Source organism: Physcomitrium patens, chromosome 7 (assembly GCF_059467195.1).
Source record: "Physcomitrium patens ecotype Gransden chromosome 7, ASM5946719v1, whole genome shotgun sequence".
Classification (NCBI taxonomy): Eukaryota; Viridiplantae; Streptophyta; class Bryopsida; order Funariales; family Funariaceae; genus Physcomitrium; species Physcomitrium patens.
In genome coordinates, this window is record NC_143416.1 from 15401069 (window position 1) to 15545247 (window position 144179).

Here is a 144179-nt window from a genome sequence, read left to right on the forward strand (position 1 = left end):
TTAAGAATTTTTAGATACATATGTGCTTAATATATACTATAAGTTTTAACTTGATTAGAGAGTTGAATTGAAGGTTATTGAGGTTTAAATGCATTAGAGTCCCAAAAAGTAGAATTTTAGATTCAGTGAGGATTTCTAAGATTTCTTGCAATCTATTAGTTGGATTGGAGTTAAAATTATGTGTATAAATAAAGCAATATCTATGAAGCTTCTAAGAAGCTTTTAAAGAAGATATTATGGAATTATCTTATTTTTATCTATTTTTATCTAATCATATAGGTTTACATGTTTATGTTTAAGACATTACTTCTCCTTCAAGGGACAAGTTCCTTGACGAGTGGTGATCATATATTGAGGAAATCCAAGATGTGGCAAATTACATTTGCCACATACTTTGATCTTTGTTCTCTTCAAAATGGTTGATAAGACCCTCTCAACCATCGATAGTGTCCCATACCAAGGGAGGAAGACCACCTAGTTATTTGATCATTTTTGAGGCCTTCATAACTTCCTTCAAATAAAATGGTGTTCCAAATATTTTATTTGACAATCACAATATCTTGTCCAATAAATCAATAAATGAAGTTTATTTAGTCAAATCTGTTAAATGTTGGTTCTCTATTTTTTTTAATGTTACAAATATACAGAAACCACAAACAAAGATAGAAGATAGAATGTAATTTTCTTAAGATCTTGTTTCTTTTATAGCAAAGTCTTATTATTCTTCATCTTAATTTAGATAGATGTCGTAGATGAAAAGCTTCCATTGCCTTTGCTATATTTGCAAGATTCTTTACTGGCTCCCATGTGCATTCATTAATATCATATCCATGCTAATAGACAAGATATTCTAATTTATTTTGACGCTGCATTGAATCTAGAACTTCTTCTACTTTGAACTCTTCATTGTTGTCCATTTCTTTAGGAGGAGGTGGAGCTTTTCTTCATCTTAATATGTTCACAGTCTTGTATGGTTCTAAAAGAGATATGTAGAAGAAAAAATGGATCTTTATTGACTCCGATAGATATAATCGATAAGCAACTAGATTGATTTTTCTAAAAATAGGAAAAGGTCCAAACTTACGATGTCGTATTACATGGCTTTTTTTATAGGTGTCTATAATTGATTTTTTAGATTAAAAAAGTAGTCAACAAGTTGACCATGTGTCACACATGTTAATAGCTTGAAGAACAAGCTAACTATATAGCCCATACGTAGAAAACTTATATTACAAGCTAAAGCATGTGTCCTACAAAGTCAACACATATTAGAGGTCCAATAGAACATCACCATATAACTCCTAATTAGATAGTATATAAAGAGGCAAGAGTGAAGCCCTCTTCATCTTGTCAATTCATTTCTTGCTTCCAATCTAGATTCAAGAGTCTCTAGTTTTTCTTGTCTTTTGGAAATGGCAATTCTATTTTTTTTTAATATACATACTACATTATTTCTATTTTTCACTTTTTTTACACATATTTCCCAGATTTATGCATCTTTTTTCAATTCATGTCCTTAACAGATATTGACAAAATTTCTATTTTTATTGATAAAAAATAAATAATATATTGATTAAAATAATATTAAGCTATGATCAATAAATGAAATTCATTGTATTGAGAATGGATTTGCATGAACTATCAATAAGTGGCAATTGTTGATTGGTTGGAAAGAAATAATAATATAATTAGGTACCACACTTTTCTTGATAGCATTAATAAATGTGACACATTATAATTTTATAAAATTTGAATTTTTAATTTTATAATCCACCATCATGCAAAAATAGATAGGTCTTCATATACAAAATGGGACAAAAAAAATATTCAACTAAATTATTTATATAAATTCCATTTTTGAACCAAATTATGTGAAAATACTTAGAATCTTTCTGATTTTTATTTTCTTATATAGACTTTTTTTCATTTTTATATCTATTAGATATATGGTAAAATATTTAAGTTATTAAAAATAGATAATTTATATTATATTAAAAAACATTCAATCTATACGTACCATTATACCTTGGACTAAACTAGCAATACCTTGGTTACTTATTACATACTATCATTATCAAATCTATGACTAAAAAAGCAAATTCAAGCACATTAATGATTCTTAATCAAGTGTACAGATTATTCTTCTGTAATTATAGTTTTTTAGTCTTATGCAATTTTACATAAATTCCAATTAATAGGGCACTTATAGTATTTTCATTGGTATACAAAGAAATCAATACAAACAACTCTATTCAAGTTGTTTTGTTTAGAGAAAATATCTAGAAAGATCAATAAAAGTTGTTGATTAAAAATAAGACACAAAGCTTAAGGCTAAAAGCTAATTGTTACTAATTTAATTATAATTAAACATTGAATTATGCTTAGAAGAATATATCGTAATATTAATGGCTGCATGCTTCATGTATTGTTTTCACATAAAGCATTATAAAAATAACATTCAACTCTTTGATTTCGATACTCTGTAGGACTTTATTTTAATAAGTACTAAAAATTTCTTTTAAAGCTGAAAAATGTACTTTTTATTTGTTATTGGTAGTTTTTTTTAAAAAAATCAAATTAAAAAATTTATTTTTAATTTAATATTTCATACATATAAATATAAACTATAAATAATTTATTTTAGTTTTAAATAACATTTTATATGAAATCATGTAGAATGTTGATAATAACTTCAATAACAAAGTTTGAAAATAAATTAGTCACATGTTTTAATTTTTAAAATTAATTTATTATAAAAAAATTTAATAATTTTACTTTACTTGTAATCACTTCTAATATTTATTTACCAAAAGAATTCTTTGACTAATAGGACTTTAGATATATTTCTTAATAAATATTATTAAATTATATAAGGATCAATTATAATAAAAAATTAAGTTATTTTTATTTGAATTTAGTGATACTTTTCATAAATAATACATAATTATTTATAAATATATGCATTAATAGGAAAATTTCAAAAAAATATTTAAAAAGCTAAAAAAATATTAATAATTATTATAAATCTAAGAGCATAAAAAATCATATACTATTATATAAATTGTGCTAATAAGATTAAATTTTACTTCTTTTTTATTCATATTTTTAATATAAGACTTAACTATAGAACAACCTTGTATTAAAGATTATCCAAAAAAAAAAAAAAAAAAAAAAAAAAAAAAATTAAGAGCTTTTAGTATTTTCTTTAAAAGCTTTGAAATAACTATATAAATTTATATAATATTATAAAATCTTCTAAAGTTTTTTTAAGAAAAACTATCAAAGCATTTAAAATACTATTAAATATTTTAAAGATTAAAATATGTTTCAAAGAAACTATTATAAAGGAAATTTTGTCAATGCAATAGTAAAATCAATACTTGCCTTTTTATTAAGATTAGAACCATTTCACCTCCAGCAACCACACCAAAATATGAACTAAAAATAAACTCCTTTTAGTTAGATATTTTATTAAATTTTATATAATAATTTATTATTATTAAATTTTTTTAATTAATTATATTTTTAAATTAAACTATATTTAAATATTAATTTTTAATTTATTAAATTTACTTTAATAAATAATTAATAATTATAATTATAATTGATCTATCCTAAAACTAATTATTTTAGAATTTTTCATCTATACTTAAGTTTCATCCATCTATGGTCCATCTTTATTAGAATTCTATCTATTATTAGATTTTAGCTATTAAAATTAAAATCTATTTAAAAAATATTATTTTTTATAAATTCGTTTCTATAAAAGATTCATCCAGTACTAAAATTTATCTATATTCAAACTTCATCTATTTTTATTTTTTTACCAAAAATAAAAAATATCATAAAAAATTTATAATACAAGAAATTTTAAAAAAATTTCAATGCTCTAAATTATTCTAAATGATATCTATCTTATTACTTTTTCTAATTTAAAACATCAAATCTAAATATACAAATTCAAAATGCTTATCCTCCTACATTAATATCAACAACTTCATAGATCTTCACAATTTGTTTAGATTTTTACATTTGCTCTCCTTCTAATGCTCATTGCATCTATCTTTTTTATGTCTACTAACTACTTAACTTCTACTCTTTGTCTTGTCTTTGTTGTTCTTTCTAAAATTGAATCTAACTTATATTTCTAAAACCTCAATTCTAATTTAACTTGTTATTTTTTTGAATTGACATTTATATTTGTGGTTGTAATTTGTATTGTCTTGTTTAAAAATGCACTAGACTTCTTATTGTAGAAAGTAACCTATATTTTGTAACAAAAAAAGAACCTAAAAATTCTATTGTAATCCTAAAAATATATTAAATAAATCTCAATAGTTTAATCAAACTTAAATCAAAGTCTAAAAAATATTCAAGAAATTCTAAAAGATTCATTATATAATTCATAGAAAAAATTAAATAATTTATAAATAAATCTAAAATTAATATTTAAAAAAATTAATAGAAATCATAAAGAAATTTTAAAGAATTTCTAAGTAAATTTTTAAAATATCTTAATTAAATTCTAAATAAATTCTAACCAAATTCTAATATATATATATATATATATATATATATATATATATTTAATGAAATTCTAACCAAATCCTAAATAAATTCTAATATAATTCTATTTTTTTAATGAAATCCTAACCAAATCCTAAATAAATCCTAAAAAATTTTAATAAAATTATGAAGATGTCTTAACTAAGCCTTAAATAAATTCTGACCAAATTTTATCAAAATTTAATCAAATTCTATAACAATTTTAAAACTTCAATAATAATTAATTAAATTATTTATTTTATTTTAATTTTTTTATTCATTAAAATTTATTGGTTAAAAATAAGCACATGAAATTTTTAAAAAATTGAACTTATTGATTGACAAAAAAAGCTTTTAATTTATTTGGGTGTCAATTTTCTTCATTTTTCAACCTTAATGTTAATCCACCAATAACTAAACCTTCTTTGTGACAAAGCATAGATAAGATATTTGTATTGTTGATGCATAGAAATAGGTAGTTGGAGCCATTTTTTGGAAGTTTCTAGAATCGGAGCTAAATTAGTGGTCTATATGGAATCGACCATAAAACATTCTAAAAGAACTTAAGATAGTTATCTTGATGGAGCCTACCATTAGGACTATTCTAGAAAGTTCTAAGATGGTTGAACAAAGTATAAGCAAGATTAGCTAAGGCCATTTGGATATTAAGTCAAATATAACTTTGATTCTTTTCTCTTAATAAAGTTTAGTTTATATTTTTTTGTTTTATTCTATTTTATTTTCTTTTGCTTTGTTCTGCTTTTAATATTCTATTTTGTTAAATTTTATTTAATTTTGTTTTAGTTTACACTGTCCTACATTGTGACAAGATTTGTATTGCTATCAATTTAAAGGATCTTAAATCTTAGAAATAATCTAGTTCCATTTTATTGATATCAAAGCAAACATTAGTTTATTATTTAGTAGTGTATTGATAGCGACCATCTAGTTGGAGATCAAGTATTGTGATCACATCAAGTATTGTTTTAAAGCTACCACAAGCTACTTTTAAAAAGTCAACTAGAAAGAAAGAATGCATTACAATAGTAGAATCCAATGAAGAAATTGTAGCATGGAAGATATGGCAGAGCGATCCCTGATAAAGACTCAGATACAACACCTCCTAAGCCAAAAAGCTACTCTACTGTGTCATTAAACTTAGGAATCAATTTTGGTCCATCAATGTAAAGAAATTACTGTGTAATTAATTGGCTAACCTTATACAATCCAAATCAATATAAGACTATGTCTCTTAATTCAAGTCCCTATATTTCTAAATTGACAATATTTTATAGGCAAAGATAATAGGTCGATTTATACAAGGATTAAAACTTGTGATTTAGCAAGAAGTAGAATTAAAAGATCTACAAATATTTCAGGAGGCAGTTAGGATTGCAGAGAGCATTAATGCTATAGATTTTAAAAATATGAGGCATGACCTATAGCACAGAGTTCTATGCCACTATCTGATACTATGGCACAACAACCAATGCTAATGGAAATTAATGCCCTATAAAGACCACTAATATTACAAAGATGACAAATATCAATACAAAAGAGATTGTATTTTATTATTAAAAGCCATACCATCAAATTAGAGATTATTTGAAATATCAAAATTCAAGCACTAATAAATTAAGATATGTTCACAATCTCAAGGCTCATTAAGTTAATAAAGAAGTGGAGTAGAAAAATGAGGCTCTTTAATAAAGGCATCAAGGGCCAATGCTATGGATAGTTGTTATTTTTCAGAGACAAACGACATGACTTTAGACAAGTATGAGAAAGATCAACTTGTGTATCCAACCTGTCGACTAAAAAGACAACCATGTCAAGTATTTATAGATTGTGGCTCTCGAAAAAATTACATCTTGACTAGGATTGTTAATCAACTTGGAATTAAAATGAATGTGATCAAAAGAAAGAATATATATCTAACAGATAATTGAGAGAACATATTGAATGAGATATGTGAAGAAAAAATCTTGAGGTTAAATGACACCTATGCCTTGAAGGAGAAGTTCAAGGTAACAAAGCTTAGATATGATGTTATCTTTGATATGCCATGGTTAGAGGTAGAAAACAAGCAAGTTGATTGGCTAATAAAGACAACCTCTTTCAAAGACAATAGATGCAAGGTAATTCTTTATTCGTCTACATTGAATGAAGTAGCAAAATAATTTGTGGCTAAAAGCTTATTTGTAGAGATGATCTTTACAAAGAAGCAAATACAACATAAGTAACTAATATATATAGTGGTTCCAAATCTTGCTTCAATAATAGGAAAGATAGTCAAAAGAGCAGAACAAGCAGAGTAACTTATATGTGAATATTAGAATGTCTTTCCAATTGACTTACCTAATAGCCAGCCACTTGATTGAAGTGTGTTCTTCTAAATAAAACTATTATCTAGGCCAAACCAACAATTCAGCCAATTTACTGCTTAGCACCAAATGAACTTAAAGAACAGCAAAAGATATTGAATGAACTCCTAGAGAAGAGCCTTATATACACTACTGCCTCATTGCCAAGCTTATTGAAGAAAGGTGCATCATTTGAATAGAAAATAGAGAAAAAAAGGGCCTTTGATAAATTGAAGGAGGTACTCATTATTGCTTCAATACTATAATCATATGATTCCAAACTTCCTTATATACTTAACATTTATACTTCTAACTTTGTTATTGGTATGATCTTTCAACAAGAGTTTGATAGAAGCTTTCAACCTATGGTATATAAATTATACAAGCTTAAAAAGATAGTGCACAATTATTCTATATGTGATCGAGAATAATTAGCAATTGTATATGTGACAAAGATATGGCAATGTTGTGTTGTAACACAACTATATGATAAAAATATAATCAAAAATGAATTTTTAATTAATATTTAATCATCTTAATTCAATAATAATCTAAAAAAATTAAACATGGTTTTTATAAAAGCCTCTTAGTTTAATTTTCTATCTTAATAGTTAATAGATTAAATGTTGGTTAATAATTTTATCTTCTAAACTATAGAATTACTTTTATTGCCTTAAAAGTCCATAAATTGATAAAAATCGGATAAAAAAAAAAAATAATTAATGTGCTTGATACTAAGATTAAGTTGAAGATAGGATCAAGCTAAAAAATTCTTAAGATAGATTGTATTGATACTTGGGGATCAATCATTTGTGGAACAGGATCAAAATCAAACCTCCAACTACTAAAATGGCTGCCTAAGGTAAAGTAAGAGACATTCAAAGATTGGCAATTGTAATTTTTGAATTAGCTTCAAGCTTATTCCAAGGATGTAATGTTTGTTTATGTAGGATTTGGATTGACTTTGTAATTATTGTTTAAAGTTAAGGTTTATATCAATGACTTGAAATTTATGTAATATAATTAAGATTAGAACTTCCGACTAGTTTGTATAATTGGTATTACATCTACAATTTAAAATTTGAAAGTGTCTGGCTAATCAAGTATACTAAGTGTGTATAAAATTTTGTATTAATTTAACAAAGAAATTGAGAGATATTTGGATTTTAATACAAAAAGATATTAAAAGTTCATAGTTTGAGATTGGATAGAATTTCTATGATATTTGGACATCTATTAGTTGGATCAAGGTGAAATTTAGCATGGTCTTAGAAGGCTTTAAGATCAAGCTATACACTAATTATGAATTGAAGTTAATAGTTGAAGAAGGAAAAATTGCTACTGGAACATGTGCATCAACTTTCAAGTTGGCTATTAAGTAACATCAGTGTGGTTTTTGGGCTTTTTTTCATAATTTATAATTTAAATTGGCTTGAATTTTTCTAAATATATAAAAGACTTATAGTAGCATTTGTATGCAAAATTTTGTACTAAGTGGATAGTCAAATTAGGAGTTATAGCTTGCCAAAGCTCACTAACTATGATTAAGGCTTGTAAAGAGAAATCAAAATTACCTAATTATGTAAGTAATAAGGCAATTGGAATTTATGTATGATTGAAGTTACTAAGAAAAATATTTTTTGAGCACTTTGTATTGATTTTAAGTACTTTTGAATTAAAATTCAAATTACATTCTTCTTATATGGATAAAATCTATTGAGATTTTTTGAATATTTATAAAATATAATTTCACCTTCTACAACCAAGTATTTAGTGTATTTTCAAATAAGATAATACGTATTATAATAGTGATATTATCTATTGAAGAAAGTAGTGACTTTTTAAACTAATCATTGGTCCTTATTATATGATTTACATCTAAAAAATATTAAATCATAACACCATTGTTAGAAAGAACAATTGCAGCTCTTTGACATTCACCTTCAATATAAGCAAGGGCAATAATACACCATGTTCAAACACCTTATTGCAGAGACTAGACTTAAAGTCCATATCAAAAGATAAGTTAGAAGTTATTACTATTAATAGTATCATTTTAAATCTAATCAAAAGAAAAAAATAGAAGAAAACTAGGTGTTGAGATATTTATTTTAAGATGGTTATCAATCGGCTAAAGGTAGGCAATGTATAGTATCAAGATTATCATCTAAGTGATGACTTATTATATTTCAAGAAGCAAATTTATGTACCTAACAATGCTATACTCAAGACGTGCATACTACAAGAGGGATACAACATTCCAATCTGTAAACATTTAGGGCATGAAAAGACTCTAGAACAGATCTCAAGGACATGATTTTGGAGAGGTTTGGATTCTAATATTTGAACTTTTATATTCTCCTGAAAATCATGCCAAAGTAACAAATCATACAGCGTAATATTTCTTAGGCTATTGCAATCAATTCTATTCCTTACGGCATATTGGAAGTAGGTGACCATAGATCTCACTACGTGTTTGGTATAGACACCTTATAATCATATCACAATTGCTATTTTTATTGATTGACTCTCAAAATAACTTCAATTATTTGTAGTGCACTCCAATATTGATACTCCAATACTTGCATAGATCTTCTTTGACATTGTCTTTTATTACCATGATTTATTTCATATCATCAAGATTCACGCTTCACGGTGTCGTGATGTAACATGGCTAAAAAGTGAAAGGGTGAAGAAAATATCAGATTTTGAGGATCTCACTTCAAAAATATTGTAGCAAATTATCTTGGAAAAATAGATATTAGTCAAAGGGTAGAAAAATTAAAGATGCTGATGCTGCCTTTTTATAAATTATGTTTCTATTTACTTTGTAAGACCATAAATAAGACAAAATAAGGTAAATTAGAAAAATAAAAGATATAGGCATATATAGGGAGGAGTTAGGAGTGCAAACTAGTAAAAATTATCTCAAGAAGACGAAATTTGATACCCGTCAAAGCGATTTTGTGCCTCGGGGTCTAATTTCGACCCAGGTTTATAACCAATCTTCTTTGGGTATCAACATCTAGTTCTTTTTTAAGTAATTTTTACTAGAATTTACTCTTAATTTTCTTCTAAAGATGTCTATATCATTTATTTTTTCAATCTACCTTATTTTGCCTTATTTTTGGCACTACAAAGTAAGTAGAAGCTATTTTTTCTAAAAAGGCAGCATTACTACTAAAAGTTTTACTACCTTCCTATCTTTTATCCATATTTTTCTACCTTTTCTTTTAACTTGGCTCTTCTATAATAAGATCCATATTATCATCTTTTACCATATAGACATCTTACAACACAACAATGGTGATGTCCTTGAAGTTTGCTTATAATGATAATATTTAAAGAAGTACTAATCATTCACCATTCTTTTTTAACACCAATCAACATTCAATTATGCCAGCAACTCTTTATTGTTCCATCAACACCAACAATTTTACAATATAAGAATTTATACAATAGCTTACAATGACCTTGCAAGAGACATGGCACCACCTCATTATTGCACAAAATTGACAAAAGTAATATGTAGATAACCACTAGCAATAGAAGACCTTCTAAGAGGGCCATTAGGTGTTACTCTCCAATGGCAACTTTCTACTTGTTATATCAACCAAAGTCCATAAGTTGATACTTCAATAGCTTTTATCTTTGTACATTTCTATAGTGATTTCTGATGTTGCATACTACCTTGAGCTTCCACTACATATTTGGGTCAATTTGATCTTCCATGTTTTGCAGCTCAAAGAATTTCATACTAAATCAAGATACTTTTCAGATCGACAACAACCACCACTACTACTATTGGTTGTGATTAATGACCAACATGAATATGAAGTAGAGAGCATTTTGGAACATTGCTACTTTTGCTATGGCAATGGATGTGCGCAACTTTAGTACAAAGTCCTTTGAAAAGGTTATCTCATTTACAATACAATGTACAAACTTGCACAAAATTTCACCTATTATCAAGAAATAATTTGAAAATATTATCGAGAGCAAAACAAAGATATTTTTCAATAATTGAGGAAAATTAATTATAACATGGCATGAATAAGATATTTGTATTATTGATGCATAAAAATAGGTAATTGAAACCATTTTTTGGAAGTTTCTAGAATTGAGACTAAATTGATGGTCTAAATGAGATCTACCATCAAACATTCTAAAAGTGTTTAGGGCGGTTATCTTGGTAGGGCCTACTATTAAAAATATTCTAAAAAGTTCCAAGAAAGTTGGATAAAGTATAAATAAGACTAGTCGAGATCATCTAGGTATTTAATTACATATGGCTTTAGTTCCTTTTTATTAATAAAGTTTGATTTGCATTTTTTTTGTTTGGTTTTGTTATATTCTCTTTGTTCTATTTTTCCTTTGATATTCCATTCTATTTAGTTTTATTCAATTTTGTTTTGATCTGCGCTATCCTATGTTGTGATAGAATTTATGTTGCTATAGAATAAAATGATTTTAGATCTTAAAGATAATTTAGTTCTATTTCATTCTTATTTCACTATTCAATTGTATTCAAACTTTAAAAGTTTTTTTAAATTAAGTAAATTATTAACTTACAAGAATTTGTCTAAATTGGAGTAGAAAATTATAAAAATTTTAAAATAATCTTTATTAATCCATGAATTCCAAATTTTGAGACTATAATCCAATTAAATTTTAGTAGCCTTTAATCTAATTAATTGATTCATTTTTAATTTATTAAATATATTAAAGTTAAGAAAATTAATAATATCACATATTTCTACTTATTAATTTGCTATAATGCTTATAATATTCTCAAATATATAAATTCTTTTTTAATTTTCAAAAACTTAAATCACTTTAAACACTTTTAATCTTAAAAAGCCTTCAAAATTTTAATATTAATTCAAATCATCCAAAATTAACTTTTAAACAAATCTTAACAAGTTTTTTCTTTAAATTTATTCTTTGATTAACAAAAAACTCTATAATTGCCATTGGTGCGTGATTTTTTGCCTTAAAGTCTGGTTTTGATCTTGATTCATAAGAAATCCTTTTTAGATATCAATTTCTAGCTTTTTTAGGTAATTTTTACTATAAATTATTTTCAATTCTTTTTTAAAGTTGATTATATTATTTATTTTTGTGATCTACTTTTATTTTTTTTATTTATGGTCTTATAAAATAAGTAGAAGTTTTTTTTATAAAAACATAGTATTGATATTAAATGAATTTATTACCTTTCTATTTTTTATTCTTATCTTTCTAAAGTATAATTCGTATTTTTTTCTTTCACCTTATGGCAGAGTTATAATACAACAATGTCATTTCTTTTTTACATCTTGATTTTCTTCCTTGACTTCTTGATGATTTGTACTTATAGCTTATATTTTGATTTTGAATTTCAATCTTCCAACAACTCATTCAAATCTTTAAACTCATTCTTTATGAATAAATTTTAACATCTTTCTCAAATTTTAAATATTATTATTATTAAAATCAAACTAAGGTTCTACCAATGTAGTCCAATCCATGTACTTTCTTCTTTTCTATAATCACAATTATTCTAAACTGTTGCCTCTAGAATTCCAAATACACTTTTTATTCTAAAATAGATCCTAGCATTGAATAAGGACTAGCATAAAGAATACAAAGATAATGACAATTGAAATTTTAGATATGGAAGTTCAGCAACAAAAATCAATAGCTAACAAAATTGCACAGTCAATGCCAAATAGAATCAAAGTTTAAAAGAAATCAACAATGAATAGCAAGATTTTGTCAATAACCACCAGTTATTGGCATGCATAGCAATAAAGCAATAACAATTAGCAATAAAGAAGGCATTGTCAATAACCACCAATAGTTGAGAGACATAGCCATAAAGTAACAATAATATAGTATCATTGAACCACTATTAAAACAAAATGACAAGAATATTGAGATGAAGAAAATAAATAAATCCATATTAATGAGAAGCAATGCACATCCATAGAAACAATAATACAAGTTGAAGGAGACTTAAAAAGTAATATAAATTAATGACGAAGCAAAAAAAAAACTAAAAACAAAGTCATGTCCACCACCACTGATACATTGATGGTGCTCTAACAAAGTAATAATAATATCTACAAGAAAAATAGTACTATGGCTTATATAATTGTAGAGCTTACAATTATAGCCCATGTTATACTTCTTGTAATTCTAGAGATATAATAAGGAATTTTTTCCTATAGAAGATTATTCATCTAAAATTAAAACAAAGAAATCATAATAATAAAAAAGATAAAAAATTATAATAAAATAAATAAGATTAAATCAAGAATCAATAATTTTAAAATATATATATATATATATATGTATATATCAAATAAATAAAATAAAATAATAAGAACAATAGAAGTCTAAAATTTAAATATTCAATTTTTTTTCTACTTTGTTGTAATATAAGTCTAAAATTTTAATAAAAAAAAAAGTGAGAGAGAATATTAAATAAAAACCTTATATTAATTAGAATAAAGAAAATTTAATTGTTCTAAATATTTATATAAGAACTCCTATAAAGAATTATATTCCTATAATTAATAATAAACTTTCTACTTAATTAAGATTTTTTACACTAATGTACCTAAAAATTTATTTTTTAATACTTTGTGATTTTAGAATAAAAAAATAAACTCAAAGTATTCTAAAATTTGTTTTTAGATACTTTGAGTTTATTTTTTTATTCTAAAATCACTAGTAAGTCATGTTATTGACTCTCACTTTTTTTTATTTTTCTAATTCTAATTCTTTAAGTTCTTGTTTGATATGCTCTATGGTGTAAGTAATAATTAGGTCGTTGTTGTCTTTACTTTCTTAGCCACCATTTGATACTTGATTTACACCATAGTTTCATGATTCAATCCATCTTCAATACTTTCTATTACTTCTTTTAATTCTTTATAAAGCTCCTTCAATTGAAAATATATCATTGATCTTTCATTCTTATTTGTTATTATGTTTTTTAAGACATGCATCAAATTCTCTTTTAGACCTACTACTTCTATTATTTTTATTTTTAATCTTTTTATTTAAAATCAAATCCATTTTTTTTTGAATCTTACTTTTATACCTTTTTTATATCTATTAAATTTAAATTTTTAATTTTTTTAAAGCTTACAAATCTATTATCAATCAAATTTAAAAACATATTATTCAAAATATTTATATTGAAGTTGGCATATATTTTAGTTATACTTTTGTATCTCCTTTTTATATGGATGCTCTCTAAAAATCCAAAAATCTCTGTTTTTTTCAAAAGATGTTTCTTTTAATTAATCCCATTGTCTCTCATGAGTAGGTTGAATAGTAAAAAATTCTACAATATTCTTTCTATTACAACTACAAATCTTAGCACAATGACAACCATCATTCAAAATTCTAGTTTGTATTTTAAAAATTGTGATATAAAATTGGCCAAGAACCATTATATAAATACCCAAATTTTGCACAAAGAAGTTTTTCTTTACCTCCATAACTTCAATCTTTATTTTTATTATTGAACAAGTTCTATAAAGATTTCTTTTTTGATTATTTGCTACTCTTATCACCCAACCATGATTGATGTTAATTAGCTACTTGCTATTTTCATACACCTTAAAAGATATAATATTAATTTCTAATCCATAATTGACTAAAGCTAAGATTGGATCATTTAAATCACTTAGCTTTAATTGTGTCTCAATGGTTTTTTTAATTCAATAAGAAACTAAATAGCAACCTTTTTCATTCTCATAATCATTATATTTGATACAATCTATAATTAATAGTTCTTGTACTTGATTTACTTTCATAACTATATTATTATTAATTAAAATCTTATCTTTTGAATTTGACTCTCTCTTCGCTCCCATGATTGTAGATTAAGAAAATATTTTTGTTATTTTTTCATCTTAAATCATCCAAATATCCAATGCCTCAATCATAATAGCTTTGTTTGTTTGTTTGTTTGTTTGTTTGTTTGTTTTTTTTTTTTTTTTTTTTTTGTAAAATCAACTATCAATTCACAAAAATCTCTATTTTCTATACTAGAAGTTTCTTTCAAAGTGAATCTAATCTTGGCATTCAAAATTTTTTCCTCCATAATATTCTTTATATCAATAGACGTCTAAATATCAAATTGATGTTTGTAGATAAGATTTTTATCTTTGGCTTTTTTTAATAAAATATTTTTATTTTTATTTTTTTTCTTTGATGCCATCCTCTTATTAGCAGGTTTAATAAAGTCTTCTTCTTAAGAAGCTCTATTTATCTTTTATTTAATTACAATACTATATAGATAAATAAATTATTGATATTTATCTAATAATATTTTAATATTGATAGCATCCATCAAATTTTTTCACACAATCATCCTTTTCATAGCCTCTTCTTCTTTCTTCATGGTATTGGCTATCAATGAAATAACATCTTTTACTATTATTTGATCAATTGCAATGGCATAAGATTCTCTCTTTCTTCTACATATGGCACTATCTTTGTTGATTTGCTTTTGCACTAATTTATTTATATCTTCTTTTCTAAAATTTGTCATTAAAGACTTATCAAAACTTTAAAAATCTTATCATTTTTTTAAATATATAATATCTTTTATAATTAATAATTTATAGTTATCATATTTATCATATTTATGGCTCTAAACTATCACACTATATGTATTTCTTCATAAATCCTCTAGATTCTTCTATTACACATGAGGATACTATTTTTTTATCAACATGCAAGCAATAATATCTTCATGCAATATTCTTTTTTTGATCTCAAGAACAACAATCAAATAAAATATAGAAATTTATTTCATTTTTGAAACTTAATGTACATCCATCTTACAAACAAAGAGCTTTAAAATTTTAGTAATGTTTTTTCTTTCAAACCTTTCAATATTTTCAACCACAACATCCAAGGTTTTAATGTTACTTTTCCTACTTTCTTAAGTTTGATGTCACAACTTCATAAATAAGCCATTTGAATTAACTCTTTTTGTATTTCAAATCCTAAATCAACATCCTTCATTATGATTGAACAACTAATGCCTCAAGTCTCTCTCAATAGAAGCATTGATTTGTCATAGCCAAAAGATCTTGCTTTAAAAAAGCAATGGATTTTTTTTGCTACTAATTTTTCTAACTTCTTTGGATTATTTTTAAAACAAAAACCAATAAATCTTAAGTCTTCTTCAAATCCTTTGTTTTTAAAGAAGAATTAATATTTTGTAACAAAAGACCACAAAAAAAGTACAAGAGAGCAAAACATCTTTCTAAAGCCCTTATATTATTATCCTAAAGAAGTTATTATTTCAAAATTCTAGTCCTAAATCCTAAATCCTACCTTAGCTTTAAATCTTAAATTATAAATCTAATAATTAATTTCATTCTTATATTTTTTTATTAAAAAAAAATTAAAATAGAAGATAAATGTTATTGCACTATGGTCACTACTAACTTCTTACTCCTTCTTTTAGAAAAAATCTATATATCTCTATTAAGAAGATGAAAATATAAAAGGTATTGGTATTATACACCATAAAATATTAAACAAAATTTCTTGCTTTTGCTCTTGAGTGACAAGTCATCCCATATAATCTCCTAGTATAAGCATTGTAAGACCAATTCTTTTGTCATCTTAAAAAATAAATTGAAGATTTTGAAAAATATGCCTTTATGCCTTTACTCTCTACTAGCAATGGAATTCGAACTCAATACCTTCTAAATGCTACTATGTAAGCTGCTAAACATCCAATAGACAAATAATAGCGATACATTTCTTACATAAGATGTCAAAGATTGAAGCTAGTAAATTACTATGATAATGAGATAAAATAGATAATAATAGATATTTTAGATAGTATAATTAGGATTAAAAAGAGGGACAAACTCTCTTTAATGTTAGAATATTCCAATCAATAATCAACTACAGGACCATAAGCATGTCTTGATGAGATATTGTTAAATGGCATACCTGTATAGAAGTTGTATATTATATGTTTGTAATTAAAATAATTATCTTATAATTAAGAATAATGATAATATTCTTTAGAAATCTATCACAATGAAGTATCCTTCAAGAGTGAGATTTGGAAATTAAGTTCCCTCAAATCTAGTAATAAAAAGCATCCATCAGGATTAAGAATTTGTTCTACAATTAAATTAGAACAAAATTGTCCTAACCACGATCTCGAATTGCCAAGTACAAATAAGTTTATATAACAACAATGTTGACAAAGTGAGTCTATTTAGACCAAATTGATCCAACAAAGAAATATACTCTACCATAGAAGCCTTTAATCCATCTCTACAAGCTCTTAGTTGCCACTTGATGTCCTAAAGTTAGAAACTAAATCCTATAATATTATAATTTGATTCCTTTTCTTTTAGAAATTTATTACCAATAAATTATAATATTTATTACTTCTAAAATCCACACAATTATTCCTATACTTATAAAAAATATGCTTACAAAATTTCATTCTAAATTATTATTTTAATTATTAATTATTTTTTAAAATTCAATATTCTTTAAAATATTTTATTTCATAATTTAAATATATATTAAGAAATTATAATATTTTATAATTTAAGCTGATTTTTATATATTAAATTAATTTAAAACACAACATTATTTTGCCATATTTCAATGCTTATACCTATGCTCTTCATGTTCTAATTAATTCTTACAATGTTCCTTGTATTCTTAATAATACTTATAATAGTCAATATTAAATCCATCAAACTAACAACAAAAAATATAAAAGCCAATCAATTAAGTTGAAAAGGCTTAGAAGTGAAAAATTATAAAAGCTATTTAATTGAATTGAAAGAGCTTAGAGCTTAAGAATTGGTAAGGCTATGCCTCTATTTAGAGTTTGCAAGCAATCGTGACCACCTATGAGACACTCAAATTGGCTCTCTCAATCACCACTTAGGTAGCCTTTGTATAAGAATCCACCTTGTGCACTACTTCTTCCAAGCTTTGACTTTGGTTGTTTTGGCCTAATTCAAACAGTCCACTTAGTTCTTGAGCTTGGTCTTATAGTGGATGGATAGATTATATAATGTTAGGGCAATCACATTATTAAAGTCTATGCCATTTAGGTTGTCCGCTTGCAATGCCATTATTATTGATGTTGTAATTATTGATGTTTTGTATGTGGACATACATTGTTGTCCTAAGCAATGGTTGACAATCATTTTTCTAACAAGATTGTAATTTTTTAAAAATGGTTAAAAGAAGCAGACTAGATTTGCAATGTTGCAATAAATCAAAAATATTGACCATTACTTAGCCAACTATATCAATGTCCACAATTAGTGTGTAAATTCAAATAGTATGTATTCTTTATTAATATGATACATGTTATTTGTAGGATACATGTTTTCTAACTAAAATACAAATCATGTACTTTTACTACTTTAATTATCTAGATTTAATTAGTTTTAATTCTACAAATACTTTATGAATATTAATTAAGTTCTTTTAAGTATTTTGATATTGATATAAGTTACAATTTATCTACAAGCCTCATAAGAATCAAATTCAAATTATATAACACTAATTAATTTTATAGCATGGAATTGTTTCTATTAGCAAATCATGCAAAATAGTTTAGTTGTAGTTGTTTACTATATAGTCTGGTCAAGTTAGAAGCAAGAAGAGGTGTTGCAAAACAACATTGAGGAACTTCACAACAACCTCTATACAAAAAGATCCAAGGCAATACTAAAGCACTCATCTGCATGAAGAGCAATCATGACAATAGTTGTCATTAGCTACCTCCAAGCCAAAAGAGATCTATGAAAAAAACACCATAAATGTCAAAAGGGGATCAATTCATTTGAATTGGGAGAAGTACAATTTTGCAAGAACTACAAAGATTACATACTATAAATTTAAATAATGTATCATACTATAAATTTAATAATACATTACATTATTTAAAATATTCTATTATTAATATATATTTTTAATTAGTATGATACACACTATAAACTATGGCACTCATGTAATGTACTAGAAGCACTTTATAAATAGTATGATATGCACTAATTACTAATATTGGTATAACTTTATAATGATATATTTGGACTATCTATTCTAGAAATTGGATCTTGGATGTATATAGTGGATGGAGGTTTGTTGCACTATTTAGATGCTAGAATGGGCTACAAGTAATAGTGAGAATTGGTGCTCTAAGTAGTTGGGTGTTTAAACTACTCTATGTAGGGTATCTAAGAATGTCCTAGAAATGCTTCAATCTGGAGGGATGGACATTACCGCAAATTTGAGGTGCAACAAGTTATGATGGAGTGGAAATTATGCCAAAATATTCAGAGGTGATTCCATAGAGGCATTGATATGTTGAAAGTTGGGCATTGTGGGTGGGATTATTGACCGAATTAGGGATTTTTTGGTGGGAGTATTGGCGTTGCAGTGGACTGGTGGTAGTTTTGATGTAGATGGAATACATAGCATTTGCGAGAAGTTTTTACCAATGTCTAAAGTCTTCATGGTGAATTAATGTGTGAGCATCTTGACTTGAAATGACAAGCTATTAAGGGCCGACGTTGCAATTGTGGTCCCTTAGATTGTGGGGTGCAAGTTTTTGGTCAACAAGTAACTTTTTAATGCTCACTATAATTTCAAGGTGGAGTTTGTCTAAGAATTGGTGCATCTTTTTATTGTACCAAGACTTCTCAACATTTTTAGGGTTCCCATGGCTTTCAAAGCACAGCTCTAGCACTCTCGCAAGGATTCTCAATTGGGCAAGATATATAATTTTTGATTATGTCAGCTTATGGAACGCTAATGCATTGATAACAGTGCATATTTTTTGGGATATATACCCTGTTTTCTGAATACATCTGCACCATGTACTTAGTTAAAGTAGCTATCTTTTCAATTGGGTGGACTGCATCTTTTTGGTGTATAGTCATGTGTTTGATGAAGATTATCGTGTTGAAATGGCAAGCTCCACTGTATATTTGTGAATTTTACATGATAGCAGAATAAGCAGTTGGCGGAGGGTTTTTTATGCTGTTCACCTAACTTGATCTTTACCTCAAGTCTGACGCCACTTGAGCTCTGGACAGGTATTTTAGAAAAGAATGATCGTCAGATTACCGCATCAATGTGTAAAGTGTCATTGTTGATATAGTCATCTATAGAAGTGAAAATTAAAAGACATTTTATTGACAATGTTCAAGTTTTTGTTTCTTTACAAATAGAGGAATACATAGCTTCACGAGACTATTACACGTGCTTAGAAATTTCAGTGATAATCAGACAAATCAAACGAATTGTGACTGGAGGTATTGAAATTAGAACCGGGCTCAGTTTTTCAGCGATAATTACAAGCTCAGACTCTGAATTGCCTAGGATTGAAGATTAGAATGACAAGAGAGACACCACCACTCAAATATAACTCGAAGATTAGATAGCAGTAGTGAAATCTTAGGTGACCTTCGATTGATCAAAAGAAAAATGGTGCGAGGTTCCAAAGACGACATACAGAAGTTCGAAAAGTGCTCACTGAAACTAGTGAATGAACTAATCGCATAACACTTAAGCCTGAGCTTTAGCAGCCAATTCTCCTTTGATTTTTGGATCTTTAGAACCTTCTTCACAATCTTCTGTTCCTCGATGAGGAAAGCCTGGATAATGCTGCAAAACATATTCGGTTTAAGAATAAGAGATACAACCAAATTTCACCTTTGATTGAAAATGATAAGATCCATAAACTAACATTCATGTTATCTTTTATTCAAGTGAAAACTATAATATCTTCATACGTTAAAAATAGATAAAATTTAATGACAAGCACTTCATATTCATCTGAAGTAGATTAACCGTTTTAAAAAGCATATATATATAGGGAGAGAAAGAGAGAGAATCACTAATAGATTTAGCATTTTTGATAAGTTAAAATTTTATTACATGTATGAATTAATCAGCTTAAATTGTGCAGCCAAGACACATCCAGGGGCCTAAAACAACAAAAGGTGTAACAACTAAGCGCCACCAATACAACAATTTGACTTCAAGACACAAATCCACGATCAAGATTATGCTCCAATCGTATCATATCCCAAAACACAATTCATCGTGCCAAATTAGTTGGTGTTTAGAAATTGGGGTCTACATATGCTTCTAGAGTATTCTATTAAAGAATTATGTACTAACCAGCATACCGTTCGCGCACAGCAGAACCAGCCATGGTGCCACCATTGGCCCTGTTAATAGTCTTTCTGTGCCTGTGAAGATGGGATGCCTTGTACTCCGTGGGTCTCAAATGAGAAATCTGCAAAAGTGTTTCTCTTTGAACATATTCCAAGTCTTAAATTCATACAAAAGAATAGATAGTCATACTTAAACCTACCCACACATTCCATGTTAATAAAATTAACTATACCTATTTGAAAAATGAGGTCGCCTTCCATGTGTATAGCTAGACTCATTAAAAATTTGAAAAAATAAGAAATTTATTTAGTTAAAATTCTTTCAAAATCTAAATCAAGTAATCATTGAAACCTTCAATAAACAGACCCAATTCTATCAAATATCCTGACTGGTATAATCAAAGCTAGAACAACAATAAATTTATTACAAACTACGAGTGAAAGATAAGGGTGGAATTGATCCTACTGAAAAAGCTCGTTTCGTACAATGAGAGTTACACTGTTCATAGTCTACAAGTTACGCAGAGAAACAGAGTTGAACAAATAGTTTCTAAAACACATACCAAACGTGACAGTCACAATTTGTTTTTCACGACCCCAGGTGAAGCAACTACGCCAAACATCGATGTAAATAAATTCCCAGTCATCCAAAGATCGGTCAACACGGTAGAGAGCTAAGTTTACCCAAAACCTACCCCAGCAATGCGCTTCCTAGTAACTGGGCACTTAGGGCCTCTCGCCCTCTTCGTAGCAGTCTGGAATACATTCTTGCCACCTGTAATCCAATCAAAAGCCAACCCTTCAACACACTCAGTTCCGTCTACAAGATGCGAATCTCATAAACCTTCAGGGACAGCAAGCGTAATGGTAACCACCACCACCATATCTCGCAATATGAAGAATGTAGAGGAATCCGCAACGGAGGTTGGATGGGAATTGACAAATCCTAGGGATTTGCGGGATCCAAATTGATGGGAAAGAGACACACACTTGGGATCTCAACCACACGAGTCTGCTTAGACTTGGTGGTGTAGCATTAGCGACGACGGTAGGTCAGTCGCTGAACTATGGTGAAGGGGCTTGGACAAAGCTCTCTTGCGAGGCGTGGCGATGGTGGAGTACGCAAGCAGCAGAGCGCAAATAAATAAATAAATAAATAAATAAATGAATAAAAAGACTTAGTTCGATGCCCTCCTCCCTTCTCTATAGTTATCTGTCATTTGCCCTAATTTTATTCATCTAATTTATTCATCCGTTTCTGGGACCCATTCACACTGTGAATTCTTCAAACACCCTCACATGGACTAGAAGCCTCGCAACAGCTAATTTGTTTGTACAAGTTGGTTGGATTTCAATGCTTTCGTAAATCTTACTTGGTTATAAAATCATTGGAAATCTTGTTCTAAAAATTAGGAAGAGTGTGAGTAAACGCATTTGAATGATTCATAAACAAATTAACTGTGAAGCTTTAAATAAAAAGTATAGGACATAAAATAACTTATGTTTTTGATAATGAATTATAGATGGAAGCCAGTTGAGGCTCCTTGATGGTAATAAGATATGTGTTTTATGAAGACAAAACTCTCAAAATTACATTATTTTAAACCTGGTGCATGTATATATATTTGTCTAAAACAGTTGAATAATGTTGATAATTTTGTGTTTTTATGAATGTGTGTTATTTGAACATGAAAAATCAATAAATTACTTTGAGATTTTGTTCAACTTTTCAACACTTTCCAAATTGCTTTAACAACTTGTGCTACATGAATCTTACAACAAACACTGTATACTTGCAGATCTGAGAGTATTTTTACTACTGTGTTGTACCTAAACCAATCAACATTTCATTGGGCCAAATAAGTTTCAAGTTTGTGGACTCTTTTTACATCTAAGTCAAATTCACTATCCACAAAGAAAAAGACTTAAACATGTAGTATATAGATATTGTTGCTATTTCATAAAAAATAAAACAAAGCAAACCAGCAAACAAACAAACAAAAACCTAAAAATTCATTGGCACATTGCCTGCTCTTCAACGTTGTCTTCGTTGGCATGATTAACATGCAATGCTGTGCAAAGAAGTCTCTTTGATATTTGCAAAAAGAAATTTTAACAAAGAAGTCTCTATTGCATAGAAACATGGAACTACTATTAAAGGTTAAAAATATGCTTAGATTTTGGTGTTTCAAAATGAAGCTTTAAAGACTACTAAAAAGAATTCCACATGCATACTATTACAGCTTGGCAGGTGGGTACATACCTAACCATATTAATGTAACATAATGGATTGTTCCAAACATTTCCATATTTGTAGAATCAACAAAAATTCCAATACACCGAGACACAATCTAAGTCCTCTTTGATCGCACATTGTTGAACAAAATACTGTTACTTAAATATTATTTTAAAATTAAATCAAATTAATAAAATATTCTGTTTAAAAAAGAAAGACATATATTAATGAATTTGCTACTGTTGCTGTAAAAATGCTCTACTGCTGCTGTTGTGCAATGCCGTCCCCTTAAAACTTCATTTCAGTTGCAGCTTGCAAAAGCAACAAAGCTCGGATTAAAATCAAATCAAGCTTAATGTAAGATGTACACATAGGTATAGGGATTATAACATTTCTTTAAGTGAATGTTTTTTTTATTTGTGAAGATAAATTTGAAAAGGGAAATGTAACCTTTATTAAGTTGTGATTTTCTGGTTTCAAAGTGCTCGATTCCAACAGAGGTTTTTAGAGTTTTTAATTTTTCTTTAGGTTTTTATTTTTATTTGCTTCAAATTAGGATAATTCAAAGACAAATGCTTGATGTTTTCTTTTTTCTTTTTTGTGTTTTCTTTTGTGTGTATGTCTGTGTGTGGTTTTGTTTTTCCAAACCTTGAACACTAAAAGAATGGCATTAAAAAAAATCTCAAAGGCTGGTGTGACATCTATTGTAATGTAGGCACTGCTCACACTAACAATAAATTTGTATGCATCTTACCATTATAAAATGTCTTCTTCTTGTTAGTGAATCTTGATTGTTTTTGAATTAATAAGATAATTCAGTATTAAGAAAAGGTGGCATCATATGACCTTAGAATTTGTAATATGTAATTTGTTCAAACTAAAACTTCATTAACCTTAAATCCTGGTTCAGATTCCACTGAAATTTTAAAAAGTTACCAATTTTACAATATATAACATTTGGTATTTTTTTTTGCAATGGGTATGTATATATATAAAATATTCTTCGAGATTTGATACTTTAAATGTTTATATATATATATATATATATATCTTTGAATCATATTTCTAATTCTAAGATTTATAAAATATGTATTTTTATCATTTTTGTCAACACTGTCAACTTTGTTATAAATGTGTTATGTCTTTTCATATCACCATCATCATCATTATTATTATTATTATTTGATAATTTATGTTCTAAAATAACCAATGGAATGATTAATATCCATAACTTATTCTGCAATATTTTAAAACTTTATACAAGACAAAGCAACGTGGTAATTTTAAAAAATTAAAAGATAATTATTATTTTACAATTTTGAGCTAGTAGTTAGTTGTTTGCACGTATAGAAATTTAAATTGAAAATAAAAAAATTACGAAATCTAATATACTTTTAACTTTTTATTCAGTGACTAACATTATAAACACTATAAATTAATGCAATAAAAATTATACACTAAAATTACAGACTAAAATCATACAATAAAAATTCATGTATTATTATTATTTTTATTTTAATAATTTATAATAATTAAACATTTGATCATAGAAATCATGATTTATTTACTTATTTTCAAAAAATATATATATATATATATATACATATCTTCCTTTTTTAGTCATAAACCATTTCACATAATTTGTATTACCAAATTAAGCTTTTAAATACATTTTTAGCTACCTTTATTCCTAAAATTAAAGTAATTTTTATTACAAGAATGCAGTTTCTATATTTCATTTGTATATGTTTATTCAATATTTAACTTAAATTATAAATTTTATTTTTAAATATTTTATTTATTCTAGAAGTTAGACACGACTAGTATGGGCCTATTCCTTGCATAGAGCTCAAATAAAACTAGTTTGAGTTCTTTCTAGTATCAAATTTAATTTAATTCGAGTACAAAAAAAAAATTAAAATTAAAATTAAAAATACAACCACAATTACATATGTGGTATTTCCATATATTATCTTTAAATGTTATAGTTGGAGTACCCTCAGTTGTACTCAAATATTGAGCCAAGGTAATAGTGTCCAAGTCCACTTTAATTTGGTACTCCTAAAAATCTTCATTTCACATTATTTGGTAAAAAAAACTATTATAAAATAAAATGTTGTTCTAATAATTTATACAAAATAATTGAAATTATGCTCTAATTATTATATATTTCTTGTTATAAAATATTTCTTCTAGGTACTTAAAAAAAATCGTGATTAATAACATATAGATGTTGGATTGTGCATACTTACTATGGTGGCATTTGTTTCAAGCACATCAAAGTTTGTTGCAATAATTTGTACTTAAAATAAAATTGTTCACTAATTATTGGATACATATTAGAGATACTACACAAATCATTCTTGTACATACTTTTGACAACATGTGCCAAATTTTAAAAGAAGGAAGAATTCTAAATGTTAAATACTTTATTTTATAAGTTCTAATTCATAACTTGTGTGAGAACTTTGGAATTCAAAATGTTTGATATTTTAGAATAGAATGCTCCTTTACTTTTCTCTTCTTTAATTAGGTTTCTAAAAAAACATTATTAAATGCATTACATAGGTTGTAGTCAAGGAAGACAATACTTGAATTATACAAAATATCATCTTATAATTTTTACTATCTATAATGTATCAAATGATATTTATTTCTTTGTCTTATCAATCATTAATTAATTTTTTTTAAATCAAGTATTTTTTCTAGTAGAAGATGAATTAAGCTTTTCAATAATGTCTAATTTTATGTCTTGATTTTTACACTTCAAAATGCACAAAAATGATGATTTATAATATTAGAAAATATTAGAATGTCTAAATAGGATGTATTATCCTTTGTTGGCATTCTTTGTCTGTCTTGTGAATAAAAAACACTTATTATGAAAAAACCATTATTTTTAGTAATCAAAGTAATATACACATTATAAAAGTTTTATTATATATTTTCTTTGCTAATTATTTTGAGATTTTTTCTATTAAAAAATATTATTTTTGCTTAATTTTTTAGAATTTTAATTTGTATTGTGAATATTGATTTATCTTCCAAAAATATTCAACAAAAAAAAGTTATTTATTAACTATTATACTTAAATTTTAGAAATAAAGAAACTTTTCAATTATTAAAATTAAAACTGATATATATATATATATATATATATATATATATAATCCTTTATTAATATCAAAAAAATTACTTCAAAACAAAAAACTATTCTATGTACTACTAGATTATATGCAATAAAAAAAAATACATTTTTGTTGATATTTTAGAAAGTATTAAAAATGCAAGGATGTTGTAGTTTTATAGTTTGCATGTACATGTTATAACTTAAAATAAAGTATTCAATGAAATATTTTTATAACATATATCTATTCCTATTTAATAGATAATATGAGATATTCTTTGTATCCATAATTAAGAACTTTTTATCATTACTTTTTAAATAGTTTTTGTTTTGTGAGTGAATAATTATTCTACTACAAATCTTGAAACAAAAGAATGTGTAATTAGGAGGATATTTAGAATTCCAAATAATAGTATTCTATGAATTGAAATACATTTATAAATATTTATGACACCTTTTTATTAAACATAGTTGTTTATTGTATTAGTTGTATTATCTATTGAAGAAATAATTCATTAACTAGGTAGAATTTTTTTTGTAGGTATTGCAATAAGAAGACATAGTTATTTACTATATTAATAATCTAGATAAAAAGCCATTTTATATAGGTTATTTAGCAATTAATCTAATACAAGAAATAAAAAGTATCAAAAGCTAGAAAAACATTTGTCCCAACAATAAAGGGTTATTTAAGTCAAACAAGGTGAATATGGTTCTTTTAAGGTTAGTATGAAGCTTATTATTATTTTTTAAATCATACAAAATACATATTAATAATGTCCAACCTTAGTTATAAGACAAGTTGTCCATTATAAGGTAAAAATTAGGTAGTTTGTAATATTAATTGTATAATTTTTTTTTTATGTTATTACTTTTGTTTTTTTTTTTTTTATACTTTTAATGGAAAAAAATTTAAATGTATGTTATGGATATACATATTTATTCTAATAATTACCTATATAGTTAAGTAGAAGTAGGTAAAAGTAGATTAATTTCATAATATCTTCTAGAGAAGCTTCTTCAAAGCTTTATATATATGGCTTTGACTTTATATGTATTTGAAGTTGATTAGTAGGTTAAAAACTCGATCAATAAATTAATCATGTGTCACACATATTGGTAGCTTGTAGAACAAGTTAACTATGTGGTGTATCTATAAAAAACTTGCCTTGCAAGTGAAAGCATGTATCTTATAAAGTCAATATGTGTTGGAGGTCCTATAATACATCGCCATATAGCTCCTACTTAGATAGTATATTTGGAGGTAAGAGTGAGGCCTTCTTCATTCTTGTCAATGCTTTTCTAATCCTTAGTCTTGTTTCAAGATTTTCTAGTCATTTTGTCTTTAACAACAATCATTTTAATTTAATATTACATTATTTTTGAATGATTATCTAGTCTTTTTGAGTGACATAAGAGTGTCTTGATCTTTTAGTTCTTAAAGATTCATGTCCTTGACAATGTATTACTCTTCTAAATTATCATTAATAGATTATTTGTTTTCAAATTTTTCAAATATGATAGCATTTAAGTCTAAAGAATCATGTTTTTATTGTTATTTGTCTCATTTTATTAATATGATTCTTTTATTATTACATAAGTTAATTTTTTGTAGAAATAAAATAGAAGTTGGCTTGCATGAGCTTAGATTGGAAAATAGCAAGTGTCACCTTGAAAGATGTGATAGCCAAAGCTAAGTTGCTGATTGTTTGTACTTAGAATTAATATTTGAATAAATTTATTCTTATAATTTCAAAGTTTAAACATCTCTCTCTTATTCATTTGCATGGTTTCAGAAAGATAAATGTTTTTGCACTTGTACTTGATTTCTATGTGATTATTTGATTAAGTAGTTTACTTCTCTCAAAATTTACATTAGCTACTTATTACTTTCTATTATCACATTCATAACAACTTTGTATGCAAAATTGATGTTTTATATGTTTCTTATCCATACTAAAAATACCAATATTTTAAAAAGTTGTGATACAAAATGTTTTTGTCAAGAAGTGGAAGAAAACAATCTCAATGGTTGAACATACTTCACTTAAAATATGTTGGTAGAAAGAAAAGAAAAGAAAAAAAACTGTAAAATAATAATAATAAAATAATAAAATAAACATTATACATGTCTTGTAAATGCACACAAAAATTGATTTGGACATCAAAAGAATGTTTTGACTTGTACAAGTCTACATAGCACCTAATCAAAGACAGATTTATTTCCATGGACTCTATTTATCTCCATCCCCAAGCCCTCAAATTAAATCCTATATAAATATTAGTTATGAAATTATCCCAATTATCTATCAAAATTTAATTACCACACACCCTAATATATTGCTCCAAAGAGCAAAAATCCATGCAAATCAAAAATTTGTACCACTATAGACTACATCAAACATTGTTACTTAACTCTCTGCAATTATGTGTATGACCAAGCCTAAAACCAAGCCAGCTGACTGTGATACAATCTTATTACTACCCAAGTTAGTGAATTCACATTTCTATATCACTTCTAGACCTATTTTTGCTGCTACCAACCTCCACGTGTGGATAGACCATAAGCAGATGAAAATCTATAATACTATTGTGAAGGTGAAAAAGCATCAATACACCATGTGATTGGTGGTAGTAAGTAGATTAATAGTGAGTGACAATAGATCCTAGAATGTTCCATCCAAATTCTGAGATGAAATATTTGTACAATAAGTTGCAATTACGAACTTAACCTCCAGTTATTTGGACATACTTCAGCTATACGACAAAACTTGCACACCAGATTCTCATTCCTCTTTTGGCATCTTCACCCGCTCCTCAGCTTGCAACACATCTTGCTGCATTTTCGCAATGCGGAACAAGAGCCTACAAAAACAAATCAACAACATCAGTTAATTGCTAAGGAGTAAGCCAACCAAACGGGTTTTGATTTTGGCAAAATCTACATCACAGAACCAGGAAACAAACCATGACTAATATTAGAAAATCGATTAAGACTTGGTGCATACGTTCATCTACATTCTATGTCAAGACAATGCAAGGCATAAAACTTAAAAGCAATATTGATGGAATAAAACAACGAAGCAGCGTACATACCAATAAAATAAAGCGGCACTTAGCGCAAGAAGCGCATTGCGATGAGACTTGTACAGCTGCACACTCACACGTGAAGAAAGTTAAAACACAGGTGAACTGGTCCATCAATAAGATAAGATAAAAAATAAAAATAAAAATAAAGCCAACACAACAATATGTATACAAATCGTGTGTAGAATGCCATACATAGACATATCTATCTATCTACCTATCTATCCATCTATATACTTATCATTAATAAATAAGATATAATCCGATAAATAACAGGTTTCGATGCAATTGATTATTACCGATCTTGTGAAACGATCTCTTTCAAAGGGGGAGCACTCCTGCTTGCTGCAGTTGATGCGATTCTCGTACTTCCAATAAACCTCTGCAATAACACCATCAAAGTCTAGGTCAAATACGAGTTCATGATCTGCAATGAAGTAAACTCAACAGATTTTATTCTCGAGAATTCAAAGACTCAATTGACTTAACTAATATTCAATATACCCTTTGCAAAATTGATAAAACTCTTTACAGGAATTTTGGTAGTTTCTCAACATGGAATCAACAAATGAAAACATTAATCTTACGGTGCCACCCAAACAGCAATACTGTGGAATCGAAGTAACTTCGAACCTCGAGAAAATTTAAGAAACTAAACATGATCAACGCAAAAATTTCAAAAGAGGACACAAGGTCTGTTATAACCGTGTGTAGTCAATCTCCCGCACACAGCAACACAACTGAGAAGCATAAAAAGAATTCACGGGTGCTAGTTAATAAGGCAAGGTCAAGACCAAATACCCAACAGCTGGAAGAGTGCAAACGGCACAACAGCCAAACCAGGCTGAAGTATTCTCTTCACAAACTCCAACACTTGTTTAGAAAGCCCACGCGGCAGCGGTGCCGTCAGCAGCAAGAGAACAGCTGCTTCAACAGCAGCAACAACTCCAAGCAAGTACCATTGAAGCGCCATATTGAGAAACTCTTGAGCTGAAACGTAATCTAGCAACTGCAAACACTTGAACAAAAACTCCTCGCAACCAACCCACACAGCACTCCGACAAAACAATCACCGGAATTCAACACCCTGAACACACTACAAGGATGGAAACTTAAATTGAACCCACAAAACAACATCCCTGCAAGCCCTAAATTTCCCTCGAGGAAACGTCGAGAATGACGAAGCGAGTCCCTCTCCCCCAGCGAGCGTGGACCGAGTCAAATCCAGGTGGCACATTCAAGGTCCACGTGGACATCAGCCAGAATGTCGCCCGCCACGTGGGAATCGCTCAACTGGAAAGGAGGTCTCAATTTTGCTGAGTTGGCGATGGAAACGAGAATATTCTTTCGACACATGATGTACATGTTGCACTGACAGTTTGCAAACTTCACCATGGCTCGTTTTGTGTTTTGGCATTCCGTTCCTTGAAAAACATACTTATGATAAATGCTTTTAAGATGCAACATATAGCTCTCTATTGGATGATTGCTGAAATATGTGTTAATGGTTGATAGTAATACTGCGACTAGGCAAGTTTTTAAAATATCTTTGTGAGGTAAAAGCCTCTGCATGTTAGAGTGTAAATTTCATTCCTCATTTTTCTTTTTCTTTTTCTTTTCTAGATGATTATTTCTTTAGTATGTAGAATTTTTGTGGTCAAAAGATTCATGCTACCTAAAAACTTTGAGTACCATACTACAATTCTTACTTTAGAAAGGTCATGTGTATTTTTGCTTTTGGAATTGGTTAACATGATGCTACAGACTCATGTTCAAAGTTTTATTTATTTATTTATTTATTTATTTATTTATTTATCTACTGAATGAATTTGTGCAAACATTTACCCGTAAAGGAAAAGGGAAACATACACAAGAATGCAAAATAAATAAGAATACATAAGAATACAAAATTTGATTTTCAAGTGCTTTAGCAAAAAGTTTTAGAATAAGAACATGTTGTCTTTTGCTGGATGTCAAATATGATCAGTTTATTGTTTTAAATAGATGCACAGACCATTGAAAGTTTTCAAACAAATACAAACAGCATATATATTATTAGAATGTAACCCATCCCAAAACTAAATATTCCCACTTCCATGCCTTCTTTACATTGGTTGTGGATCCAATAGTGGAGAAATGAATCTAGAGGTATTTTTTTTGTTTTTTCGTGATGGTTAGGATGGTTAAGTAAATTCAGTAAAGCTTGGATCTATTTAAAACTACCTTTATTTATTTATACATTTCATAAAATACAATATGAGATATTCCAAGAACCTGAGCCTTAAGCTTGTGAGAAAAATTACAATTTGTGATCCTAGTTTTATTGCATGTGCCACAAATTTACAGACATTAAAAAATTAATTATTTGGTTTTAATGAAAGTGTTGTTTAGTTGAACAATTAACTACTCTTTAGGGGCATGCCTTAATTATTTATTACTGACTTTTGTAATTGTGAGGGTCCTTTTGGCACGTAAGGGTCATTCATCCATGTCCACTGCGGACCAGTTCATGACGGAGCTTGGAACGGAGTTCACTGCGCTGTTCCCTTCTTAGTTCACCGCGCAGTTCAACACGTTGTGTCTTGAGCTTTGTTGCGGCGGAATTTGCAGCTTTCGCGTCGTGGCTCCGAAGCCGCTGGGTTCTTCGGAGATCACCCGCATCAAATTTGCCTCACAGCGCACATGAGTTTTGAAATTTTGTCGTAGATTTCCAGGCGCTGCTGGCGAAGGGGGGTCCTATCTGCGTCGTCGTCTGTCATGACGGTTTCATCGAGCGCTTCGCTCGTCTCGAGCCCGTCATCCGTGAAGATTCGGGACGGGGGTAGGAGGATATTGCCTGTTGGATTTGGTTTGACCAGGGCGTGCATTACCTCAGAAAAATTCGGTAGCTCTGGTAAGGAAGCGGAGACGGATGCCGGCGTTTCGACGATGAGAGCTAGTGAGAGGGGTAGCGGCTACTTGCCCCCACGATTCAGGTCAGCATTATGAGATTTTCTTGGAAAATTTGTGTGTGCGCGCGTGTGCGTGTGTTTGACATGAAACCTCGTTTGAAATTATAGGTGTTATTTTTTATTTTATTTTATTTTATTTCTCTTTTGGAGGAGAGACTTTGGAGGTTTTCACAAAGAAAAGATGCCGTAGTTTGTTATTTAGAGTCTGTAGCGTGATCTGTGAGGTAGTTTAGCGACGATTGAAGCGGAGTTTTATGTTTTGTTTCAAAGTGATAAGTCGCGAGTCTTTATTTGATAATTGTTTGACATATCTGAGGGATTTGTAGAGTTTTTTTGTTTTTAAAATAGTGAGAACAACCTAAAAACTTCATTGTCATTTTAGTTTGATTATTTTTTAAATTATATTTATACATACTTAGTATTATGTTCTCGTATTCGATTGAACCTAGGTTTGGCAAGTTTTGAATGAGTTTGGATTTAGGGTTTAGTCTGGTCGGTTTATTTGTTTTAGGGACATTCTTCTACATTTACTGTATCGTGAAAGCATCAATCAAAATGACTCTGAGGAAATTGGATAAGGAAGCGAGTGATATGAATTTGACTTCTTAACAAATTAAAGTGGACATGCAGTACAGTGTAGCGCCGATGATGGACTGGACGAACAACCATTTCCGGACTATTGCTCGTCTTATGTCCAAGCATGCGTGGCTGTACACTGAGATGGTAGTGGATGACACCATCAACTACCAGCAAGACAATCTTGTAAGCATTCTTTTTTATTAATTATTTTAACAAAATTCTGTCTAGAAATTTCTTGGTTTTGTTTTTTGAACTAGGAATGTGTTAAAAGTATATTTCACCACTTTTTTCTTCACCCTCACATAAATTGTTTTTTATTGTTGTTGTTGTTGGGCAGTTATTGGGATTAAGTGTGTTATTAAATTCATTGTTATTGTGTACCATGCGGAGTTTTCCCGTTAATCTTCTTTTGTGGTTTGTGGGGATTTCAGGATATGATACTTAAGTTCCCTGAATCTCATCATCCCATAGTGCTTCAGTTGGGTGGTTGCAATCCAGAAAAGCTCTTTAGAGCATCTCAACTTGCTAGTTTATATGGATACGACGAAATCAACTTGAAGTAAGCATCTCCCTAGTCTCCTCATGGTACTTTCTTTCCCAAGAGGTCGTCTTTCGAGGGTGGTTTGCGTTGCGATTTAGGATTTCTACCGGCTCTTTATGCCTTTTTGTTGAGTTCTTTGCAGGGTTGGTGATTTGCTCTGGTGGGACATAATTTTTCAATATTATTCTTGACATTAGGTCACATTATTATTCTGGCTTGCAGTTGTGGTTGCCCTAGTGATAATGTCACTGGCCGTAGTTTTGGTGCCGCGCTCATGCTTGAGCCTGAGGTATTATGTTCGCAGTTCGTGTAATTTCATTGATTGTATTTTTAGAAGTAATCTAAGTACTCAACAGAAGTTATTGTTAATTTTTCATTAATTTCTGGAAACTCGTTAGGTTTTTGTAAATAGAGTCTTGTTATCCTCATACAGTGTATCACACCCAGTTTCAAGAAGCGCCCTTTTAGATGGTGTTTGGAATTCTATCATTTCAGGGACTTGCGGATTATTGAGCGCCGCTGATCTCATTGATAGTATCCAAGTTTTGAATTTAGAGATGGAAAATGAACCCAAATAATCTGCGCGTTCAACCTTACGCATGATTGATTTTAGGTGTTTGTCTCTGACGGCTCAGATATTTGTTGTATTTGCAGCTTGTTGGTCAATGCGTGACCGCTATTGCAAAGGGCAGCCCAGGGACTCCTGTTTCTGTGAAATGTCGAATAGGAGTTGACGACTTCGACTCTTACGATTTTCTCCGTATGTGTTTGTTGAATCTTTTGTATGTTTGTCTATTTTGGGTAGAAGCATTGGATTTGGGAAGTGGGAGGAGTGTTCCTCAGCTCAGCATTCGTACATGTTTACCTCTCAGGTTTGAATGGAGCTTGTCTTGGTGTGAGGGCCAACTGCGAGAGTGCTGCTTTAGGGCACTGGCGTAGCTTGATGTCATTGTGACAGCTGATTATTTGTTAAATGTGGGGTGCATACATGATTTTGGTTGGTTCAGATAACTTTATCAGAATTGTATCATCAACGTCACCTACGAAACACTTCATTATACATGCACGAAAAGCCGTACTCAAGGGCTTGAGTCCGGATGAAAATCGAAGAATACCACCTCTCAAGTGGGTCTTGATTTGTTGGCCTATTTCCAGTTCTGTGTAGCTTCCGACTTGAATCCTATACAACATGAGAGTTTTGACATTTGGATTTTTTTGATTTTTTTTGTTTTTGTTTTTTGTTTTTTGTGTTTTTTTGTTGTGAAACAGATATGATTATGTTTTTGCTTTGATGCGCGACTTTCCGAATCTTAAATTTACATTGAACGGTGGGGTAGTCGGCATTCACCAGGTTGGTCCTTTCAAATCGTAGAGTGTGATGATGGCAGTAAAATATTTCTATCCTCATATCTCGATCGAGCAAATGGTTTGTGTATGTCGTGTATACTAAATGCAAACGAGTTCCTGATGTGCTTGTACCGGAGTTAACTGGTCTTGTAAAATATGTGGCAGGTGAATGAAGCCTTAAATAGAGGAGTCTTCGGAGTTATGCTGGGGCGTACAGCTTACAACAGGTACTTAGTAAGCTTCATGTTCTGCATCATAAAGTTGTGTGAGTTAATATCATATCATAACGAATGTCCATTTACCCGTGAAGGAAACACGCTCTAAGACATGCATTGACTCTGCTGTGCAGTCCCTGGAGTGTCCTTGCCAACGTTGACAGAGTCGTGTATGGGGATATGACACCTGTGTTGACTCGACGTCAGGTATGCCGTTGGAAAGAGTGGAAGAGACGTAGAGAGGATGTCGAATTTGATTTGAGAACAAGCTTGAACTACGTTGAGTAAAGATATGCAAATGAATAGGGACTTGTGGAGTATCAGCACCACAATCCAGATTCACTTCCGGCTTATCCCATCGTCTTCCAGTCTTGGGAACGCTTTACTTTTTACTTTTTTCTTTTACTTTTATTTTACAATTTTATTTTCTACATTAAGAAACAGTATTATGGTACCTATTTTCTTCACAAAGCCCTCTCAATCCTCGAAATGAAACCCTGTCACTTTCATCTCCTGTTGAAGCACGTAATGTTCATTTAGTGTTGATTTGTGCTGAAAAGTGAACATCAGCCCTGATGCTTTTCGCACAAGTTTAAATGAATGTTAGACTAATCGGAAGCCTTTTGGAGGTTGATTGTCGGTGCAGATTCTGGAGAAATATGTAGTATATGGTGATGCTGAGCTTCATCGGTACGGTTATAAAAAACCTGGTATTAGACAAATTGCACAGGTATATCTATTTCTTCTTGTTCATCAGCTTCGTGCCTGAAACTGAGAATGGTCTTGAATTGTAACTTTTTCAATGAAACATCTGAGTTGTGTGGCACTGATAAAAAGATCGGGAGGGTGGGGCGCCGGTATGGGAAAAACCAGCCTTTGTCAGGCCTATTCTACCGAGAGAAAGGAGTAGGATTGTGGAGGCGGGCTCTGGACGAGTATATTCGAAGCTCCCAGGTAAGTTGATGATACTTCAGATGCATCCATCGTTCGATTAATGACGTATTGATACATGACAAGTTTACAGTTTGCTGGATCAGTAGTTTTCTGCAATTTACTAATACCTATGATTGTGTGGTATTTATTCTACAGACTCTGCATGCACTTTTAAGAGATACGCTTCGTGTGATACCTGATTCTGTACTTGATGATTCACCAAAACTTGAAGAATCTGCAGTGTCATTATTTGCTGACTTATCTGCACTCCCATCTGCACACCCATTTGGTTCTTCCCGAACTCTCCAGCCTCCACAACAGTCACTTGAAGACCATAGTACCGTTCAGTTCTTAGGTGTAGATCTAAAGCAGAAAAAACACACGCAGTAGGGCTTTGAAAAACTACTTTTAACTTGAAACGTCTGCCCTTGCTGATTTCTTTTGTGTAATCAGGTCACCATTTCCTAAGTTAAAAAAAGAAAAGTAGAGAAAGTACCCAAAAAGGTCTTTCATTCTGTACCAATTACTAGACACAAACTAAAGATCAATGTCTGTAGCAGCTGACACTGTAACCGATTATGAACTGTAGATGAATTTGGTGCTCAGTAGAATTGTGAGAATTGAATTTGGTGGTGGATGTTGAAGATAGATGGGTATTGAATGCAATTGGATTTTTGAGCTTGTGCAGCATTCCATTGATGTTCGAATAGAAGAATAACATGACCGATAGTGGGGTAAGAGAATGTGATACTCCAATGTGGCTGGCCAGTAATCAGTGATTGACTCGATCCAGCAAAAGTACACTCAAACCCTCCCTTGCATTGTTCAACACAGTCTCTGCAATTTTCATTCTCACTACGCCCGTCCTCTCATCCTGGCTCACCCTCCATATCTGGATACGTTATCCCTGCCAGTTGTGCTGAGTATCCATCGGAATCTACACACACCAGTTATCGAAAACGGATGTGCTCCCGAGAACGAGTAAGGCAAACGAATGTGAACGATGCCTACCTCGCCAAATGACGGCATTGGCGACTGCCTTCAATCTCATGTGGGTGTGGGTGATGGTGATCTACGGAGCCAACCTGAGAGTGCTTCAGGTGGCCGCCGTTGCTCGCAGACCCGAAGTGCAGGTGGTACTCGACGCCGCAAACACGAAGCCCAGGGTGGACGAAAGCTCCAACCAACTGGGTGCTCAACAAGATCATGAACAGGGGTGACATCTACGGCGTCACCACCGGATTCAAAGCCACCTCGCAGTGCGGCACGCAGCAGGGAGTGGAGTTCCAGCTCGAGCTCATCCGCTTCCTCAACGCGGGCGTGATCGGGAAGGCCAACTCCTTGCACGCGCAAACCACCCGCGCGGCCATGGTGGTCCGCACCAACATGCTGATGCAGGTCCTCCAGGTCATGATGCTCTTGGGCGAGGTTCTGTCGGCGGTGTTCTGCGAGGTTATGCAGAAACAACTCGGGGACCCTCTCGCTCACAATCTGAAGCACCACCCGAGGCCGCGGCCATCAGGGAGTCGGTGCTGGACGAAGATTTTCGACGGACAACGTGGACAGGATTTCGTGCGCTAACGAACGAACGACGGACGGGAAACACCGACTAAATGGAAGAAAGCGGGACGATAGACTGTGTGCCAAGAGTGGACTGCTGGGACAGGGGAGAAACCCTAGGCCTGCTCAATGGCTTCGAAATCGGATCGGAGGACGACAAGATCGGTTGCTGCCCGCGCGCAATTTCATGGCCATTGCTGCCGAAGGATTGTTTCTCCAACGTAGAAAATTTGGAGGAGAAATCGCGTTTGATTGAGTTGATTTTGTGAGTGCATGGGGTTTGGGCGCCATGCATACGCCTCCGTCTTTACTGCACCTGTGCCAGCGCGTTTTGGCCAATTTTCTGAATTCTGGTACGTGTTATGGATTGTGGTGTTTTGCATTCCTGCAGAGGGAGACGGTACGAGAGCTCTATGCCGTGATTGAAATATTCTGAATCGGTTTGATAGGATTTTGCTGGCTTTGATTGCTAATGTGCTTGTGTGCTAGCATTGCAGATTTGGATTACTGGAAGGTCTTTAAGGATTTACCACCGGATGTTATCAATGGCATTCTACTTCATCTTCCACCTATTACACTATATGCTCTCAACAGAGAATTTCTACTGTATTCAAGGCGAGACGAGTAGACTCACGTTGTGTACTGCCATATTGTTTGTGCGGATGTTCCAAGGATGCGCAATTCGTGTGGGATAGTAGTTCGTCATGAGTCATGGTGGTAGGCTTTGACTGAGTACGTTGATCTGGAAATTGAATGGACTTCATTGTTTGCTTTTAGATTTTGAATTGCGACTTCAAGAAGTTTTCGGTTTTTGTATGCCGTGGGTTGATATTAGTATGTTTGTGTTGTGACAGAGAATGGAGGGATAGCGAACTTGCATGCACTGCTGAGTTATCATCTGAGATTGGCAGGGAACATACGGAGATTGTTGGAGAGGAGGGAAGTAGCGATTCTAGTTCAAACAGGAGTGCACGGTTGTGCAGAAGGAAAAGGGGTCATAATGGGTCTTCTAGACCGCTGGATTTTTCAGCTCTGAAACTGGGCATGTCTGCAGCTTGGAAATCCCTGTACATTAAGCGTTGGCCTACATGTGCTGATCGTTATCATGGAGCAGTAGATTGGCAACAGCTCTATTGGGAAACACACTTGCAGTGGTCAGTCTCACAAATCAATGTGCTTATTGTTGGTAAATTCGCTTTACTGATATAGGCAACCTGGATGATGTTACTTGTTGTTCAATCAGAACCTCTATGAAGAAATTAATTTCATCGTACCTCTTACTGGTAATCGTAGCTTGTTAATTGACATATCGTTTCTGGTTGAACGTCCGCAGTTGTTTGAATGCAGCGTCTGAAGAACCGTCAATTTCTACTCTGGACTGTCAAATTGGCGACATCGTGATGCCAAGTAATCTGTTTGTAACTTATATGTTCTTCTTTGAATCATTTCTTGCTTTTAAAATGATGCAAGACACACTACGAAGGATGCTAACCTCGCTTTTAACGCATTCTCTGTTACATGACATAAACTCATGCCACTCCATCTTCACCTTTGCAATCAAGGATTCCTTCGAATATCTTTCTTGTGAAATGTTTATTATTCTTATTTTCATTGTTTTGTTGTTGTAGATGACGTGCTGAAGAATTTGAATAGTGAGATTATTGGAAATGAAGAGTCCACTTTCTCCACATTGCGTGCAAACTGTGTCTATTTTGGTTGCTTTGTCAGGTAGCTCTCTTAACATAACATCCAGTCAAATTAATCATTGTTCGGATCTCTCTCTCTCGTTATATATATATATATATATATATATATATATATATATATATATATAACATTAAACTGAAAGAATTAATAGAATTTTTACGGACATGTATCGATCCTTTTGACGGCTATCTGTCAGGCTTTGACACTTCTTTTGTATCATGCAGAAAACTGCGGCTTTACAGCATACTGTGTTCTCCCAAGCTTGTGGTAAGTGGCAACGTGTAGCAGAATTTTCGGGATGCTGCTGATTTCATTTGCGCGTAATATGAAGTAGTATCTTTAGTCTGACAAATTTTGCTGCTTCAACAGCATATAGTTTGCTTATGAAATCCTGAAACTAATGGGCGTTTTAGTTTATTCTTAGTTTTTGTACTAATTTCAAGGCGTTTGAAGCTTTATGCAAGTTCTTGTAGCTGGAAATTTAGATATATTATATCGTGAAGCGTTGGGATTTTGGTTTACCTATGAAGCTTGAGTTGTAGCAATGCAATAAAATTTTCATACTACAGTTGATTATGGCTCACTGATTGTCTGTGCGTTCTTAGATACTTCTCAAACATGCTCGTCTACATTCGGTCACATTTTGCAACGTTCGAATTAAATCAGAGGTTAGTTATTACCTCGTATGATAGATTTTCTGGGGTGTTCAATTTCAAATCTTACTGCATTCGTTCCAATTTCGTGATCTATGCGGTCTTTACAACACCTGTGCATCAACACATGGACTATTACGGCAGCTTTGGTTGGTTGCAGGTCATGAAATTGTATTTGATACACATTGTACATGATTAATGTATAAATTTCGAAGGTGAGCTGTTGATAGCTGAATTATTTTTGTTGCCAGCTCACAGGCATCTGTCAGCTGTTGACTGCCAACGCATCAACATTGCGTTCCGTCGAATTTTATCGTTCAAAGTTTTCTGGTGAAACTTTAAATAAGATTGGCAAAGCCATGTGTCCTACAGGCACTCGACATTATATTCAGCACTTCGCATTGATTTCTTCAAGAGTATTTGATCAAGCTAACCTTTTTGCAGTTAATTCATCGACTGATTTTCTTCAGTTTCTAACTGCTGCGAGGCAAGATCTCATTGCTCCTCGTAACTCATTCGAATTAGATTGAAAAGTTGACTTTTAGTTGATGAAATTCTTGTGTGGAACTAATTCGCGTGTATTTTCACAGATCTCTTCGGTCGTTAATCCTCTGTGATAACTCCTTAGAGCAAGAGAATGTTGTTCTTATATTGAAAGTCATATTGCAACATGCAAAAAATATTTGCAGTGTACAGCTGGTAGACAATGAGGTATGAGTTTCAACAACCCGGTCCTGCAATGCGCCTGTATACCCTTGGAATTTGATTTCTTGTACATGTGATATAGCGGTTTCCTGGCCATGAAGAATTGCACGTTGTAATATGGATTCGATGGTTACGTTTCTTCGCCATGTGCATGGAAACAGATGTTTCTCACATATTTTCTACTGACTCTGGGAGCTGGTATGTTAAACTAATATTCAGAATCTTCCTATCTATGTAGCATGTGCGAATTATAATAAAAGATCAGCAATGCTTCATAGTTCAACTTCAATAATTTTTTATATTCATAATTTTTTAAAAACATATGTATTATTCTATATTCCCCCCTTCATACATTTATCATTTTTTCTGTTTTCGTTTGTAGCTTGGAGAAGCGTTCACAAGATCATTTTCAAGCTGTATGACTGCCAACAAGTTAGCTCAATCAGAAACAACGCGTGTGTTCAAGCGGCTCAGTGCGCTTGATTTAAGGTTAGCTTGGTTCTTTTTGAACACCATGCGTTGTCTGGTAAATATGTAATAAATCTATGTTTATTACCTTGGGTAGTATACGTGTAGGGCTTGTGTTACAACCTGAAATGCTGAGAAAGTAAGTGCGGCGTTGTTGATATATGGCGCTTGGATTCACCTTCAGGTCTAATATTTTGGATAGTGAAGCAATTGGAAGCTTGACAAAGTGTTTGACTAAAATGCCATCATTACAGCAACTTGATGTGAGTGACAATCCTTTGGAGGATGCTGGTATCAGGTACAAACAGTAGATCTCTGTTTAACATCACCGAAGTGATTCGTTTGATGAGCTAAGCCTGCAGATAATCGATTGATTTGTTTGACTGAGATGTATTGAAGGTAGGCTTTAATGCTCGAAGTGTGATAAACCTCAATTTCAATGTTTATGCAGACTTTTAGTACCATACATCAGCAATTCTCTTACCGCGCTCAAAGAGTTATCTTTAGCATCTTGTCAAATGACTGCCACCAGTGCAATAGTCATGCTTAATGCGTTGTCCAACTCTCAGACAACACTTCGACGATTATCACTTGCTGGGAACTCTCTTGGAAGGTAGGTCAGTATGGTTTGAAGGCTGCTTCAAAGCAAAATTTAATTTTTCCGAAGTTTTTCTAGGTGTCAAAATTGAATCGCGGGTGCTCACTAAAACTATGCTGCCTAGCTCAACTTAAAAATACAAGTTTTGCGATGCCTTCTTGCAGTACGGTAGTACAAAGTCTCGCACAATTTCTTCGCAAATGCCCATTGGAGAATTTGGATGTCAGTGACATAGATTTGGGTCCAACGGGATGCTCTGATGTACTTAAGGAGACGTTGATAACCAATGGAACGCTTCTTCACATTGATATCAGGTGAGTCTTTTTAGACTTTGTTCTGTTTTTGTCTTTTATGGAGCACCCACGAGTCAAAGTCGAGTGCTTTCTGCCTGCGTTTTAGTTTGAACATTCTGAGACCGTCAAGCTCAATTTTTGTAATGTCAAGCAAGTGTTATACCAATCTAGTTTTTGTAGTTTCGTAATTGCTATGAATTGGAACATATTTCAACATGCTCGTTTGTAATTTTTAGACAATGCGTTACATTGTTTAATGCGAGTGCAGCTTTTAAACCTTCAAGCTTTATTCATGTTACTAGTTTTTTTCGTGCCTTGTACAGCAAAAATCGTATCTGTGGGCTTGGAGCTGTCATGTTGGCTTCCATTATATCTGCTGGAACGAGCAGGTTGACAAGCATTAATGCAAGTGCAAACTTACTTTCGTCAGAATCTATTCAGCATATTGCAAAAAATATACAAAACTCAAAAACATATGTAGAATCTACAGGTAAATCAATTTGTTTTCTCTTTTTGTCAGCGTTTTATCTGCTACTTTCAAGATTTATCAACTTTTAAATTATATAAGTACTGATCGTGTAGGCACATTTAAAAAAATGAACCTATCATGTACATCATTTGCACATAGTGTTCGGGTTCTCACAGGACATATGTGTTGCGCTGAACAGGCCGAAGTATATCCCTCGACCTACGAAACAATCCTGGAAGCTTTCTATGCAAACTAGCAGGTCTACATGGCAGGGTTGGAGCATGCACAGTTCTACTCTCCGATTCTTCTTGCGAAACACACTCTGTGCTTCACGATGATGATCCCTGACCTGATCTGATGCAATAAAACAGTAAGTGCGAAAAGAAAGGATTACATGTGACAAAAGACCGTGTATCCTAGCATAGCCACTGTCCATGTATAAATTAATGATTTGTTCCCCTCATGTCGGTATGTTTGCAGGTGACGACAACACCACCAGTTTCCTCAATAGGACCTACAGACGAACGGCATTAGGACTATTCGCAACAACGAAGGTCGTATTCCCACATCAAGTGTCCGATCCTAACTCCAATGCGGAGATACGGTCTCCTCCCCAATCATCGATGTATTGTTCAACCAAAAACTCAACAACCTCTAGCTTGAACATACATTCTAAAATTCTCTAGAAGATAGAGTATCACATTCTTTTAGCCCAGCATCGTTCATGTAAACCTTCGATTTGAATATCAATGGAATACTGCATAGGCTCAAAAATACGATTCTATCCAAAACCCACCTATATTTATTATCCAATACAAATCCAGTTCTCACAACACTGCCAAGCACCCAATTAGATACCACTAACAGTTCAACTCTCTAAATCAACTACTTTTCAACCTGAATTGTACGAAAAGCAAACTACACTGGATGTTCCAAACATGCATATCAAAATCCGCCGACCAGAACCTTCGACCCAGTACCAAACAGAAAACACGTGCACGCTCCCATCCAATTCACACCTGTAAAAATCGAACATGGATAATCTCCGAAACCATGTCCTGCACAACCAGCATACCCAATATTGTACCTTAGAATTCGTTCAAAACTTATCTTAAAGACTTTTCTGGATTTTACAAACTTTAAGAAGATATATTAGAAAACACTGTAGATGATTATTATTATTATTATTATTTTAATGTTTATTATATTTATTACAATTAAGATATAAAATGACATATTTTAGACTTCATATTTAAAAAAATGATCTGGTCTATTTTTGTCATTTACTTACTTTATAGTATCTTCAAAGGCCAAGCCTTCTTAAAACAAGAATTACAACAAGCAGAAGACCATTACAAGGTATTTGTACTCTTGTCTTTTAAAGTAAGGTTTTAGGTTTAAAAATTCTCTTAGGCTAGCAAGTTGTGGTTGGATTTGGTGAAGGAATTGAAAGGGAAAAGAATCAAACAGAATTCTAAATTATTAGATAGATGGACAATTATCTACATAATATATCTCTATATAATATATATAAGCAATGTGCATATATTTTATATATTTTATATGTTATATATATTAATAGAACCTTGAATTACTATATCTTCAAAAATAATTTAAATTTAATATATTTAACATATTTAACATATTTTTTGAATCTATTTTTATGTATATATACATATATACATACACACACAATTTTTGTGTCAATTCATAGAAATTGGTTTGTTGATTGGTTATACAAAACAATATATATAAAACAATACCCTCATTTAATAAGATGTTAAAATTCTACAAAAGTGTAGATTTTTAAATCTAGAAATCATGACTTACAAAAATATATATCACTAAGACACTAAGAAAATTCAGTAATTTTTTTATAAATAGAAATCACATTATTGTTTTACAACGTTATTTTTCTGTGGCTCAAAAATATATGATATATACATTTTACAAAAAAATATTATACATTGTAGTAGATTTTAAAAAATACATAAATAAATAAACAATAACATAAAAAATGGATTATGAAATGATAGTATGAAGATTATTGTCATTAAAAGAAATCATTTCATCTATACATCACAATTTTTATTCCACAAGGGAAAGATAATATATGTATATAATTGTTTTCAACCATAACTATCAATAAAATAAAATTGTACAATTTGAGTTTTTAGAATGTGTTTGTTTTTAATCTGATCTCATGCACAAACTTATATAGCTTCACAAACTATACAAATCACCACATCAAATGCCAAATTATAAACTCTTCTTCACATCAACTTATACTCGGTCAACACAACCACATCAAAATTGACAAGCACACCTCAGACGCCCTCTATCGCATACAATAAACCTTTGGCCTTGCCCTAAACCTTCAACCACAGATGCAATATATTAAGGAAAGACAAGTTTTCATGCGCATCGGCCAAGTAGAGCTGTTATCACCGTATCGCCTTAAATCATGTCGAGGTCTTACGGTGGAATCCTCCAACACTTGCACTTAGGCTGCGGTCTGCTCAACTCACAACATTAGAACACCACCTCTCTCCCCGGATCAGAGCTGCTCTACACGACACCCTCTGCTAAATAACAAAACCTCCACAAGCGACTGATGTACAGGTACTAGTCGCACAAGCCTTGGTATGAAATCATAGCACGAAAAGTACAGCTTGCGTAGAAGTAATAGAGCACCGAGCATGTGGTGAGGGCGAGGAAAGCCCACCTGGGCATTTGGTGAGGGCGACCAGAGCAAACAGCCCTAGCCCGCGAGTGCTTGGGATTCGGTCACGTTGAAGATGAAATCGGTGTTGATTGGTGGCCTTACCACATCCATAGACAGATGAAAACTTTGCTCAAGAGCATTCTCCAGTAGTGTCGGCTGCTTGCAAGACAATGCACTTGTGAGATGTGAGCTGATGTTTGAACAGTTTTGTATCAATATCATCACGCCACAGATCAAAACGTAATAATAGAATTGAGATAGGTTTCTAACTCAAAAAGCCGGATGCAGCAAGTGTGATGCTTGTGCCAAAATCGAAGGATGAGTTGGTGGCATCAGAGCTTGGTGCTGATGGCAAGAAACTGCGTGTCTTGCTTGCTTGCAAGGTTGGTGAATCCCCTTGCAAACCAGTTTGCATGCCTCCTAAAGGACAAAGCCATTTTGCTTCTTTAATTGTGATTTAGTGCTTTTGCAGGCAAGGAGCCTCATGAAACCTCACTTGTGCATCATATGACTGCCAAAGGTGAGAGCTGTTTCAGTGAGACCTAATGCAATTTTGGTTTGTTGAATGATGTTTCAAATGACCTTTCATCTTTTGATTTGCTGAGTCTAGGCATGGAAACAAGCTTCAAAGTAAAAATCTGCACAGCTCCATGTGTGGAGCCATAACATCCCTTTCTGTCCATAAGGCACTAAGAAAAATCAATCGGTCATGTTGGAAGGCAAGAGCTTCAACATACATTTTCCATATCTGGAAAAGACAAAATGACACATTCTGTAAGTCCAATGCTGTCAATGTGAAAGTCAATATGCAAATCAAACAAAATAATGCAAAAGTACAAAATCACAATTCTATCTAAAACCAACATTTATTTCATCATCCAACATAATATCCAATTCTTACAACTCTACCAAGTACCCATTTGCTACCAAATACACATCACTACTACAATTCATACATTTCAATACTTGCATTAGAACAACCAACATCTCTGGACATTCCAAACACATATGGTGATGTTGGCCAATTAGGAGACCTTCAATCCAGTGGACAACATTAATACCAAGAAATTCACAATTGTCTATGAATTCCAACTTCCAATGTTGGATGATCTTCAAAACTATATTCAACACAACCATTGCTCAATTTCCAAGTATTTTTTTATACACTTCTATTATCCTTTGTGTATTGCTTATAATGCATTTGATTGCATATAGATTAAAGAATGTGGCATTGGTGTAAGTTGAGTCCACTTTTTGGCTTTAAAAAAGAATGTAGTCTATACAATTGTACACTATCACTAAAAACCTCCATGTCTATAGCTATGGCAAATGATTTTAGGATTGCTTCAAGTAACACCATATTCTATGTATTGTTGTCATTGCAACTGGCTTAGCTTTGAACATTCTCCATGGCACCTTTCAACAATTTTGTCTAAATCTGATCTATTTTTTTCATTCAAATGAATCCATGTAGTAGTAGAAGAAATAACCATTGCTCTACAAAGCTCTCCAATCACTTGAATCCAATGGCCAACTATAACCATATAATATGAATAACAATTATATCAAGAACTTTTAGATAATAGCTAATCCAATCCCTTACACTACTTTTCCATCCACCACTTGTCTCCAAATCCTTAGCCATGAGTTCGATCAACACAATTGTAAAAACACCTCAAATACACTAATCCACCCTTGGATGCATTTCAATAGAGGAACTACTAATCTCTCTTATGACATGGCATGAAATATCTTCTTGATTTCTTCACTTAAAGATATATTTTTCAACTTTGATAGCAACTATATTCTTAGCTCTTTGAATACCAACTTGAAGAGTAGATATGACCTTTAATTATGAATCTTTTTATATAGGACTAACTGGCCCTTCTTATTATATGCCCTTTGCACAAGTGCCACCATCTAATTCAACTACTGCTTTACTTCCACTTAGAGTAATAGAATTTGATTGATGACAAACTAAATGTATTATTATAAATATTTGATAGTACATATGGTCTAAACCAACATTTAGAAAATTTTCTTAAAATACTACATTGATTATCTAAGTTACTATTATAGATCAAAATCTAATCACCTTTTTAAATTGACTTAGATTTTAATTGATATTATTTATCAAAACAAGTCTTATTTTATAACCTTTCTCTTTTCAATATTTCTAATGTTATTTGCACATCTTTTAGTCTTTGTTCAAGTTGTTAAAAACTATTGACTAAAAGTTCTTCTCTTCTTAATCCATCAAACTATGGTAGCATATTCCACGTTGATACTTTCTTTTCAATTGGCATAATAGGTATTTGACCTTTTATGAGTTTAATAGATATATATTCCATTAATAAACTATGAATTGTTTGATCAATCTATAATAAAAATAACAAAAGTCAAGGCCATTCTTTCACCCTCTTGTTATAAGCTTTAATTAATGTTTTTATAATTAGTAGATGATCATATTTATTTTTTGTATTTTCTTTTAGATTATAATCAATAGTCAATAATAACTAGATTCCAAACCTTTTCAATAAATCACAAGTTTCTTTTAAATCTAATTCTCCACAATCTGCAATAATATTTTTTATACATCTATAGTAACAAATAATATCTTTAAATAAAAATCTTAAAATTCTTTTAATAGAATTTATTTTTAATGCTCCACCTCCTACTTGGTTCAATAAATCCTAGCAAGCTAAGATAGAATACATTATTAATTATAATCCAATTGGTATAATAAATAAATCAATAATCTATTTTAAATGAATAGCCAAAAGATATGTTAGATGTAAACCATCTTTATGTCATATATTAAAATATGTTTGACAAGTTATACATGATTCTACAAATAAAAAGACATCTTGATATAAATTTTTTACCAATATTATTCTTTAAGTTGAACAAAGGTAATTCAATTCTTCTTATGTCATATCTATAAATTATCATGAAAGTCTTTTAGTAATTAATATTGCTCTTTTTTATTGCCTATTACTTTTTGTAGCATCTCAATTCCTTTCTTTAGTCTCTTCTATAGAAATTCTTCTTAATACAAATATATATATATATATATATATATATATATATATATTTAATTTTTAAAAATATTTCTATAGATCAATTTATTTTCTTAGTTAAAGTATTTAATTAATAATTAATATCTGATAATTATCTTTTATAAATATCTTTAAAAAAATTATCTTCTTTATTAAGATATAAAATTAAATAGAATTTTGTTCCAAAATCATTAATATCTTCAATCATCTTTTTTTCTTTAATGTATCTAATCTAAAATAGTATATCTATAATTAAATTATATTTTTTTTATCAATATGCCTAAATTCTAGATTTAATGACTTGATATAGATGATTCATATTAGTATTGCAATATCTTATTCTTACTAAAGGATATAAAGCTAGAAAAAAAAAAAAAAAAAAAAAAAGATTTTAGATTAGAGAAAGTATTGCAAGTATATTATTAATCATATAAAATTTTGTAAAAAGTATTTTACTTGACTTAAAGAAGTTCATCTTATACTATTTAGGAAAAAATCTACATTTGAGATAAAAGAGATTATGATTGTTAAAAATTTATGTAGATTTTATAGAAAAAAACTAAATTTAAGAAAAATCGATGTAATTAAAAGTATGAAAAAAAGATATATAAATTTTAAAAAATATATAAATAAGAGGTATTTTTTCAGAATATTTTTTTGAATACCTTATTTATTCTATATATCATATATATAATTGAGTTAGTAGCATTTTGTAAAAGATTATATATTTTAAATAATTCAGATACTCTTATCATTATTAATAAATTTCTATTTTTATATATAATTTTAAATTTATTATAGCCTAAATATAAATCATCTATTCATTAAATTTTTCTTTTGACAAACAATATAGTAAATTCATCTAATAAAAATCTTATACTTACCTTTTTCATGGTTTTGTATTCATTGATTGCATATTTTAGATAAATAGTAGTGATCTATTTTCTTTAGATACTATAAACCAAGGACTAGAATATAAAGCTAAAAAAGGCTCTAAAATCTACATTTGCATCTTTTCTTTCAATGAGCCTATCAATTTAGGTAAGTGTGCTCTTAATATTGAAATTGGCATCAAGTTCTAAGAAATAATGGATATCATGAAGATAACTATAGAAGCTATAATATTAAGATCTACATATTATATCTCAAGAGATTCAAAGACAAATATATATATATATATATATATATATATATATTTTGCAAGCATTTCTTTATAATATTGAATTTCTTTTGGTATCAAAGAACCATCAAATCAATCTTTAATTCTTTTAACGTCTTTTTGATAGAATGATATGTAATACTCTTTGGATCTTTTAAATTCTTCTTTCTTGGTGCTTTTTTTTATTGATACTGTAGAATGTTTTAATAAAAATCTAGCAAGAAGTTTCACCTACTTGTTTACAATCATAATATTTTTTTTTTAGAATAACTTTTTATTAAAGATATTAATGATAAAAAACCAAAGAATCAATATACTCTTGTATAATTTTTAAAAAATAAATAATTATTCAAAGATGATATAATATTAAACTGAAATAGCTATTTTTAAAAATAAGAAGATTAGAGATTATTAAAATAAGACTAACAACAAAAAAAAGGCATTAATAAGAATGAAGAAGGCTTCACTTTTGTCTCTATATATATTATCTAACTAAAAGCTACATTGCAATGTTTTATATGACCTCCAACACATGTCCAATTTACAAGACACATGTCTAACTTGCAAGTTAAGTTTCTTATATATATGCTACATGGCCAACTTGTATCATAAATCACTGTCATATATGACATATTGCCAAAATTTTAGTAAAATTTTTATCCTACTAATCATCTATAAATATGTAAAAAATCAAATTCACATTTATAAAACTTCAAAAAAGCTTCTTCATAAGATATTATTAATTTTATTTACTTTCATTTATTTCTATCTAACTCTTTTAATCTATGTAAATATGTATGGCCATGACATTATCTCTTATTCTTGAAACAAGTTCTATAAGGAATAATAATCACATGTTGAGGAAGTCTAAAGTGCAATTAATTATATTTGCCACATATTTTGATCTTTGTTCCTTTCAAAGGTAATTGATAGGTCTTTTTATTATTAATAGTATTACATATTAAAGCAAGAAGACCACCTTATTATTTCATTACTATTAAAACTTTTATAACTTCTTTCAAATAATACATTTAAAATACCACCAAGGATGATTCCTACTTCTAATAATATTTATCAAACATTGAAAGTGTCTTTTAAGGTTGTGATATTAAATGAATTATATTTCACCATCTATTTAAAGAAAAATATTTATCATTTTTGAAGATCTTTATCTTGATTGTATTGTCTTGAAGGTTGTAAAAATCTTAATGCATCGTCTAATAACTTAACAAAGTTAGATCTTAAGTTGAAATTATTAGTTAATTATTTTCTATCTCTTTAGACCTACAAATATATAAAAACCACAAACAATGATAGACAATAGAATGCAATATTTATTAAATCTCATTTTTTTAAAAGTAAAAAATTGCTTCATTGTTTATTTTGATTTTGATAGATGTTGACAACAAAAAGTGTCAACCTTCTTTGCTACATTTGCAAGATTCTTAGTTGGCTCTCATGTACATTCATTAATATCATATTGGTGCTAATGTACAAGATATTTTAATCTATTTTGGCATCACATTGAGTCAAAGACTTCTTCAACTTCAAATTCTTTATAAATGTCAATTTTTATTTTTTAATTTTTTTAAAAAAGAAGATATTTATCTTCTTCTCAATATATCAATTGTCTTTTACGGCTCAAAAAGAAATACATAAAACATGAGATAGATCTTTATAGACTCTAATAGGTATAATCAATAAGTAATTAGATTAATTTTTTTATAACTAAAAAATGGTCTAAGTTTATAATAATCAACTTATTACAATGATGATTAATCTTGATATTATGTCAAAGTAATCATATCTTATCTCCAACATGGAATTGAGATTATTCTTTATAATATCCGTTTGTATTGATTTATTGTTTTTCTTTAGATTTTTTTAATTGTGCCTTTATTGTTTTATGTAACTTTGATAAACAACTTTTCAAATCTTTGTTGTAAGATTTTTAACTTTTGAAAATTAAAAAATATCAAGTCATGGATAATAATTATAATTAGCATAAAAAGATGTTTATTAATTAGAAGAATTTATTGTATTATTATAGACAAAGTCAGCCAATGGTAAAAAAGTTGTCCAATTATTTTAATAATAGTTGATAGTACATCTCAATTATTGCTTCAAAACTTGATTCACTTGTTTTGTTTGTTAATCAATTTGAAGATGGAAAGTCAAAGATATTTTTATGTACACCATTATCTTAAAAAGAGTTATTTTAAACCTTAATACAAATTCAGTTCTTCTATTCAATTCAACCTTAATACAGTTTTTTCATAATCCATAAGAGAAATAAATATTGTAAAAAAAAAAAATTATTTGTTTCTTTACTTGTGATAGATTTTATACATGGTACAAAATGTACTATCTTTGTGAAATAATCTACGAATATAGAATTGTAAGAACTTGAGATTGAAAGATTTGTGAATAAATTTTTAAAAACAAAAGACTATGATTTATTTGGTATATGTAGTGGTTGGAGAAGTCTATAAGGTCAATTAAAATGAGTCTTTAATTGAGAAAAAATATCATATATTTGTACAAAGTCTTTAACTAGCTTTTCCAATTGAGGACTCAAAAAATCTCTTGATTTTAGCTCCAAGGTCTTATTGTATTCAAAATGTCTTGTAGCAAGAAAATCATAACAAGCTTAAAGAATAAGTAATTGTGCTTTATCTTTTGAAATATATAAGCATTCTTTAAAATAGAAAAGATTGTTTTTAAATTCAAACTTACAGATATCATGAGATTTAGAATAATTGCTCTTAATATCATGAATAAATGGATTTGAAAACATATTTTATAGAACTTGCTCAACAAAGATTGAATCAATAGTCAATATTGATTTTATTCTTTAAAGAAGAAAATGCCCTAAGTTCAAAAAAATATATTTTTTGTTAATCAAAAGTTGCATCTCTTTCTTTTGATACAAGATAAAAATGTTTAGAAAGAGCGTTTGATAAATCCTATTGTTTTCATAGTTGATATGTGATCTTAAATTCAAATTTTAACAAATACATGCTTCAATGAGCTTGGAAATAATTTAGACCACGTATTTATATAAAATACTTGACGTTCTTAATAATTAAATATTATTTTTAACTTTAATAATAAATAATAATGAATATAATTAAAAATAATTTTATTTTTATTTTAAATATATATAGAAGGATATGTAAATCAAAGGTATTAAAAAATTAATATAATACAATTTATTATATTTGAATATAAGATAATTATTTTTTTAATGTAATATTAATTTTAAAAAATATTACAAAGATTATAAAACTCTAAATCTCTTTTAGATTGGATTCTTGTAAATCTAAATTACAAAAGAAAAAAAAATGAATTATAAATAATATAAAAAATATAAATTTAAATTTGATTCTGATAAAAAAAATCATGCAAAAGAAGATACATTTAATAAAAATCACTTTTATAAGTAAAATAAATAGCAACCATTAATAAAACATTACATAATAATATAAAATCAACTTATTTTTTATTTTATAACTTTTAAGTAGTAATCATAAATAAAGGTATATATATATATATATATATATTGAAGTATAAAAATAATAAAAAATAAAAAAATTATTGAATCATTAAATGTTTATTATTTATTTAAAGCTTAAATTCAAAATATATTTTTATAATTATACTACTATTTTTTATAAATAAATTGATGAATTATAATTATTATATAATCTTAATTGCTTTAAAGATTGGTTTTACATCTATTAAAATCAATACATATCCTTATATCAAAATCAATAAGAAATTCATATTTTAAATTATTTTATGGTTTTGAAAAAAATCAAAAAGTGTTTCTTTTAGCTTTTTAATCAATAAAATTTAATAATAAAGTTTCTATAATTACCTCTATAACTTTCTAAAATTACTTCTAATTTCAAAATAAATTTTTATTTACAATTTTAGTGGTTTTTAATATACATCTTTTATAATCAATGTCTTTAGATTTCCTAATTATAGTAGTAATTTATTTTATTTTATTTTCTTGCTACAAAAAATTAATTGATACAATGAAAAATACATAAATATCAATTAATTATTATTGTTTGATATAATTTCTTGCAGATTATTTCTTTTAATATTTTTTAAAAAATAATAAAAATCAATTTTTAATCTTGAAATTCTACATTTAATATTTTTTTATGAAAATTTATGATATGAAAAATTATAAATGTTTTGAGAAGAAAAAATTAATAATAAGTTTTAAAAAGTTAGATTTATATTATCTTTATTATAGAAATACTTGAAAATTCTAAAAAGGTATTTGATTTGTAAGTATCTATAGATATATTGTGTGGCTATTCAAATTTCTTTAAAACACAATTTACATCTAAAAAAAACTTCTTTAAAACAATTTGCAACTTATTTCTTGTATTTTAAGACTTCTATTTCTAAAGAAATGTTTTATATAGCTATCTTATTTCTAGTATAAATAAAGACAAGATTTATGCCATCTTTGGCATTATTAACTATTTTCTTATATATTTATCTTAAATAAAATGTCTTTAATGTCTTCTATTGTAAATTTTTTTTCTTGATATTTATGAATATATATATATACATACATTTTTTTTCTTTTTTATTACAAAATTTATTTTTTTAATTGATTAAATTTACTTTATCAATAAATTTAAAAAATTACAAACATAATACAATAAAAGATCTTTCTTTGCAAAAAAGATACTATATTTTTTTCTTTAAGTATACTTTTCAAGAAAGAGATTATACTAAATATTTTAATTTATTTTTAAAAAAATTGATTGTTTTATATTTCATCAAATTTTAATATATTAATCTTTTAAAGATCTTATTTTTATAATATAGTTATCAAATATGAAGAGTACTATAATAAAAATATAAAAATAATTAATATGATTAAAATTTCTAATGCATATGCATTATTTATTATTAAAATTTACATCAAATTTAACAAGTAAAAATGACATATACTTAATAATACATTATGTTGATTATAATATTTACATACACAATAATATATAAATAGAACTAATGAACCAATGCATCCAATGAACCTAGGACTTAGAAATTGAGCATTACAATATTCGGCAATTTCTAAAGTAATGCAGCCATTGCAAAAGGCTAGAAGCTGGTTTGAGAGATCAACCTGCGAGACGTGCAAGGTTCATAGCAAAGCATGTAGTCAATGCCTTCTACATCCAATGCCTGGTGCTTCATGTCGCATTGTTGTCGTCAGAGATGAAACTGCACTGGGGTTGTTTTTGGCTCTGGAGAAGCAGAGAATTGAATTACTTGAGCCATAGCCAATCTATTGGCGGAGGCTGAATTTGACACAATAAGGTATCGACTACATAGATTCATCAGCTTGAAGGTTGACCCAATCAATCACGTGTCTGCAGGATTGAGTTGAAGATGCATGGTGTCGCGGAGATGACGACGGTCTTTGGGCAATCTCGATAAGCAATCCTCATACATATACTCAAGTTTTTTGACGATTTTGACAAAAGGTGGTTGCTTCGGGGTATATGGTGACCAGCAATCCTCGATCAATGCCTTCATTTGTGGGGGATACGTTGTGGCTCTCATCTCTGGCCGCTTATCGTCTCTAGCAACTACTATGGCAACTTCGTATGCATTTTTATCCTCAAACGGAGCAACACCTTCAAACATCTCATATATACCATTAGTCCAAAGATAAACACGGCGACGGATTTGTCGTGGTGTTGATGTTCAAAGACCTCTAACGCCATGTATCTGTAACTCCCAGTCTCTCTCGTCATCTTGTACACATCGTGCATAAGCTTTACGTCAATCAGCTTGCTCAATTCAGGGTCGCCAACCTTCAGCTCATGCTCTTCGTCCACTATGATGTTTCGGGGTTAGAGATCGCTGTGGATGATGGGCTTGCTCCGATTGTGAAGGTAAGACATACCCCAAGCTATGTCGAGGGCATACTCCACGATGCGGTCAGGAGCCAAATTGGGGTTGCTCCTCAACAGCTGATGCAAATCGCTCCTTGCCAGAAACTCAGTGACTAATATGAGAGGTCTTTGACGGGTGACAGCCCCGAGGAACTGCACAATGTTTGGATGCCGAACCTTGACAAGCAATTGCACCTCGTGCTGGAAGTCGTTGATGACCATCCTGTTGTTGGACAGAGAAGGTCTAATTGTCTTCACAGCGACAGATGTGCCGCGCCAAAGCGCCTTTGCCGATGAGCTCGATGGTATCAAGTTCAATCTCCGACGGAGCGATCTCCCAGTCCGTGTTAGAAGGCAACGGAGGGGCAACCTCAATCCGACTCTCAATGTGGCCCCTCGGGGCACCTGCGTGGAACTCAACCCCGTAATTCTTCACCAACTCACTTTTGTAACTCCAAAGGGTTAGAAACGGGGAATGTAGGTGTTGAAATGAAAGCTAGGAACAGGAGTGAGGGATGGGAACTTAGGGGTTGGGATGAGAGTTGGGAATGGAGGGAGCAGCAAATGATGGGGGTTGCAATGAGGGTCATGATTTTAATGATGGTTTCTGGAAATGATCTATTATTCTAATGATGGTTATGATAGGGTGGGTTTATTTACTAAATGGGTGGGTCAGCTTAACATTCCCCTAATAAAATCATAAAAAATTAAATGCAAAGAATAATATTTAATTTGTACAATAAATAAATAAATAAATAAATAATTGCTGGTTTCTAATTAATATTTTAGTATATTTTATAATGTTAGAAATTGAGAATTAATACTGTATATGATGATTTTGTATTCTTTGGCCAATTTTTATATAAACTATAATGCAATTCAAAGAAATTTCTTCTCAATTTTATTAATCTTTAAATATCATGACCAAAAATTAAAAATATTATTAAATTTAATATTTAAATTTTTAATATATAAATATGTAGTAATCAAACCTCAATATCTTATGATTTATTACCAATTAAAATAATTTTATAAAAGACATAATTTAAGACTAAGTATTTATAAATCTATATAAGATAATATAAATTACATCTATCTTTGTTAAAAGGAGATTTGATTAATTGAAGAAATTTAAGTGATAGGCCTTACTTTTTTAAATTAATTAAGAATAATAAATACTTTGTTTAATAAATATATAATCTATATACATTGAAGAATGATATCTAAATTAGTCAAGTATTATCTTGTAAGATTTTATTTTAAATAATATTTTTAAATTATAAATAATAGTAAGTGTCAAAGACAAGAACTTGATAAGAATAAATAAACAAGTGAGACTTTTTTCAAAGAAAGATGACAAAATAGAAATAACTAAATATGTATATTAAGAAAGAAATTGGAATGGCTATTGCCAAAAGATAAGAAAATTAGAGACCCTTGAAACTAGACTAGAAGCAAGAAAGGAATTGACAAGAGTGAAGAGGGCTTCACTCTTGTCTCTATATATACTATTTAACTAGGGGCTTCATGGCGATGTTCTATAAGACCTCCAATATGTCTTGACTTTGTAGGATACATGCCTTGACTTACAAGGCAAGTTTTTCTACATGTGGGTCACATAGTTAGTTTGGTCTTCAAGCTAACAACATATGTGGTACATGGCCAACTTATTGACCACATTTCTAATCCAAAAAGTCAATTAAAGACACCTATAAAGTCAAAGCAATGTCTATAAAGCTTCTAAGAAGCTTCCATAGAAGATATTATAGAAATAACTTATTTTTATCTACTTTTACTTACTTCTACCTATTTATACATGTAATAACTAACTTGTATGCATATGTCCATGACATTACCTCCCCCCCCCTCTAAAGATGAGTTCTACGAGGAGCGATCATCATATGTTGAGGAAATCTATGATGCAACAATTTATATTCGCCACATACTCTGATCTTTGTTCTCTTCGAAGATGATTGATAGGACCTTTCAACCATCGATAGTGTCCCATACCATGGCGGGAAGACCACCCAGTTGTTTGATCGTTGTTGAGGCCTTCATAACTTCCTTCAAATAAAGCATTTGGAACACCGTCAGGAGTTGTTCCTACCTCTAGTAAAATCACAAAAAACATCAGGAGTCCCTTCTAAGGTCATGGTATCAAATGCATTGTATCTCGCCATCTATTTGAAGAAGAACATGTCATTCTCGAGGATCTTCATCTTAATTGCATTATCTTGAAGGTTGTGACAATCATAATATTTTGTTTGGCAGGTCAAAAAATGAAGTCTCTTTAGTCAAATCCGCTGGTTGTTGGTTTTTCATCTCCTCAACGTCACAACTATAAAAAAGCTATAAATAAAAATTGAAAGTAGAATGTTATCTTGCTTAGAAATTGTTTCTTTTATAAGGAAGGTTTTTATTTTAATTTTGATGGATGTCATCAATGAAAAGCCTCCACCACGTTTTTAGCATTTGTAAGATTTTTTACTGGCTCCCATGTGCATTTATTAATATCATATCTATGCCAATAGACAAGAAATTCGAATTTATTTTGACGTTGCCTTGAATCTAGGACTTCTTCTATTTTAAATTCTTCATCATTGTCCACTTTTATAGGGGGAAGTAGAGCTTGTCTTCTTCTTGTTATGTCGACTATCTTCTATGATTCAAGAAGAGACATGTAGAATATTGGATGGCTTTTTATTGACTTCGATAGGTGTAAACGATATGCAATTGGATTGATTTGTGCAGAAATAGAAAATGGTCGAAGCCTTTGATAATTCAACTTGTCACAAGTGGTCTTGATATTGCGACAAAGTAACCATATCTTGTCATCCATGTGGAATGGTGGTTGTTCCTTTCGATAGACATCTGCATTAATCTTTTGTTGTTCTTGAGCTTCTTTTAATTGCGCCTTCATTGTTGCATGTAGCTTTGACAAATGATTTTCCAAATCTTTTGCCGCATGATTATCAACTTTTAAAAATTCAAAAGTATCAAGTCATAGATGATAACCATAATTCGCAAAAAAAGATGATTGTTTTCTAGAAGAATGTACCGAGTTATTATAAGCAAATTCTGCCAATGGTAAAAGAGTTGTCTAATCATCTTGTTGGTAGTTGATGGTACATCTTAAATACTCCTCCAAAACTTGATTAACATGCTCTCTTTGTCCATCAATTTGAGGATGGAATGTTGAAGATAATTTTATATCCACTTTTAGAATCTTGAAAAGAGTCTGCCAAAATCTTGATACAAACTGAGTTTCCTTATTTGATATAATATCCTTGGGTAATCCATGATAGCGATAGATATTGTCAAGAAAGAGGTTGGTTGTTTCTTCACCCATGATAGATTTTGTACATGGTACAAAATGTGCCATCTTAGTAAAATGATCTACTATCACAAATATAGAGTCATAAGAACTTGAGATTGAAAGACCCGTGATGAAATCCATAGAAACAGAAGACCATGGTTGTTTTGAAATAGGTAATGGCTAAAGAAGTCCATAAGATTAATGATGAAGAGTTTTTGATCTTGAGCAAACATCAGAAGATTGTACAAAATCTTTCATTGCCTTCTACATATGGAGCCACTAAAAATCCCTGGATATTACTTCAAAAGTTTTATTGTACCCAAAATGTCCTGCTGCTGGAAAGTCATGACCAGCTTGAAGAACACGTAATCAAACTTCACCTTCTGGAACATATAGATGTTCCTCAAAATATAGTAGATTTTTCTTGAATTCAAACTTGGAAGTATCATGAGACTTTAAAGGATTTTCTTTAATATCACGAATGAGAGAATCAGAAGACATACTAAATTGAACTTGCTTAATGAAAGTTGAATGAATAGCTAGTGTTGATTTCATTACTCGAAGATGAAGATGCTCTAGCCTCAAGAGAATTTTCCATTGGTGATCAAAAGTAGCATCTCTTTCCTTTGGTGCAAGATAAGATCGTCTAGAGAATGCATCTAATAAACCTTATTGTTTTCTTAGTCGATAAGTGATCTTGAATTCGAATCTTGATAAAGATATACTCCAACGAGCTTAGCAACGATTCAAAACAAGTGTTGACATAAAATATTCAAGGTTCTTGTGATCTATATACATAGTGATTGGTCTAGGAGCACCTTCTAGATAATGGCGCTATTCTTGAAACGAATCCACAATTGCAAGAAGTTTTTTATTGTAGATCTCGTAGTTGATCTTGGTGTTGAAAATTTTTTGGAATGAAAAGCTACTAGGTGAAGTTTATCATCTGTTCCCATTTGCAACAATACGGCACCCAAAGCAAAGTCTAATGCATTTGTTTCTATAAAAAAATGGCTTAGAAAAATCGACGTGATACAAGATTGGTGCAGAAACAAAGATTGTCTTCAAAGCTTCAAATGCTACTTTCGTTTCTTGATTCCATTGAAATTTGTCTTTACAAGTCAAACGTGTAAGTAGAGCTACAACTTGAGAGAAGTCTTTGATGAAGATCCTATAGTAGTTGGCAAATCCCAAAAAGCATTGGACATCTCTTACCGTTTTGGGGATCTTCCAATCTATAATAGCTTGAATTTTTTTAGGATCCATCATAAGTCCATCATTTGAAATAATGTATCCTAAGAATTCAACTTGAGTAATATGAAATATACACTTTTTTATCTTGGCATAGAGTTCCGCATCTCTTAGTTTTTTTAATACATGATGAACGTGAAATTCATGTTCTTTTGAATTCTTAAAAGAGATTAAAATGTCGTCTAGATAACTGACAAAAAATCATTTAAAAACTCCTGAAAGACATCATTCATTAGATGTTGGAATGCTGCTAGTGCATTTGTAAGTCCAAAAGGCATGATATTGTATTCAAAATGTCCATACCTTGTTCGAAATGTAGTCTTCCATTCATCTCTTTTTTTGATGTATATCAGATTGTATACTCTTCGTAGATCTATTTTTATATAGATCTTAGCTTGATTCAACTAATCAAGGAGTCCAAATATCAAAAGTAGTGGGTATCTGTACTTGATGGTGATTTTGTTGTGTCCTCAATAATCAACGCACATCCGCAATGATCCATCTTTTTTCTTTACAAATAAAATTGAAGCTCCTAATAGAGATTTGGAATGGCGTATGAAGTTCTTGGCTAGATTTTCTTCAATGTACTCCTTGAGTTCAGCCAACTCATTTTGTGATAAAGTATTCATTGATCCAAATGGCGATTGTGTTCCTTCTTGAAGGTCAATTGAGCAGTCATAGGAACGATGTTCCGGAAGAGTATCCGCATTCTTCTTGTCAAATACATCTTAAAAATCTTGATATTGGCTTGGAATGCCACTTAAAGTCCTTCCACCAGTAGAAATAGGTGTGGCATAAATGACACAAGGTGATCATTCTTTTGCAACATGTAAGAAAGTTCTTATACCTACAAATACAAGTTTAATTGTACTAAATTTATGACTTTCTCCTTGATTAACTACGCTCTTAGTTATACTTTCAAAAAATTCAAGACTACGAGAAGTTCAATCTATTTTAGGATTATATTTTTTTAGCCATGATAAACCTAAAATGATTGGATTACAAGGAGATCTAATGATATTAAATATTATAAAGCTACTATGACCATTAGTTGCTACTTCTATAGGAAGGGTTTCATGAGTAATATCTCCTGAAGACAATGGACGATGATCTATGACTTCTATATGAACAAGTTTCGTTTTCTTCACTAAAAGTATGTTATATCTTTTAGCAAATTCTTCATCTAAGAAACATGTTGAGGTTAGTGAATCTAACAAGGAAAACGCTTTGTGATGTTTAGGTCCTAAAATAATATTTATCGCAAAACAAGAAGAGGGTTTTAAGGAGAGAATAGGACCTTCACTAGGTATTATACAAGGTTTTAGCCGCACAGTCCCTATTGTAGCTGTACAAACTCGTTTTCTGACATACTATCTTCTTTGATAGCCGTTGTCCTCATTTTGTGGTTACGTTGCTTCTTTGGGCAATGTTAAGTAGTGTGCTTAGGTTCTCCACAATATAAGCACAATTCTTCTTGAGGATGACAAATATTTTCTTGCTCAGTAAGAGATTTGAAATGTACCACATCAATTTGCATATCCTCTACTTCCAAATATATGTGTTGAAGAGATGTTGGAGTTGCCATTGAGTTATAGTAATGTTGAGATCCACTTGTATGGTTCTCAAATCGAAATTCAAAAAGATGATTGGTGCACTTCACAACAAAGTCAATTGCTTGACTGAATGTTTGAAGATCAGGTAAGTTGAGCATTAATTTTTTTTACCTCATATTGTAATCCGTAGAAAAATTGGCTAAGAAGTGCAGCATTATTCCATTTAATATCAATTACAAGTTGTCAAAACTGTGAAGCATACAATGTTATTGATCGATTGTCTTGTCGTAAAGTATAGATCTTGTTGGTTGTAATACGAATTGCATCATGTTCTCCATACATGGATTGAAACTCTTCCAAAAAAGTCTCTAGATTATCCAATATTGGATCTTGTCATTCAAGAAAAGATGAAAACCATGATAGTGTTGAATCAGAAAGAAGCGTACCAATGAATCTAACTTGCAATCCTAGAGTTAGATAGCTTTGGAGTTGAAGTTCAATCATAAGTTGTACTTGATTGATAAATCCTTTAAACTTTGATCTGGTGCCATCAAACTTCTCAGGAAGGACAATTCATAGTTCTCTAAAGCTAGAAGGATTTTCCACCATAAGAGAAGAGACATGATTTAGTACAAATGTTGAAGTAGCTCCAATCATTTCTATATCTTTACTTTCTACTAAGCTTGTTGCTCCTGCTGTGTCACGGACACAAAATACAGACTTAAAATCTAACAAGAAGTTCAAGAAGAAGTGGCAGAACTAGATTAAACAGATGAGTACAAGAACAACACCAGAAAGGTGAGCTAGAACTCCAAGAGATGTGTTGTCGAGACTGAAGAACTCTTCAGCCTCGACTCCTATATATACTACTGGCCTATGGTTCTAAGGAAGCGCATCAAGAAGCTTCCCAAGAACTATGAAGCTTCTCGAGCAACTACCCAAGAGCTAGGAAGCTTCTCAAGTAACTTCCTAGAATCTACTAGAATATTCTAAGAATCTTCTAGAGCCTTCTAAGGGAATCTTTAGGGAATCTTTAGGGAATCTTTACATAATCTTTAGGGAATCTTTGAAGAATATTCTAAGAGAATATTCAAGGAATCTTCTGGAAGTTTCTAGAGACTTCTTTCTAGAAGGTTCTAGAAACTTGTCTCTAGAAAGGTCTAAGGACTATGTCCCTAACATCACCTCCTCCTTTAGCTTCGAGGTCTCCGAGAAGCAATGTTATCGTCAGTCAATACCAACGCAAGAAAATGAAGATCTGTCGCATAACCTCTACTATGAACTCCAATTGTTATTCACGAGGCAAGTGATTCAATGGTCCTTGAAGCCAACGGTAGTGGCCCACGCCTTCAACTTCTGACCAAGCATGAACCTCCGTGTCTTCATTGTAAAATTGTCCTGCAAACACTCCTTCTGGCTGACCATTGTAGACAGGCTCGACCTCAAATACAATCACCAGCGATCTGTTGCTCGGAATCCTTCGACGTCGTCGTGGTGCAGGCGGTTCTTCATCTCGCGGTCGTCTTCGTGAGCTAGTTGCTTGAGATGACATGACAAGTGTAGTATCTTGGCTATCCATATTCAAAGGCTAAAACAATAAGAACAAACTTGGGCTACTAACAAAGTTCTACGCTATCTTGGAGAGAATGACTACATCAACTATGGATTTTGGTGGTGCTCTCTCCTCTTTTCTGTTTTCTGGATAAGCAAGCTTCAGTAAGAAGCTATCGTCGAACCGGCTTGGGTTTCTCAGGATATCGTCGATGAAACTCCTGTACCTTTTGCAGCGCATTCGCGAGATTTTCGGCCGGCTCCCATGTTCGTTCATTAATATCGTAACCGCTCCAATGCACAAAGTATTCTAATTTACCCCGTCTTTACCGTGAATCCAGGACCTTTTCTACCTCGTATTCTTCGTGGTTCTCTATTTCTATGCTAGGTCGTGGACATTGTATTGTTCTAGGAAAAGACGATTCTCGATAAGGCTCCAACAAAGAAATATGAAAGACAGGATGTACCTTCATAGTAGCTGGTAACTCCAGACGATACGCTACAGGATTGATCTACTTCTGGATAACAAATGGTCCCAATCTCCGATAGTCCAATTTGTCACATGGCCGCTTGGTCTTAATATTTCGTCGAAGCAGCCAAACTTTGTCTCCAATCGTGAATTTAGGTGCCTGATTCCGAAATTTGTCCGCGGACGCCTTGTAAGATTCTTGGGCAGTTTGCAATTGAAGCTTCAATATAGTTTGAAGTTGCGAAAGCTCCTTCACCAATCCTTCAGCTGCCGGATTGTTAATCGTTGACGAACTCCATAAATCAAGCTTCGGATGGTATCCATAATTGGAAAAGAATGGCGTTTGTTGAGTTGACGCATGAAGGGTGTTATTATATGCGAACTCGGCTAGCGGTAGATATGCGGCCCAATCATCTTGTTGATAGTTGATGGTGCAACGTAAATATTGCTCTAAAACTTGATTCACTCGTTCTGTTTGGCCGTCCGTTTGAGGATGAAATGCCGAAGAAAGCTTGATATCCACCTTCAATATCTCAAAAAGAGATTTCCAAAACTTTGACACAAACTGGGTTCCTCGATCCGATACGATATCATCTGGTAGACCATGATATCGATACACATTATCAAGAAAGAGTCTTGCTGTGTCTTTGCTTGACGATGTCTTCTTGCAAGTGACAAAATGTGCCATCTTTGTAAGCCGATCTACGACAACAAAAATGCTGTCAAATGAATTCGATGGTGGTAGATCCGTAATAAAGTCTATGAAAACCGAAGACCATGGTCGGCGCGGAATAGACAATGGCTGTAGAAGTCCATAAGGCCGATCTCGAGGGTTTTTGGATCTTGAACAAATGTCACAAGATACAACAAAATCTTTCACATTCTTCCACATTTGAGGCCACCAGAAATCGCGGGAAATAAGTTCCAAGGTCTTATTGAATCCAAAATGTCCCGCAGCTGGAAAGTCATGACGAGATTGAAGAACTCGGAGTCGTGTTGGCCCTTTTGGGATATACAACCGCTCTTCGAAATATACTAGATCTCCTTCCATCTTGAATTTATCATCACTAGCATGTTGCTTGATATCAAGGGCTAGAGAATCTTCAATGGTTGCGGCCCGTACCTGGTCGAGGAAGTCAGCATCAATTGGTACAATAGCTGCGTTGAGTCGAAATTTCTCTGGCTTCAACAATGTCGTGCATTGTTGATCAAATGCTGCATCTCCAGCCTTTGGCACGAGATATGATCTCTTTGATAATGCATCGGACAACCCTTGTTGCTTCCCAGGCCGATAAGTAATAACAAAGTCGAACCTGGATAGCGACATACTCCACCGAGCTTGACGCCGATTCAAAACTCGAGCCGACATAAAATACTCCAAATTCTTGTGATCCGTATATACGGTCACTGGATGTGCAGTTCCTTCGAGAAAGTGGCGCCACTCTTGGAAAGAATCTATTATAGCAAGGAGTTCCTTATCGTGGATCTCATAGTTGATCTCAGCAGCAGAGAATTTTCGAGAATAGAACGCAACTGGATGGAGCTTCTCATCTACGCCCATCTGTGAAAGTACAGCTCCCAAAGCAAAATCCGAAGCATCTGTCTCCAAATAAAAGGCCTTTGTAAAGTCCGGATGTACCAAGATTGGAGCTGTAGTAAATACCATCTTCAAATCTTGGAATGCTTTTTCTGCGATAGGTCCCCATTCGAGCTTGTCCTTGCACGTTAACCGAGTGAGGGGGGCAGCAACTTGAGAATAATTCTTGATGAAGATCCGATAGTAGTTAGCAAATCCAAGAAAACATTGTACGTCCCTAACCGTCTTCGGAACTTCCCAAGACATGATTGCTTCCACCTTCTTTGGATCCATCTTCAATCCTTCCGTAGTCGCGATGAATCCCAAAAACTCCATCTCAGTTTGGTGAAATAAGCACTTCTCCAATTTGGCATAGAGTCCTCGCTCCCGTAGTTTTTTGAGTACCAGACGAACGTGCTTCTCATGTTCTTCCTCATTCTTAGAAAATATCAAAATATCATCTAGATAGATGACAACAAAATCGTCTAGATGCTCTCGAAAGATGTCATTCATCATGTGTTGAAAGACCGCTAGAGCATTAGTAAGACCAAATGACATGACATTGTATTCAAAATGGCCATACCTTGTTCGAAAAGCTGTCTTCCATTCATCTCCTTCCTTGATTCGCACAAGGTTGTAAGCTCTCCTTAGGTCAATCTTTGTAAAGATCCTTGCACGCCCAAGTTGTTCTAGAAGACCAGAGATCAAAGGCAGTGGATAGCGATTCTTTTTTGTCACCTTGTTGAGACCTCGATAGTCCACGCACATCCGTAGTGAGCCATCTTTCTTCTTCACAAATAAGATTGGTGCCCCAGCTGGCGACTTCTAATGACGGATGAAGTTCTTGGCTAGATTCTCGTCAATGTACTTCCGCAACTCAGTCAACTCTGTCTGCGACAAATTGTAGATTGGTCCAAAAGGTGGTTGTGCTCCTTCTTGCAATTCAATGGCACAGTCATAGGGTCGATGCTCTGGCAGCATATCAGCATTCTTCTTTTCAAAGACATCTTTGAATTCTTCATACTGCTTTGGAATAACCAAAGTCGGAGTTGCATCTTCTCGAGTCGGAGTTGCGAAGATGACAAGAGGTGTATTTTGCTTGGCTTCCTTCATGAAAGCCCTTGCACCTATAAACAAGGATTTGTTTCTAGACATTGTCTTGGCAGATTCCACCTTCAAGGAGTTTGTTGGAAATGTCACTTTCCGCAACTTCCAATCTATCAATGGATTATATCTATCAAGCCAAGATAGTCCCAAAATGATAGGACATGAAGGGGTCTTGATAACATTAAACACAATATTGCTCTCATGGTTTTCAAGACGTACCTTCAATGGTTTAGTTTCATGGATAACATTGCTCGAAGACAATGGTCGTCCATCTATGACTTCTACATGGACAGGCTTAAGTTTCTTTACAAGAGAAATATTGTGAAGCTTGGCAAACTCTTCATCTATAAAGCAAGCGGATGCACCCGAGTCTAATAAAGCATCGACTTGTAGTTTTTGAATACCCAGATGTAAAGGTACCATAAAACAATCTGAAGGTTGAGCTGAGAGAAAGGGACCTTGATTAATTTTGGATGTTGAGATGTCCAGCCGCACGGTCCCTATTGTGGCTGGGCGTCCTTTTTTTCCTGCATGCTTGTACTCCTGAGTCTTGTTGTTTGAGGCTTCTGTTTCTTCCGACAATCTACAGCTTTATGGCCCGCTTCTCCACAATATAAACACAAGTTTTGTTCAAACCGTCGCTTCCTTTCCTCAGCTGTGAGGGATTTGAAACGTACCGCATCAATTTGCATGGGTTCAGGATCTGTGGAGTGATTCTCTGGACCTTTTGAAAATGTAGCAAATGCTCCATCATTTCTCCAGCCTGATCATCTTTCTTGTCGTAATTCAAAGAGGCGGTTGTCACAAATAATTGCTTGAGATATAAGTTCTTCTAAAGTATCCGCCTTAGGCATGGTGATCAATAAGTTCTTGACATCATCTCTCAGTCCATATCGAAATCGTGTCATGAACGCCTTATCATTCCAATCAAGATCACATGTAAGCTGTTGAAATTCTGCAGCATAGATTGAAGCAGAACGTGATCCTTGTCGCAGATTTTGTATCTTTCTTTCAGCCACTCTTTCTCGATCGCTATCTCCAAATGCAGCAGTAAGTCTCTCTATGAAAGCCTCTAGGTCGTACAATATTGGAGAATCCTTCTCCAATAGTGGAGCAAACCAAGAGCAAGCATTTCCTGATAGAAGAGTACCTATGAAAGCAACCTGGGTAAATCCATTCGGATAACGAGAAGGGTATAGGAGTAGGTAAAGCGGTACTTGTTGCACAAAACCTCGAAAGTTGGCTCTTGTTTCGTCAAACTTATCTGGCATACTCGCTTTTGGTTCTTTCGTACTAATCCTTGAAGTATCTATAGGGGTCGTATGTGACACATGTCTTGCTTCTCTCAGTCGAATAATCTCTTGTTGTAGGCTATGAATTTCGCGTCTAGCTTCTTCGGTCACTAGATCAATTTGAGGTTCTTTACTTGGATTGCGAAGAAATGCAATCTCCTTTCGTACACTATTCATAAGAGCTTGAAGATCTCCAAGAGTTGCCACTCTATTGTCTACTTGTAGAGATGCACTGTCTATGACCTGGTCTACTTCCATATTTAGAGAATAGATGGATTAAAATTTTGAGAGAAGAAGAAATTACTAAGTCTCTTCGAGAAAATTGTAGCACTACCTGTCACTAAAACCTACTCGGAGAAAAGGAAAAAAAAACACTAAACGATTTCAGTTTTAGAGGAGGGTAATCCGCAACCTCTAAAAATGCCTCAATGCTTTCGAGAAGAGGGGTAATCCACACTCTATCAAGAAGGCAAAGCTCTGAAATCGATGTTAACAGTCTTTTCTACTAGCTATGCTAAACAAAAAGAAGGAATTAATATCAGTCCAAGAGATAGTAATCCGCAACCCTTAGAACACTCAAGTATCTCCAAGGAAAGGGGTAGTCCACTCTCTGCCTCAAAGAACTAAGCTTTGATATTGTGATTGAGAAAATATCAGTTTAGAGGAAGGTAATCCGCAACCCCTAAAGCGCTAGAATACCTTCAAGAAGAGGGGTAATCCGCTCTCAAACAAGAAGGATTCAGCTCTGATATTAAGATAAAGGTAGTCTCGACAAACTGTCACTGACACAAAATACAGACTTGAAATCTAACAAGAAGTTCAAGAAGAAGTGGCAGAACTAGATTAAACAGATGAGTACAAGAACAACACCAGAAAGGTGAGCTAGAACTCCAAGAGATGTGTTGTCGAGACTGAAGAACTCTTCAGCCTCGACTCCTATATATACTACTGGCCTATGGTTCTAAGGAAGCGCATCAAGAAGCTTCCCAAGAACTATGAAGCTTCTCGAGCAACTACCCAAGAGCTAGGAAGCTTCTCAAATAACTTCCTAGAATCTACTAGAATATTCTAAGAATCTTCTAAAGCCTTCTAAGGGAATCTTTAGGGAATCTTTACATAATCTTTAGGAAATCTTTGAAGAATATTCTAAGAGAATATTCAAGGAATCTTCTGGAAGTTTCTAGAGACTTCTTTCTAGAAGGTTCTAGAAACTTGTCTCTAGAAAGGACTAAGGACTATGTCCCTAACATGCTGGTAGTAAATTCAGTTGATGCATTATAAGCATTAACTCCCTCAATTGCTCTTACATTTGTGCCATTGCACTCTTCATTTTAGCAAGTTCTACCATGACAACACTAAAAAAGAAAAGATGTCTAATATTCCTCAAGACAAAGAGAAGAGAAGACTTAAGAACAAAGAAAATACTAAAGACAATATCAGTTTAGAAGAGGGTAATCCGCAACTTCTAATATGCTTAAGTCTTATCAAGAAAAATGGGTAATCCAATCTTAATCAAGATTAGACAAAGCTTTGATATTGTAAGTGTACTCTTGTCAATCTGTCAAAGAAAAGAGCTTGATAAGAACAAATAAACAAGTGAAACTTTTTCAAAGAAAGATGACAAAATAGAAATAACTAAATATGTATATTAAGAAAGAAATTGGAATGGCTATTGCCAAAAGATAAGAAAATTAGAGACCCTTGAAACTAGACTAGAAGCAAGAAAGGAATTGACAAGAGTGAAGAGGGCTTCACTCTTGTCTCTATATATACTATTTAACTAGTGGCTTCATGGCGATGTTCTATAAGACCTCCAATATGTCTTGACTTTGTAGGACACATGCCTTGATTTACAAGGCAAGTTTTTCTATATGTGGGCCACATAGTTAGCTTGGTCTTCAAGCTAACAACATATGTGGCACATGGCCAACTTGTTGACCACATTTCTAATCCAAAAAGTCAATTAAAGACACCTATAAAGTCAAAGCAATGTCTATAAAGCTTTTAGGAAGCTTCCATGTAAGATATTATAGAATTAACTTACTTTTACCTACTTTTACTTATTTCTATCTATTTATACATGTAATTACTGGCTTATATGCGTATGTTCGTGACAGTAAGTTTCTAAGAGAAAAAAATTAAAAATTAAAAATTAAAAATTCACTAGTAGTTTTTAAGAATCTTTTGTAGTCTTATAGAAGCTTTAATAAGCTTTTATAGCCATATAAAACTTTCTATAGTTTTTTAAAAGTTCTCATAAATGATTTTTTAAACTTTTAGAATTCTATGGAATTATATGCTTAAAATAAATACCTTAAAAAATATCTTTCATTTTGTATTCTTATAATATTAAAAAAAAAAAAAAAAAAAAAAAAAAAAAATCTCAAAAGATATTTGCAAAAAGATAAGCTTTGCAGTAATTTCAAATTAAAAGTCTTTAATATATATTTATATTTAATAATACATTAATTTAGATTAATAAAAAAATCAATTTATATCTTTTACATATGTTTTAGAATTTAAAGATTTTAATAATAGTCTCTTTAGTATATAAGTACTTAAAAATAATATCAAATAAAAACATAACATCAATATATATCACTTGTTTGTTATGCTTTATCTTAATACAATCAAAATATGGACCATTCTATTGATATATTTTTATTGAGGCTTTATTTAGTAATTTTAAAATAAAATATTTCTAATTATTAATGCATATATATATATATATATATATTAATAGGCTAAAAGAATTAAAATTGGTTCTACAGCAAGTTTTGAAAATAATTTTTAGTTTATTTAAGCTATGTAAATATTTATGTTAAAATTAAATATTCTTTTTTAATTAAAGTTTTTTAGTTGGATTCAATATTCTTAATCAAAGGATATAATTTTAGTTCATTATGCAATAGATAAGATAAAAAAATAATACATTCATTTTCAATGAAAATAATTCAAAAATTCCTTAAAATTAACAAATTTAGTAAAGCAAGACAATCTCAACATGAGAAAAATAATATGCATTAATATAGTAGGATTTAATTGGTCAAAATAATTATTTTCCAGCTGAAAACTCCAGTACATACACAAACTTTAATCATTAAGCCACAGCTTAAACTCTCATAATTTTCTATAGCATGTTCTTACATTGTTTTACATTGAAAAAGCCAACAACAATCGATCATCTACAAGTTGCTAAAAACAATAGAATCTTGTACACCCAAAAGCTTTCCCAAGAGCACCATTCATTTAAAGTTGTTTGTGAGTGATGAGATTGTTTCTGTTGACGATCGGTGGTTGCAGCAGCTTTCTCTTCATTCTTCGGTTCACGAGGAGTGTTTAGTGGAGCTGTTTTCTGGTGCTCCGTGTGATGATGATATTTTTTTTGCCGCGGCCTCATCTTCTTGCTCCTTTTCTCGCCCTATTTGTAACTCTGATACCCATGTTGTCACCTCCTATTCCTCTGTTTTCGAGCGGGGGATTGGGTCCAGCTCTGACTCGAAACAAGAAGATTCTGATCGAGCCCGCAGGTGCTTTTTCTCACCCTCTCTCGTTTGAAATTGTAGTTACTTCGTTGTTTTCTTTCCTTTCTTTTCTTTTTCGCCAGTGTCTGTTCCATTCCTACCATTGCTAATCAGGGTGTGAATTTGGGTAATGCATGTCGTCCTTTTTGCAACTGTGGTGGTGGGGCATGGAATGTCTCCCAATTTTAGAGACATTTCTGTTTTGTCCAGACTGGAAAGGAGCAGAGAAGCCGCATCTCAAGCACGAGCTCGGAAGAAATCTTCCATCAAGAGTCTAGAAGTGAAGTACCGAATGTTGGAGGCGCATATCGCTCAACTTCAACAGCTCATGACCTTGACTTCAGTAGAGAATGCGGCGCTCAAGAATGAGCTTGCTCGTGTGAAGGAACCAAAGGGCGGTGTCGAGAATGGTGTCGTAGAGCCTGCAGAGCTCAAAGCAGAAAGTATTGTCTCCATGTCCACCTCTATTTGTTCTCCACCTGCGCTCTCGCCATCTGTTCACGTAGAATTTCCACCCACATCAGTGCTAGATCTTCTCCCACATTTACTCACATCCCATCGGTGTTCTGTTCCAGACTCCCTGCAGTCGGAGTTCCTGCGCCACCATTCTTGCCACAGCTCTTTGGCCCAGCAGGCCCTTCCTCATAATACTAGCCACTTCCGAGACTTCCTCCTCACTCTGCTGCGACTGCTAACGCTTGGAACAGTAATCAATTCAAGCAGACCTCAAACAAGTCCACTCCAGCCTCCTTATGAGACAATCTTTTCCACTTTTTAGAACAACAGAGTTTCCTCACGCGCTTGAAGATGGAATGGCAAGAGGGAGAAACTGAAGGAGGAAGAAGGAACTTCAATTCCAGATGGCGTGCTTTGCTCTTTGCAACGGCTGCCATTAAGGAAGAAGAAAGCACCGAAGGATCAAGCGCCTCTTCACCTCCAGGAACATTTAGCAACCTTCCATGTTTTCGCCTGTGATTGTGTTTTGTTTGTGCCGACTCCACCACGATGCATCAAGCCATACATAATAGCGCACAGTTCTACTGTTTGGAATTGTTGTCAACACTTGAATTTCATCTCGGTTGTGGGATTACAACTTCTTCCTACAAGTGCTGGAAGCCTTTTTGTGTCTTTTTATCTGAAATTATGAACAGAAAGGGAGTGTTTTTTGCTTTTTTTGATGTAAGTGTTGGCTAGCAATTGGGTATGTTGACATTTTTGTACATGTTTTTTTAGGAATGTATTGGTGTGACTATTGACATTTGAGTTTATGAAAAAGTGGTTTTTTATTTAAAGTATAACATATTTACTATGTTTATATTTATATGAAGATTACATTTGTAACTTATAGTTGTTTGTTTTGATGATTATTATTTGTTGTAATGCTCACTCAATACAACATGCAAGTGACATTTATTAACATGTAGTAGTTACTATTTTACTTGTGGATAGAATAGAACATGTTAGTCAAAACATAAAATAATATTCGAAGTATACAAAGTATAAAGGTTAATCAATACAAGCCATTGCACATACTTCAAAATTGTGTGTAAACAATTGTTAATTTTTTTATTGTTTAGAACAAAAATAACTTGTTGGATATTAGATCAGTTATTTACATTTCCTTTCAAGGCCATGTGTAAAGTATTTAAAGAAAGATGTTATATATATATATATATATATATATATATGCGCATACTTGCATATCCTGTTCAACACAGTTCAAATATTTTGCAAACTACTACTAAAAGCTCCATACAAACACCAAATAGTTTTCTTTTGATTTGAAACCATCTCATGCAAGCACAAGTATTAAGTCAATAAGTTGGTAGTTGACAAAGGAAAAACAAAAAAGTAGAGCTATGAATTATTAAGGAGAGTTCCTGATGTCCCTCATTCCTCTTTCTTTGTTTGTTCCTCATGTAGCAGCTACCATTTTTTCACATAAATGATGCATCACACAAAAATCACGTTTTCTGAAAAGATAAAAATTAAATTAACTTCAAACGAATCATGTCTCTTTAAATCATAGTGTTGAACAATGCTAACTCGGATCCTCCTTCCCAACACATGTACACATACTTAATACACTCCACAAAAAAAATCATATTGGTTAAGAATTTTAGAATAATGACGTGCAATACATATTTCGAAGCTTACGAATTGTCTCACTTGGAAAGTATCCATAAAACATGACAGAAACATCAAATGAGAATAGATCGATGATGTAAGAGATAATTTTAAATTAAAGAAGCAAATAAAATTACCATATTTGTAGTGAAGTAACCGTTGTCTCCACAAAAGATGGAAAGTAGGTCAACATGACTGAAAAGGCTCCCATAAATGTTTCCCACGTTTGGCAGGCCCACAGCATAGTTTCAGATGCCAATGCACGCAAGCCGTAGAGATACTGTAGCTCAAATTTTTCACCCTACTTGGGACAGTCAGAACATTGAAAAGCGCCGGTTTGACATGCTCACATACCTACACGCTGGAGCCATCCACAGCAAGACCTTGTTATCGTTCAAAATATGACACAAACAGTAGCCATTACCCTCTAAGCAACGACAACATCCACACTTCCCCCATCAAGCACAGACTAGGCTTCAACGTATGCATAGCTGTGAATGAACTCATTTTCGGCTAGAGTGGCGATAAAGAATAATCATTCCAATTACCCTAGAACAGATTGAAGAGCTGCAGGGACACTACATACACAGGTCCAGCTACTTGGCACAAATATTCCACCACACAAGATCACGTTACGGCACAGTCCAGGCAATGCGCAAAACTCTGTATTTCATTCAAAAAGAAATCACACCACTTAACAGGCCAAATGTCTCTCAAAACACACCGACCCTTGCATTGGTGTACGCCTGTGACTGTCTCCCTTCACCCAGTCACAATCACACAATTCTTAGAAACTTGCGTCGCTGCTTCCCATGTCACACTTCCGCATTCACGCTATCCGTATCCATGACCAGGGACAACGCTACGCCAACCGCGCACCACGCACCCCACCTGCCACGGCAAGATCATAGAACTATCCACGTACCAGCCAAAAACCTCATACGCCCCATACGTTCCTCCCTGAAATAATCCTCAGGTTCCGCACACGGCAAAACGAGCCTAGACCTTGAATCCTCTGCTATTACGACGACCACGAGCTTTCTCAAATTTCCGTCCCTTCGATCGGACGTACGGCTTCGCGTGACTTTGTGGCACGCCGGGAGCGCCGAAGTGCTTCACTGCCTCGCGGGCGTTCTTCGGACCCCGCAAAAGCACCTACACGCACACACCATTTCGACATCATCCACCTGTGTGCCACACACACTGCCCTAAACCCTAAACAATTCGCGCTTCTCTCAACTTCCTGGCATCCGCACACCATCTTTCGTCCCATCGTCCCAGCGTAACCTTCCCTAACACTCAAACACCACTCCACACCTCGCTTCCCAGCTTATCCCTACGAAAAATGACTCCTCAAAAATCCAATCACAGCAAAAAAACACAGCTTACAGTGTTCGCTCCAGTTGGTGCGCGCAGCGCCAGCTGATCGAACGTCAGGCATTCTCCTCCAGCCTTCAAGATACGCGCGCGAGCAGTCTCCGTGAACCGAAGAGCAGCAACCTTCAGCGCAGGGACCTCGAACTGCCTCACATCGTCAGTGATCGTCCCAACCAACACTGCAATTTTGTCATCCTGCACCATTGCACCCGCACAGGCAAATCTGGTCAATGCCTGTCGCTCCCAGACCACATTCACCCACACGTCGCATTTGCACGCTCAACCTTTTCATTGTGTTCAAATACCTCATACTACACCGTCTTTCCATGCCTAGTCCAGACACACTCTAATACCGTCCAGAATAGATTTATAAATAAAATAAAATAAAATAAACATCCCACTACAACGCAGGAGTCTTGAAGAAATTCACCTTTCCAGCCATGTACTTCACCAGCCGGCTCATGGAAAGGGGAGCCCTGTTCGTTCGACTCATAAACAGACGCTTCAAGATCACGGAGTTGAAGGGAGCATCCGTCCTTCGAACCAAAAACCTGTACAGCTGCCACCCATTTCCACTTTCCAGTTCGTCAAACCCTAATTCGAAAGAGAAAAAAAAAGGAAATTCCACAAAAAATTCACATCCTCACTCGCTCCTAACACTCCATGCTCACCCGCTATTGCATTGCATTGCACGCCAGCATAATCTCTGAATCATGTAACTGGAAGACACTGTTGAAATATGACTACAACCTCATCCCACTCTCATGAACAAGAACATCAACGGATGCTCTCATATCCAAGACTGCAATGCTGTAGCTTCATACCACTCCAATATGCGCAACACAACCCGTGTCACATACAAAGCACCACCAGCAGTTTCCATCCCAGCGAGTGTCCAGTGAACTCTTTCTTCCTTTCTTTTTACCAGATGACAAGAAACTAAAACATAGACACGCGAGAATGCAGGAGCATATCAAATCACCTTCACGAGAAGCTTAAGGTATACGTTACCGCTCTTGGGAGCTGTACGTTTGGTCTTCTTGTTGCGACCACCGGCCTTCAAATCGATACCCTGATCGCCCACCACACACCTCAACAGTGAATACAAACGCCACAGGAAAGTCCAACAATTCTAGCTCGGCACATACAGCCACCCGTGTGTTCCTCGCAGAAAGAAAATTAGGTCTAGACCTACACCATAAGGCAAAGGTGGAAACGTAGGCACACAACCTAGTCTCACAACGCTGTTCTACTAAAACTTACAAGAGCTCTTCAGTGCATTTCCATCAAGTTCCTATCGAAACCCATCCTCTGACCCAATGCCACACCAATTTTTACTGCGACAGGCTACAAAAACCTCTCATCGCCGAAACAAAGAAGCAGGAATTGTCATCAACAATAGACCACTAGAAAGCATACGTACCATGGTTGTTGGTGGAGCCGATCCCGCGCTGGAGAAGCTGCAGCGTGAGCGTTGGGCTGGGAAACAGAGGAAGAGAGAAGTCAGTGGTCCAGCCCCAGAGCTTACGCCACGAGAGCCCCAAACCCTAAAACTGCCCCCCGCCGTCCGATCCCGGGCATGAAGCGGGTATCAATGCGAGTTTTCCGGGAGCCAGAGGTTCGGGGAAGTTCCTGTCTCCTCAATGGAACGTGTTCCCTCCCGTTCCCACGTTCTAGTTGCTTTATCCACACCATCCCCACCTCATACCTTGTCTTTTTTGAGAAGAACGACTTGAAACATGGATTTTTTTTAAAGGTAAAAGGAAGAGTTGCTTCTTGAAGTGGTTGTGTTCTTCAAAGATTTTCGTAAAATAGGATAAATAGAATAGAACACAATAAAGAAAAATAAAAAAGTTGGATACTAAAAGACATGCCATGAGCGAGTTATATGATTCTCCTTCTAAGAACAAATTGAAGTTGCACCCAATCTTGCCGCTTATCAAGAAGCAAAAAAGTTGTGTACTTTCAAAACAAAAAATAACAATGCAATTTTCCCTTCGTTTTTGCTATTTGTACATGTACAAAGGTGCAACTTTTGTAGTAACTATGATGGTGAATGCATTTATTTTTATTATATTTAAAAAATACATAAAAAATAAAAATAAACGTCTCAACCAAAATAAAATATATTTGATTTTAACAATGTTCGTGAAATTTGCCAACATAGAAAAATGTGCATGTCGCTTGTAGCAAGCACCGTGACATCAGTATCAGAAACAAATGATTGTTTAATGTAACATCAATGTTTTATATGTACTTCAAATTTAGATGTGTGTATTAAACCGTCTCAAAAACTTTGATAGTGATAGCATATCTGTGAAGGATTGAAATCCTATTACAAAGGAATTGTACACTAGAAATTTATCTCTTGCCTTTTGTTAAAAATAAATAAAATAAGTAGATTAGATTTAATTTATCCTGAATATTCAGATTATTGTCATTTAATAAAATAAGACTCACACACACACAAAACAAACAGAACAAAGAAAACAAAACAAAACAAAAAAGTATATAATTCCACTTTGTGTCAAGTAGGTACTACACCGCTGAAACTTAAATACAAATATATAAAAATATATATATGCTTACTAAATTGTCAAGTAATGGCCTCATAAAAATTAAAGATTGAACGTGTAATATAATTTTTATCAAATGCTATTGGAACTTTATGACCATCACTCATTTTTGTTTGTATGTTCTTTTTTGACTTCTATTTAGTTACATTCTGGCCTAATTCACATTGAATATGTGATCTCAAAGCCCAGCATGCAGAATAATGAATCTATGCATGGATGTACAATATTGTTCAAAGCACCAAGAAGAACACAAAAATAATTAGTGGGTGAGTATTGATCAAACTAACACAAAAAACAATATTTACTCTTCAGTGCACATGTATAGAACTTCTCAAGTTGACAACAGGATCCGAGATCCTAAACCCTAATTCCAAAATTTTACTGTGCAACTGTTCGATGAGCTCCTGCTTCTTCTGGTGCATAGGAAATTCCGCTTCAATTGGACACGACTATCGGGTAAAGGGCGTCGTTTATGAAGATTGGGAGTCAGTTTAGAGTGCAGTAGAATTGGGCAGAGATCGAAGTACTGCTCGTTGAGTTTTAGGGATGGCCGCGATCCCGCAACTAAACATCGCGAGGTATTACACTATTTCTACTTCCCACCTGCAGGGACGAAGCAGAACCTCCCAATCTCCACCCTGGTTTGTGCCCAGCTTTGAGAAACTGTAGTGTAGATAAAGTGCTAGAGCTTGTGATTGCCTACGGAGGTGATGTCGGAAACGTCTTACCAGCTTGCATCTCCACTTGCCTGCCCGAGCAGGAAAAAGTTGGATAGGGATCTGCGGAAAGCTCCAAAAGTCATTGAACCGGACGAAAGTACTAGAGATCCTCCCAGTTTAAAGATTGTACGGACCAAGAATCTTTTAATCACTGTAATTTTACGAGAGTTGGAGGATTTGGACCATGCGCTTGGCAGAAAAAGGGTGTTGTGGCTTGACCTGTGCACAAAGCGTATTCAGTTGTGTATGAAATTTTGTGTAAAATGCCTCGAAGCCCCAAATGCTGGCTACCCTACCTAGGGTTTTGTAGTCCATGTACATGTTCTGCTTTGTGGGGGGTTTTCTCTAGGGCTCATGAGTTTTCTTTGTCTGTTAGCTGCCTCTCTCTTCGCGGCAGAAGTTGGAAGCGTAATAACTTATGGAGTTACGAAGTAATGAATGACTGGCAAAGCGGACCGACTTTGGACAAGCATCCTCTTCAGGGCCGCAATCCTGCAGATCCTTCTTTCAACTTACCATGCATCTTTTGTCACATATCACTCTTTTCAACCGGATTGGTGTGCGAAGTGGGGTCATTAAGACAAATAACTTCTACCCAATTTGCAACGTTCGTTTGTTGTCAGGCGCAACAATTTATTGTTGACCAAGATGGTCAGATTTGCGACAACAGTGTTCATTGGGGGTCACTGAGAAGCGCAGCAGGTAATAGATATTTTTTGAGTTAATCTTGCATATCTTCTGCCCTTGTTCAAGAGCACTTCTTCTACGCGTAATCGCACATGCTTGTACTTCTTCCTGTATACAAGCAGTTGAAGGCAATTGCAACCCACCGTTGGCATTTGCCCCATCTAAGGAACTTCACGATTTGTTTTCGTCCTCGTCTATCACTGTGATAGAAAGAAACTCCATGTGAGAATGACAGTCAGGAATAATCCCGAGAAGTGCTCACCCCTAGATGATAAGGGTCAACCTCCGCGTCGGGGGTTCTCTATACGTTTGTTTCAGGATTTGTTTTCACACACACAGATTGCAGAGAGAAAAAAGGCGTCACGGGGAATTTTTTTAGCTGCATCCCACCAATCCACTCACAGAATGCGAATGAATCCGCTTCTTAGAGGTGCGACCTCGCATTCCAAACCCATCGCAACGGTCAACACAACTGTCAAGCGTAGAAACTCCTTATTCCGTCGTCTTTCTCGATGAATGTAAACTCGTGCACCAAAATGCAAGGCAACGATTGCTCTCCCTCCAACGCTGCATCCGAAAAATAAAATTGGCGATGGGAGGTGTTGACCAATTCTGTGGCAAGTGCACCCACAAACTGTCCGTCAGCAATGTCAGCTCGCCATTTGTCTCTACCCCGTCCGTACCAATAACCATGCGAGGAATATGCTCGTCGTAGAGCGTCTCGTTTACATCTCACAGTCGATTGAGCACACTGGGTCTTGCAGCCAATTTCACAGAACTAGTCACCACGTTCGAAATCGCCTCAGAGAACTATCCTCGCTTCCCGTCATCGAGGATTCTTTTTTACGAAGGGAGATACTCGTGATGCAATTGAGAATTCCATACTCGTCGAACAATTCGCGTACAGGAGGCAATCTCATCTTGTTCACCAAGCATTCGATTACAACGTCCGGCGAGTTCAGAGCTTATCTGGATTGCATTGGGTGAGTCGTCCGCTTGCGAGCACCAGATCATCAATCCCTTGACCTCGTAAGTTGGGAGTTTCGGACCATGTCTGTTCTGATCGGAACCCTGCTCCATTGCTGCACCATGCGCGCGCAGCTACCACCGACTTGCACTGTCCAACTCATACCTGAGAAGCTTCGAAACCATGAACAAGAGAAGAAGAACAACGCGAGCGAGGAGCTTCGATGTCATGATTTGCAGTCGGAATTGGGAGGAGTGAAGAATGTTTTTCTGTTCTATTCGAGTGCCTGTGTGCGATCTGAACATGATCGGTGAGCTTTGGAGAGAGCTTTCGAAGATTAGTGCTCACAGATTACAGATCAAAACTCGCATCTTTGGTCAGTGTTCAGCCAGTCAAAAGCTGCAACAATGTCGGCGGAGCACCTCATTTTTTACACAGAAATGTTGAAGTCGATGCATTGTTTCACGTATAGAAAAAAGAATCCATTTTAAGGACTTTGAATAGTTACTGCTTTGGACATCTCACAATGTCAAATGATATGAAATAGAGAGAAAGAGAGAGAGATGTCACAAAAATTTACCGGATTTTTCATTCATAATTTCACATAATAAAATACTACTAGCCAATGTCAATAAAAGCATAGAATGAAATTACTATATTTTGCAGTATTTTTTTAATTATTATAATATATTTCTAAGTTTTTGAACATGCATGCAAAATCTTATGAACAAAAAAGCTCGTGCCTTTCTGGCAATATATTGTACATTATGACCAATAACTTCTAAAAATGTTTAAGTTTAATATTTTTATGTTTAAAATACAGTAATCCTTTAATTGAAATATTTTCTTAAATCTACCTTTATATTGTAAAATTAAACCGTTCTACATCTGAATAATTGTGTTAAAAAGTTTAAAATATAATTCAAATGACCACTGCGTTGTAACTTTTAACACTACAAATCATTTCTTTTTGTTAATATATAAAATATATATATATATATATATATATATATGCATGTTCATCAAAATATATTTTGTACTTAATTTAATAATCAATGTTTAAAAAATGATAATATGAATTAAATAGGAAACGAAGAATACAACAAATATTTTGCATTTCAAGACAAAAAATGCAGCCACGTCTTTTTGAAGTAATGTTAAAGATGGGCAACGAGAAATGTATGACTTATATTGGTCAAATGAATCAATGATGTGTTGCCATAACTATCCTGGGATCTAAACTTGGAAATATCTAAAAGTAGACAAAATTGCTTAATAGTGAGTAACACTCTGTAGAAGAGGAGAAGATCATTATTTTATTGCCATTTGAAATATAAACATACTTATATATACATATATACAACCTTGACATTCTAAATTGTTCTTTGATTAGATTTATGTTATAATAACCACCACATCTAGATTTTATGATTAGATAGCTAATCTTTAAAAGGTTATTCTCTGTAAAATGGTCTTTAGATGTAATCTATCATCAAAACATTCAAAAGTTTTACATTTGGAGATTTTATAACCAACTAGATTTAAATTAATATTTATTTTACAACTAATATATATTTAACATTATTTCTAACTTATGAATAGAATGGCTATACTACCACTACTAATATCATCAAAAATATATAATTTTATCATATTTTCAAAAAAAAATCATATCATGTGTATCTTATGTAAAGTGATACCAATTTAGTATGTAGTTGTTTAGCTATAATAAAAACATTATACACTGACCTATATACACATATAAATACACATACATATGAAAATATTTTAACAATTTTGTTAGTAATTAATTATAAATATTGCAATATTTTATTGTAATGATATAATACATGAATTCAAAAATATTCATACATACTAAATACAGTAATTGGAATATATATATATATATATATATATATATACATCCACATCTTATTTATTATTATGCTATTACTTTATGATATTTGATGTACAAAAAAGAAAGAGAATAATATTAAATTTTGTAATTCATTTTGATGTTATTATATATTTTAAAAATACATTATAATTTCAAATTAAAATAATAAATTTCCTAATTAATTATAAAATGGTTTAATGCAATTGGGACATTATTTTACTTTTACATTTTTAGTGTTAATAATTCTTTATTATTAGATAAATTTTATTTATTTATTTATTTTCTTCTAATAAAGATATTGCTAATCATGTACAAGTTTCACAAGATAGATTAACTTGCATGTACAAGCATTGTCTTTCTTATTCTATTTTTCTTTCCATGACTTTCTTAACTATTTGATTGCTGTTGTAATTCAAGTACTTCCTTGCTTACATATTCATTGCTACATCTCTTAGACTTTATTACCCAAGTTTTGGTGCAAATTGTCATATTCAGACATTGATTAGTTTTTTGTTTTGTTCTATGCAATTTCAGTGATAAGATTCTATGGTTTTACTTGATATATATTATATTATATTATATACATATATACACTACTAGGAACTTTCATGTGAATCTAAGCTTCAAAGCCCTAGTACACTTTGTAACTAGTTGCAATTTATATTTATCTATTCTAATGGTTGAGTAGTCAAGATGGCAATGTAAAACACAAAACTTGTAATACCGATTAAGTATTCTTGTTTTAGATGTTATAAACAAAAATTAGCATCCAAAATGATTATAACATGAAAATAATGTTATAATGTAGGGATGTGATAATGGTTATGAAGAAAAAGAGCAAATAATGGAACATATCCTTGTTCAAATGTGATCTTTTTGAATTCTGGAAATTTGGCTATCTTTTTTGGAATTAGTCACTAACTATTTGCAGCAACATGGGATTGTCAACATGAACAAGGTCTTCCCCATTGACACCACACTCATCAAAAACATACCCACACACACAGAGACATACACACACAAGTCTCATTTGTAAACTATTACTGCATTGATCATCTGGTGCACATTTAGGCATCAGTATTAAACTCCAATCATAAAAGACACAACAGACAAATGGAAACATATGAATGAATGTGCAGTGATAACTGGAGTGTAATTGGAGATATAAAATATGTGACCAGGAAGTGATTTCACTGGACTTGTGTATCCAGTAGGCAAGGTTTCGGTGGAGGTCAGAGGAGGGTGGTGACCCACCATGAAGAAGCCACTGATACATGGGGCCCCACTAAAATCTCAGCATCTTGTTGATGTTTTCGTCTCTGACTTTACTGCGAGATATGTGCTTGTCAAATGCACCTTCCAAAGGACATGTGGGTTGACACTGTGGGTCAATAGGTGGGGCCTATAACCGTGGGACAGGTTCCATAAACGAGGGAGGGCGGTGGGAACAAAGTGACCCACTTGGAAGGGTACAGGAGCAGCAAGCACAGCTGCAGTTCATCCTTTGACAGCCTCCTTGCAGTAAGTGCAATTCACACCGTGGGAGGGCCCAAACCCGTGAGGTGCCATTGGCTGTGGGGCCTGCACTGATTCCTGATCAGGCTTAGCAGTGAGGCTCTGGATCTGCATTTGGCTTTAGTTCTGGCTGCATTCCTTGTACCTGAGGACCAGTCCCTTCAGCGTCGTCGTGGGTTTGTTGGAGTAGTGGCCTGCTCTGGAGATGCTGTCAACCTCCTGCAAATTTGGCTGGCAACGTTTCCGTAACGCAAGGCAGAAGAAGATTGTGTGTTTTTTTTTTTTTGTTTTTTGTTTGTTATACCTCGTTTTATTACTTTCTCTATTAGTGATTCCCAGCTGCGAACGTTTTTTTTTTTTTTTTTTTTTTTTTTTGTCGATGATGGACGTTCGATGTGGGTACCTCATTCGAAGCTCGAGGGAGGTTTTCAAGGGTAGATGACGTAGTTTGTCTTTAGTCTTTGTTGGTTGGAGATATCGCTGGGAGAAACCAGCATTTCGGTGCCAAGGGTGAGTCTGTTTGTGGCGTCCCAGAAGGGGGTAATGTATTTGAGATGTATGGCTATGCCGCTCATTGGTTTGAAGCAGGACTGCGGGTGAGACTGCGGGGTGAGATGTGGAGGAGATCTGCAGCAGTTGGCATGAGATGAGAGAAACTGAGGCTGGGAATTGAACTCACAGTGTCGGGGGCGAGGCTCTGGGGCTCGCCTCAGGGAGAGAACATGTTTCTCAGTCTGGGAGGATCACGGAGGTCGAACTCTGGGAGCTCTAGGAATCGTTGGGGTGCGTTGTTGAAAGAGTCGGGGAGCCCCAGAAAATTTGAGCAAGCAGGGCTCAGTAGACCTCTAGAGAGGTTGCAGCACGCGGAAGGGGATCCTCTGGGAGCGCTCGCCGCAGGAAAGTATGCGAGCAGCTTCAGAGAAAATCAACCTCAGTTCCAGCACAAGAAGTTGACTTGTAGCCCTTCCTTGTGTGATGATCCTGTTCTGAATCCACCCATCGCTAGCCCCTTGCAGAGCTTCACCCCTGCGGAGTCGCCAGGATCGACCCTACCGCCGCTTCTGGACTCCTTGAGTCTGCCGTCCTTTTCTTGGGAGACGGGGTTGATCAGCGACAATGGCTCGCTGCAGAAGGGAGGAAGTTCTGCAGGGGAGGAGGTTCTATCGCGAGATTGGGCGCGGTTTGAAACCGGACGGAAGTCGCAGACGCTGGTTATGGTGAAGAAGATAAAAGATACTCTTGGAAACAAGTTTGCGGATTGTTTGAAGGAGACGATTAAGGAGGTGGTGAAGCGGGAGAAGTTTGAGGATGAGGGCAACGACGGGGATAATGCCTGGCCTAGGTTGACAGAATCGCTGGAGACTTCTCCGAGTGGTAGAAAGGAGGGCCAGTTCCGACTGAGGAGTGGTGTGGCGGGGAATACCTGGGACGGGTTCAATGATGATGGCAGCAGTTCTGTTATTTCAGGTCATCCTATTGCGTCTACCAGCTTGCTCGGGCGGCAAGGCTCCAGTTCATTTTCTTCAATGAACAACTTACCTTTTGAACCAAGCTTTGTTTCACTGCAGGGCGCCCCGTCAACATCGGAGGATAGCTTGAAGGGTAGGCTTGCTGATCACTCGAAAGGGTTGACATCCTGGCCTCCGCATCAAAATCCAGCTCGAGCTCGGAGAGCCGTTGTTGCTGATTTTACTTGGGATGCTGCCAGCAGGGCTCAAGATGCAAAGCTCTCATCTTCTCAGCATTCTTCGCTTTTGGAGTCCAACGACGGTAGCATGATTGATTTTAGTGAACTGCTGAAGGAGGGGATCGAGTCGCGATCTGGAACCTCTCGTGGGGGTGGTATGCGCAAGCACGTGTTTCCCGAAGCGGCAGCAATGGGGATGCGCAGGCCGGTTTCAATCCCTAAACGGGGTGATCCCAGTTCACGGTCAAAGCCAAGCAGCAGCGACTTGTACAATAGCATCAATAATGTTAACGAGGAAGACTCTTTCCTGGATGTTCTCAACCTTCCAGCTATAAAAGGATTGCAGAGCAGTGATAAGGAGTGTGGATTATCCTATTTGAACAATCTGAGGCAGACGACGGAGGTCAAAGCGGAGCTAGGATTGCTGAAGTTTCCTGATCGGCCATCGAACATGACTCTGCAAGGAGATTCCAGGCAATGCTTATTTGACAAGCCTGCTGTGAGTAGTTCTGAATCCACCCGTAAAGCGTTATGGCAAGGGGGCCATGAGGAGACGGGCAATGCTTCCACCTCTTACAATCCTGTGGCCATGTTGCAACTTCCGGGAATCGACCTCTGCAATTCGGGGGAGGGAGGCTCAAAAAGGACGCATGGTGAAACCTCGCCGAGTTCTCAACTTTCCAAGCGCCAATGTATCGGATTGAACCCCTTGGACATTCCAGCAACCATTGACGACGATGGCGAGAACTCGATAGTTGGGTTTGAACAATACTATGCGACGCTGATAGCGAGTGAGCGGGTGCCGTCCTACGAGCTTGGAACCTCCCTTCTTGCCAACCTGCTCTAGGGTGGAATGCCCGACTCGCTTCTACCGCATGGTTTCTCATGAATGTACAATCATTTAGTTTTTTTCGAGCTTCAAGTTCTACTGACGACAATTCAACCATTCTTCCACCCTATTGTTTCTGGTATGAGGAATATCGGAAAAGTTGCGACTGACTGCAGATTCGATCGTCGTCGTGAGGATCGTTTCCACATGTTTGTGTGAAGAGTTTGGATGGACCTGACATCAACTACAGCTCGTGGAGAGCTCATGGTCTTGGTAAGATGTAGTGACTTCAGGAAACTGTCGAGCATCCATCAACCGATTCCCTTCGGAGAGCTTGGGTTCTGAGTCAGTCTGCACTCACACAGTGTGGACAGCAATGAGGAACCGTGTGTTTAATTAACTGTGTTTTTAATTCACTGTGCAAGATAGAGCCTCTATGTTGAAGTTGATGCTTGCACTCATTTACGTTCAGAATAAACCGTCATACTTCGGACACCATTTCTCATTGTAACAGTTCTGTAAATGCATACCTCTTCGTTGAAATTACAATTGCTCTCCTGCCTCCTACTCAACTAGAACTGTTCCAACCTTAGCTTAGCGGTGCACAGTAATTCTCCTGGCATCTTTTATTCACCACATGATTAGCCAGTCCTTGTCTGACTGGCTCCCGCATGATCCATTGCAGGAGATCGTTACTTCCATTGTGGACCATGCCCTGACCTTCTCTGGACCCACCACTCCTCATTGGAGGTTTTCATAATTGTCTCTCTACCTTCATAGTTGGAAGTCGCCCTCTTGATACCAACCACTCCCTGAACTGACTTGGCTGGTTTTCCTGTTAAGAAAGGGCTGTTTCCATCATTCTAGCGTCCTACAAATCAAGTTACTCTTGTGAGATTCTATTCTGGGATTTTTTTTGTTGCTTTAAGGCGATATCATTTGTCTCATCTTTTTGCATAGGAGCACAAATTCTATTGTGTGCGAGTTGAGTGAGCAGAACGCGCAGAGAGAAATTATGTGACATCAATCTGTTATCACGAATGCAAGCATGACGGGCGCAGAAACTTTTAAAGACAAGCCACGATCTGCATCTAAGTCCATAGCTTTGGCCATTGATCAGAGGTGTCAGAATAGGTATACTTTTGCAGGAAACCGGGAGAGATCTGGTTCTCAGCCTGCTTTTCTGAAGGTTTGCTTCTCAGAGACAAGATTAATGGGTGTACCGAAAGCTCGACTTGGCATTGCCAGAGAGGATATGCTCATCGGTGAACTGCACATCTCAGGAACCTCCCACACCTTGCAGTGACAGGTTTAGGTGACAGCTCCAGATGACAGAGACCTCTCATGCTGCTTGCAACCTGCAAGTGGATCACTTGGGTCCAACTTCACCAGCTCAACGTGCATTTGAATAATGTGCAAATTCCCAAAAGCGTGAGAGCTTTTATTCTGCCAGTTGAAAAACCACTTTTTAGTTCATTAAAAAAACAAAAAAAAGAAGAAGCGAGTGTTGGGATTTTTAAAGAATAATTCATATCGAATCATGAGGGAGAACCAGAGCATTCACTGAAAGCAGCAACAGTGTTGGCTTGCAAGCTTGCAACTGTCTTCTGAAAGCGCGAATAATTTTGGTCACTGTAGCTAGCGCTGGAGCTGAGTGGTGAGAAGGGTCTGATTTCAGAACTTCACAGTGTAGAAGATGATGGTTCATCAGAGCCAAAGTTAAGAAAAAAAAGAACCGAAGGAAATAAACAAATAAGTAAATAAATGTAAACACAAAACGAGAAAAACGAAACCAAACAAAACAGAAGGGAGTACAATGAAGACCGAGTTAGGTAGTATCAAAAGCGGGGCTGATTAATGTCGTCGAATCTAGTCGTTTCAAGGATACCCCTCTGTAGTTATGAGAAGTACCTCGTAAAAAGAAAAAGAAAAGGAAAAAAAGACAACAATTTGAATTGATTGACTGCCGTAGTACAAAGGGAGCTGGGGGAAGTGAGAAATGTTCAGCGGATCCAATTGCTTTGCAAATCTACATCAGAATATCTGCAGGGGCGTGGTGTTGGAGAGGAAAAAACTCAATTTCTGAAGAACGAGAGCTCGATTTGAGAATGATTTGTGTGTTCGCACGTGGTAGTGCCGCAGCTTGCAAGGCGAAATTCTGATGAACTCAAAACTCTCTTGATCAGCCTTGGAGGTGTATCCCAATGGTTAGGTCTATGTTCAAGGAATTCAGTACTGCAGCTACAGCAAAGTATTCCATAATTGCCCAAATTTTCTTCAAAACTTTTCAATTGAATTTCCTACAGAATTAAACAAACTCAAACAATATCTCAAGGCTGTATTCCGAGCGAAAATTTTATACGATTTTTTCACCAGGGAGCACATGTTGACATGCAGGCGCACATTGCTGCAACATGATTTTATTCAGCACATCAACACGAACTACTACTTCGTGCACACAGTTGTCCAAATGTGCACGAACTACTAATTCGTCACCGCTGATTATGAATTTGCCATTCTCCAATAATTGAGTACTTTGTCAAGTTAAGTGTTCCTGGTAATGAAGTCACCATCCCGAGCTGATTTACAACTAAATTTCAGCAGTCAAGAATTCTCACTGGAATGAGAAACAGCATGCGGTAACTCATCCTTGTTACGATGCTTGAACGGAAGCATTGTTACACCTTCTCCAGAATGAAGACGTCCAAAAACGCCACTTGAGCTGGAAGAAATCAGTTGACCATGAAAATTTGCAACCTCAACTTCCGATCGCTCTCCATTCAATCCCAAAATCCCATTTTACATCACCTGTAAAGCAACAAATTCCTACAGCAGAGAATGATAAAATCACAAAATGAATATATCATCGTAAAACTGATGTACGACTGATACTGACGCCAGTTGCAAAGAAATGTTTCACCTGCTTCACCTGGAATCTGTGAAAACTAACCTTAAATCCATCCCATTCATTTTCTAGTCCAATTTATCCTAATATTCTTACCAGCCAACTTCCGAAATCCAGAGCCATGTCGCATTTAATAATTGTCGAGCATTGAAATTGCTGTTTAACGTACAAACTCCAACTACCTTGCCGGCAGAGTGTTTGAACCCGTTTATTTTGTATACCATCAGCCGAGATCTGTAGGTTTCCACAAGTCAGGACGATTGATCACTGAGCTCTTTTGTAGCTTCCGGCTGCTGGATGGTGCAGGAGAGGATGGATCAGGTATTATTGAGCGAAGCATTACGAATGCTGGTAAATATTCCACATCAGACACGCTCTCACAACGAAACCGTTCCTCGAAATGAGCACCCCCTCGATAAACGTGTAATTCTTCTTTTTCATCAACTCAGTGTGCCAGTGCTGGCTGAGATACCAAGGGACTAACTGAGAAGAGTATCGAGAGGGGATTTCGCTTAACCAGCAGGAACTTGAGACAGAAGAGGAATTGAGGTTTACCAACCATACTCACAATTTAAAACACAACACATCACTGAGACACCAAAAGATCCGCATCAGCATATCATTCAACCATAAATGCATAAACCTAATGCATTGATTTGTAGAAAATTTGGGTCATTTTTACGAGAATCGATTAAGAAGGAACTTCGAAAGACAACCGAGAATGAGATACACGGAATAGTCATCTGTAGTATCTGAGCCTTAGCGATTCAATTTTCCATGTGAGCGCTCTCCTCACTAGTGACGAAAGAAAAAGAAAAAGAAAAAAGTAGCGTAGAAACCACAATGCAATTGTACAGTTGAATGGCAGAGATCTCGTGATCTCCGCATGCATGTTTAAATGATGCGGAGAGCATTGGAAACCGGGGACGTAAACTATTTCTTGGCACCTACAAAGTGGCAATCCTGCCTGCGATACGCTGCCTATTTACAAGAACTGGAAGCATGAATTGCCACAGTGTCAGCGAAAATTCAATCACAACACCATACCCAGGAAGCCGATACAAGCTATGGCCGTGAACAGAATTGCGAAGGTGGTGATCAGACGCTCTCCCTTGAATCCAGTCGAGATCTTGTCCATGTTGGAAAAGTACTGGTAGACCACGAAGCAGGCGAGCAGTGTGGATATCACAACGGCTCCCAACGTTCCGCGACGCACCATAGCCTCTCCAGGGAGCGAGGCAATGAAGAGGTACACCGCCAGCGGGTAGTCGAGCTCCCCGGGAAGGCTATTACTGTAAAATAGCTTGATCGCCAGACCAATAAAGGCAACCCACAGACCATACTCGCTCTTGGCCCAGTACACCACATCCCTCGGCGCTTCCAAGGCGAGTATGGCCGCGTAGAACTGCTTCTTCGCCCCTGCGTCCCGTTTCATGAGCAGCACCGCACAGGCTGCGGCTAGCCCCCATCGAATCGCCTCAGTCGAAACCCCATGAAGGCCGTAGAATCCATATGCACACGTGCTCCCGAGCGCTCCCCCGCTGCCTGATCCAGCACTTCCATAAGAGACGACGCTCCCCCAAAGAGACCCCCCGAAGACAGACGACGAAGATGATGACGAAGACCCCACCAAAGTAGTCTGACACTGGAAAGCCTTGCGCCGAATCCCCGATCGAGCTCTTAAATCCACACCCCCTAATGCTATAACCGATGGACTAGACCCCTTTCTCGATTCTGCACCGATTGCGGCCCTAATGCCAACCTTCGCACCGGGAACAGTATAGCTCAGGTGAACGATGTGAGAGGCCATCGCTACTGACAATCACGACTCAAAATCGTTTCGCACGATTCAAGAAGCACCGATCGATCAGATACTTCTCACTAGATCAACTAGACGAACAAACCACTACCAAGACCTCCACTCGATGATGAACTTCCAATTCGAAGTAACTAAACAACACCAGAAGTCGTTTGCAGCGTCTGAACTTGGTTCGCTGCAGGCACATGCTCAGAAACGAAAGCACGGGGGCGATTTATCCAGCACGGACATCGTCATTTCGAGCAATGGACGTCCAGAATCACTGGGCACCGTCCGCTCATCGCCTGACCCATGCACGGAATCCCCACACTCGCAGCGTACGGTAGTGGATCGATGAGGCACAGCTCCGGCCAATTCTCATCCCAGAGCTCGGGTCGAAAGACGGATCGATGCTTCTGAATTGAGGGGAGAGAGAATTGTCCATCGCGATCGATGGAATTGATGGGTGCCCCCCGCAGAGCATTGCTCGGCTCGTGACCGCGCTTCGCCGCGCTTCCGTCACTTGCTCCGTAGACTGGGTCGCGCCAGTTGGTGAGGTGCCAAGTGTCGGCGCGTGGGTCGTCTCTACCCATCTAGATTGGTGGAGCCGAGTGGGCTCCCGCCACGTGGTAGATGCTGATTTTATTGCTGATGTGGCAAAATCGAGGACGTGGATGGGTCTGTAAAGTATCTGGCGTGGATAGAATGAATATCATCCACATATAAGGGGATTTTGTCTTGTCCACATTCATCCAACCAGTTCTATTGAGTTTGCCTTGAGGGTGATGCCCCCTTTTAAATTGATTGAATGAATGAATGAATAAAGGATTGAATGATGCACCCTTTTAAAGAGTGGATGATTTCATTGTTTAATATTAAGCGCAATATGCAAGACCATGCATGTTGTACTCATTGATAGGAAAAAAGATACATTGTAGATTATAGTTTTTTTTTTTTTTTTTTTTTTTTTTTTAAATAAAAAACACAATATTAAGTTATTAAGTGAACATAATCATTCTTCTTTCATAATTTCTTACATTATTTCAATGCCTAGATTATGTATTAATCACTATGTTTATGTTCCAAAATCTTTTCTTGGTATATTCTTTTTTATAGTTTTATAGTTTTTTGAAAACTGAAAAAAGAACAAAAAAATACAAGAAATATATGCATTTTAATGCAAATTTTAAACCTTGTGAGAATCGTGTGCAAAAGTAATTTTTTAATATATAATTAGTAAAAAGAATTAAATATAATCTAATAGACTTATTTTCAGAAAACTTTGGTGTAATAGAATACAAAATTTATATGCTTAATTTATTTATTCATTTGAGTTGTGTAAGTAAATTTTTTATTACTTGGTTTATAATACTCCCTACAAGACTTCCTCTTTCAACAATCTTGTTTAAAAAACAATTTCATCTGAATTCTTTGAAATATTTTTATGAATAATTTTATAACATTGTTATTTGAAATCTAAAAATATTGTTTGATATCTTTCAGTTTTATTTTTTATTTTTTATTTTTTATTTTATTTTAAATTAATGATCATTGTAGTTTTTTTTTTTTTTTTTTTTTTTAATAAAAATAATACATGAATAATTGTGATGTTAGTTTTATTGTTTTAATTTGTTTTGTCTTATTTTTTTTTATCTTTCAAATTCATATTATTATCACTTAACAACATTAAATTTAAATTAGATACTTCTACCAAGTATAAGAATAATTACTTAAAGAAGTTGGAAGATCAAACTTAATTTTAATACATAATAAACTTGTAAAGGAAAATAGATATTCAAATAGACTAAATTCTAAATTCCATTTCTTTTTTGTAATATAGATTTTGTTCTTTTGTATTTTTAATAGAATAAAATTTTAATAAATTAAAAAAATATTTTAGACAAATTATTTGTGATTAATATAATATTATATAGAAGATATATTATTTTTGAAAATTTTATAATTATTATTAATTATTTTCTACAAATATAAATTTTTATTTTGATAAAGTAATCATTAGGTTTATACTACAAAGTATAATAAAATCATAGATTTGAGCTATTAGAGAATTGTGAAAAATATAAGTAATCTTAAATTTTTCCAAAAAATAGATTTTATTGTAAGTAATCTCTTATTTAGTATTTGATTTCAATGTACTATCCTATGCTTATATATAAAATGACCATGATATTTTTAATGAATGAATTTATCTATATATATATATATATATATATGTGTGTGTGTGTGTGTGTGTGTGTGTGTATTTTTAAAATTTAAAATTTTCATTAAAAGTGATTGTACTAAGTTACAATTACTTTTAATACAAATATTATATAATAAATTAGAACATTTTTTTATTTTTAGGTTTTTTTTTTTTTCTTCTTTTTTCCTCAACGAGGATATATTTCATAAATTAATAGTAAATAAAATAATTACAGAGCATCAATAATTCCTACAACTTGGTATTAAAACAAGCAAGATTCTATAAATGTTTTGTATACATAAATATTAGATTATTTACATATCTTTGACTATAGAGATTATTAGACTTGTGGAAAGAGTTCTTAAGTTGTATCTAATTTTTGTGTCTCTTGCAAAGTACAAAAACATTTTAGTCATCCAATTTGCATCTCAATTGCAAAATATTACTTTCTTTTTATTAAATTGCTTATATTGTTTTGTATGTAACTTTCAAATACATTCTTTTATTATCAAAGAAGCTTAATTATATTACTCTTTTAATATTGATATTATTCTATTTTTATCTAAATAAAAAATATTTCATTTATATCTATCTCATCTATAAATATATGTTTTAGAAGAAATACCAAATTCTTTTTAACCTTCTAAATACAAAATGAATGTCTTTTAAAAAAAAATGATTGGTATACAAATGCTTTTTAAAGTCTCTATTTTGTAGCACTTATGATTAGTTTATTGTCAAGGACAAGAAATCAAAAACAATATGTAAAGAAGTGAAAAATGAACCAAAGAGAGAAAATGAAATAGAAATAAGAAAGTAAATATATTTAATAAAAAATTAGAATGGTAATTGTCAAAGGCAGAAAAACTAGAGACTCTTGAAACTAGACTATAAGCAAGAAAGGAGTTGATAAGAGTGAAGAAGGCTTTACTCTTGCCTCTATATATACTATCTATCTAAAAGCTACGTGGCAAAATTCTATATAACCTCTATCACATGTCCAATTTGCAAGACACATGTCTTAACTTGTAAGACAAGTTTCTTATATATGTGCCACATTGTTAGCTTGTACAACAAGCTACTAATATGTGTGACATGTGGTTAACTTGTTGACCAAGTTTCTAACCTATCAATCACATGTACACATATATAAAGGTGAAATCGTGTCTATTAGGCTTCTAGGAAGCTACTCTATAAGACAGTATCAAATACTTACTTTTACCTACTTTTACCTACTTCTATATATTCATATTATCTGAATAATTATAAGTATGTCTATGACATTTATACATGTATAATATTGTCAAATGTTATATATATTTGATTTAAGAATAATCTCAATATATATATATATATATATACATATAATAATTTTTAATTAATAAAAATCATATATTTTATATAATTCAAAGGTCTCACTATTATTTAAGTGCTCTATATTTTAATTTCTACTATTTAATGCCATGTAAGCTAAATAAATATTAATTGTTTATAAGTATGATTTGAACTACATATCTTTCTTGTTAGAAATGAATTAGAATCTAAAATATTGTATTATTTCTTATCTTTCTGTTTATAAGTTGAATAAGTTCTTTATAAAAACCACTTAGAATTTTTTGTGTTTATAGGTCACCAAATTACAGGGAAACTTGATACAACTGTGTGTAAAACAATTTGGAGTGTGCTCAAAGCATGAGCTTTTAGTATATCACTCTCTAGTGTGATATAATAAAATCACATAACTATTTCTACTTGCTGATGCCCAGTGCTATCATACCTGATGTTTGCTTTGTTAATAAACTTACAATGAACTTATCAACCTGCTGTGTAGCTATTCAAACTTGACAGTTTTCACAACAATGTGTATAACCCACCTCAACATTTCACACTTAGGAGATTCATCTCACATTTGCGCGTCCCAGTTATTGATCAGTCTTGAAAGATATTCTTTCTGATGTCAACACAAACCGTAGTCTAAGTCTGTGGCCTGCAGTAGCTGAGTTGTGTTTGTTTGAATCTGAGTCAAACATGAGTATCATATTCTCGCTGACCATTTTCCAGGAGACTCCAAAAGCAGACGATTCGTGCGTGGGAAGTCTCTGTCAATAGTACCGATCCTTCCTGTTTTATCGCTATATTCGTATTTTCAATGTTAAGCGCGAGTTTTACCCCGAATGAAGTATAACTTTTCTGTAAAGAGGATGTTCATTCTGACAGGTTCCTGCTGTAGAGTTGTTTACTGTAGCGAAAGTTACACGCGTCACCTTTGAATTTATAGATTTCAGTCATCGTCAGTTTATGACGTTGATGTTGTTAAAAGATGATGTGATATTAAGTAACAAGCTCGGCCGTTATGTGTAAATGCTGATGAACATAGTCAAATGGACTGGCAAGAGTCATAATGATTTGTACTTTCATTAATGCAGATAAGCCACCAGGTTACGATCTTGGTATGGTAATTATTTCGACTACTTACCTGGACTAAGGCCACTTGTCAAAAAGGGTGAAAGCTGACGCACCTATGATACAAACATGAGTTAGTTTTACTTCCGAGGAAAAGCTTTGATTTCGGATTGGTCTCGAGGTTTGGAAAAGAAAAGAGAAAAAAGAAGAAAGAGAAAAAACTTTTGTGCCCAAAGGTCTTATCTAACTTTGTAGTTGTAACATTCAAGTACGATCCTCGAAGTTCGACATCAATGTGTAGTGTGAAGTCTTTGAGGCAAGCCCACTTCTCTACAAATGGGAGGGATTTTCAATCGAACTATTTCCAAACTGACTCCACTCCTTGTGTACATCAGTGTCATGGAGACGAAAGTAGTGTCACGGAAACAAGTCTATAACAAAGTGAAACCGAAGGGACAGAAAAAATGGACATCAAACCAAACGAATGGAATACGATCAACACTATTAGAGAGTAATAAAGTTGGCATTCAACCATTTTCACCGTCTTACATTTCTTCTCTAAGCTTGTCCACTGGAAGTCTAACCTTTCCTTGATTCCTTCAAATATTCCTGCTCAGGATATTGGGACAGCTCAAGGTAAGCTCCCATGGTCCTTGTCAAGCTAACAAGAGTCGGCATCTTTCCCCGCTAATCAAAGGTACTCTTGGAGAAAAGCAAGCCACGAAAGGAAACCAAAAAAATTCGTCACTAGTAGCCAGGCAATCTGAGTTCTTTAGTGGCAAGACATCTCGTAAGGAACGAAGCCCTCAAGCTCAGGTCCATTCAGACGAGGGTTGTTATCAAAGCTACAAACATCCCAACACAAACCCATCTCTTGTTAGAAAATTGGAAAACTAGAATTATATAACATTGACACATATAGTTACATAGAATTGAATATTAAACAGATCAATTTCAAATATAATGTGCATAGGCTCAGTGAAATTTGAGATGATCCATGCAAAACGAATAAGATAACGCAAGAACCAGTAACTGAAAAAGCGCCTTTCTTCGACAAAGGGGGAACACACCTCTTGGCTTGAAGATGACTGAAAGAGCCCGTGACCGGAATTGTGCCGCACAAGTCATTGTTTGAAAAATCGCTACAATTCACGTTACAACGAGTAAAAAGAAATTACTGACTGTAATGTCCATGTTGCTAAGAACTATATAAGAATACATTTCGTAACATGCATCATAAAATCCAAGCAAATGAAATGTTGTTAAGTAGGAAAATTTCCTAGCAATACATCAAAACCGAGAAACCAGGCCTATTGGGTCGTGGTCGTAGTCCAAAATGGGTTCATAAAAATGACTTACACAGCTTTGAGGGTGGTGATTGACGTCAATTCACGTGGAATACGACCAGTCAGCTTGTTATTGTTCAGACGTCTGAAGCCAGTATCAAGCCTTCATTAAAACCTTGTAAAGGAAAATAGAAACACCAGAATTTGAACATTCTGCTACATAAATCGAACCATCTCGCTAATCAAATTAAAAGAACATAAAACAGCCAGGGCCGAGTTGAAGGTTCCCAAAACCACAGGAAATTCTAAAGCAAAGTAATGAGTATTAGTGACTCACAGAAATGCCAGATTGGATAGCTTTCCAAGAGAGCGAGGAATGGAGCCTGTAAAATTGTTGTGGTACAAGTCCAAACTCACGAGAGACTTCAGGATACCAGCAGAGTACAGCCAAATGAAGGTCAGAAAAACGTTGTTGTTAAAGTTCACGCGACTAGGAACTGATTAAAAACCATGATTTGTGAGGTCCACATTAAAGCTTACCTTCAACTTGCCAAGTTCCGAGGGAATGTGACCAGTGAGGCTGTTCTTGTACAACTCCCTGACCACATTGAGATTTTCCAGAGAAGTGTTATTGTTTCTCATAAACATATCCTTAATCTTACCTTCTCAATTACTACATCGGTATTAAAGGTTGCAGCAATGTGCATCATGGATAGAAAGTGTCCACAATACAAGACGCGTAATTGTGAACAATGTTACGAGTGAAAGAACAATCTTTCATAACTCACAGGTACTGCAGGTTCTGAAGTGCTCCAAGTTCAGAGACCAAAGAGCCGGACAGGCGAGCATTCCCAAGATCCCTGTACAAGCAGAAACCGCTTAATAGATGGCCTGTATAGTAATTCACCCACCAAGCGTTGTTCAATAGAGCACATGGAGTGAATTGGAAGGTGCCTTGGTGCACAGATCGGGTAGGGTAAAATGTTGTACGTACACTCGGATGACTCGATTTTGGCCGTCACACGTCACATGGAACCAGGTGCAAGGATTGACCAAGGTAGGATCCCAGCTTTGCAACACATTCGATGGATCAGTCAAACTCCGGCGGAGAGCATACAGCGCATCTCCTTCAGAGTTAGCAAGTGCGGCAGGTAGAAGAGCGCCAACCAACAATGCATACAAAACCAATCTTCCACCTGAGTTCTCCATTTTCAGCAAAGCCTACACCACAAGAGAAGAAAAATACATCAACAACCCACAACAGCAGCATCATTCAAAAAACACAAAATCTAGTAATCTCACTCTAAACTGGCAGACAAAAACACTCCAAATTCCACCACATGATCTCAAAAGTAATTTCAAAGCAAATCCAGGACCCACGAAAGAAACCGCCCTCACAAAAACCAACTACCACCCACAAACACACACTCACGCGTCCAACACAAGACTATCATCGACCACCCAGTGACACCACTACCCAAAGAGGGTAATCAACCCAACAACACTAATAGCAACAACAAAAACAACCCCTTGTTACATCCAAACCCAGCGAAAACAAAGTTGGGAAGGAAGACGACACAGCGAGAAGTCTAGTCTAGGCAACTGCAGCAACACAAGAGACGATCGCAAGGAGGGCGGGAGGGAGGGAGGGAGAGGGAGAGAGAGCGAGAGAGAGAGTAGAAGAACAGAGAACAGGAGGGAGGGATGAAGCTTACACAGCTGCAGCAAGCATGCAAGCAAGCAAGCGAGCAAGCAAGCGAGCAAGCAACCCCAAAGCGGTGCAGCGAGTGAAATCTGTGTGGCGCTGTGCTGTGCTGCAATAATAATGCTGGTCTTCTTCTTCCACACACAATCAAAAGAAGGTCTCGGTCTTGTTGTTGTTCTTCTTCTTCCCCGAGCCCAGCAGGTACAACAACAACTACAGCAGCAGCAGCACAAATCTGAGGGAGGAGGAGGAAGAGACCCAGCGCAGCCCAGCAGTAGGTACGGCGAGAGAGAGGCAAAGAGGGGGGGGGGGGGGGGGGGGGACGGGGGCAGGAAGAGTGTGAGAGTGTTACCCATCCATGACTTGATTGCCCTCTCTTCTTACCCCTTCTTCATCTTCACCTTCATCATCGCCCTTAAGATTAAGATTAAGATTAGCCCTCTAATTAATCACAAAACACAATTACTCCAATTTACCCATCCCTTCATCCATCTTCATCCATCCATCCATCATGCCTCCTCTGTCACCACCACCTCGTTGCGGTGGGTACGACTAACCCATCATCAAGACCCACCAGGATCGTCCTGGAATGCAAGAAATAAAGGAAAAGGAAAGGGAAAAGATGAAAAGATACAACAACTTCCTTCACACACACACTCTAACCAGAGCACCCCCACCCCTCAAAGCTAAAGCTAAGCTAATATCTCTCAATCTCTCTGCGTCTCTCTTTCGCTCTTCACGTCTCTCTCTCGGACAAGCCTGGCTGGGTTGCACGAGGACTGGTGGGGGTGGGGAATCCATGGCAATCCATCTTATGGAAGGAAGGGGGCGTCAGAGGGAGGGACGGGGGGGGCATGTCTGCAATCAGAACGGGGGCATGTGTGGGAATTGAATTAAAAAGAGAGTTGAATTGAATTAAAAAGAGAGTTGAATTGAATTGAATTGAATTAAAAAGAGAGTTGAATTGAATTGAATTGAATGGAACGGGGGCTGCTTTGAATGGCGCTCCTTCCTTCCTTTCCATGGGAGGGAGGGAAGCCCCAGCCCCACCCCTGGTCACCCGTTGCCTTCTTTGTCCCTCCCGCCACGTGTCGGTCACCCCCACTTCTCAGGGAATATATGACCCTTCCTTCATTCATTCAATGACGAAACCAACCAAAAAAAAAAAAAAAAAAAAAAAAAAACTTTGATGTCAGAAAATATATATAATAAAAATAGAAACATATATCTTTTCTTCTTTCTTCAACCTCCTTGAAGTGTGTTTAATCCCTCTGTCTGAGCCTTTTCTTCTTTGTCTTCTTCTTATAAGATTCTAAAGACTTTATATTTCATATTTATTTTTTAATATTTTTTCTATTTTTATAGATTAAAATAGTCTTTTTTGGGAATATTTAAGCATCTGACATGCTTTCTTCATTTATCTTCTTCTTGTGATACTTTCATTTTGGTTTGTTTATTTGCATTAGATTGTAAAAATGATTGATTAAAGATAGACAATCCATTTCCAATAACTTAAGTATTTTAGCATACATCTAATAGGTGTGAAAATGGGAAAAAAAAATACTCCTACATAAAAAAATAGAAATCATGAGGATTCCAAGTGTTTCATACAATTTGGTCTAAAAATAAAATTTATATAAATATTTAGTTGAAGATTCTCTTTGACTTAGTTTGGACATATAAGCCTACCTATTTTGATTAGTGGTGTGTTACAAAACCAAGAATTCAACTTTTACAAAATTGTAATGTGTAACATCTATAAATGCTACTAAAATTAACCTAATTTTGTGCTATCTATGAATATAAAGGTATGGATGAGACCACAAATACTAAGACTTCCAATTATAAGTAATCCATCATATTCAAGTTGGATTTTTGCCACCATTCTTCTTTATTTATACTCATCTCCAAACAATATTTCATATATCTTCCATCTTCTAATTTTGCTCTAACGATTCTCTCATTGGTCAATACAAAATCAACGATGGCATATATACAACTCCACTAATATAAAAATTGATTTTTGATATTTCACATATATCAATTTGAAGTGTAGTTAATTGTTTATATTATTCATAATTTAATATTATTTCCGCTAAGCTCCAAACCAATTTCTAAGCACAAAATATCAAAATTGGTTGACAATAGGTTGCCAACCTATCAAAAATATTCTATCTTACAAGTTGAAAATGAAGAGATGGTTGTGTCAAGGACAAGAACGAAAAGATGATACATAAACCAATGAAATCCATGTCAAAGAAAGAGTAAAAAAATAGAATTAAGAAAGTACGTATATATAAAAAAAATTTGGAATGATTTAATGTCAAAAGATAAGAAAACTTGAGATTCTTGAAATTAGACTAGAAGCAAGAAAAGAATTGACAAGAGTGAAGTGGGCTTCACTCTTGTCTTTATATATACTATTTAACTAGGGGATTCGTGGCGATGTTCTATAGGACCTCTAATATGTCTTGACTTTGTAGGACACATGCTTTGACTTACAAGGCAAGTTTTTCTATGTGTGGACCACATAGTTAGCTTGGTCTTCAAGCTAACAACATGTGTGGCACATGGCTAACTTGTTGATCACTTTTCTAATCCAAAATATCAATTAAAGACACTTATAAAGTCAAAGCAACGTCTATTAAGCTTCTAAAAAGCTTCTACATAAGATATTATAGAATTAACTTAATTTTAACAATTTCTACTTACTTCTATCTATTTATAGAGGTAATTATTGGCTTACATGTGTATGTCCATGACATTACTCCCCCTTCTAAGGACGAGTTCCACAAGGAGCGGTCATCTTATATTGAAGAAATCTATGATGCGACGAATTATATTTGCGACATATTCAGATCTTTATTCTCTTGAAAGATGGTTGATAGGGCCTGTCAACCATCAATAGTGTCCCCATATCAAGGCGAGAAGACCACCTTGTTATTTGATCATTGTTGAGGCCTTCATAACTTCCTTCAAATAAAACATTTGGAACATTGTTAGGAGTTGTTCTACCTCTAATAAAATTACCAAACATCGAGAGTCTCTTCCAAGATTGTAATACCAAACGCATTGTATCTTGCCATCTATTGAAGGAAAAATATGTCGATCTTGAGGATCTTCATCTTGATTGCATCGTCTTGAAGGTTGTAATAATTATAATGTCTTGTCTAGTAGGTCAACAAACAAAGGTTCTTTAGTCAAATCCACAAGTTGTTGGTTCTCTATCTTTTTAGCATCACAACTAAAAAAAAGCTACGAACAAGGATTGAAAGTAGAATTTTATCTTGTCTAGATCTTGTTTCTTTATAAAGAAGGTTTTTATTTTAATTTTGATAGATGTCATCGATGAAAAGCCTCGACCGCCTTTGCTGCATTTGCAAGATTCTTTACTGACTCCCATGTGCATTCACTAATATCATATCCGAGTAAATTGATAATATATTCAAATTTATCTTGGTGTCCCTTTGAATATATTATATCTATTGACAAGGTAATGATAACATGTGCTTTTGAAGCATATGTAATGATATGTTCAAAGATTCTTTTAAGAAAAGAATTATTTTTTAGAATTTATAAACAAAAAAAAATATTGAAAAAGATAAGAGAAAGAAGAAGACCAGAGTTACCATCAAATTTTGATGAATTGGCTCAATTGATTGAAGAATGTTGGCATTTTAATCCTTTACAACAACCAAAGTTTGGAGATATTTGTAAGAGACTTGCAAGTTTAAAGACAAAGTTTTTGATTGGATTTTATGAAGATAATGGCCCTTTTTTTAGTGGTTCAAAGAAAAAAGATCACCAAATTATTATTAAAAGAAAAAAAAGAAAAAAAAAATATGGTGATAATGAAATAGTAATGTTTGGAATTACTTATGTTTTATTTGTTTGATTGATTGATGTAGATATGAAACAGATTTAGGTAGTTGAATGGTATATGTAAAGAAAATATATATATATATATATATATATATATATATGAGTATTACTTTACATCATGTTGTCATGGACATACACAGTTAAGCCAATAATTACCTCTATAAATAAATAGAAGTAAGTAAAAGTAGGTAAAAGTAAGTTAATTCTATAATATTTTGTATGAAAGCTTCTTAGAAGCTTAATAGACGTTGCTTTGACTTTATAGGTGTCTTTAATTGACATTTTGGATTAAAAAAGTGATCAACAAGTGGCCATGTGCTACACATGTTGTTAGCTTGAAGACCAAGTTAACTATGTGGCCCACATATAGAAAAACTTGCCTTGTAAGTTAAGGCATGTGTCCTACAAAGTCAAGACATATTAGAGGTCCTATAGAACATTGCCACGAAGATCCTAGTTAAATAGTATATATAAAGACAAGAGTGAAGTCCACTTCACTCTTGTCAATTCTTTTCTTGCTTCTAGTCTAATTTCAAGGGTCTCTAGTTTTCTTATCTTTTGGCAATAGCCATTCTAGTTTCTTTCTTAATATACATATTGAGTTATTTCTATTTTTTCATCTTTCTTTGAGAGAAGTCTCACTTGTTTATTTTTCTTTTATCAAGTTCTTGTCCTTGAGAGATTGACAAGATTATATTTACAATATCAGAGCTTTGTCTAATCTTGATTAAGAGTGGATTATTCCCTTTTCTTGATAAGACATAAGCATATTAGAAGTTGCAGATTATGCTCTTCTAAACTGATATTGTCTTTAGTATTTTCTTTGTTCTCAAGTCCTCTCTTCTATTTGTCTTGAGCGATAATAAACATCTTTTTTTTCTAAGTGTTATCATGGCAAAACTTGCCAAAATGAAGAGTGCAATGGCACAAATGCAAGAGCAATTGAGGAAGTTAATGCTTACAATGCATCAATTCAATTTACCTCCACGAGGAGCAACAAGATTAGTCAGAAGTGAAGATATAGAAATGATTGGAGCTGCTTCAACATCTGCATCAAATCATGTTTCTTCTCCTATCGTGGAATTCCCTTCCAATACTAGAGAACCTAGAATTATCTTACCCGAGAAGTTTGATGGCACAACATCAAAGTTGAGAGGATTTATCAATCAAGTACAACTTGAGATTGAACTTCAACCCCAAAGCTATCCAACTCCAGGATCGCAAGTTAGATTCATTGGTACGCTTCTTTCAGATTCAGTATTATCATGGTTTTCATCTTTTTTTGAACGATGAGATCCAATATCGGATAATTAGGAGGCTTTTTTGGTAAAATTTTCATCCATGTATGGAAAACATGATGTAATTTGTGTTGCAACCAACAAGATCCATATTCTGCGATAAGGGATTCGATCAATAATATTGTATGCTTCACAATTTTGATAACTTGCAACTGATATCAAATGGAATGATGCTACATTTGTTAGCCAATTTTTCTACAGATTACAATATGAGATAAAAAAAATTAATGCTCAACTTACCTGATCCTCAAACATTGAGTCAAGCAATTGACTTTGCTCTAAAGTGCAACAATCGACTTTTTAAATTTTGATTTGAGAACCGTATAAGTGGACCTCAACGTTATTATAATTCAATGGCAATACCAATATCTATTCAACACATACATTTGGAAGTAGAAGATATGTAAATTGATGTACATTTCAAACTTCTTATTGAGCAAGAAAAGACTCATTGTCGTCAAGAAGGATTGTACTTATATTGTGGAGAACCTAAGCACACTGCTCAACATTGCCCAAAGAAGTGATGCAACTATAAAATGAAGAGTACATTGTCATAATACGTGAAGTCTTGCTTGAGAATGCTTCGGGCACTTGGCTATGGAAAATAGAATGGAAATTGCAACAACAAAATCTTAATTCTAATAGAACACTAACAATGCTAACAAGTTTTAATCAAATTTAGAGAAACCTCAAAGGAATTCCAAAGAAATAATAAGAAATCTTAAAGAAGTATTAGAATGATTACAAACATATCTCAAATATTTCTCAATTCTATCTTAATTTAATCCTAGTTGAAATCTTATTGGACTTCATTCAAACTTTAGGCCAAAAACTAACTAAATCTTAAATCCTAAATAAATTCAAATAAAATCGTAAATCCTAAATCAAATCATAATCAAACCTTAAATCGTAAATCAAATCCTAAATCCTAAATCAAATCCTAACCAAACCCTAAATCCTAAACCACACCCTAATCCTAAATCAAACCCTAACCAAATCCTAACCAAATCCTAGTAATTTCTACAACAAAATTATACTTCAATAACTAATAAATGAACCGTTGATCTTAACTCAAATTTTAGTAACCTTTTTAACAACTAAGTTAAAAACAAGTACAAAAATTTTAAAAATGATCGAAATTACCAAATAGAGGATAATTTCAAATACGTGCTCGGGTATTGGCCAGCCTCCTTCCCCAACCTTGATGCCAATCTCCCAAAGCCGATATCTCTCTTTTTCATCCTTCGATTGAACTCAAAATATTCATACATATAGAAAAATAAGTTTCATATCCTTTCACCTAAATTTCACTTCAATCCAATTAGTAGATTGTAAGAAATCTTAAAAACCCTTACTAGACCTAAAATTCTAATTTTTGAGACCTTAATTCACTTAAATCTCAATAATCCTCAATTCAACTATTAGATCGAGCTCAAATTTATAACACACATTAAGCATATCTATAACCATTAATCTACGAAATTTCATCTATAGATCTATTACAAAATTCTTGAAATCACTCAAAACATAAACCTTATTTTATTTCACAAAATCCAAGTCATCCAAAATAAACCTTAATTTTGTAAAGCTTTTATAAAGTCAATACAAATCCAAATCATCCAAATCTAATGCTCATTGAAACCTTATTAAGTTTCTTCTCTAATCCCACTCTTCGAATCTAAAAAAGAATCCCCGAGTTGCCATAGGTACTCAATTTTGTGCCTTAGGATCTGATTTCGACCCAAGTTGATAATCGGTCTTCTTTGGATATCAATATCTAGTTTTTCTAGGTAATTTTTGCTAGAATTTACTCTTAACTTCCTCCTTAATATGTCGATATCATTTATTTTTCCAATCTATCTTATTTTTTCTTATTTTTGACCCTACAAAGTAAGTAGAAGCTATTTTTTTTAAAAGGGCAACATTACTATTAAAAGTTTTACTACCTTTCTATCTTTTATCCATATTTTTCTACTTATTCTTTTAACTTGCCTCTTCTATAATAAGATCTATATTATTATCTTTCACCATATGGTCATGTTATAATACGACAACGATGATTAAAAAAAATAGCATGTCAAAAAACGAATTTGTTTAACTACAATGAAGACCGTGCGGCTGAAACCTTGTACAATACCTAGTAAAGGTCCTATTCTCTCCTCAGAGCCCTCTCCATGTTTTACAATAAATGTTAATCTAGGACCTAAACATCACAAAGCCTTTGCTTTGTTAGATTCACGAGCCTTATCATGATTCTTAGATGAAGAATTTGCTAAAAGACATAGCATATTTTTAGTGAAAAAAACTAAACCTATTCATGTAGAAGTCATAGATGGTCGTTCGTTGTCTTCACGAGATGTTACTCATGAAACCCTTCCTACAGAAGTAGCAACTAATGGCCATAGTAGCTTTGTAATATTTAATATCATTAAATCTCCCTCTAATTCAATCATTTTAGGTTTATTATGGCTAGAAAAATATAACCCTAAAATAAATTGGACTTCTCGTAGTCTTGATTTTTTTAAAAATATAACTAAGAACGTAGTTAATGTAGTAGAAAGTCATAAGTCTAATACAATTAAATCTGTATTTATAGGTATAAGAGCTTTTTTGCATATTGCAAAAGAAAGATCACCTTGTGTCATTTATGCCACACATATTTCTATTGGTGGAAAGACTTCAATTGACATTCTAAGCCAATATTAAGATTTTCAAGATGTATTTGAGAAGAAAATTATGGATTGATCTTCAAAAAGGAGCACAACTGCCATTTGGACCAATCTACAATTTATTACAAAACGAGTTGGCTAAACTAAAGGAGTATATTGAAGAGAATCTAGCCAAGAACTTCATACGCCATTCTAAATCACCAGCAAGAGCTCTAATTTTATTTCTAAATAAAAAAGATAAATCATTGCAAATATGTGTCGATTATCAAGGACTCAACAAAATCACCATCAAGAATAGATACCCACTACCTTTTATATATGGACTCCTTGATCATTTGAATTAAGCTAAGATCTATACAAAAATAGATCTATGAAAAGCATACAATCTAGTACGCATCAAAAAAAAAGATGAATAGAAGACTGCATTTCAAACAAGGTATAGATATTTTGAATACAACGTCATGCCTTTTGGACTTACAAATGTACTAGCAATATTCCAACATCTAATGAATGATGTCTTTTGGGAGTTTTTAGATGATTTTGTTGTCTGTTATCTAGACAACATCTTAATCTCTTTTAAGAACTCAAAAGAACATGAATTTTACATTCTTCATGTATTACAAAAATTAACAGATGCGAGACTCTATGTTAAGTTAGAAAAGTGTGTATTTCATACTACTCAAGTCAACTTCTTAGGATACATCATTTTAAATGATGGACTTATGATAGATCCTAAAAAAGTTCAAACTATTATAGATTGGAAGATCTCAAAAACGATAAGAGATGTCCAATGCTTTTTGGGATTTGTCAACTACTATCGGATCTTCATCAAAGACTTCTATCAAATTGTAGCTCCACTTACACGTTTGACTTATAAAGACAAATTTCAATCGAATTAAGAAGCAAAAGTAGCATTTAAAGCTTTGAAGACAATCTTTGTTTCTGCACCAATCTTGTATTGCGTTGATTTTTTTAAGCCATTTTTTATGGAAATACATGCATCAAACTTTGCTTTGAGTGTTGTATTGTCACAAATGAGAATAGATGATAAACATCGTTGAATAGCTTTTCATTCCAAAAAATTTTCAGCAACCAAGATCAATTATAAGATCCATGAAAAAGAACTTCTTGCATTTGTGGATTCATTTCAAGAATGGTGCCATTATCTAGAAGGTACTTTTAGCCTAGTCACTGTATATACAAATCACAAGAATCTTGAATATTTTATATCAAGACGTGTTTTAAATCGTCGCCAAGCCTGTTGAAGTATGTGTTTATGAAGATTTGAATTCAAGATTACTTATCGACTAGGTAAATAATAAGGTTTGTCGGATGTACTGTTTAGACGATCTTACCTTGTACCAAAGGAAGGAGATGCTAATTTCCATCACCAATGGACAATTCTCTTGAAGTCAGAGCATCTCCATTTTTAAGCAATGAAATCAACACTAATTGTTGATTCAACTTTCAATAAGTAAGTTCAATCAAGTATGTCTTCTGACCCTCCGTCATGGACATACTCATGTAAGCTAGTAATTACATATACAAATAGGTAGAAATAAGTAAAAGTAAGTAAAAATAAGTTAATTCTATAGTATTTAATATGAAAGCTTCCTAGAAGCTTCATAGATATTGCTTTGACTTCTTAGGTATCTTTAATTGATTTTTTGGATTAGAAACGTCGTCAACAAGTTGGCTATGTGCCACACATGTTGTTAGCTTGAAGATCAAGCAAACTATGTGGCCTACACGTAGAAAAACTTGCCTTGTAAGTCAAAGCATGTGTCCTACAAAGTCAACACATATTGGAGGTCCTATAGAATGTCGCCATATAGCCCCTAGTTAGATAATATATATAGAGACAAGAGTGAAGCCTTCTTCACTCTTGTCAACTCCTTTCTTGCTTCTAGTCTAGTTTCAAGGATTTCTAGTTTTCTTATCTTTTGGCAACAGCCATTCTAGTTTCTCTTTCAATATACATACTTATTTATTTATATTTTGTTACCTTTCTTTGAATGAAGGTTCACTTGTCTGGATTGTTTTTTCATTGAGTTCTTGTTCTTGACAGATTGACAAGAGTACACCTATAATATCAGAGTTTTGTTTAATCTTGATTAAAATGGATTACCCCTTTTTTTTGATAAGATATAAGCATATTAGAAGTTGTGGATTACCCTCTTCTAAACTGATATTGTCCTTAGTATTTTCTTTGTTCTCAAGTCCTCTCTTCTATTTGTCTTAAGCAATATTAGACATCTTCTCTTTTCTTAGTATTATCATAGCAGAACTTGCTGAAATGAAGAATGCAATGACACAAATGCAAAAGCAATTGAAGGAGTTAATGCTTGTGATGCATCAACTCAATTTACCACCACAAAGAACAACAAGATTGGCAGGAAGTGAAGATATAGAAATGGTTGGAGCTGCTTCAACATCTGCACCAAATCATATCCTTTCTCTTATGATGGAACGCCCTTCCAATACTAGAGAACCAAGAATTACCCTACTCAAGAAGTTTGATGGCACCAGATCCAAGTTTCGAGGATTTATCAATCAAGTGCAACTTCAACCCCAGTCCAACTTAAGATTGAACTTCAATCCCAAAGCTATCCAACTCCGGGATCGCAAGTTAGATTCATTGGTACATTTCTTTCAAGTTCAGCACTATCATGGTTTTCATCTTTTCTTGAACGACGAGATCCAATATTAGATAATCTAGAGATTTTTCTGGTGGAGTTTTGATCCATGTATGGAAAACATGATATAATTCGTGTTGTAACCAATAAGATCCATATTTTACGACAAGGCAATCAATTAGTAATATTGTATGCTTCACAATTTTGACAACTTGCAACTGATATCAAGTAGGATGATGTTGCATTTATTAGCCAATTTCTCTATGGATTACAATGTGAGGTAAAAAAATCAATGCTCAACTTACCTGTTCCTCAAACATTAAGTCAAGCAATTGACTTTGTTGTGAAGTACGACAATCACCTTTTTGAATTCCGATCGGAGAACCGTACAAGTAGACCTCAACGTTACTATAATTCAATGGCAACACCAATACCTCTTCAACACATACATTCGGAAGTAGAGGATATGCAAATTGATGCAGTACATTTCAAACTTCTTACTGAGCAAGAAAAGACTCATCGTCGCCAAGAAGGATTATGTTTATATTGTGGAGAACCAAAGTACACTGTCCAACATTGTCCAAAGAAACGACGCAATCACAAAATGAGGAGTATGGCTGTGAAAGAAGACAATATGTCGGAAAAGGAGTTTGTCCAGCTACAATAGAGACCATGTGGCTGGAACCTAGCACAACATCTAGTAAAGGTCTTATTCTCTCCTCAGAGCCCTCTCCTTGTTTTACATTAAATATTATTTTAGAACCTAAACATTACAAAGTCTCTGCCTTGTTAGATTCAGGAGCCTCAGCATGTTTTTTAGATGAAGAATTTACTAAAAGACATAGCATATCTTTAGTAAAGAAAACTAAACCTATTCATGTAGAAGTCATAGATGGTCGTCCATTGTCTTCAGGAGATATTACTCACGAAACCCTTCCTATAGAAGTAATAATCAATGGTCATAATAGTTTTGTAGTATTTAATATTATTAGATCTCCCTCTAATCCAATCATTTTAGGTTTATCGTGGTTAGAAAAATACAACCCTCAAATAGATTGGATTTCTCGAACTCTTACTTTCTCTAAAAGTATAACTAACAGTGTAGTAGAGAGTCATAAGTCCAGTTCAATTAAATCCATATTTATAGATGCAAAAGCTTTCTTACATGTTGTTGTGAAAGAATCACTATATATTATTTATGCCACAGCTGTTCCTACTGGTAAAAAGACTTCAAGTGGCATTCCAAGCCAATATCAAGAATTTCAAGATGTATTCAAAAAAAAGAATGCAGATACACTCCTTGAACATCGTCCCTATGATTGCTCAATTGACCTTCAAGAAAGAACACAACCACCATTTGGACCAATCTACAATTTATCACAAAATGAATTGACTGAACTCAAGGAGTACATTGAAGAAAATCTAGCCAAAAATTTCATACGCCATTCTAAATCTCCGACAGGAGCTCCAATTCTATTTGTGAAGAAAAAAAATGGATCATTGCAGATGTGTGTTGATTATTAAGGATTCAACAAGATTACCATCAAGAATAGGTATCCACTATCTTTAATATCTGGACTTCTTGATCAGTTGAATCAAGCTAAGATCTATACAAAAATAGATCTTCAGAAAGCATATAATCTAGTACGCATCAAAGAAGGAGATGAATAGAAGACTGAGTTTCGAACTAGGTATGGACATTTTGAATACAACATCATGCCTTTTGGACTTACAAATGCACCAGCAGCTTTTCAACATCTAATAAATGATGTTTTTTGAGAGTTTTTGGACGATTTTGTGGTCTATTATCTAGACCACATCGTGATCTATTTTAAGAATCCAAAAGAACATGAACTTCATATTCGTCGTGTCTTACAAAAATTAAGAGTTGCAGGACTCTATGCCAAGATAGAAAAGTGTATATTCCACACTACTCAAGTTGATTACTTAGGTTACATCATTTCAAATGATGGACTTATGATGGATCCTAAGAAAGTTCAAACTATTATAGATTGGAAGATCCCAAAAATGGTAAGAGATGTCCGATGTTTTTTGGGATTTGCTAACTACTATTGAATCTTCATCAAAGACTTCTCTCAAGTTGTAGCTCCACTTACACGTTTGACTTGTAAAGACAACTCCAATGGAATCAAGAAGCGGAAGTTGCTTTTGAATCTTTGAAGACAGTGTAGGTTTTTGTACCAATCTTGTATTGTGTTGATTTTTCCAAAGCATTCTTTATGGAAACAGATGCATCAGACTTTGCTCTGGGTGTAGTTTTATCACAAATAGGAATAGATCACAAACTTCATCTAGTAGCCTTTCATTCAAAAAAATTCTCAGCAGCAGAAAACAATTATGAGATCCACGACAAAGAACTTCTTGCAATTGTGGATTCTATTCAAGAATGGCGTCATTATCTAGAAGGCCCTTCCAATCCAATCATTGTGTATACGGATCACAAGAACCTCGAATATTATATGTCAACACGTGTATTAAATTGTCGTCAAGCTCATTGGAGGATGTCTTTATCAAGATTTGAGTTCATCATCACTTATCGGCCAGAAAAACAACAAGGTTTGTCCGATGCCTTGTCTAGACGTTCTTATCTTGCACCAAAAGAAGGAGATGCAGCTTTTGAGCAAGAAAGAACGGTTTTCTTGAAGCTGGAGCAATTTCATCTTCGAGCAATAAAATCAACATTGACTGTTGATTTAACTTTTCTTAAGCAAGTTCAGTTAAGTATGTCTTCAGACCCTCTTGTTCATGATATCAAGAATAATTCTTCTAAATCTCATGATACCTCTAAATTTGAATTCAAGAACAACCTACTCTATTTCGAAGGACGCCTATATGTTATAGAAGGAGAAACACGTTTACGTGTTCTTCAAGCTCGTCACGACTTCTTAGCAGTAGGATATTTTAGATATAATAAGACTTTGGAGCTGATATCTAGGGATTTTTGGTGGCCTCAAATGTGGAAGGCTGTCAAAGATTTTGTACAATCATGTGATTTTTGCTCAAGATCGAAAACTCCTCGTCATCAACCTTTTGGACTTCTTCAGCCATTACCTATTTCAGAACAACTATGGTCTTCTGTTTCTATGGACTTCATCAAGGATCTTCCAATCTCAGGTTCTTGTGATTCTATATTCGTGATAGTAGATCGTTTTACCAAGATGGCATATTTTATACCATGTACAAAATCTATTACAGGTGGAGAAACAGCTAAGCTCTTTCTTGACAATATCTATCGCTATCATGGATTATCCAAGGATATTATATCAGATAGGGGAACTCAATTTGTATGAAGATTTTGGCAGACTCTTTTCAAGATTCTAAAAGTGGATATAAAACTATCTTCGACATTCCATCCTCAAACTGATGGACAAACGGAGCGTGTTAATGAAGTTTTGGAGCAATATTTAAGATGTACCATTAACTACCAACAAGATGATTGGACAACTCTTTTGCCATTGGCAGAGTTTGCTTACAATAACACGGTACATTTTTCTACAAAATAAACACCTTTCTTTGCTAATTATGGTTGTCATCCTCGACTTGATACTTTTAACTTTTCAAAAGTTGATAATCGTATTGCGAAAGATTTGGCAATTCATTTATCAGAGCTACATGCAACGATGAAGGCGTAGTTAAAAGAGGCTCAAGAACAACAAAAGTTCAATGCGGATGTCTATCGAAAGGAACAACCACCATTCCTCTTGGGTGATAAGGTATGGCTACTTCGTCGCAATATCAAGACCACTCATCCTTATGATAAGTTGGACTATCGAAGGCTAGGACCATTTTCTATTTCTGCACAAATCAATCCAGTTGCATATCGTTTACATCTATCAAAGTTAATGAAAATCCATCCAATATTCGACGTATCTCTTCTTGAACCATACAAGACAGTGGACATACCAAGAAGACGACAAGCTCCACCTCCTCCTATAGAAGTGGACAATAATGAAGAGTTTGAAGTAGAAGTGGTCTTAGATTCAAGGCGACATCGAAATAAATTAGAATATATTGTCCATTGGCACGGATATGGTATTAGTGAATGTACATGAGAGGCAATAAAGAATCTTGCAAATGCAGTAAAGGCGGTGGAGGCTTTTTATCGACGACATCCATCAAAATCAAGATGAAAACCTTCTTTATAAAAGAAACAACATCTATGCAAGATAACATTCTACTTTCAATCCTTGTTCGTAGCTTCTTTGTAGTTGTGACGTTTAGGAGATGGAGAACCAACAACCAGTAGATTCGACTCAAGAGCCTTCATTTGTTGATCTATCAGACGAGACATTATGATTGTCACAAACTTCAAGACGATGCAATCGAGATGAAGATCTTCAAGAACGACATGTTCTTCCTCGAATAGATGGCGAGATCCAATGCGTTTGGTATCACGATTTGGAAAGGAACTCCTGATGTTTGGTGATTTTGTTAGAGGTAGGAACAACTCCTAATGGTGTTCCAAATGTTTTATTCGAAGGAAGTTATGAAGGCCTCAACAATGATCAAATAACCGGGTGGTCTTCCCGCCCTGGTATGGGACACTATCGATGGTTGAGAGGCCCTATCAATCATCATCGAAGAGAACAAAGATCAGAGTATGTAGCGAATACAATTTGTCGCATCATAGATTTCCTCAACACATGATGACCACTCCTCGTGGAACTCATCCCTAGAAAGGGGGGTAATGTCATGGACATACTCATGTAAGCTAGTAATTACATATACAAATAGGTAGAAGTAAGTAAAAGTAGGTAAAAGTAAGTTAATTCTATAGTATTTAATATGAAAGCTTCCTAGAAGCTTTATAGATACTACTTTGACTTCATAGGTGTCTTTAATTGACTTTTTGGATTAGAAACGTGGTCAACAAGTTGGCCATGTACCACACATGTTGTTAACTTAAAGATCAAGCTAACTATGTGACCCACATGTAGAAAAACTTGCTTTGTAAGTCAAGGCTTGTGTCCTAAAAGTCAACACATATTGGAGGTCCTATAGAATGTCGCCATGTAGTCCCTAGTTAGATAGTATATATAGAGACAAGAGTGAAGCCCTCTTCTTTCTTGTCAACTCCTTTCTTGCTTCTAGTCTAGTTTCAAGGGTCTCTAGTTTTCTTATCTTTTGGCAATAGCCATTCTAGTTTCTCTTTCAATATACATACTTATTTATTTATATTTTGTTACCTTTCTTTGAGTGAAGGCTCACTTGTCTGGATTGTTTTTTCATCAAGTTCTTGTCCTTGACACCCTCTTATTCGTGATATTAAGAAAAATCCTTCAAAGTCTTATAATACTTCCAAATTTGAATTCATGAACAATCTACTATATTTCGAATGATGCCTACATGTTCCAAAAGGTGAAGTTCGATTACGTGTTCTTGTAGCTCGTCATAACTTTCCACCAGCAAGACATTTTGGATAGAATAAAACTTTGGAACTAATATCCAAGGACTTTTGGTGGCTACAAATGTGAAAAGCAGTCAAAGATTTTGTATAATCTTGTGATGTTTGCTCAAGTTCAAAAACTCCTCGTCATCGACCTTACGGACTTCTTCAGCTATTATCCATTTCAAAACAACCATAGTCTTCTGTTTCTATGGATTTCATCACAGATCTTCCAATCTCAGGTTCTTATGACTCTATATTCATGATAGTAGTTCATTTTACCAAGATGGCATATTTTGTACTATGTACAAAATCCATCACATGTGAAGAAACAACTAACCTCTTTCTTGATAATATCTATCGCTATCATGTATTATCCAAGGATATATCAAATAGGAGAACTCAATTTATATCAAGATTTTGGCGGACTCTTTTTAAGATTCTAAAAGTGGATATAATACTATCTTCGACATTCCATCCTCAAACTGATGGAAAAATGGAGCATATTAATTAAGTTTTGGAGCAGTATTTAAGATGTACCATCAACTACCAATAAGATGATTGGATAACTCTTTTACCATTAGCAGAATTTGCTTACAATAACACGGTACATTCTTCTATAAAATAAATGCCTTTCTTTGCCAATTATGGTTATCATCTGTAACTTGATACTTTTGACTTTTCAAAAGTTGATAATCCTTTGACAAAAGATTTGACAATTCATTTGTCAGAGCTATATGGAACAATGAAGGTGCAATTAAAAGAAGCTCAAGAACAACAAAAGGTCAATATGAATGTCTATCAAAAGGAATAACTACCATTCTTCATGGGTGACAAGATATGGTTACTTCGTCACAATATCTAGACCACTTGTCCTTTTGATAAGTTGGATTATTGAAGGCTTGGACCATTTTCTATTTCTACACAAATCAATCCAGTTGCATATCATTTAAACCTAGAGGAGTCAATGAAAATCTATTCAGTATATCATGTATCTCTTTTTGAACCATAGAAGACATTAGACATACCAAGAAGAAGATAAGCTCCACCCCCTCCTATAGAAGTGGAAAATAATGAAGAGTTTGAAGTGGAAAAAGTCGTAGATTCAAGGTGATGCAAAAATAAATTAGAATATCTTATCCATTAGCATGGATATGATATTAGTAAACGCACATGGAAGCCAGTGAATAATCTTGTAAATGCTAAAAAGGCAATGGAGGCTTTTCATCAACGACATCCATCAAAATTAAAATAAAAACCTTCCTTATAAAAGAAACAAGATCTAGGCAAGATAACATTCTACTTTCAATTTTTATTTGTAGCTTCTTTGTAATTGTGACGCTGAAGAGATAGAGAACTAACAACCAACGGATTTGACTCAAGAGCCTTCGTTTGCTGACCTGCCAAATGAGACATTATGATTGTCACAACCTTCAAGATGATGCAAGTGAGATGAAGATCTTCAAGATCGACATGATGGCAAGATACAATGCGTTTGATATCACGACCTTAGAAGAGACTCTCAATGTTTGGTGATTTTACTAGAGGTAAGAATAACTCCTATCGATGTTCTAAATATTTTATTTGAAGGAAGTTATAAAGGCTTCAATAATGATCAAATAACAGGGTGGTCTTCCCGCCTTAGTATGGGAGATTATTGATGGTTGAGAGGCCCTAACAATCATCTTTGAAAAGAACAAAGATTAGAGTATGTGGCGAATATAATTTGTCGTATCATACATTTCCTCAACATATGATGCCCGCTCCTCGTGGAACTCACCCCTAGAAAGGAGGGGAGGTAATGTCAAGGACATATGCATGTAAGCCAGTAATTATATGTATAAATAAATAGAAGTAAGTAAAAGTAGATAAAATTAAGTTAATTCTATAATATTTTATATGGATGCTTCTTAAAAGCTTAATAAATGTTTCTTTGACTTTATAGGTATCTTTAATTGACTTTTTGGATTAGAAACGTGGTCAACAAGTTAGTGTCACGGACACAGAAATTGTCATGATCACAGAAATACACTCTCGAGATCTAACAAGAAGTTCAAGAAGATTTGGCAAGAACTAGATTAATCAGATGAATACAAGAACATTAGAGAGATGAGCTAGAACTCCAAGAGATGTATTATCGAGACTGAAGAACTCTTCAGCCTCGATTCTAATATATACTCCTATTTAGGAAACTTCTCAAGTAACTTCTACTAACTGAGAAGCTTCTAGAAGGTTCTAGAGACTTGCTTCTAGAAGGTTCTAGAGACTTGCTTTTAGAAGGTTCTAGAGACTTGCTTCTAGAAGGTTCTAGAAACTTATCTCTAGAAGGTTCTAAGGACTATGTCCCTAACAGTTGGCCATTTTCCACACATGTTGTTAGCTTGAAGACCAAGCTAACTATGTAGCCCACATGTAGAAAAACTTGCCTTGTAAGTCAAGGCATGTATCCTATAAAGTCAACATATATTAGAGGTCTTATAGAACATCGCCACAAAGTCCCTAATTAATTAATATGTATAGCGACAAGAGTGAAAACCACTTCAGTCTTGTCAATTCCTTTCTTGCTTCTAGTCTAGTTTCAAGGGTCTCTAGTTTTCTTGTCTTTTGGCAATAGCCATTCTACTTTCTTTCTTAATATACATATTGAGTTATTTCTATTTTGTCATCTTTCTTTGAGAAAAGTCTCACTTCTTTATTTGTCTTTATCAAGTTCTTATCCTTGATACATGTGCAATGTCTATGTTTTGGTATAACAATTGTGGTTGTTTGTGCAAGTATATTTCCAAGAAGATCAACTATTATGTAGACATGAATACACACATAAGTTATTAGAGCTATCCAAATAAGATATAAAGGCAATATGTTGTATTTGCATGGATAGAATGGATTAGATAACAATGACAAACTATACATATAATAATAATAATAATAATAAAATATTTATATATGTATACCTCAAAGTATACATATAATAATAATAATGATGCAAGTTTAGAATTATTTATTATTCATTTTCATGGAAAAGAAGTTGAATTGCCTATAGAATTTCATGATGTAGGTAAAAAAATTGTAAAAACTTTTAATGGATTATCATTGAGCTTAAAAGTTATGGCAACATTTTTGACAGGACAAAAGAGAATAAGATATTGGATGTAAGCTTTGCAAAGGTTAAAAAGAGCAAGAAACATGGATGAAGATGAAGAAAATAGTAACCATAAGATTTGGACAATATTGAGAGTAAGCTTTGACCAATTAAAAGTTGAAAAAAAATACATATTTTTTATTATTTGTTATTTTTTTTACTAATGATGTGTATTCACATGGGATGTCAAAAGAAAGAGCATTGCAAATATAGACAAACAATGAGAGATTGGGTTTAAAGGAAGATATGGAAGATACATTAGACACATTGATTAGTCATTCATTGGTGAAAATTGATGAAGTTGGAATTATGAGAATGCAAGTACATTTATGAGATATAAATTGAATGATTGTTGAAATAAGAAAAACATATAAAGGCACAAGTACATGAAAAATGAGCATGGTACAAATTAACAAATTCACAACAAAGGTACTTAACTTGACACGTGTAAAAAAGATGCATACAACCAAGAATGATGACAAATATTTTATATGTAATATTTGTAGGTATGATATTGTATCATTAATTTTTAAGGTGATATGATAGTATACAAATAATTGTAAGATATCTTATATTGATATTAAATTTATAATGATATGAGATTTTTTTTAAAAAATTAATAAGTTGAAATACTTAATTTGATTGTATTTCATTGTATGATAGTTGAAAGATTTATCTTATAATAAGAAAGAGAATATTATGCAAAGTAATATTGGATATATGAATTATTTTTCATTAAGACTTTTGAACTACAAAATTGAAGAGAATATATTGAATAATATTATAGTTGTATAATAAATATTAATTATATTATTAAAGAAATCATGTAAATTAAAATCAATTTTGTTATATATAGATTTGTCAAAAACTATGTGTAATGACATTGTGGGCAGTTTATGTTATAAAATTTTCAATAAAGAAGCTTTAGAAAAGTTGAAGCATCTAAATGTTTTACGATTGAAGAATTGTAAGTTCATAGAAACAATTCCAAATTCAATATTTTTAATGAATACATTATTGAACTTCTTATAAGAATGAAGTTTAAGCTCTAGTTGCTCTTACATCATACTCACTTAAGAAGTTATGTCAAAAACCATTATTAATAAAATAAAGATATGTATTAATGCCAACATAAAAAATAAAAAATAAAACTTAATTAATAGAAAAAGCAAATATTATTGCTAAAGAGATCAATTGCTAAAAGACTTTATCTACTATTATTTCAAATTGTGTTAGATTATATTGGCATTCATATAATGTCATTTCTATTGAAGATAACTAATAGTAATAAAGAACACACATTCTAAGGTCACACCAACTATAACACACCAATGTTCCAAGCAAAAAAATTGCTATTACTCTTAATTAAAGTTTTTTGAATAGTTTAAAATTCAAATTCCAATCAATGTAGAAGCAACTTATTGTATGGAGATTGAAAGAATACAACCTAATTAACTCAACAATTAGATTGTACAAGATAATATCAACATACTAGTAATTGACAAAAAATATCAATTATTACTAAATTAGGAAATAAATGCAATTGCCAAACATTGATGTGAATCATTATATGGATTGGAACCAAAATTACCATAAATGATTGTATAGTAAGAGAATCCAATTTGAAGAGTTTAATTTGTATAGTATAAGAATCCAATTTGGAGGGTTTGATTTGATTGAGTTTAAATTGGAACTCCATTATTTGAAATAAATTCGATTAGGCTATTCCAATTTTTGATTAGGTATAGATTGAATCTTAGGATTGACTAAACCAAACCAAACAGCGCCCAATGTAGGAAGACAAATGTGCCTAATCAGCCATTGCCACAAGCCCTAATCTCGTCCACCTTCCATGCAGCCTCACCGATCGTAGCAACGCAGCTGGAGACTCCCAAGGTGACAGATCCATCACCGCACGGTGTTTTGCATATTTTCAAGTTTAGAGCCGACGTCGACGAGTTTCGCAGGGCGAGGGGAGGAAGCAGAAGAAGTTGTGGCCGGTTTGCGGCGGAAGGTTTGCATTGGGTCGAGCTCATGGAGCGAGCTCTTGCGCGCTTGTTGCTGCGGACCCACGCCATCCGCGGGTCCCGGATCGCGCTTCGTCAGGTGCGGGTTGGAAGCGAGGAACACGAGGAATTGTCTCGTCTGTTTTCTTATTGATTGAAGTTTGTGATGGTTTGGTTGTGTATGGCTCTGCATTGTTAGTTTGCGTTTTGCCCTTGGAGATGTAATCGTGAAGGAGAGGTAACGAGAGAGAAGTTTTTGATGTGCGTGCATTTGTAATCGTGATTGCAGAGGGGATCTTCGAGAACGTTACCACAATTACGGCATTGTGTTGCTGCTTTTTCTTCAGGTGGTTACTTTGTTCTTCTCAGGTTGTAGATTGGTAATACACCTCGCCGTGCGGATACGGTTTAGGTTTCGATGTCGTTTTTGCTGGCAGTGAATTGTAATTTGATGAAATTAAGTTTTGCTGTGATTTTAGTGTACAGTAAATCATTGTGTGGATTGAATGCATTGAGCTCATTCGATTTCTATGGGCTTATGGATTGCTTCTCACAACTCTGTTTATGTCGTAATTGTTGGCAGATATCTTCCCGCGAAATGGTTTGAGGTATAATCCGATGGAATCCTGTTCTCTTTGTTGTTGATTTGTTTCAGCTGAGGTTATGTTGGACTCCGTTATCTCGTTTAGTTTTAGCTAAGTAGCAGGGAATTGCCCTTTCATGTATTTAGATATGATGGTCTGAATTTAGTTTATCTTGTTGCATGATAAGTGCGGCTCGTTTAGCTTATATCGTGGTCATTTATTCGATAACATCAATTGTTGTTAAACTTTTGGCAAATTCGAAGTGGTACACGTATCGTATAACCGTGGAATTTGGGCAAGAGATCATCTTTAGCCAGGTGTTCATATACCATGAGTGTCTGCGTCAGTCCATGGTAGTGTTCTTGTTGAGTCACTGAAAACTAGTGTCCCTATTATCCATCCGTAAATTCCAAGCCCTCAGTTTTACCTTCAGTTTTGAACATTTGGTGTAAGTTTTTGTATTTGATGAGGTCTATGAGTTGTCTGTGAGGCACTTGTAATTGATCTTATTGTTTGCACTAGTTTCTGAAATTAGCTAGCAACGAGAAGTATAGGTGCTGAAGGACTTACATGATCATCGTGGGCTATATGTTTCTTGCAATAAGGCATGCCTGTGTATACTCATCTAGTTCAGTGAGACAGATACATTTACACAATGCAGGATGTTAATTACAAGGTCGCGGCAAGGCTTTTGGTGAATTTAACTGACCGCTTTATCACCACATAATATGTAGGGTTCTGTTTGCTGCTAAGACAAGGCCAGCTTGGCTGGGGTGGAACAGAGGCTATGCAGATGTAAAGGGTGATAATGAATTTCATATCTATATAGCACCACATTAATTACCTGTGTCATGCCCAACCATTATTGTTCCGGAAGCAATCCTTCTCTTGTATGTCCAGCCATTCTGATGATTCTGGAATGTCAAAACTGAGCAAACTTAAGATTGTCCAAAGCGGTGCTTGATTAAAAATAATATGCTTGGAGAGCGCTATCGAAATATTGTTTTCACGTTTCTGCAAGTGTGTGTTAATAATCCATGGCAAACATCTATTGGAACTGTACACGGATGTTGTAATGAACAAAAATTTAACATTAAGGTTTGAGATGTATTCTGGTACTCCTCGGGTCACTTACTCTTGCAATTGATTGTATGCGAAGACTAAAAAGTCGTTGCAATGTCCTCGAATTTGTTACTTTCAGGTGCCCCCAACGAAATCGTTGTTCCGTTCATGGGAGATTCAGTGCCAGATGGCAACCTTGCTTCAGTATTGAAGAGTAAGCAGCTGCAATCTGCGCGAGATTGTTTTCGTGTGTTTAGACTGCCCCACGCCAGAACATCATGCATGAATCGTTGTAACAGTTTGGGTTTGATGGTTGGAAAAGCTATTGATGATTTTGGCGTATCCAGACATTTAATTTGTCTTTTATTGGTCAAATATGAGATTTCTCAGAAATGGCTAATCTCTGCATTATTTAGAAATACCTAGTAGTGGTTGCGCGCTTCTAAAAACACTGAGGTAAAAGTTTTTTGGTACGTTCCATGATAACTGAACCAGTGTCATGTCGTGGTGGTCCCCATGGCAAAGAGCACATATGTGCTCTATTCATATGTTTTGTGTAGACACATTCCTTCTGATTTTGGAATTGACTTTATGTTTCACCTAGTGTGTTGCTGATTGTGGGATTCCAGATGTCGGGGATTCCGTGGTGGTTGATGAGATTGTTGCCCAGATTGAGACCGATAAGGTCTGTTCATGTCTATTCTTGACGTTCTTCAAGAGAAATGTCAATTTGTTGAATCATATCCAAGCGGCCCTCGAAGACTACGAAAACAGTCAGTTCAACTGATGCCCTCTAACTGATGACAATTCTTTTGACCAAAACATTCATTTTCCGTCTTCTTACCAGGTTACAATCGATGTGCGAAGCTCAGTCGCTGGAAGAATCGAACAGGTACTATTTATTTGCCTGTGTGGAGTGTTAAGTTCGACAGGTGCATCCAACTTTCATTCGCTTCTGACATGGTTTTATCCGGCAGGAGGTTAAAGTAAACCAGATAGCAGTTATATTAGATTCTAGTTGTAGTTCAATTATAATTGTTGGTTATGTTTTTTCAGGAGTAGAAAAAGCATCAACTATAGGCTCAATTCATCTTCCAATGTCTATTGAACATAGTAGTCCTGCTTCTTCAGCAATAGTCCAATGTCTTCATAATATTGTGGTATCAGACAGGTTGATTGTTACAATCGAAGATTGTGGCCTAGTTCGGTTCACATTTTGTCCAGATTACTGGATGAATGACTGAACAATGTGCAGATTTCTGTCGTTCTCCCAGCACTGTTGATAATTTATTAACAGGGTTGGTATGGGTTTTTTCTATGGATGCACATAGATCTGTCCTATGATATCTGTAGTACTACGGTCGTATACTTAGCATATTTGGAGGTGTGTTGCTCTTGCATGCGTAATTATCTGCAAGTACGCTAAGGCACTAATTCAAAGCTGCAGTGGTATCACAGATTTTAGCCAGACAAGGAGACACAGTTACTCCTGGAACGAAAGTTGCAATTGTGGCCATAGGAGAACCTAGGGCTGCGTCTCCTCCTGGTCCTACAGCATTTACCACTCCATCTCCGAGAGCACCAGCAGCAGCATCTCCTGCAGTAACAGTAGCTCCTCCGCCACCAAAACCAGGACCAGTAAAGGTTGATGCTGCTGCTGCTGCTTCGCCCAAAGCTGATGACCTTTCATCACCTAAACGTGCAGCAATACCTCAGCTTCAGGGCGGAGAGCGAAGGGTACTAGTGTTTCTGCATTCTGTTCTTCAAGTAAATGAATCTCGCAGATTGTACTTAGGGACAGAGATATGGTATCAGTTGACATCCATGTTCCATTTTGACAGGTTCCAATGACTAGGTTACGAAAACGAGTGGCTACTCGATTGAAGGATTCTCAAAACACTTTTGCGCTCCTCACAACTTTCAACGAGCTTGATATGTAAGTTTCTTTCTTGAAAATTCTTGCTAAGTAGTTGTTCAGATGAAGCTTAGATCCGAGCCCTTGATTTGTTCTTCCTGTTACAGTATTATCTTTTTCTAATGTTTTACATATTTTGAGGCTCAGATGTTTCTGTGTTTGCAGGGGTAACCTGATGGAGTTGCGTTCTCAACATAAGGACACGTTTCTGGAAAAGCATGGTGTGAAACTAGGATTTATGTCTGGGTTTGTGAAGGTGATGACACCTTTCTTTATGTTTTATGGACTGTCCTAGATCTGATCATTTTCTTCGCTGTTATCATAGCCAATGACTAGACAATGCGTAAAATGCAGTTCAGAATCTACAGAAATGTGTAGTTTAATTATGCTGCGCATACAAATGGCACATTTATAACTGGAAGCTAGTTTTCCCGCTCGACATTCCTCCGCTGGTGTTTTTCCACTTTCGGTGTGAATACTGGGAGTCTATTGACTGGCTCGCATGCGCTTTATTGTGGAATCTAGGCAGCTGTGAGTGCACTTAAGCAATTTCCTGCAGTAAATGCGGTAATCGATGGAGATGATATCATATACAGAGACTACATTGACATCAGCATTGCTGTTGGAACTAAAAAGGTTTCAGAACTTCATAAACAATAGTTTATACATATTTTTAAAACACCAGCACTTATGCTTATGAGCACCTGTGGGAATTTTGGTTTTGTTCTCAGACCGTTCATAACTTTCCTTATTACAGCACGTGATGGACTGAACTAGGATATTTAATGATGCGTGCATCTTCTTCGTTCAGGGACTTGTGGTGCCTGTTCTTCGAGGGGTCGATGGCATGAACTTTGCACAGATAGAGAAAATGATAAACATGTTAGGGAAGAAGGCTAATGATGGGAGCATAACCATTGATGATATGGCGGGAGGAACTTTTACTATCTCTAATGGTGGTGTTTATGGGAGTCTCATAAGCACTCCTATTATCAACCCTCCTCAAGTTGGTCAATTTCTTTCTCGACAACTCTTTTGAATATCCTCTTGTTATAATTAACTGGCAGCGAAACCGAAATGCAAATGTTTATTTCCGAAATTCCAGGTTGTTCCTAGAATCGATACTAATCGAAAATTGTTAAGACCACTAGTTTTAATTAATCGTTTAAGTTCTACAAATTTTGTCGGACTGGGTCTGAGTGGATTGAACCGTTTATTTGTGTGTTTCGAACTTTAGTGTTCAGAATTTAGGCCTTCCAAATAATGACGGGTTTTATGTTGTGATGCAGTCCGCAATTCTGGGAATGCACTCTATTGTGAAGCGCCCAATGGTTGTTGGAAAGGACATTATTGCTAGACCTATGATGTATGTGGCACTCACGTATGATCACAGGCTTATAGATGGGCGAGAAGCTGTCTTATTTCTCCGTGCGGTGAAAGATAATGTGGAAGATCCGAGACGTCTACTTCTAGATATTTAAGGTAGTTGAAAAACTAAAGGTTTGATGTTAGGCTCACGGATGGAAGAAGGGCCAATTTCTTGGCACTCTTTGTTGAGAAATGAGGGTGAGAAGTTGCATAACACCAGTTCACGATGTACGGAGGTGTTTGGATCAGAAATCGTGATTTTGGATGGAAGGTTGGTATCTGTGTAAGTTGCCATAGTTCTTAAATTGATTTTGCACTTTAATAACAGTCCTTGAACAAAGTGTGAATTCAAGTGCTGGGCGTTCCTGCTTGGGGTTCGTATTGCTAAATCAGCACTTTCTGCTCCAACCTTTACAAAGATATGCTGTCAAACTTTCTGCATCCTAGCAGAATCCTAGGACTAGTAAGACCATTACTGAAGCAGCGCTTGTCACTGATACTTGAAAATAATGTACTACTTACAACGAAGGAATGACAAGGAACAAGACTGGCCACACATTTTTAAAAGATTTGTATCTCAACGACGGGTGGATGGAGTTGAAAACAGTTACCAGAACTAAGTTTTTAATTGCAAGCCGTGATGCTAAGCACCTAGAGTTGGCACTGGACTTGATGTCACTTAGCAGTATGTACCCTGTACATTCCCTTTGAGGTCTGAGGAACTTTGGAATCGATTCTCGCACAAATCTTCTACATAAATCTCATCCACTTCTTTAGCTTGGTACCTGCCCCTGGTGTGGTTGCAATGTTTGCATTTTGCCTCCATGTTTCCATTGCCTCCCCCTCATTGGTGGCACTCTATCACCTTTGGGCGTTGTGGTGCCATGTATCCACATTCCAATTTGTATGTGGCTTTTACACCACTTAGTTGGTATTGTCCCATGGCTTATTGGTATAACACTTCATGAAATGAGGATTGGACTTCATGGATTCATTTAAGCAAATACAACTTAGAAATTGGTGATATGTATATTTTTTTTTATATTATCTATTAATTGTATGATGAAATAAATGGAGGTCAAGGCAAAACATAGAAACTTAGTCCATTAAACTGTCAATTTCTTCTGGAAGAATAATTTGATGAGGCTAAATGTTTATTCCAATATGTAAATGGTCAAATTACTCATTTTATTGATGTGTTACTTAGCAATTACTATAGCAATTTATTTCTTATTGGTCTATAATACATTCATATCCTATTACATCTAAATTATTATTATATTCAATCTAAAAATAACATCCTAATTACCATATTTTAAAACTATTCCTCTACAAACAAAAAAATTATAATCAACATTTTTGCACGTTCTTTATTTAGTAGATTCTTATTAGACGTTCATTAAAAAATTGAATTTAGATTCAAATGAAAACTGTTGCCTTCTATGCCTTTTGAATATTTTGAATCAATTTTTTAGTTTACAATACTAAAATGATATGACCAATTCTAAAAAAACTTTACAAGTGGTGTTATAGATTTATATAACTTGAATAAAACCTCTTAACTTCTTAGAGATTTTTTTTGAAATGACACAATATAAATTAAGCTTCTTTGATAATAATTGGAGGTAAGAATGTTTTATACTTTAATTTTAGGGATTTTTTAAAACCACACCCCAACTTTCTTAAAGCCATATCCCTCTTTTCAACTCATGATTCATTTTTGTATAAGTCCCATGTCCCCTTCCCCCTCCTTCCTACTATTCCAACCATGCCACCATCCATAGCATGTCACATTAAATCCATATATAGAAAATAAAAAGCTCCTGCTAATATTTTTGAATGATATTAAATACACATAATAATCTATATAGTCTATTTAAATAGCACACAACTTTTAGTTTTTTAGTTTTTTTATTTTTCAATTATCTAAACATAATATTCTATAAAATAAATAAAATTTTTATATTACTTTCATATTTTATTGAAGTCCTTCAGATTTAATGTGCATTCTCATTCAAATATTATACATGTTACTATTCATAATAAGCATGCATTTTAAACCTTGAGTTTTTCAATATAATATGGTACTTGCTCTAAAGCACTTAAATATATGAACTTCATAGATTTATTCTTATTTATTACCTTATATACTTCAATGAAATGGCTAAATTTTCTTATCTATTATTCTCTTGTAACATACTGCATAATCAAGTAAATTTAAGAATAATTTGCAAAGAAAATATCATAGAAATTAAACATTATTGTTCAAAATTTTAATAGTAATAGCTAGTTTTTTAATAATTACTTGATAAAGGATTTTATAATGAGAATTAAGTATTAATTAATTATATTTTTTTAATATATGAATGCATGTGCTTAATTAAACATAGTGGTTCCTATAGCACAGTAACTTTTAAATACTTGGCACTGTTACAAAATTTATAAAAATCTCATAAAATTATTTTTAAAAATTCAAAAAATACATTTTAGAAAATTCTTTTAATAGTTTTAATTTAAAATTTTTATGGTCTTATTAATATTTATTTCAAAAATAAAAATAAATTTAAAAATATTTTTTAGAATTTATGATTTATATAAAAGTAATTTTTGTGTTATGTACATATACAATCTTCCTATTACTAAATTGAATCTGATGCATTTAATGTTTACATCTATAAACCAACTTTAATAGCATGATATGAATAATTTGGTTTCAAAATTTCATATTGTAATTTTTTTTTAGATTGATAAAACTTATTGAATTCTATAAAAAAAATACATATTTTATATTTCTTTTTTAAATTTTTCAAGATATATACATTATCTAGGATCTATCAACTCATTCTTAATTTGATGTTACATTGTATAAATTTTTATGCTTACAAAGAAAATTTGTGATTGTTAAGATAAAAAATAAAATATGTTGTAGTTTAGATGTAAAAAAAAGAGAATAAAATCAAAGTTGCTATGGTTGGAGTATGGGAATGGGGCATATGGGATGGGAATGGAGCGGGGAACATGGGACTTATATAAAAATAAATCATGAGGTAGAAAGGGGGGTGTAGCTTTAACGAAGTTGGAGTGTGGCTTTAATAAGTTACTAATTTTATCTTTACTTATAAAAGAACCATATTTAAAAGTTGATAAAAGATACGATGTTAAAAAAATAACAATAATATTGTGAATAATAGAAAATATATCAAATATAATAAAATAAATCTACAACAATATTACTTTTTTAGATGTGCTTGAGAATTATAATTCAAATATCACATGCATTAATAAAAATAAACTCAAAATTGTCTTAACTTTTATATCCAAATTAATAAGCAATTACCTAAAAACTTACAAAATATTATCTTGATCACAAAATTAAGAAAAAAAGTAAATATGTTAATGAAAAAAATTAAAAATTAAAAAAAATACAAGACAATAAATATAGCATAAGGTGATTTCTATCAAATTTTAAATACTGAAATTCTTAATATTAAACTTTAAAATTTATAATTCTTAAGAATTTAAACATAATAGTATTAATAATAATAATAATAATAATAATAATTTTAAAAACTTCCATACCAATAACTATTACTTTTATACAATCTATTAAATACCATATAGAGTACCAACTATGAAAATATTATATTTCATTTAAAATAGCCTTTAATAATAAAATTCGACTATATATCAATAAAAATGATAAATAAATGATATAATTTCTACCTTTTGTAAAACAGTAATTTAAAAAAAAAATCATGTATGATTTATTACTAATATTTTATATAATTTGATATTTTATTTGAATATAGAAATGAATTTTTTTATTAATTTATTTTTCTTCAAATCTAATTTAAAGTATTGATTACTTTATTTTAATTCAAATTTAAAAATAATATTTTTGACAATACGTAGAGTATATTACTCAAAAGATCATTTATTCTAAAATTTTATTCTTAAAAAGTATTTTTTTTCTTATTCCTCTATTATTTTTTTATCTTCTCTTCTTTTTCTCTTTTTTCTTGCTATGCTCTATTTCTTCTTCTAACTTTCTTATTTCTAATATAAAAAATATCCAAAAATATAAAAAAAATATGAAATTAATAAATGTATACATAAATATAAAAAAAATTAAAAATTGTATTGTAAAGAAAATTAATTTTAATCAAAAGAATTAAATTCCTTAATTAATATAATATATTACATAAAATTATAATATATTTTTCTTAATATAAAAATATGTATATATATATATATATATATATAAAGATTTTTTTAAATAATTCTAAAATGAGTTTTATCTAATATTTCTATAATTTTAGTGGAATAATGAAGATTTAAAAGTATTTTCAAGAAATTAGATCATATTTTCATAGTTAAAATTAAAATATATATACTATTATAATTTAATAAAACATTTTTTTAATTTTATTTAAAGATATAAAAATATCAAATTATTAAAAAAAAATTATGTTATGAATTAAGACTTTTAAATTTTTATTATTTTATGTATAAAAATTATATTTTTTTTACTATCAAATTAATATTTAAAAGGAAGATAAAAATCTATTTGTTTTATTACAAAGATGTAATGTCGAAAAAGAAACTAAGTACTGGGAATAATTTACAAATATTTATAACAAAAATATCATCAATAATACAAGTATAATTGCTTTAAAAAATTATTTGTAAAATAGAGATTAATTCATGCATATGTTTAAAAAAAATATAAACATCTAAATTCTCACATCTTGAGAATTGTAGAATATTCCTTCTATGATTCTATATAGGAGCTATCCTTGTATTCACATCAATCCTTGATAAAGATCATTCTTTGTCTTTCAAAGTCATTATTAGTCTTGTCTTTTAAGCTTTTTTCTTCCTTGTATTGAGAATCTCGAAGAACTTTATGAATCTTCCCTATAACACTTATAATTTGTTTAATAGATCAAAAGTTTATAATAAAATAATATAATAGAATATCGATTGTAATTTTTTTATTATGATTTTTAAATGATATTTACAACATAACTTAGAAGTTATTTATAGCTGCTCTATAGTAAATTTCTAAAATTACTTTATTTCTTACTACCTTAACTACCAAAGATGGTTTTAACCACCTTGTCTTTTTAACACATGGGCAGCTAACCACTTTGTCTTTTCACACAAACTTTTCTTTTTTTAATCCATTTATACTCGCTTTTCTTCTAAATTGTTTCTACACCAAATCTTCTCTTCTTGCCTTCTTTTATTATAAAAGTTTTTCTTATCTTTTTTTATAATAATTTATGTCCAAAGTTCTTCTAAAATATACCTCTTAAAGAATGTAAAATCTTTATTTTATTAATTAAATAATAATTATATTTCTAAGGTTAGCATAGTCCACCAATTGCTTTAATTCATAAATTATATTATGCTGTAATCAATAAAAATTAAGAAATATGCAATTTTATAATTATGATGTTGGTAAAATAGATTATTATGCAATAACTATTAGGTGACAAACATGATAGTGTTTAATAGAATGCAATTATATTCAAATAAGAATTAGTCAATTTTTTATCCATATAATTTTTTTACCATGCAAGAAAATAGGATTGTTCTTTTAACATTAAATAGAAAAATGATAAAACTTTATTTCACACTTCTTCCATTTCTTATTTTTTATATTTATAATTTTGATCATTTTATGTATCTAAAGAAATAAACCATATGGATATTAAATAATTTATCATATTTCTAAATTAGATTTTTTTTTAATATTTTAAAATTACAAACACAATTACATAATTATATTTTTATATACATAAATATATATTCATGGCAATTATTACTCCCAAAAATCTTTTGTCTTGCAACTATAGTGTTTGAAATTTAAATCATTTTAATAACTTAAGAGATAAAAACAACTTAAGACATTTTAAATTGAAGTTTTTTAGATTAAAATTTAATGATAAATTGAAGTTGGTGGATATGTTTTTTAAATTGGATTTCAACATACCAAGTGTTTGCATAAGATCACTTCTATACCCAGCAATGTCATGGTTATGATATATTGCCACAAATGTGCAACAAAAAGCACAATATAAATTGATTCAAATCTTTAAAACAATCTCGCACACACAACTCGTTTTCACTTAATTTATTACTGCATCTTAAACATACTATGCATACATTTATTAACAACTTGGCTTAGACACTCCAACGCTGAAAAAGACGCCTCAAATTGTTGCACTATGCGGCGAATCGATGTGGTGAATGACATCTTTTGGACAGCCATTATGGTTACATCTGCAGCCTCGGGAACTCTTCTATTGATCAGATCCACTCCCCCCATGACCCAGATTCAGACCGTGCTCTGAGGATCAGAGAGGGTAATGCTTTTTGTAAACTCAGCTTTGGGAAGAACAACACAACCCCATCACATTCTCAACACGTTCAGTTCAAAGGAAATCAAGTGCACGAATAAATAAATGAGATTCTCAAACCTCCGAAATCAATTAGAAAAATAGCCTCAAATTCCTAAACGTCATCCCCTCTGTCAGTTTGTGGTCTTATTGCCAATCTGTCGTGAAGGAGTCAGCATTTGCTAGTGAGAAAAATGTGCAAAATTCCCACCCAAGGAACTTCAATCTCATGTGTACCCTTGTTATCGTGAGTGCATGGCGGTGGAGTGACCCCTTCGTTTGTGTGCCACTTTGACGCATATACACATCCATGTTTTTTCTCCGGCTTCTAAATCTGCACTTCTATCCGTCAAAGAAAGAGAAGTAATAATTAAGAGTGAGACAAGTTTGCTAAAGAGAAACTTCAAGTAACGTTTGCCTTAAGATTTTGTAAAGGTCTGAAGTTTTGAAACAATGATAAGCACACGGAAAGTTTGACGGGAAGATACTATCAGTCACGCTCGCTTATGGAAGTCAAGTGGTCATCTATATCTTCTGTAGTCAACAGTCGAAAATTTGGATCGGCCTGGCTGACCACACCAACCTGCAAATGTCAGTGAAGATGAGTGAGTTGCACACATTCAGCGTAATCGTGTGCTCAGATATTTTAAAAAATCCCGTAAGTTTTACAGAACTCTACCGAGGATATTTGTTTATCAAGTATCCACTAGTCTGCGATCAAACAACAGCAATCCTTGGTCGACCAAAAACATTCTGAAGCACCCACCTCAATTTCTGTAGGTTTGAAGTCTTCTAGCAAGATACTCTGCAATGCGCATATAGCTGTCTGCCACGTTCCAAGAAATGTTTTGATAATTGTGAGATCTGCGAGTTTCTCTGTCTTTGAGAGCAGGATCCACGAACGGTGTGGTTGATTACAGAACATCTAAAACGTCCTAATTACAATTTAACTTTGCACATTATTGAGAGGGTGTAATAAACAAGGGACCGATGCCGCTCACTTGCACAGTTTCATCGTATGAAAGCTGGGGGTTGTGTTTCAACTTTTTATCTAAGATATTAACGGCTTCTTGTTCTTTTGCTCCGGAGCTGGTTGCCTTGTACCCCACAAAATGGCCGGCGGGATCGCACTTGTACAGTCGAGGTCCATGCTCATCATCCATGCCAATGAACATAGCAGCTGTATAACGAACACCTTTAGGAATAAAGTGCAATACTTTTCCTTCCAAAAAATAGCATAACTGTTTACAGAACACGAGTTTTGGTATCTCAGAAAGAAAACATAACAATACTTACAAACTCCAAGAGGCCGCATATACGCATGTTGAGTGTACACTTGCGACTTATCAGCAAGCCTGTCATAAAACATACCAAAGTTTGACTCTATTTGTAATTTCAAGTAGTACATCGAAGAGATGTTCATTTGAAACAAAGGCACAGAGCATTTGTCAAGAGCAGCGTAAGTCAACCAACAAAAGCTCACCTCTTCGCGAGGTAATCAACGGGTATCTCGTAACCCATTTTGAAGCGAAACTCTGCTGCTTCTGCTCGAGCGCCGGCTACCAGCGACTTGGCATCGCCTGCACATTTACGAATTGGAAAAACGGATTCAATATACTTGCTAGGTCTTGGCTTCACTGATAGCCAAGGCCTCAACAACATACAGGTTAGGTCAACACATGAACAGACTTACTACACATTATCGTTTATGTTACATAGCAACAGGATTTGTGCAGCATACCTGTCATCCCAGTTGCTAGAAGTCCTATGCGCTTGGTGACAACAAAGAGATGCGTGACGCTCGATCGATCGAGAAGCTTGTCCTTCAAGATGGAGACATTGGGTGACAAGGTTTAGTTCATTACGTCATTGTGCGCACTATCTTAGTTGATAACTCATCGTAACAAAAAAGATGACAAATGTTTCAAGACACATAATAGATCATTAGCTTTAAGAACAGTGAGGTGGAAAAGGTTCTTTATTTTACATGGTTGCTTAAAAGAATTAAAACTTAGATTTTCCTCACAAAATGAATACCGTTGCTTGATCATGTATAAATAAAAATTCAAGGATATATGATTGATTTTATTTGATCATACGCACACAAGACTTCACAAGTATAACGAGTATTGGTATGAGATGATTATCGACTTCATACAAATTTATGTGTCCAAATTCACCTCCACATTACCCATATAGTCAAACCTTAATCTTTTAGTTATGAGTTTGACTTTCCTTCCATTTATTCAAAAACACACTTTCAGAAGCCAGTTTTACAAAAGCGAACAACTCTTATTAGGGCCAATCGTTTATCATTGACAACTACGACGAAGAGAGTTACGAATTTAAATCTTCAGCAGGTGAAAGATAACTTGCCGTTTGATAAATTGACATATCTGAGGGTGATAAAGTATAGATTACCGGGACTTTCTTTTGCGTGACAACGCATACCGAATCTCTGCCTCGCACCCCGATTGAAGTGATGCCTGACGATTTGACTGCCTTAAAGGCATATTCTGCTTGATGAAGACGAGATACATGATCTTAGGAATGTTCTTACACATTTCTTACTGTGTATGTCCACAACTTACACATTAACGCGTAGTCAATCACCCGAGTAATGAGTGTGCCCTGAAACGGACTTTGCAAAAATGCACCCGTACAGCACATTAAAAATTGACAAACTCGAAATGCAGAGGGGCAGGAAATGCGTGGAGATCGTTTAGAAGACCAGCGATGTTAATTTTTTTTTTCAGGGGAGTTTCATTAACTCCAGTCATGCTGAAGTTCTACACTAAGGTCACAGGGTGAATAGATCAAACAACGTACCAACTTGGTAAAGACGCCCTTCTGGAGAAAATATGGTAATATGACGGTCATATCCAGCTCCTGTACCTCTACTCATGCTTAAGGGTCAACACGATCCAACGCGCAAACAATCGACTAACGTATGGGGGCCGACTGTAGCCGGAGAGTGGTGCTACGATCTTGCCTTCATTAACCGCCGGTCCTCGCATCCTATGTCACTTGTAACCGTTGCAGACCACACAACCAGTATCTGGAGCACGTTGACAATTACGTTTCAGGGACACACGCATCACAATCCGTTACTACTGTACGGTTACAGGAAATCATGTGTCATCCATTTAGAATAGTCTCACGGTAACGTCTACCAAATTGAACGTTGAAAGGAACTTAAAGCACACAAAGCCGACATGTGGAACGGCTACAATGTGCAAATTGCATACTCTAATGACATTCACCTACTTGCTACCGGATCTGACGTTGACGGTGCTACCGATACCCAGCATCCCCAAGTGCATCGAGATCTAGAAAAAGGACGGCGCGTGGAAATATCAAAAGAGAACACGTACACAACCGTCGAACATACGGAATGAGCAACAAGGACGAAACGGCAGCACAAAATACAAACAAAAGGATCAAAAGCCAGATCACTGACGGACCACACAGTAGCAGATTTGATAACAATTCAAAAAAATTGTGGTGTTAAGTAACACCAGTAGTTGAAGTGGAGACAACAGGAAGAACACAGCCTAGCCTCCGAAACCGTACAAGGTCCTTCCCTGCCTCTTCAGGGCGTACACTACGTCCATAGCAGTAACAGTCTTGCGCCTCGCGTGCTCAGTGTAAGTAACAGCATCCCTAATGACATTCTCCAAAAAGATCTTGAGCACGCCACGGGTTTCCTCGTATATCAGACCACTGATACGCTTGACACCGCCCCTTCGGGCCAATCGCCTGATCGCCGGCTTCGTGATACCCTGGATGTTGTCACGCAAAACCTTCCTGTGACGCTTAGCGCCACCTTTGCCCAACCCCTTTCCTCCTTTGCCGCGTCCCGACATGGCTCACGACAGAAACACTACTATGGAAACAGCAAATGCAATGAGCAAAAATCTGAGATGTCAAAAGTGGAACTACCACAACACGAACGTTAACTCGAATGAAAGAAGCAGAGATGTAGACACGATATATATAAGAAGCAGCTGCGACGCATTCAAACCCTAGCCCTCGCGCCAAAACTTTGAAAATCCCGCCAAGCCTTTGGGCGGGACATTCGAATTGTGGATGCAAAGGATGAGCGCGACATTCATCGTTTTTTCATCCATTTCTTAGTATTGGTAGATTCGTCATGGAGGATACAAAATGAAGATTTCATGAAAAGTAAAAAAAAAAAAAAAAAAAAGCTTGGTGCCGAATCCATGTTTTTGTGGGTTTTTGTGGTTGCTGAGCAGTTCATAACTATAGCTTACCATTGGAATGGGAAATACTACGGAAAATTCAATAATATAGAAAGATTAAAGATAATTAAGAAGAACAAATGATACATGTCAAAGATTACCAGTAATTTGTTCACTAAACAAATAAATTGTTGATTGAGAACTTCAACTTTACACACAAAAGTTATACTCACAAAACAAGTATATAATTTGTGCTGTTATTGTTTTATTTTATATGAGTATGTATGTTTAAAGGGTATTGCCAATGCCACCACAGTTTTTGCTCCTGAAACCCATTCAACTTTTTTATTTTTTTTAAATAAAAACATTCTAATCATGTTTATAATAAGTTTTTTAAATTATATAAGAATGAATTTTAATTTTAAGAATAAACTGTGGTGGCATTAGCATCACTCTATGTATTTATTCATTTACATATTGTTTGCATTAACATCAACAATGTGTCTTGTTACAATAAACATGTTCTTACTCAAACATCAAATACAAAAAGGAAAGTTTTTATATGAAAAATCATCCAATTGACTTCATAATACACTTTATTGAGACTCAAAATTTATTTAATACTTTAGCAAAAAAGAATGACTTTTTTCAATACTTGATATGAAAATAAAATAAAATAAAATAAAAAACTTATAACTTAAAAATGTAAAATAAATAAGTAAATTCAAATCACAATACTACATCTTAACATTATGTTAGAATATTTAACGGCTTTTTAAAAAAATCACCTTATTATATATGTATATGGAATTTGTATATGTATATGGAATTTACTAATGTACAACTCAAATTCTTTGATTGTAAAAACATGAAGCTTTTGAAAATAGTCACATTGATTGCTATGAAAAAATTAAATGCTGCAAGAGCAACAAAGAAAATTCTACAAAGTGTATTACATGACATAACATGATTAGTTGAATACAAAGTATTAGCAAATCATAATAAAATAATTATAACGGAAAACAGCAATAATATATTTTTTAAAATTTAACAAACGTCACATGTAAAATTTACAAACTTACAGATGAAGATAAAATCCAAATATAATTTTGTTCATTCAACAGTATTAAATACGTTTTATTCATCAAATACTTTTTGGGCAACTTCAACAACTGTATAAATTTCGTCATTAAAACTGCGTTATACTTAAAAACTGGCAATCAGTATCATAATTATCCATTTTATTCTTTAGGAGTTCTTCATAAACTCATGAATCCAATACTATTGTAAAAATTATACATCTATTGAAGAAAATAAATTCTTTAAAATTACGTCAAGTTTACTGAAAAGTGAAATACTTTCTAGAAAACTTTTACTGAGTGAACACATATTGGCTTTCATGAAATTAAGTTCAGATTAAACTTTAAAATATCCATAAAGATATGGAGTTGTTTTCCAGTGTATATAGTGGTATTTGTTTGTTTGTCAAAATTAAATAATAATGTTTGGATTGTCCATGCACAATGAAAAATAGCCATGGTTCAAATTTTTGGGAACTTTTAATAACGAAGGTGCTGTATTGCTATCATGCGAAAGGAAGTTTTCATTAGTTGCTATCTGCTACTTTGTGCAAATGAATAGGATAAGTTACAGTTGTGAAGAAAAATATTCAATGAGTTGATGAATTTGAGGATTATCACTCTTTGGTATTTTATTTCTACTGTTAGACTACTTTTTCAGTAACCAAATATTTTAAAAAAACATAATCTGATATTTTTTAATCAGCAATAAAAATAATTCATTGAATTTAATCTAAATTTTGAATAAAGTCTACAATAATGGTATAAAAATATATACTGTGTTTTTTTTCTTTATATATATATGAGCTTCAGAATATAATACAAAGAGGCAAAGAAGCCTTCTTATTTGCTGAACATGGGAAAATAGAAACATTAAACAAGGGAACAAGGGAATATTTCTCCAAACTTTATTCAACAATTTATAATGTCACAATGTTTTTATAATAATTATGATGCTCAAAGTAAAAATGAAAAGGAAAAATTTAAACTTTTTCAAATTTTTTGGTGAAATAATAAAATCATTAGTATTTACTCAAGAATATGAAATATTATTTTTAAATTATACAATAAAGAAAAGAAAATAAAAGAACCATAAGACTTGTGCAATTGCATTTCATATTTATTTTTCTGATATAAATTACGTGTTTTTATTTTATATTTTAAATGATTTAATTCAGCATTACATTCCTTTACATGTTTTTGTTACTATGTATTAAATTAAAATGGAAATAATAAATTTATTTTTTAATAGTTGAATATGATAAACTCTCTTTGTAAACTTAATGGTTTCTATTATTATTAATCAAGTTTTAATTTTTTAAATGTATAACAAAACTATGAAAAATTTGAAAAAACAAATAAATTATAAAGTGATGACCCCACTAATGTTATATAACATTATTACTAAAAATATTAGAAAAATACTTCGGAATTTCTAAAATAAAATTCTGATTCCACTCCATTTTCTCAGGCGAATTCACATGCCATACACAACATTAAAATAATAACAATAAATAAAGATTATACATTCTGACATGAAAAACCATTTTCACTTTGTTCGAGGATCCACTGAACGGGTATCGGCCATCGACACCCCCAACTTAATTGATATCCTACGACTGAAACCGATACCCGGTATTGTGGATACCCTTAGTTATATCCGGGTATCCCGGGTATGAGAAGCTACCTTGGAGAATGGATGCTTTCTCCACTTCTGTTGTAAGTCATGGTGGCTTAAGCACTTCGAGCCAGTTTATGAAGCTTTACACGGATTCGCAACACGAATGCTTGTGAGCTTGGAACACAGGAAAGCTTCGACGTCAATGCTCGCACAGTCGAATGGCTTCTTCTAACATGTGTGCCAAAACGCACAGTGGACACAGCTCTTCTTCGTATTTGGGCTTCGTGATAGAGTTAGTGGCGTTAAGAGGACAGCAACAGAGAGCGGCGAGATCCTTGAGTTTAGGGGTTGCAAATATCTGTTGTTCGTTGGTAGACTGTGCGTCGGAGAATCTCTAGTTGGTTTGGTTACCAGTGCCGCAATTGAACAGTTTCGCATCCTGCAGGGGATATGCTCTGACTCCGTCTCATTCATCCGAAGGGGCAACAGCCTTTTTCCTCTGGATTGATGTCTTCGTCACAGACATGAACGAACTCAGTTTCTGCAGCCAGTGGAGTGGATGGTTTGCAGAGAATGAGTCAGGATGGGGGGAATGATTTAAGACACACAAGGGTGGGATTCGTAGAGGAATGTTCGCCGATAACTCAATGGTTTTCATCACTTAAAAAGGCACGGGAGCCTTAAGGAGAACTAAACGTTCGATAACTAAATTGGTGTTACTTCGATGGTGGCAAATTTTGACGTGGCGATGGAGGATTGGGGCATTTATTTGATTGATACACAAGGACTGGGGGTCCACCCGTTGGACATCGCCAACGCTGGGAAGTCCAGCCAGTTTTATGGCTAAACGCCATTTGCATTGCCATCGCTGCGTCCCTTCCCGGCGTTGACACCGCGATTCGGTGTACGCTGGCGTCTGGTCCATCGCCTTGTCTCTCTCTCTCTCTGTCTTTCTCTCGTCATTTCAAACTCTGGGGTGGCTGTGTTCGTCTGCTGTAGCGTCCGGTGGAGCGAGTTTAGTTGGGTATGTTGGCTTTCTGCCGCTGCAGAAGTTATGTGCAGGATTTTAAGGTGTTTTCTTGGTGGTTTGGGGTTTGGGATGCAAATATAAGGGTGGAGATGGGTTGATGGATCGTTGAATTGCAACTGGGGTTTTGGGTTCAAGATGTTTTATGGGAGTTTCGTGGCGATTTACTCACAATTTGTTTTGCGAATTTTGAGGTTTCAGTGTGATGATGTGGTTTTGTAGTGTGAATGGAGCGATTCGGGGATTGTGGTGGCTTGATCGCATGAGAATTGAGTGGGGCGAAGGGCAGGGAATTCAAGTCGGAGGAGCAAGCATTTGTGGCCAGAATCGGTTGATGTTGGCGCGGTTACCATAGTTGCATTGTGAGGATAGAAGGAGTTGAAGATGATATGTCCAAGGATGTTGGACCGTCGGTCCTTGCTTCCCCGATTCTCGTCCCTGCAGTCGCCAGTGCTGCCATCTCTTGCGAGCAAAAAAGAAATTGCGGGCTTGTCATCAAATGTGGTTACTCCGTGCTGGAGCTTGAGGAAGAGCCATTCTCCGCTAGTTTGTGATGCGATTGGAGTATGTTCGACAGGTCAAAGCAGGTTAGCTGCCGTTGGGAAGCAGAAGAGAGTGCAATGTGGTGGAAACAAAAATGGAAGGCGGAGAGTAGTCGTGCAGTGTGAGACGGATGGGGGTCAGGGGTTGGAAGATGTTTCAGGGAAGTCGAGGACCTCAGATGGTGACAGCAATAGCTCGCCGATTGCCTCTGATGTTGCTGATGCAGGTCAATCTCCGGGTAAAACCTTGACTTCAGCTTGATTGTACGAACTGCATTTATACCGAATACCAAGAATTAGGTCGATTCCTACATCAGAAGAATCTTGAATACGGCACCTTGACGTGTATGAAACAGTGCAATTCACCTTTTCAACGTCCCATGGACTCATATGTGTTCGTTTTCGATTTGCAAGTCTAACTCGCAGCATATCCTTGTATCCCTTAGCGTGAGTTCGAATCGCTGAGGTCCACATTCTTCTTAGCTCGTATTAGTAGCTCGATCAAGTCGTCCTACGATTGTACTTATATGTTCAGGAGATTGAGGTATTTCGATTCGTACTTTCATACAGTGTCAGGTGATTGGGGTTAAAATTACAGCTTTACACAGCCGACTTCAACGATTGGTAATGAAAAAAAATGTTCCTTTTCTATAACCGGTGTGTAATTTTAGGTGTGGAATGTATTTTTACCTCCTCGCTCAAATTAATGTAATGTTATAGCAGCTGAAGATCAAGACATGTGCAATATGGAGCGCGAGTCTCCTGCCGCCATATTGAAGGAACTTTTGAGACTGGCTCAAGAGGACCTTGAAATGGCGAGGAGGAATTCTGAGAGGTTGGCAGAGAAAGCGCTGAAGGTGGCTGAAAAGGCCATGACACTGCAAGAGGAGGCAGTGGAAGCAGAGAGGGCTGCTAATGACGCCAAGGCGGAGGTTGAGAACATCCTTCAGCGAGAATCTGACGGTGCGCTCAAACCTTATGAAACAGACCCATGGCGTGGTATGTTAGTCTGACAATATTGAGTGATCTAAATTTAATAACATAGAAATTTGTTACAGGTGAAGTGGCGCTAGCGTCTTCGAGAGCTGCATACGAAGCTGCACAGAAGCGGGTAGAACGGGCTGAAATGGCTTTGAAAACTGCACAGTCGATAGCTAGAAGCGGAGAGACTTCTGCAGATGCGGTTCAGGTTAGTCTGCAAAGATCATTTGGCACAGAAGAGGGCAAGCTTGAAGGGAATCTGGACATCGCAACTGAAGACAAGGTAGATGTTGAAGTGAGAGATGTTAATGCTGAAGCTGCTCTTGAAACCGTAGAGGTGCAGGAGAAGGGGATCACTAGCAATGATCAGATAGATGCTACGATATTGCAGTGCGAGAAAGAGATTGAAGCTGCATTTGCAGCACTTAAAGAAAAAGAAGCTGAATATTCAAAATGTGAAGAAGAACTGTCTCAAACTCAGTTTTTGAAAATGGAGATTCTGGAGAAGGCAGCACTATTGAGCGAGACGTTTGAAAATGCACGAATTGCCGCAGCTGCGGCTGATTCAGAAGTTGCCATAGCTATGTCGCTCGCAGAAGAATCTGTTGCTATGGAGGTTGAAGCAACTCAAAGAGTTAGTGACGGTGAGATTGCACTTCAAAAGGCCGAGGGATCAAAGAAGGATGCTGTCCAGGCTGCGTCTGCTCTCGCGGCTGTGGATATTGCAGAAAAGCTTTCTTTGCAAGTCGCGAAAACAGCTGAAGTGCTTTTGCTAGAAACCGAATTGAAACAGGAAGATGATGGAAAACAGGATAGAATTGAAGCTGAAGTGGAGGAGAAGGTAGTCACATTTTTTGCTTTTTTTATTTTTTATTTATTTTTATTTTATTTTTGTTTTGTTTTGTTTTGTTTTCTTTTTTCTTTTTTCCGCTATGTCCAATGTAGTCGCTTGGATCTCTTCCGTTGGGTAATGACGATACATTGGATACCTGGGTATCTGCACAGCGGGGTGCATCCTTCTGGAACACTGGATTTGCCCTGCATCCGAGTTGTTGTCCTACCAGCACAATGATGCCTGGACAATGACTGCAGCAAGTGATCAAATTTAGTGTCTATCTAAAAAGTATATAGCTCTTTTTGGCTTGATTTTCAGCCCTCAGTTTATCAGCTTTTCTATTGTCATAATTTATGCGCTGAATCAGCACCTCCGCATCTGTTTGTAACAGCTCGAAGACATCTTGGTTCTTCATGGGCGGGCAAGCTTTAGTAGCTCTTTGAATGTGGTGGAATCTACAACCCCGTCGGAAAAGCAAGCTAAACAAAGTGACGGTGATTTGGGCACTAGGAACGAAGTGGAACCTCCCAGAGAAGCTGAAAAAGCTAAGAAGCCGGAGCCCAAATCCTCAACTAAGAAATCTTCAAGATTTTTTCCCGCTTCATATTTTTCAACCGACGATGAAGGAGAGTTTACACCTAGTACAGTTTTTTCAGAGTTTGCAACTGCAGCTCGGGCACATCTTGGCAAAGTGGGGGTTGCCGCTGCGTTACTGCTTGCTGGGTAATGAGATACTTATTTAGCTGGAATTATTTTTTGCTTCCCATTACTTGATAAATCAAACTTTTGAGACTGTAGAACTTTAAAAGTATGGACTGATTGCCAAGATATGAAGCTGTTCATTCTTGGATAGAAATTCGTATGATGAGCTTTAGCGGTATTGTCCGTTTATAGTTCAGTCACGAAGACTTCTTTAACATTCTTTTTGTGTTTTGTAGTGGAGCTTACCTAAACAATCGCATGGAGAAGCGGGCTCTACTACTTGAGACTCCGCCCTCTACAACCAGCATAGAGGTTCAGCAGAAAGGGAGGCCACTGATCAAAGAGATTAAAAAGATACCAAAACGCGTGAAGAAGTTGATAGAAAAGCTTCCACGTCAGGAGGTGAGTTGTTTAATTCTAGTTTTCTGCTTCATCCTGTGATTATTCGGTTCTGAACTACTGCGTCTACCCCTGAAACGCCGACCTTTATCTTTATATGCCTTATATTCGTTGCAAATTGTTATTGCAGCTAAATGAGGAAGAAACATCACTATTCGATGTCCTCTGGCTGCTCTTGGCTAGTGTCGTCTTTGTTCCCCTTGTTCAAAAGATTCCAGGAGGTAATTTATTCTTCCAAATTTCATAATTGACATGTATGCGTCTCCATTGAGGTATATAGGCTGCGTCATGTATGAGGATATCCTGCATATATGAGAGCGCACACTCACAAACTCTCTTTATTGTTTGATTATTCTTCTTATTTTTGTATGTTAGCTGTGCTTTAGAAAATTATTTGAATGAGGTTTACGAGTTTTGTGGTTCTGAATGGGACTAACCGTTCGATTTTATATCTTCTCTGACTTAGAGGAAATGCCAGTGGTTAGTGCCAGGTGCCCTATTTATCTTTTTAATTTTTTTACTAGTAAGATATTACCGACTCTGTTTTTTGGTGAATAGCTCTCAAACGGGGGTAATTACATTTGGCACCAGTCAGCTTTCTGTCTTTTAACTTATTTCCTTCTGTCTAAACAGGTAGTCCCGTTCTAGGATATCTCGCTGCTGGTGTGTTGATTGGGCCATATGCGCTTTCAATCATTCAGAATGTCCATGGGACGAAGGCCATTGGTGAATTTGGAGTTGTATTCTTGCTATTCAATATTGGTCTTGAGGTATGTAGAATTTTGTTGGGTTATCATCTACCCATTGTGATTTTATCAGCATATTCTACATTCCGATTGCAACTAATATTGTAGTCTTTACCAACGTAACTTTTATCACAAGTACCTATATTTGGTATTAAGTTGAAAACTCAAAATCGTGTCAAGGTTGCAGAGCTTGCAGGATTCAGTCCATTTTTCTTCTGATTGCTTTGCAAGTCTTTTTTGTTTTATGTTTCCAATTTTTTTATGATACCACAATAAGGGGATTGACCTCTGTTCGATCGGTTGTATTTTTGCAGTTGTCGGTGGAGAGACTGAGCTCCATGAAGAAGTATGTATTTGGATTTGGCTCAGCTCAGGTATCTCTCTGTTTAAAATATAGGTTATATTTATTTTTCCTCGGCAATGCAAATGGTGCGTGTTTTGTGGTGTATACATAAGCAACTTGAATTGCCACTGAAACTCTCATTGTACTGGCACATTTGGCGTCCAACTAGGGTTGTATAGGGAAGTAATAACTACTTGGAATATCCTCGATCTTGATTCAGCGCAAGAAATGACATGTCCAATTTTGAAGTGGAATTGATTATTATTAGTTCATCAGATTCAGCTTTTCCACCTCTATTGCTGATATGTTTAAGGTTACTTTAGATTTACTTCCGTTTCTGGTGATTTAGGTATTGGCAACTGCTGTGGCCGTTGGCTACTTCACATTTCTAGTGTCTGGAGCATCCGGTCCTGCCGCAATTGTTATTGGAAATGGGCTTGCTCTTTCTTCAACAGCTGTAGTCCTTCAGGTCTGTTACTTTTCAATTTACTTGCGATGGCGCTTACTATTTCATAAGAAAAGTTGTAGCTGTAATTGATTTTGGTTCAATTTTACTGGAAACAGTGACGTATGCCGTGGAGAAGTATGATGCGAAGGTTGTATGATATTGTTATTAAGAGATATATCAATGTACAGGTATTGCAAGAACGCGGTGAGAGCACATCTAGACACGGCCGGGCTACCTTCTCTGTGTTACTGTTTCAGGTCAGTCGAGAAATACTAAATTCAGTAATTCAGACTAGGTTTGTAATTACCGATGCTTGTACAAGTCTATTTTTGTGTGGTATGGAACTTGACATTGTAGTGCATCGTGGGCGTGCAGGATTTGGCAGTAGTGGTGTTGCTTATTTTAATTCCCCTTTTGTCTCCTAATTCGTCGAAAGGAGGGGTAGGTTCGCCAACTCTGAGATTTTAGTCAGGAACATGTTTTTATGTTTGACATGAGGTGCTTCATTTTGGTAATTCACTTTGAGATCTTACAGTAAGTCAGATTTAAAAGTTGCGTTATTTGTTTTCTTGTTGGGCTTTTTAGGTGGGATTTCAAGCTATTGCTGAGGCTTTGGGATTGGCAGCTGTCAAGGCTGTTGCTGCAATAACTGTTATCATAGCTGGAGGTCGACTGGTTCGTAAATTGCTTGCCCCCATTCCAGCTCCACGCATCTATTTGGTTTATTCAGCTATTTGGCTGGAAAAGGACGTAAAAGAATTCTAGTTAGATATAACCTGTTTGGATGTTTCTTTACTACTGTGCATTAATTATGGAGTCGATAATCATATTGTGGTTGCTCAGTTTTGACAAACTTAATATTTAAATGATTTTTGTATGTCTATGTACAGCTTTTACGACCTGTATATAAGCGCATGGCAGATAATCACAATGCAGAAATATTTGCAGCAAACACACTTTTGGTGGTTCTTGGTACAAGTTTCTTAACGGCACGGGTATGTAATTGTTCCCTACTGTTCTTCTCATCAAATTTGCGAACGTGACTTCTATGTAAATGCAATAGATCACATTTGCATTTCTAGCACTCAGGAATTGGACATAATTGAGAGGCGGTTTTAT

The 144179-nt window shown here is 33.9% G+C and overlaps 11 protein-coding genes, 1 long non-coding RNA gene and 2 pseudogenes across 29 annotated transcripts in view; 5 read left to right on the forward strand and 9 right to left on the reverse strand.

Moving 5' to 3' along the window:
* Positions 1 to 20095: 20095 nt before the first annotated feature.
* LOC112284995 (uncharacterized) lies at positions 20096 to 29025 on the reverse strand (annotated as a pseudogene). The gene is made up of 5 exons (XR_016504333.1): positions 29005 to 29025; positions 22088 to 22310; positions 21793 to 21872; positions 21110 to 21219; positions 20096 to 20582 (listed from the first exon to the last, which is right to left on the reverse strand). The product of XR_016504333.1 is annotated as an uncharacterized LOC112284995 (transcript).
* Positions 29026 to 29050: 25 nt separating this feature from the next.
* Positions 29051 to 30660, reverse strand: LOC112284360 (uncharacterized). The gene is made up of 4 exons (XM_024524100.3): positions 30349 to 30660; positions 29847 to 29929; positions 29557 to 29612; positions 29051 to 29325 (listed from the first exon to the last, which is right to left on the reverse strand). The coding sequence occupies exons 1-4, from the start codon at positions 30518 to 30520 to the stop codon at positions 29247 to 29249; spliced, it is 390 nt and encodes a 129-aa protein (XP_024379868.1). The 5' UTR covers positions 30521 to 30660; the 3' UTR covers positions 29051 to 29246.
* A 1451-nt stretch (positions 30661 to 32111) lies between these two features.
* LOC112284661 (uncharacterized) lies at positions 32112 to 36733 on the forward strand. Of its 5 annotated transcripts, none has more exons than XM_024524675.3 (12): positions 32112 to 32522; positions 33129 to 33260; positions 33509 to 33636; positions 33841 to 33907; positions 34273 to 34378; positions 34626 to 34743; positions 34888 to 34969; positions 35131 to 35192; positions 35315 to 35387; positions 35827 to 35910; positions 36018 to 36134; positions 36270 to 36733. In XM_024524675.3, the coding sequence occupies exons 2-12, from the start codon at positions 33144 to 33146 to the stop codon at positions 36501 to 36503; spliced, it is 1188 nt and encodes a 395-aa protein (XP_024380443.1). In that variant the 5' UTR covers positions 32112 to 32522; positions 33129 to 33143; the 3' UTR covers positions 36504 to 36733. The 5 variants fall into 5 exon arrangements, with proteins under 5 accessions (XP_024380443.1, XP_024380440.1, XP_090108246.1 ...); XM_024524672.3 differs by having other exon boundaries at positions 32136 to 32522; positions 33134 to 33260; positions 36054 to 36134; XM_090252120.1 differs by having other exon boundaries at positions 32144 to 32522; positions 36054 to 36134.
* A 1103-nt stretch (positions 36734 to 37836) lies between these two features.
* On the forward strand, positions 37837 to 43357 carry LOC112284660 (uncharacterized). Of its 2 annotated transcripts, none has more exons than XM_024524668.3 (16): positions 37837 to 38026; positions 38171 to 38288; positions 38528 to 38827; positions 39007 to 39080; positions 39302 to 39401; positions 39605 to 39647; positions 39986 to 40048; positions 40285 to 40520; positions 40624 to 40744; positions 41121 to 41227; positions 41391 to 41504; positions 41658 to 41819; positions 41969 to 42118; positions 42421 to 42587; positions 42766 to 42936; positions 43047 to 43357. In XM_024524668.3, exons 1-15 carry the CDS (start codon positions 37963 to 37965, stop codon positions 42912 to 42914), a joined length of 1968 nt encoding a protein of 655 aa, XP_024380436.1. In that variant the 5' UTR covers positions 37837 to 37962; the 3' UTR covers positions 42915 to 42936; positions 43047 to 43357. The 2 variants fall into 2 exon arrangements, with proteins under 2 accessions (XP_024380436.1, XP_090108245.1); XM_090252119.1 differs by having other exon boundaries at positions 37858 to 38026; positions 38171 to 38405.
* Positions 43358 to 54810: 11453 nt separating this feature from the next.
* Positions 54811 to 57290, reverse strand: LOC141045636 (serine/threonine-protein kinase VIK pseudogene; annotated as a pseudogene).
* Positions 57291 to 69655: 12365 nt separating this feature from the next.
* On the forward strand, positions 69656 to 72383 carry LOC112284996 (uncharacterized). Its single transcript, XM_090252254.1, has 4 exons — positions 69656 to 69673; positions 70861 to 71087; positions 71292 to 71524; positions 71657 to 72383. Exons 1-4 carry the CDS (start codon positions 69656 to 69658, stop codon positions 71857 to 71859), a joined length of 681 nt encoding a protein of 226 aa, XP_090108380.1. The 3' UTR covers positions 71860 to 72383.
* Positions 72384 to 73851: 1468 nt separating this feature from the next.
* LOC112285189 (large ribosomal subunit protein eL18y) lies at positions 73852 to 76070 on the reverse strand. Its single transcript, XM_024525821.3, has 5 exons — positions 76009 to 76070; positions 75568 to 75657; positions 75016 to 75144; positions 74598 to 74780; positions 73852 to 74363 (listed from the first exon to the last, which is right to left on the reverse strand). The coding sequence occupies exons 1-5, from the start codon at positions 76009 to 76011 to the stop codon at positions 74208 to 74210; spliced, it is 561 nt and encodes a 186-aa protein (XP_024381589.1). The 5' UTR covers positions 76012 to 76070; the 3' UTR covers positions 73852 to 74207.
* Positions 76071 to 87803: 11733 nt separating this feature from the next.
* Positions 87804 to 88600, reverse strand: LOC149988585 (uncharacterized). Its single transcript, XR_016504253.1, has 2 exons — positions 88464 to 88600; positions 87804 to 88288 (listed from the first exon to the last, which is right to left on the reverse strand). It is a non-coding gene; the product is annotated as an uncharacterized LOC149988585 (long non-coding RNA).
* A 422-nt stretch (positions 88601 to 89022) lies between these two features.
* LOC112284317 (cold-regulated 413 inner membrane protein 2, chloroplastic) lies at positions 89023 to 90536 on the reverse strand. Its single transcript, XM_024524022.3, has one exon. It carries the CDS (start codon positions 90175 to 90177, stop codon positions 89401 to 89403), a length of 777 nt encoding a protein of 258 aa, XP_024379790.1. The 5' UTR covers positions 90178 to 90536; the 3' UTR covers positions 89023 to 89400.
* A 4739-nt stretch (positions 90537 to 95275) lies between these two features.
* On the reverse strand, positions 95276 to 97999 carry LOC112284375 (leucine-rich repeat protein 1-like). The gene is made up of 8 exons (XM_090252121.1): positions 97773 to 97999; positions 97052 to 97278; positions 96846 to 96917; positions 96598 to 96655; positions 96395 to 96480; positions 96131 to 96202; positions 95842 to 95913; positions 95276 to 95616 (listed from the first exon to the last, which is right to left on the reverse strand). Exons 2-8 carry the CDS (start codon positions 97264 to 97266, stop codon positions 95544 to 95546), a joined length of 648 nt encoding a protein of 215 aa, XP_090108247.1. The 5' UTR covers positions 97267 to 97278; positions 97773 to 97999; the 3' UTR covers positions 95276 to 95543.
* Positions 98000 to 118471: 20472 nt separating this feature from the next.
* LOC112284418 (dihydrolipoyllysine-residue succinyltransferase component of 2-oxoglutarate dehydrogenase complex 2, mitochondrial) lies at positions 118472 to 124505 on the forward strand. Of its 6 annotated transcripts, none has more exons than XM_090252123.1 (13): positions 118472 to 118902; positions 119092 to 119149; positions 119386 to 119410; positions 120121 to 120188; positions 120588 to 120662; positions 121078 to 121133; positions 121296 to 121340; positions 121907 to 122185; positions 122290 to 122384; positions 122529 to 122619; positions 122889 to 122999; positions 123175 to 123373; positions 123653 to 124505. In XM_090252123.1, the coding sequence occupies exons 1-13, from the start codon at positions 118831 to 118833 to the stop codon at positions 123718 to 123720; spliced, it is 1242 nt and encodes a 413-aa protein (XP_090108249.1). In that variant the 5' UTR covers positions 118472 to 118830; the 3' UTR covers positions 123721 to 124505. The 6 variants fall into 6 exon arrangements, with proteins under 6 accessions (XP_090108249.1, XP_090108250.1, XP_090108248.1 ...); XM_024524186.3 differs by having other exon boundaries at positions 118491 to 118902; positions 123175 to 123369; XM_090252124.1 differs by lacking the exon at positions 120121 to 120188 and having other exon boundaries at positions 118480 to 118902; positions 123175 to 123369.
* Positions 124506 to 130521: 6016 nt separating this feature from the next.
* Positions 130522 to 133167, reverse strand: LOC112284451 (proteasome subunit alpha type-6). Of its 3 annotated transcripts, none has more exons than XM_024524242.3 (8): positions 132965 to 133167; positions 132557 to 132651; positions 131877 to 131958; positions 131619 to 131715; positions 131432 to 131490; positions 131137 to 131315; positions 130902 to 130999; positions 130522 to 130718 (listed from the first exon to the last, which is right to left on the reverse strand). In XM_024524242.3, the coding sequence occupies exons 1-7, from the start codon at positions 133038 to 133040 to the stop codon at positions 130928 to 130930; spliced, it is 660 nt and encodes a 219-aa protein (XP_024380010.1). In that variant the 5' UTR covers positions 133041 to 133167; the 3' UTR covers positions 130522 to 130718; positions 130902 to 130927. The 3 variants fall into 3 exon arrangements, with proteins under 3 accessions (XP_024380010.1, XP_024380009.1, XP_073391191.1); XM_024524241.3 differs by having other exon boundaries at positions 130902 to 130961; positions 132965 to 133159; XM_073535090.2 differs by lacking the exon at positions 132557 to 132651 and having other exon boundaries at positions 130902 to 130961; positions 132965 to 133158.
* Positions 133168 to 133624: 457 nt separating this feature from the next.
* On the reverse strand, positions 133625 to 134133 carry LOC112284452 (histone H4). Its single transcript, XM_024524243.3, has one exon. It carries the CDS (start codon positions 133999 to 134001, stop codon positions 133690 to 133692), a length of 312 nt encoding a protein of 103 aa, XP_024380011.1. The 5' UTR covers positions 134002 to 134133; the 3' UTR covers positions 133625 to 133689.
* Positions 134134 to 137853: 3720 nt separating this feature from the next.
* Positions 137854 to 144179, forward strand: part of LOC112284679 (K(+) efflux antiporter 2, chloroplastic) — a 9843-nt gene continuing 3517 nt past the window's right edge. The window contains exons 1-14 of one of the 5 annotated variants that reach the window (XM_024524706.3): positions 137854 to 138061; positions 138287 to 138845; positions 139330 to 139569; positions 139665 to 140428; positions 140814 to 141145; positions 141361 to 141526; positions 141654 to 141744; positions 142157 to 142293; positions 142584 to 142643; positions 142962 to 143081; positions 143249 to 143317; positions 143436 to 143501; positions 143646 to 143735; positions 143951 to 144055. In XM_024524706.3, coding sequence (XP_024380474.1) covers positions 138449 to 138845; positions 139330 to 139569; positions 139665 to 140428; positions 140814 to 141145; positions 141361 to 141526; positions 141654 to 141744; positions 142157 to 142293; positions 142584 to 142643; positions 142962 to 143081; positions 143249 to 143317; positions 143436 to 143501; positions 143646 to 143735; positions 143951 to 144055 — 2637 coding nt within the window. In that variant the 5' untranslated portion in view covers positions 137854 to 138061; positions 138287 to 138448. Of the gene's footprint in view, positions 138062 to 138286; positions 138846 to 139326; positions 139570 to 139651; positions 140429 to 140813; positions 141146 to 141360; positions 141527 to 141653; positions 141745 to 142156; positions 142294 to 142583; positions 142644 to 142961; positions 143082 to 143248; positions 143318 to 143435; positions 143502 to 143645; positions 143736 to 143950; positions 144056 to 144179 lie in introns of those variants that run through there. The other 4 variants (XM_024524705.3, XM_024524709.3, XM_024524708.3 and 1 more) reach the window with 4 other exon arrangements.

Bases quoted from the DNA above. Each gene is read 5' to 3' on its own strand.
- LOC112284360 (XM_024524100.3), bottom strand. From the start codon at position 30,520: ATGGCGCTTCAATGGTACTTGCTTGGAGTTGTTGCTGCTGTTGAAGCA. The intron at 29,930-30,348 runs GTATTTGGTCTT...GTGTTATTGCAG, and splicing joins TGCACTCTTCCAGCTGTTGG to AGGTTTATTGGAAGTACGAG. The intron at 29,613-29,846 runs GTAATAATCAAT...GTGAGTGTGCAG, and splicing joins GAGATCGTTTCACAAGATCG to CTGTACAAGTCTCATCGCAA.
- LOC112284661 (XM_024524671.3), top strand. From the start codon at position 32,305: ATGACGGTTTCATCGAGCGCTTCGCTCGTCTCGAGCCCGTCATCCGTG. The intron at 33,261-33,508 runs GTAAGCATTCTT...TGGGGATTTCAG, and splicing joins ACTACCAGCAAGACAATCTT to GATATGATACTTAAGTTCCC. The intron at 33,637-33,840 runs GTAAGCATCTCC...TCTGGCTTGCAG, and splicing joins TACGACGAAATCAACTTGAA to TTGTGGTTGCCCTAGTGATA.
- LOC112284660 (XM_024524668.3), top strand. From the start codon at position 37,963: ATGCATACGCCTCCGTCTTTACTGCACCTGTGCCAGCGCGTTTTGGCC. The intron at 41,505-41,657 runs GTACAAACAGTA...ATGTTTATGCAG, and splicing joins TTGGAGGATGCTGGTATCAG to ACTTTTAGTACCATACATCA. The intron at 42,119-42,420 runs GTGAGTCTTTTT...TGCCTTGTACAG, and splicing joins CTTCTTCACATTGATATCAG to CAAAAATCGTATCTGTGGGC.
- LOC112284996 (XM_090252254.1), top strand. The intron at 71,088-71,291 runs GTGCTTTTTCTC...TGTTTTGTCCAG, and splicing joins GATTCTGATCGAGCCCGCAG to ACTGGAAAGGAGCAGAGAAG. The intron at 71,525-71,656 runs GTATTGTCTCCA...GTTCTGTTCCAG, and splicing joins TGCAGAGCTCAAAGCAGAAA to ACTCCCTGCAGTCGGAGTTC.
- LOC112285189 (XM_024525821.3), bottom strand. The intron at 74,781-75,015 runs GTGAATTTCTTC...GCAATGGTGCAG, and splicing joins TGAAGTACATGGCTGGAAAG to GATGACAAAATTGCAGTGTT. The intron at 74,364-74,597 runs GTAAGCTGTGTT...GTGTGCGTGTAG, and splicing joins CACCAACTGGAGCGAACACT to GTGCTTTTGCGGGGTCCGAA.
- LOC112284317 (XM_024524022.3), bottom strand. From the start codon at position 90,177: ATGGCCTCTCACATCGTTCACCTGAGCTATACTGTTCCCGGTGCGAAG.
- LOC112284375 (XM_090252121.1), bottom strand. From the start codon at position 97,266: ATGGAGAACTCAGGTGGAAGATTGGTTTTGTATGCATTGTTGGTTGGC. The intron at 96,656-96,845 runs GTGAGTTATGAA...CAATGTGGTCAG, and splicing joins CTTCAGAACCTGCAGTACCT to GGAGTTGTACAAGAACAGCC. The intron at 96,481-96,597 runs GTAAGCTTTAAT...GGTATCCTGAAG, and splicing joins CGGAACTTGGCAAGTTGAAG to TCTCTCGTGAGTTTGGACTT.
- LOC112284418 (XM_024524186.3), top strand. From the start codon at position 118,831: ATGGAGCGAGCTCTTGCGCGCTTGTTGCTGCGGACCCACGCCATCCGC. The intron at 118,903-119,091 runs GTGCGGGTTGGA...TCGTGATTGCAG, and splicing joins CCCGGATCGCGCTTCGTCAG to AGGGGATCTTCGAGAACGTT. The intron at 120,189-120,587 runs GTGATAATGAAT...TGTTACTTTCAG, and splicing joins AGGCTATGCAGATGTAAAGG to GTGCCCCCAACGAAATCGTT.
- LOC112284451 (XM_024524241.3), bottom strand. From the start codon at position 133,040: ATGAGTAGAGGTACAGGAGCTGGATATGACCGTCATATTACCATATTT. The intron at 131,491-131,618 runs GTGAGCTTTTGT...GTTTTATGACAG, and splicing joins GTTGATTACCTCGCGAAGAG to GCTTGCTGATAAGTCGCAAG. The intron at 130,719-130,901 runs GTGGGTGCTTCA...TGACATTTGCAG, and splicing joins TCAAACCTACAGAAATTGAG to GTTGGTGTGGTCAGCCAGGC.
- LOC112284452 (XM_024524243.3), bottom strand. From the start codon at position 134,001: ATGTCGGGACGCGGCAAAGGAGGAAAGGGGTTGGGCAAAGGTGGCGCT.